Genomic DNA, 144179 nt, shown 5'->3' with positions numbered 1-144179 from the left:
ACTGTTAATGTTACCACCCTTGCTTATAATTTCACTGAAGGCTACTTTGACTTTCCTATAGACTGATTCAGTCTTTCCGAAAATCATTTCTTTTTCGATTTCTTCACATTTTTCACGCAGCCTTTTCGTCTTAGCTTCCCTGGACTTTCTATTTATTTTAATTCTTCAGCGATTTGTATTTCCATACACCTGGATTTTCCTGAACTTTTTTATTGTCTTCTTTTATCGGTCCGCTGAAGTATTTCTTCTGACAGCCACGGTTGCTTCACATGTACGTTCTTTGTACCTATGTTTTTCCTTCAAACTTTCGTGACGGCCATTTTTAGAGACGTTCATTCCTCTTCAACTGTACTGCCATCTGGGCTATTCTGGCGTACGGCCTGACAACGGGTAGCGATGACCTGTGGTGCCTTTTATTTTAATAACAGGACCGTTTTGGTTGACATCCACGGCACCTTTACAGCACAGCGATACGTCGGTGATATTTTAGGCCCCGTTTTGTTGTCGTTCATTGCAAGCCACCCTGGAGTTACGTTTGAGCAAGATAATGCCCGCCTGCACATGGCGAAAACTTCTACATCTTGTCTTCGTGCTTGCCAACCCCACGTTGGTCAGCAAGGTCGCCGATATCTCCACAAGTGAGAACGTTTGGAGCATTATGGGCAGAACCCTCCAACCAATCCGTGATTTTGACGATCTAACTCGCCAATGGGACAGAATTTGGCTCGATGTCCCTCAATAGGACATCGAGAAAATCTGTCACTCAATGCCAAGTCGAATAATTGCTTTCTTAAGGACGAGAGTTGGACGAACACGTGACCGACCTGCTCAGTTTATGAAGGTTTTCTTTCTGAAATTATAATAATTTGCTTGTCTGTACGTGAACATCACATCTAAAGAGTTCCGTCCAATATTCTTTTTTTTTGTCTTTAAGTGTATCTGCAGTTCGTGTTATCTACTGGCGCATTACATACAGTCAGCATGGACAGTCCATCATCGTGGACGCCCATTATTCTCTTGCTGCAACAGTTAATGCAGTCTTCTCGGAAATTTTCCTCCAATTCCGGCGTTAAAGCATCTGAGTTGTTGACAATAAATGTCCTCTTTGTTGAAAATAAATTAATAATTCAAATGAGAATTCTCATTTCTCGATTCTTTATCACCATGGACCATTTTGTTCGCGAGATGGGTGATTACAAGTCTCGCTACACCTATCTCTGTTCCTCGTTGACAGCAAAAAATTCAAGTTCAGTAGGGACGATGTTTTCTCTTCTTTCTTCAACTTACCCTCTACCACGTTTACTCACAGAGGGGACTTCCTCAAGTTCGCAAAACTTTGGTGCATTAAAGCACAACATTCCAAATGACAAATACTATGTTGCGGCAGGTGAATTATTATGGCAACGAATAAAAGTGCGGCGGACTTTGCAACCGTCTAATATATTTTGTTTCTGATTGATTGTTATTATTTCCTTTCCTCTGTTTTTATTTCATGAATTTTTATTTCTGTTCATTAAGTATTCAGAGACAGCTGATTCGCCACTACGTATTCTATCAATCACTATGTATAAAATGCAGTGTCCCCCAACACTCACTAACTCATCATTGCCCAGACCGAAGCACGAAGGATAGGAACTATCAATTTGCAGAGGGTGTTGATCTCATACTGTAGGCGTCGCTTAAGAAGGGATTTTTTGAAATTCCACCGTTAAGGGGTTGAAATAGGGGATGAAATATTTCCTGAAAATAGGTCCCCATTAAGGCAACTTTAAAGCTATGCCTACGAAAGATGGTACTTGGTTACTCGGTCACAAATAAAGAAAAACGTGTTTCACTACTTTTGGAAATATAATCCCTTTAATCATTATTAAAGAACTACTGAAGCAGTTTTAAAGTTACATCTATGACAATTAGTATTTCATTTCCTGGCCAGTGTTTTTGGAAATTCAACTCCCTAAAAGAGTGGAAAAGGGGGTGAAAACCTTTATGAAATTATTCATTATGAAAGTAATTTCAAAGCTAAATCTATGAAAATTTGTATTTGACACCTGTGTTTCAAATAAAATAAAAAGCATCTGACCCATTCTTTTTGAAATTCAACCCTCAAGGGGGTGAAATAGAGGAGGAAAGTTTTTAATGATTTTTTTGTTACATAGAGAAAGGTAAATCTGTGGAAATTTGGTATTTAATTTCTTTGTTAGATTTAAAAAAATGGTGTTAGGAGTTGAAAGTTTTTGTAGAAATATCACCAAAAAAACGCAAATGGTAAAAACTTTGGACTTCAGCTAACAGAACCACTTTTTGGTCTGAATAGCATTAGGAGAAGACCATGCTTTAGAAGTCTTAATTAACGTGAAAAGTTTAGAAGCTTTGCAATTTGTGAACTGATTGAAAGAAAGCTATGTAACAATCGCCACGAAAAATTGACTTTATCACAATTGCATAGGAAAAGAAACGGCTCATTAATTTTCAGTGGGCCTAATATATGTTTATAGGAATACTCTGTATGTGATTACTACGCAAAGAAAGCGAAGCAGCGGGCGCTAAAGTAGTAGGGATGTAAATGGATAAATCTGGGTGTTACTTGTGTTGTGTTACAGCATAATGGAATTCTAGAGATCCAGATTTAGAATTTTAACAAAGCCCTCAACAGCTTTTATATGCTTATCTCACATGTTTCCGAATGTTTGAAATATATAACTTTTTATGTCGCCTTTATCTGTGGCTGAGCGATCAGCGTGTCTGCCTGCCCCGAGGAGGTCTTGGGTTCAGTTCCTGGTACTGCCAGCGATTTTTCTTAGTGGGAGAACTGGAACGCTGTGTGCCCCGTCTCGGGAGCCAGTGGAGAGAGAAGTAGAGCCTCCAGTATCTGAAGAAAGTTGACAATGGCCGGGAAAACGGCGTGGTGAATCCACGCTCCTCCATACAGCATCCAAATGACGCCGTTCGTAGAGCATGACTTGGAGGGTGGTTGGCAGGGCTTGAGCGTGAAGATTGTAAATTATTAATACACCACTTTAGATATACAGAGTGTAAATTTTAGTTGACAAACCAGAATAACTCGCAAAATAAGCTTCACACGAAAAAATGTGTAGAATCCGAACTTGCTTATTTTCGAGGGGGACATCTGCTGGTGCTAAAATTAGCCCGCCACCCCAGCCCCCTGGAGGTGGGGCAGGAGGCAACTTTAAAATTTCAAATGAGAACCCACATTTTTTATTGCAGAATCAGATTCTACATAAAAAATTATGTACATTTTGTCTTAAACATTTGTTTTGATTCTTGGTAGTTGGCGCTGTAATTCAAGAAAATCCACTTTCTCAGTTTTTCGTGGAAAATGGTTACGAATAAATGAAAAATACGTTTTTAATTCGTAAATTTTGATTCGCTAAAACTAAAACTCTCCCTCTCTCCCCTTAGGGTGGGGTTTGAGAGAGAGGAATTAGTTTTACAAATGTTGACTACGAAACAAACAAAACTTAACCATATCTGCAGAAAAAAATTGATATTTGTTTCAACATTTGTGAAACTAATTTCTCTCTCTCAAACCCCACCCTATGGGGGAGAGGGAGAGTTTTAGCTTTAGTGAATCAAAATTTACGAATTAAATAAGTAATTTTTATATATCCGTAACCAATTTTCCACGCAAAAATGAGAACATGGATTTTCTTCAATTACAGCGCCAACTACCAAGAATCAAAACAAATGTTTAAGACAAAATATAAATAGTTTTTCATGTAGAATCTGATTCTGCTATAAAAAATGGGAGTTCCCATTCCCCAGGGGGCTGAGGTTGCGGGCTAATTTTACCACCAGCAGATGTTCCCCTCGAAAATGATCAACTTTGGATTCTACACATTTTTTGGCGTGAAGCTTATTTTTCGAGTTATTTTGGTTTGTTAACTTAAAATTGACAACGTGTATACGAACTTCATCTGCTATCCATTACCGAAACCTCGATACATATGCTTCTTCACTTGCGTTTGAGTCATGCTTATTTCGATGATAACTAGGATCTGCGATTCAGTCCGCTTCGTTAGCGTACTATGCTGTAAGTAAAAAGAAAGTAAAAAGCTGTCTTCGCTGAGAACTCTTATTCTTACTCTTCTGTCCCTCAAACCGCAGTTGGTTTTTTGTCTCATCAAGTAGCTTTTCCACAATACTGTGTCTTCAGCATCTTCTTTGCTTTCTCCCAGCACCTAGAGAACCTTGATATCTGGTCTCTCCATCTCATTTTCGGCCTGCCTCGAGGTCTTACTGCTTCCGGTTTATTCTGGGACTTCTCTCAGTACAGATCCCTGCTCTCTTCTGTAGACGTGTGCGGCTCACCTTAGTCTTTTTGCCTTGGCTTCCGCAACTGCATCTGGTTCATTGTATAGCTCCCTCTTCTTTTTCTTCTTCGCCATCCTACTCCCTCATAGATTGGTCCAAATATCTTTCGCAGGTTTTTATTTTCTAAAACTTTTATCTTTCTCTCAGTGTATTTATCTATTCTCCGTATTTCTGCTCCATATACAGGGTGTTACAAAAAGGTACGGCCAAACTTTCAGGAAACATTGCTCACACACAAATAAAGAAAAGATGTTATGTGGACATGTGTCCGGAAACGCTTAATTTCCATGTTAGAGCTCATTTTAGTTTCGTGATCAAATTGTAAATTTTCACAATCAACATCTGTGGGCTGACCAGAATCCGCACGCAATTGTGCAATCACGTCATCAACACAGATTTTCTGTGAACGTTTGGGCAGGCATTGTTGGTGATGTCTTGATTGGGCCCCATGTTCTTCCACCTACGCTCAATGGAGCACGTTATCGTGATTTCATACGGGACACTCTACCTGTGCTGATAGAACAAGTGCCTTTACAAGTACGACACAACATGTGGTTCATGCACGATGGAGCTCCTGCACATTTCAGTCGAAGTGTTCGTACGCCTCTCAACAACAGATTCGGTGACCGATGGATTGGTAGAGGCGGACCAATGCCATGGCTTCCACGCTCTCCTGACCTCACCCCTCTTGACTTTCATTTATGGGGGCATTTGAAAGCTCTTGTCTACGCAACCCCGGTACCAAATGTAGAGACTCTTCGTGCTCGTATTGTGCACGGCTGTGATACAATACGCCATTCTCCAGGGCAGCATCAGCACATCAGGGATTCCATGCGACGGAGGATGGATGAATGTATCCTCGCTAACGGAGGACATTTTGAACATTTCCTGTAACAAAGTGTTTGCAGTCACGCTGGTACCTTCTGTTGCTGTGTGTTTCCATTCCATGATTCATGTGATTTGAAGAGAAGTAATAAAATGAGCTCTAACATGGAAAGTAAGCGTTTCCGGACACATGTCCACATGACATATTTTCTTTCTTTGTGTGTGAGGAATGTTTCCTGAAAGTTTGGCCGTACCTTTTTGTAACACCCTGTATAGTAGTAATACTAGTCTGATTACGGTTTTATATATCTTACTTTGATTCCTCTTGAAAAAATTATAGACAACAGTTGTTTGTTGAGTATGATGCTCTGGATGCAGATTTGATCCTCGTCTCCATTTATTGTTTTTCTTCGTTTCTGTTGTTTACTACTAATCCCAGATACTTAAACTCATGTACTTCTTCAAAGATGTGGTTTTAGATCTGCAGAGTTTCTCGTCTTTGTGTTCTGTAGTTTCTTTCTACCTTCATGATTTTGTTTTCTCGTCATTTACTTCTAATCCAGCTTCCTTTGCTTTTTGAAAGAGCCTTTTCTCCAGTATTTTAGGGTCATCCTGATTTTCTGCGATCATTTCTACGCCATCTGCAAAAGCCAGTACATTTATTTTTGTTATTATTTTAATTCCATCTCCTGCTTCGCTTGCTGCGTCCAGCACTTCATGTATTACAATGTTAAACAAGAGGGATGATATTCCATCTCCTTGCCTGACTCTTGTTTCTATCCCAAACGCCTTAGAATATTCTCCATTCCTTTCCATTACCCCTTTCGAGGCATTCAGTGTCATTTTCACAAGATTTATATCTTATTCGGTATTCCGAATCCCTGCACCTTATCTCTGGTTATAAGTGTCGTAGACTTTCCTAAAATCAAGAAATATTATTGCCATTGCTTTGTCATACATCCAGTATTTTGATATGGCTTCTTTCGGAACGAATATCTGGTCAGTAGTTGAACTATTCTTCATAAATCCCCCTTGTTTCTCATTTATTATCTCTTCTAAATATGGTTCTAATCTTTTATGGAGAACCTTGGAGAGCACTTTATAGGCGGTGTTAATTAACGAGATGCATCTGTAGTTCCTGCATTGTTCGTTGTCGCTTTTTTATGAATTTGTATTATTATCGCTTCTGTCCACTGCACTGGGGTCCTTTCTTCATTCCAGATGTTCGTAAAAAGTTTGTGTATTTGTTTTGCAATTTTTATTCTCTGAGGAGAGCCGTTGTTAAACCACCTTGTTGATGATAAACGTTGAAAGCGGCAGTTACGTGACATTCCGTTGTTGTAGGAACTAATTATAACGCGATATGCCACATGGATGGGTACAGTTGTTTACTGCACCAGATATTTAGAAACAGTCAGGGACGTCGTGTATGTTTTTGATGCTCCACCGTAGTTGAATTGTAATTTTCCTGTGAGTTCTCATAACCATGGCAATCCAATGATTCTTCTCATGTTTCATTAACCGTTACTTCTAGGGAGACATGCTGGTCTACTTTTCGTGATATACTGTGTCCGAAACAGCCGTTTCTAAACTGAAATCGCTCTCAGAAATGCTTTACAAAATTCGTAGAACAGGAAAATATGCAGAGCATACTTCTAAAAATCCGCGATACAAACGTACTGACTAAATTTAAATGCTCGTCAGCGGTGAAATATCCTAACTATTGAGAAGAACGTAACTGCATTCGTACGTGCACACTGTAATTCCTGGGATATGGAGTTACGCTTATTGCCACACGAATATATTTTACGCACCAGCAAGAGGTGGCTTCGATTGGATCAGTTGCGTGACAACTTTCGTGACATGCGACGGAAGTTAAGTGCAAAATGAAAGAAGAGCAGAATAGAAGTTTTCCGGACAAAAAATTGATTATCCCAGTGACAGATGAATTGTTAAGCCTTTACAGATGGCGCTGCGGTCGAGTAACGTGTACTGTAAGGAAGTGACAGAGTGGTTAAAAGAGGAAATCCTGTTTGACCGTGCCCTGACCATACGGTGTGTGAAATTGCTGGATTTGTTTATCTTCTGCGGTGGAATGTTCAAGGTGTCTCCAAGCAGTGGTGTAAGACACTTGGCCTCGAAACACGGCGTCAGAATTGTAGTCGGAGAAGGATGTTGACTGAGAGGGAGTGAGGAAGCGTTTCACGGCTCGTGAATCAAGATCCAACAGGAACTGCTGCAGGCAGTGAATGAAAGTCGTTCTCAGAGTGTTAGCGAGACGCGACGGGATCTTCGTGCAATGTACATTTTGAGTCGATCACCTCTCGAAAGACCATTGGTCACACAAGCACATAAAGACAACAACGTTCATGGGTGTGGTACATTACGTGATTGGTTTTCTGAACACTACCTCATCCTGTTACATCACGATTAGCCTGCAAATCACCTTACCTGAACCCGATAGAAAGTCCGTGGATATGTTGGAGCAGCGGGTATAACGTCGACATTAGCATCCCCGCAACTTGGTGGAATTGCTCTATCAAGGACCAAATCCTCAGCGAGTGGCTTGACCTAGCTGCGACGCAACTGCACTATCTTGTGGACTCATGTCCTAACCGAACCCAGGTGATTATCGAATTCAGAAGGGTAATTAACACGGTATTAAATGAAGCTTGCAACGATTTGTCTAGGGGTGTCTAATTTTTTTGTCCAGTGAGCTTATATGTTTGTAAAATGCTAATTAAAAACGACGGTTCCGTGTGATGTTTGGTAGCGATATTCTGGCAACTGGAAAATTCGGTTCATTTCATTGAATGGAAATTTGATGTTTCAGTCCTAAAACAACCTGAATTCAGTTTCTTTTTCACGTGCATATTTTATGAGCGTATATCAGAGCTTTCGGGATATAAATGCGTACTTATTTAAGGGATTATCACTATATGAAAGTACCGTCCCTACTCATTACTGGCCCACGTAGTCTGCTTTCGCTGGAAGTAACGCAATCGGCTAAAAGTTAGAAGTGGACGCAACAGCGCTGTGTGTTGTCGGCAGGCGGGTTTTGCGAGCAGCAACTGCACACACGAAAGCGATGCGAAATAAACAGACGCACGGAAGTGCGGTCAATGTTAGCCCTCGCGCACGGCGAGATTTCCGTCAGGGGCGAGAGCCAGCCGCCCCGACTTCAGAAGTGACGTCACGCGCGGCCGCCGCCATTGCGCGACGCGATCAATAGCGGCGCCGGCAGCGCCCCTGGTGAGCGCCTCCGCAAGCGTCGGCAGGCGCGCCCCTCCCTGCACGCACGGCGCGCTACACGCTCGGGGGAGGCGCCGCTTGCTTGTGTCTGCCTGTCGCCTGCACCGGCCGCGCTGATAAACGCTCCATCTGCGGATCTGGGCCAGCGCTCATTTGTTTCCTGTCCTAATGACACGGTGCGCTGGCGCAGGAACCCTAGTTCCTATAGTTAGAGACAGAGAAAACTGAGAAGGAAACTGAAGAGCGTAGTAGTAAATGATAGTCATCGATTCCAATGAATGAAACGAATGTAACAATAACCAAATAAATTATGTCTAAAATGAAAGGATTTCGTGAGGTGATACAAATAAATCTCTGCCAGGTGCGAGTAGGACACGCGCACTCAGTGATCCGTACAAAAGTTAATTATATACAGGGTGGTCCATTGATAGTGACCGGGCCAAATATCTCATGAAATAAGCATCAAACGAAAAAACTACAAAGAACGAAACTCGTCTAGCTTGAAGTGGGAAACGAGATGGCGCTGTGGTTGGCCCGCTAGATGGCGCTGCCATAGGTCAAACGGATATCACCTGCGTTTTTTAAAATAGGAACCTCAAGTTTTAATTTCATATCCGTGTAGTAGGTAATGAAATATGAATGTTTTAGTTGGACCAGTTTTTTCGCTTTGTGATAGATGGCGCTGTAATAGTCACTAACGTATAAGTACGCGGTATCACGTAAAATTCCGCCAGTGCGGACGGTATTTGCTTCGTGATACATTACCCGTGTTAAAATCGACCGTATACCAATTGCGGAAAAGGTCGATATCGTGTTGATCTATGGCTATTGTGATCAAAATGCCCAACGGGCGTGTGCTGTGTATGCTGCTCGGCATCCAGGACGACATCATCCAAGCGTCCGGACCGTTCGCCGGATAGTTACGTTATTTAAGGAAACAGGAAGTGTTCAGCCACATGTGAAACGTCAACCACGACCTGCAACAAATGATGATGCCCAAGTAGGTGTTTTGGCTTCAGTCGCGGCCAAACTGCACATAAGTAGCAGACAGATTGCGCGAGAATCGAGAATCTCAAAAACGTCGGTGCTGAGAATGCTACATCAACATCGATTGCACCCGTACCATATAGCTCTTCACCAGGAATTGCGTGGCGACGACTTTGAACGTCGTATACAGTTCTGCCACAAGGCAGAGGAGAAATTACGGGACGATGGCAGATTTTTTGCACGCGTTCTGTTTAGCGAAGAAGCGTCATTCACAAACACCGCTAACGTAAACTGGCATAATATGCACTGTTCGGCAATGGAAAATCCACGATGGCTGCGACAAGTGGAACATCAGCGACCTTGGCGGGTTAATGTATGGTGCGTCATTATGGGAGGAAGGATAATTGGCCCTCATTTAATCGATGGCAATCTAAATGGTGCAATGTATGCTGATTTCCTACGTAACGTTCTACTGATGTTACTAAAAGACGTTTCACTGCATGACAGAATGGCGAAGTGCTTCCGGCACATAGCTCGCGTGCGGTTGAAGCGCTATTGAATAGCATATTTCATGAAAGGTGGATTGATTGTCGAAGCACCCTACCATGGCCCGCACGTTCACCGGATCTGACGTCCCCGGATTTCTTTCTGTGGGGAAAGTTGAAGGATATTTGCTATCGTGATACACCGACAACGCCTGACAACATGCGTCAGCGCATTGTCAATGCATGTGCGAACATTACGGAAGGCGAACTACTCGCTGTTGAGAGGAATGTCGTCACACGTATTGCCAGATGCATTGAGGTTCACGGACATCGTTTTGAGCATTTATTGCATTAACGTGGTATTGCTGTAACACCACGCGTTCTCAGAAATGATAAGTTCACAAAGGTACCTGTATCAAATTGGAACAACCGAAATAAAATGTTCAAACGTACCTACGTTCTGTATTTTAATTTGAAAAACCTACCTGTTACCAACTGTTCGTCTAAAATTGTGAGCCATATGTTTGCCACTATTACAGCGCCATCTATCACAAAGCGAAAACAGTGGTCCAACTAAAACATTCATATTCTTTTACGTACTACACGAATATGTAATAAAAATGGGGGTTACTATTTTAAAAATAAAAGAAAACGCAGTTGTAATGCGTTTGAACTGTGGCAGCGCCATCTAGCGGGCCAACCATAGCGTCATCTGGTTTCCCCCTTCAAGCTAGACAAGTTTCGTTCTTTGTAGTTTTTTCGTTTGACGCTTATTTCTTGAGTTATTTGGCCCGGTAACGATCAATGGACCATCCTGTATAGAAAGCATCTCGACCACTTTTGCCTGTTATCGATATAGATACCTGCAAGATATCGGTCTCAGGGATTCCAAGATTTTTGGGAGTGTTTTAATTTCAATAATATAAATGTGATAATCATGCAGAAGGCAGATGATCATTGTCAAAACAGACAATACTTAGTTCTCCATTCAGGCTGATGGGGTACAGTCAAACATTAGGCAAGTAATGAATTTATTGCTTGTATGACGTATTTCGGAACTGATCCATCATCAGACATCCAGGAGCGGTTAGTGCATGTAGATATGGCGTTTCGAGTTCTATGTGACACAAAAATTCGCAGGCTGGTCTGCCAGTGTTTCTTTCACACATCGGTATACATTGAAACGTGGTATCTACGTGCAGTAATCGCTCCGTGGTTATTTGATGATGGGTTAATTCCGAAACACGTCATTTTAGCAATGAAGTCATTCCTTGCTTGACGTTTAATTCTCAACTTTCCGACTCAGTAGGCCTGAATGCAGAACTACTGACTGTTTTAATTTCGAGTTTGATGTTGGATGACAAATGACGAAAGCAATTTTTTTTCTAGTGATAGAATTACATATTAACAGCATTCGAATTTTTTGCTTTACTTGTGCCTTATTTCTTGCTAAATTTCATGATTCTAGGAGAAACGGAAATACCCTGTATGTTTGGATGAGTGAGTTTGCAAGTATCAAAATATCTGGCATAAATAGCCGTACCGTTTGATTGCACTGACTTAAAAGCTAACGTATGTTATGCTGCCAACGATCCACAGACATATTTATATGTCATAAATTTCAACTTGACACGGTTACCCGTTCTTGGGAAAAAGGAGGTTTTCACAGACGGACGAACAGACAGTCAGATAAAAAATGTCAAATATTTTTTTGTGTGATATGTATACAAATTCATAATTTGCGGATTTTTTTCTTTACTTCTTCTGCGAAACCGTCCTTTTTGCCAAATTGCATGGTTCTAGGCCAATGGGAAGCTGGTTCCAATGGTTCAAATGGGTCTGAGCACTATGCGACTTAGCTTCTAAGGTCATCAGTCGCCTAGAACTTAGAACTAATTAAACCTAACTAACCTAAGGACATCACACACATCCATGACCGAGGCAGGATTCGAACCTGCGACCGTAGCGGTCGCTCGGTTCCAGACTGTAGCGCCTAGAACCGCACGGCCACTCCGGCCGGCAATGGGAAGTACTCTATACGTTTTGATGAGTGAATTTGCTACTATTAAATTATGTGACATAAATGGGCGTACCTATTGATTGCGTTGAATTAGACATTAGAAGCTTCAACGTTGTACACCGCCAAGGGACCATAGACCTCATTATTTTACATAAATTTCAACTTGATAAGTCTACCCTTTTCTGAGGGAGAGGGTTTTTAACAGTCGGACAGACCGACACACAACAAATCGATCCTATAACGTTTCCATTTTTACCTACTAGATACGGAACTCTAATGCCATGAAAACTCGTTTCCCGAGAGATAATTAATATTCAACCTTGGAAGATTTTGGAAATCTAGACAGTGAATGGGCCCATATTTTCTTCATTTGTATGGGCTCTAGGCATCATCGCTTCAGTCATTCTCAAACAAATGAGTTGTACACCTTTGGATGTGAAGCAGACAACTGTTTCCCCTACTTCACTACATACTATAGTAAATTAACCGTTTTTATAATTGTTAATGATAGTGTTTGATGGTACTGTTGACATCCTCCTCTGTGGAACCTGGTCATGGTCTAATGTAGGACCTGACCACTTTGCCCATTTTGGTTTGCATGAGCATAGACGACTTCATTCCCTACTAAGCAAACACTATGGAATATATCATCCTGCACAGCAGTATGAAGTATTTCCGGATGGTTTGTGTATGATAGGATGCTAATTTCGTATAGCTCCAGCCATGACGATTGTCAATAGTGTTTAGAACTATTCCCAGTCAAATTATGTTTTGTGTGTAAGTAGAAGCACCTAGACTGCAGGATCCACAATCTCCGAACCATGTCCTGGAACCATTTCGTATCACGGATGAACTGGTCGTCCGATACATGGATTGTATGTTGACCCTAGGTGCAGTGGTCACTGTATATTTAGCTGCAAGATGTAGGACTGGAAACAAAGATGGTGCAAGTATGAGAATAAATTTCGCAGTATGGCAAGTTGATTAAGTTTGCCTAGTCTGTGCTGGGAAAGTAGAGTAGGGGAGGATGCAAAGCTGTAAATAATAACTTTCTAGACGAATTTTGGGGTCTAGGAGAGGAAGGTGGTAAAAGCTATTTTGAATGTGGTGACTGTGGAGGTGGAATGAAAGAAGTGGCGATAAAGTGGCGTCACTACCTTAAAAATACCTTAATCTCAGATCAGAACGTGGTCCACCACATTTAAGTAAATACATACCTAACTAATAAAATTTAATGGCTGTCGGTGATATTTGTGGTGCAGGTCGAGGTATTTCCTCGTTGCTGTAGCAAATCGCTGGTGTACATGACGTGACACAGGTAATAAAAACCGTGCTTTGGGCCTTATATACTGAAGGTAATCGTCGTGTTTCACAATATAGTACGTTTTACTGGCGCAATCAATAATTGCATATCTCTAATCGTTAGTAAACGATACTTTCGTTCATATAAAAGCTGGCTCTCCTGAGAACTGTTGTGACGTTGCGAAACATATGTTCAAACTTCTGTGACGTGCTGCCAGCGTATTTCTCGTAGACCAACTTTTTCTTTCTGACTTCCATTGAATATATGATTTCCCATTTCCTTGTTTAATTCTATGAAACATATCATCCACGGTTTCTGGTTATAGTCGTAGCTAACCGCGATATTCGTAAAATATTGATTGCTACCTTTGGCTGACTTAGTGGCATTCTTTTTTCAGTGAGTCATGAGTGTTTCTGCCGCAGGGATGAGTAGAATGAGTATTAATCATCACATCAGTGCAAGTAGTTTTTCTGTACATTCAGGTAGAGGGTCTTCTTTTTATACTTCAATGTGTTAGTTTTAAAAAAAGGTCCATTCCAAATTAAGTAGTAATTTAATTTTCGGTCAAAACCGAAAATTTCGTAACTGACTTCTCTTTTTGTGTTTTATTTCCTTCTCAAAAAATAACAAATAATCCCTCACTCTTGGCTGTGTGTGTGTGTTTTTTTAACTGCTGGTTCAAATTTAGTCGTAGTTTAAGTTTCGGTATGGTCAAATAAATTTTGTGGTTAAATTCTCTATTTGCGTTTTATTCCTTATATAAAAATAACCAGTAACCAGCCATCCCCAATTGCTTAAAGGATCGAACTTCCGTGTACAAAATAACTTCGAGCATTTGATTTCTTCACAAATGAATTAATGCGCTTATTACTTGACGTTAAACATATTCAACATTAATGGTTGAAGACACAAAAACCTAATTATGTGGATTTTATTGGTCACCCACAAACAAAAAAGTCAAGACCAAAACTGGTGACCAAAAACTGATAACCACTTTATATATTCAAGTGTGACCTTTTTTGACAAATAATGTATTGTGTCAAGTTTAGATGCATGAGCAGCAATAAAATGTTAAGCGATAACTTTTTTTATTTTCATTATTTTGTGGGGGAAGTAATTGAGACAAAGTTTCGAAAAGATTTGAAATAATGTTTAAAGTTTGTTGGAAGTTGCTAAGAGCTCTCATTCTTGAATGCTGTATGCTGTTGTAGTGGTCTTCAGTCCGAAGACTGGTTTGATGCAGCTCTCCACGCTATTCTGTCCTGTGCAAGCCTCTTCATCTCCAAATAACTACTGCAACATACATTCTTCTGAATCTGCTTACTGTATTCATTTAGGATTTTTAGTTCCCGCCCCCCACACTTCCCTCAAATACTGAATTGGTGACGCTTGATGTCTCAGAGTGTGTCCTCTCTCAGAATGTGTCTTATCAGCAGATCCCTTCTTTTGATCAGGTTGTGACCCAAATTTTTTGTCTCCCCGTTTCTGTTCAGTACTTCCTCATTAGTTACGTGATCGACCCATCTAATCTTCAGCATTCCTCTGTAACACCACATTTAGAATGCTTCTATTCTCTTTTTACCTAAAGTGTTTATCGTCCATGCTTCGCTTCTACACTCCACACAAATACCTTCAGAAAATACTTCCTAACACTTAAATCTACATTCGATGTTAACAGATTTCTGTCCTTCTGAAATGGTTTTCTTGCCATTGTCTGTCTACATTTTATGTCCTCTCTACTTGTCTTACCATCAGTTACATTGCTTCCTAAATAGCACAACTTATCTACTACTTTAGGTGTCTCATTTGCTAATATGACCCATTAGCATCAACTGATTTAATTTGACTATATTCCATTATAGTTGTTTTGCTTTTCTTGATATTCATCTTATGCCCTCGTTTCAAAACACTGTCCATCCCGTTCAACTACTTTTCCAAGTCCTTCGCTGAATCTGGCAGAATTAAAATCTCATCGGGAAACCTGAAATTAATACCGTGTAGGCTGAGTAATTTGGGCACTCAGATTTTACACTGCTTCAAGACGTACCCTGTTTCTAAATTTAATACTTCACTGAGTAGATAATGACGGCCTTTTAAATTTTTAAATTCAGTCAATAATTAAATGAAATATTGAAAATCAAATTTCGTTGTCCCTAGAAGCCATTAGAAAGGCAACCTGCAACTACGAGAATGTGACCGTTTTAGGTGTTTAGTAATGTATATTAAGTCATCAGCATACGGCTGCTATTAAATGTTTGTCAGAATGTCATCAGTGCTTTTAAAAATGAATTTTATGAATAACTGATAAAAATTTCTGGCGACGTTTCTGATTAACCGTACCTCATTGTCAGGCCTTTAATTTTCTGTAGTGTATTTATTTGTTGAATCCAAAAGAGTTACAGAAGAGAAACAACAGTAATGTAGTTGATTCCTTTTTACAATGTTAAAGATCTTCTCATTGATAGGTCCATACAAAAATTTCGAATGTGTATTGACAGAAAAGGTAGGTTTGCAATGAAAAAGCTTTGTGAATGAAATTCATGCTGTTTTCTATATTGTAAGATTCTTCATAACTTTTTCTCTTATTAATTTATTTAGGTCACTATCAATTTTGTATTTGGGGCAATCTGTATTGTTTACATCTGATCTAATCGTATTTTCTTTCTGGAAATTTTTTTTTCTCACACATTACTGGTGTGCATGTATTCGTAGCTTTATAAAATTATTTATCTTTGTCTGAAAAGAGAAATCAGTCTGTTGTTTATGTAGATCTTTAAGAACTCTCTTGGTGGGATTTTTTTGCCTTCTGCAATACTGTTTTCTGAAGAAATCTTGCGTTTTCTCGTATAACACTCACCTTTAATAAAAACGAGCGTTCACAACTGGTATTGCAAGAATAAAGTCTAGAAATTCAATACCATGTATTAGAAGACCCGTACACCACTTTGTTCATGCAGTTTCATGCGAAGCAAGACTCAAACACAGATCTTTTTAATTAAGTTATGCAGTTTGCTACTGGTTTGGCACTATCCTGCGTTTCTTTCTATTATCTACGAGTCTTGTCGTGTTTGTTAATCCCAAATCTAAAAAAATATGTTGCACTAATTACAATCTGTGTCAGTGAGTCACTACAATAATTCCTCTCTGACATCCGTAACATTCCCAAGTTACTTTGCTTGGATGCCTTAGCATATGTCACACTAGATTGATCCTGTTCATGGTATGGTTTTTCTCAAACATTTTACTTGTCTTATTCGTTTTAGCACCTTTTCTGCCCATAGCCGCTTTTTATCGTCCTTCCATAATACCACGCTTCAAATGTTTTCAGTTCGTTCTTTAACGTTTACCCATTGCGCAATTTCAGTTAAAGACAATAGAGAGCAGACCTCCACTTTCAGAACCATCTTCCGCAGGCTACGTCAGTGATCTAAAAAGGACAGGGTTTTAATTATCGCCTCGAAAACATCAAACTAGAGTTATGAAACTCAGTAATGGTTCCTTACATACAGGGTTTTAATTATCACCTCGAAAACATCAAACTAGAGTCATGAAACTTAGTGATGGTTCCTTACATGTGATATTTTTCGAAACGATGGATGGATTGGCCGTAACGAAGTCTTCATTTTGATTGTTCAGGAAATGTTCCACATTAGAAACCACCTCGTCGTCGTTCTTGAAATGCCTGCCATCCATCTATTTCTTCATCCGAGAAATCTGCCATGTCGGGTCAATTAGAAGGATTTACATGTTAAGAAAATTAGATAATGTAGCAGCAGGGACTTGAACCGTTTAGCTCTGGACAGGAACATGTAGAAGAACTGTGGCTGAAGTTCAGAAGAGCAATGAGCCATGTGTTTGGCAGATATGTACCTAGCAAAAAATACTGCAATAAATTTTACTTGGAAATAGCGAACACTACGTTGAAAAATCACAAGAGGTAGAGGTGTGCATGAGAGAGACCCAGAGACAGTAAAATTCCAGCTGGATTGCTGGATGGTCAGACAGGGGTTCCGAAATCACAAATGGGATTGTAATGCGTACCTAGGAGCGGATATAGACTCGGACCGCAGTTAATGGACGACTATTTATTTTGTATCTTATGTGTTTCGAATAAATTTTGAGGAATTAATGTATAAATCTGTAAATTTAAATCCACCCGGTTTTCCTGACTGTTTACCCCTATGTTTCTCTGGTCACGATATAAGTTATTTGTTTTAAATGTAATCGTTGTACTTTTTACTTCCGAATAATTGGCTGTAGTTGTATGAAGTTACAGATACAAGTAGTGTTTGTGACACGGTAGAAAGCAGACATTATAGTTGGAACTGATAGCTCTTTGAAGTGTATAAATATTGCGTTTTGTTTTTCCGATATTTGAAGAGTTAAAATACTGACACTCTAAGAGCAGATAGTTATTTATGAGCACTGCATTTTGTTATTCCGATGTTTGAACTGTTAAAATACAAATATTAAAAGTGCAGATACTTATTTCACTTCGTAGACAGATATTCACCAGAGTTTCAGAATCCTAGTATCAGTGGTTGTGCTTTGTACATAGCAGCGTGCAGCATTATCACATGTCGATAACAAAATGACTAAGCCAACTGGATGACAATCAGAAGACTAAAGAACTATATTTTAGTTAAATGAATATGCCCTTCAGTACAGCTGCATAGAAAATAATGAGAGACGCCCTTTCCATGGACAACCATTGTATTTACAGTACTGAATGGATGTATTTCAAAACCCAACTCGCACTTTTCTCACATGACATCCTGAAGTCATAGGTGAAGACAGTCTGACAGAGACGGTATTTTTTGACTCCTGAAAAGTGATGCAGTACCACATCTGTGTTTATTGTCGAGTGTGCGGTACCAAGCCAGTTTTGTGTCTGGATTGAGGAGTTCTTTGTAGGGAGGATGCAGCATTTTATCCAGAAAGGAGAGTCTTCGACTGGTGTAGAATTAACTTCAGGTGTGTCCCAGGAAAGTGTTTTGGGACACTTATTATTCATGTTGTATATTCATGACTTTGCAGACAATATTGATATGCCGTTATCTGTAATGAAGTACTATCTGAAAGAAAGCTGTACAAATCTTTGATAAGATTTCAAAGTGGTCCAAAGATTGACAAGTTGCTTTAATATTCATGAATGTAAAGCTCAGCATTTCATAAGCGAAAGAAGTGGTATCCTATGATTAAAATATCAACAAGCCACAAATGTAATCGCTCAGCTCATACAAATACCTGGGTGGAACAATTTATCGGGACATGAAATGGAATAATCACACAGGCTCAGTCGTTGGTAAATCAAGTGTCTGAGTTTGATTCGTAGGAAGGATACTAACGAATGTGATCACTAAACAAAAGAGATAGCTTGAAAATAGCTTTATGTCCTGTCCTGGAATATCGCTATGTGGGAACGGTACGAAATAAGCCTTGCAGGGGATACTGAATATATTCAATCAAGACATCAAGAATTGTCACAGATTTATGTGGCTATGGGAGAATGTCGGAGAGATACTGAAGAAATTGAACTGGCAGACGCTTGAAGGCGGAGACGAACTACACCGACAAAGCCTAATTGTAAAGTTTCAAGAACCAGCTACAAGCGATGAATCTAAGAATACATACAAAATATACTACGAACCATACATATCTGTGAGGACAAGATCAGACCAATTACAGCACGTAACTGATAAAATAAGATGAACAGTCTGCAGTGCACTTCACCGCCATTTGTACAGTATGGACACTGACGTAGATTTACATGTAGAGAACTGGAGTGTAGCCGAAAGATGAGTACGCATTAGGAGTGATTTAAAATGGAATGATCATATAAAGTTGATGGTCGGTAAAGCAGATGCCAGACTGAGATTCATTGGAAGAATCCTAAGGAAATGCAATCCGAAAACAAAGGAAGTAGGTAATAGTACGCTTGTTCGCCCACTGCTTGAATACTGCTCAGCAGTGTGGGATCCGTAACAGATAAGATTGAGAGAAGAGATAGAGAAGATCCAACGGAGAGCAGTGCGCTTCGTTACAGGATCATTTAGTAATCGCGAAAGCGTTACGGAGATGATAGATAAACTCCAGTGGAAGACTCTGCAGGAGAGACGCTCAGTAGCTCGGTACGGGCTTTTGTTGAAGTTTCGAGAACATACCTTCACCGACGAGTCAAGCAGTATATTGCTCCCTCCTACGTATATCTCGCGAAGAGACCATGAGGATAAAGTCAGAGAGATTAAAACCCACACAGAGGCATACCGACAATCCCTCTTTCCAAGAACCATACGAGACTGGAATAGAAGGGAGAACCGATAGAGGTACTCAAGGTACCCTCCGCCACACACCGTCAGGTGGCTTGCGGAGTATGGATGTAGGTGTAGATGTAGAATTCGTGAAACTCGATTACAGCACGCTGTTTCTCATGTACTGACATAGTTGCGTTACCCACCGCCATGTTACACGCTACAGTTCGGACCCCTCAGGCTGCAGTGGGTTGCAACCTGCTTCATCGAAACAGGAAAGTCGACTGAGTAATAAGCATGCCATCTCATCCGATACTGAGAACAGCACGTCCTCGTATTAGCGTACTTCAGTGATCAGTTCATTAGTGGACTGTGGGAAGAATGTCTGCATCTGACATGCTACTTATCTGATTTTGCGTTTTTGATTCCAAAGGTAACATGACGCTGGCTTTGAAACTTTGCTACTGCATTTCGAGAGATAAAAGAGGTTTTTTTTCCCGGGATTGTACGCCAATTCTGATTTTTAAGTCTTTATATGTCTTTCCAAAGAAGAAACATACCTGAAACGATTCGCACAATCATTTGCGTGTTCCAGTACCCCATGTTAGTCCATCCTGATACAATGACACGAGTTTTTATAAGCGACGTCGACACTGGAGAGCAGTTTTCAAGTATCCTCGATGGGGTGACGGGGAGATCGTCCACACGACAAGTGGACTGCTAGGAATCGCTGCCTGGCTTGTAGCTACTGGTTACGGACGGGACAGCCTGAAGTGGCTACCAGCCCGCGGGGACGCGCTCTGCTGGCGCTTCCGAGAATTGGAGGAAGGGAACCGGGGAAATCCGGTGAGGCGCGCAGAGAACCCCTGCAAACAGCCGGCGACCCCTTTGCGTTTGCATTCGTGTACTCAGCACTTGCAGATGGCCCACAACCACTGTTACATCTGCAGTTTGTAGGAGGTGCATACGAGATAGATCTTTGCACTGACGTGACAAAAGTCACGAGATCTCCTAATATCGTGTCCGACCTCCTCCTACCAAACGTAGTGCAGCAACACGACGTAGCGTGCATTCAACAAGTTGCTGGAAGTCCTCTGCAGAAATACTGAGCTATGCTGCCTCTATGCCGTCCATCAATGCGAAAGTGTTGCCGGTTCTGGATTTTGTGCACCAACTGACCTCTCGACTATGTTCCATAAATGTTCGATTCGATTCATGTCGGGCGATGTGCGTGGTCAAATCATTCGCCCGAAATGATGAGAGTGTTCTTCAAATCAATCGCGAAGAGTTCTGGCCCAGTGACATAGCGCATTGTCGTCTGTAAAAATTCCATCCATGAATGATAATAGCCGAACATAACCATTTACAGTCAACGATCGATTAAGTTGGACCATGGGACGCAGCCCAGCCATGTAAACACAGCCCACACCATAATGGAACCACTTCATAATTTCACAGTGCCTTGTTGGGAACTTGAGACCGTGACTTCACAGGATCTGTGGCACACTAGAATCCTACCATCAGCTCTTACCAACTGAAAATGGGTCTCATCTGAGTAGGCCATGGCTTTCCAGTCGCCTGGGGTCCAAGCGGTATGGCCATGAGCACAGGGGAGGCGCAGCAGGCGATTTCGTACAGTTAGCAAAGGCACCCGCGTCAGTCGTCAGCTTCCGTAGCCCTTTAACGTCAGATTTCACCACACTGTCCTAACTTATACTTTCGTCGCACGTTCCACATTGATTTCTGCTGTTATTTCATGTACTATTGCTCGTCAGCACTGACAACTCTACAGCAAACGCCGCAGCTCTTGGTTGTTAAGTGGAGGCAGTCGGCCACTGTGTTGTCCGTGGTGGAAGTAATGCCTGAAACTTGATATTCTCGGCACGCTCTTGAAATTGTGGTTCTCGGAATACCGCATTTCTAAATGATTTCCGAAGCAGAATGTCCCATGCGTCTAGCTCCAACGACCATTCCGCCATCAAAGTCTGTTATTCCCGCTGTGCGTCCACTATTACGTCGGAAATCTATGAATCACCTGAGTACAAGTGACAGTTCCCCCAATGCCATGCCATTTTTCACCTTGTGCACGCGATACCGCCGCTATCTGTATTTGTTCATGTCTCCAGCCCATGGTTTTTTCCATCTCAGTTTATACTACAAACACGAAAAGATACAGGTGCGCGGCTAAAATTCACACAGTTTTATTTATAATATTTACACATGCTCAATGTGCCAAAATCCAATAACTGCTGTAGTTAACTTCCTCTGCTGCATTTATAGTTGTTTAACTAACTGAATACTGTCCCTGGTCCACTGACGAGTCGTCTCCACTAACTGGTGAGTACTCCGCAGGCGTCGATGGCAGTCTTCCAAGTTTCGTAGCGTCTTCTTCCCCCGGATCTCTGCATGCGCCGACTTATGATGAGTCGCGGAAGAATACTATTAGCTCTGCTGCGGCCGTGGTCATTAACGGAGACCTCTATCTTAGAGAGCCTGTATACAGAGAAGGTGGCCATAGGTGAAGTTGCCCGTGATTGGTTGATTAGCTTTGGCGCCATTTTTCTGCCAAACGTCTCTCGCGCTTCCTATGTTCGCCGCGCTTTTGAGTTGAAATGAAGTTCAGAGGACTTTTGGAAACGATTAATAGGTATTTGGATTATTGAGAGACTTAGTATGCGTTGTGCATGCACTTTCGATTTAGTTGTATATCGTTTTTAGTATGTAATTAGCGTTTGCGATCTTAAATACGAGTTAAAATAATTAAGCGTTTTGTGATGAAGTCGGTAGGCCTACATGTTTGAAGTAAACACGTTAGTAATTGTACAGTATTGTTTTTGACATCTGTAATTCGTTCTGAAGACGTTGGTAAACAATGCCAGGTTGTGCTGCATTTGGTTGTAAACAACTGCTTACGACTTTCATTCATCTGACGCAATACAGGTACGTTAAATCGTTAGCGTTATGCACTTCCGATACAAAACAAATGCTATACGCTATATTTTTTTTATTTACTATACGCTATATTTTTTTATTTACGTTATTTTCATTGCAATATTTCTAGTAAACGAAGTTTAAAGGAGATAAATGCAAGTAACGAATAATTTTTACAGATTGGTTCAAATGGTTCAAATGGCTCTGAGCACTGTGGGACTCAACTGCTGTGGTCATCAGTCCCCTGGAACTTAGAACTACTTAAACCTGACTAACTTAAGGACATCACACACATCCATGCCCGAGGCAGGATTCGAACCTGCGACCGTAGCAGTCGCACGGTTCCGGACTGCGCGCCTAGAACCGCGAGACCACCGCGGCCGGCAATTTTTACAGACACTGTATCAAATTTTCCTGTGTTTTGTACGTAGTTGGCTACTATGAGTATATTATAGCTGTAAAGAAAGGCATTTAACGAATGATTTCGCCATATTGTCTTGTGCTTTTGATTCAGTGAGTGTGTGCTCCACTACTCCACTACTGGCCATTCAAAAGTACCGCCCGCAGTTTGGCAGAAAAATGGCCGCCGTATCGCCCGGTTGCCCACTCTCTCCCTATACAGTTTCTCTACTGTATCTGCGTACATAGTGCACCTGTCGCTCTTGTGGTGAGTGACGGAGATTGCGGAGCGAGAGAAGCACCTGCTGGTAGTCCTTGATATACTCGGACGACTTAGGAGCAGCGCGATGGTCACACTGTGTTTACATGGGGCTCCCAAAACCGAATTCCGTAACCAGATTTCCCAATACCGCTTCGGGATGGTCATGTAAACACCAAAATATCGGTTTCTTAAATGCGATTCTAGCTGTCAGGTTATCACTTTCACAACCGATTTTTGCTCCCAAGTAAGCTCACAACGTTTTTTATGTATGTTGAGGTTGTCGAGTTGCGTCTTGTTTTTTAAATTTTCGGTTAATCCGGACGGGTTGACGTTTTGTGCAGCGAAGAAAAATAGAAATACTAGACTGACATGAAGTTGTCTACCTTTAACATTTAACTGTAGATCTCGAAATACTGAATTCCCTAACTACACTCCTGGAAATTGAAATAAGAACACCGTGAATTCATTGTCCCAGGAAGGGGAAACTTTATTGACACATTCCTGGGGTCAGATACATCACATGATCACACTGACAGAACCACAGGCACATAGAAAACAGGCAATAGAGCATGCACAATGTCGGCACTAGTACAGTGTATATCCACCTTTCGCAGCAATGCAGGCTGCTATTCTCCCATGGAGACGATCGTAGAGATGCTGGATGTAGTCCTGTGGAACGGCTTGCCATGCCATTTCCACCTGGCGCCTCAGTTGGACCAGCGTTCGTGCTGGACGTGCAGACCGCGTGAGACGACGCTTCATCCAGTCCCAAACATGCTCAATGGGGGACAGAGCCGGAGATCTTGCTGGCCAGGGTAGTTGACTTACACCTTCTAGAGCACGTTGGGTGGCACGGGATACATGCGGACGTGCATTGTCCTGTTGGAACAGCAAGATCCCTTGCCGGTCTAGGAATGGTAGAACGATGGGTTCGATGACGGTTTGGATGTACCGTGCACTATTCAGTGTCCCCTCGACGATCACCAGAGGTGTACGGCCAGTGTAGGAGATCGCTCCCCACACCATGATGCCGGGTGTTGGCCCTGTGTGCCTCGGTCGTATTCAGTCCTGATTGTGGCGCTCACCTGCACGGCGCCAAACACGCATACGACCATCATTGGCACCAAGGCAGAAGCGACTCTCATCGCTGAAGACGACACGTCTCCATTCGTCTCTCCATTCACGCCTGTCGCGACACTACTGGAGGCGGGCTGCACGATGTTGGGGCGTGAGCGGAAGACGGCCTAACGGTGTGCGGGACCGTAGCCCAGCTTCATGGAGACGGTTGCGAATGGTCCTCGCCGATACCCCAGGAGCAACAGTGTCAATAATTTGCTGGGAAGTGGCGGTGCGGTCCCCTACGGCACTGCGTAGGATCCTACGGTCTTGGCGTGCATCCGTGCGTCGCTGCGGTCCGGTCCCAGGTCGACGGGCACGTGCACCTTCCGCCGACCACTGGCGACAACATCGATGTACTGTGGAGACCTCACGTCCCACGTGTTGAGCAATTCGGTGGTACGTCCACCCGGCCTCCCGCATGCCCACTATACGCCCTCGCTCAAAGTCCGTCAACTGCACATACGGTTCACGTCCACGCTGTCGCGGCACGCTACCAGTGTTAAAGACTGCGATGGAGCTCCGTATGCCACGGCAAACTGGCTGACACTGACGGCGGCGGTGCACAAATGCTGCGCAGCTAGCGCCATTCGCTGTGCCGTGCGTGTGATCATTGCTTATACAGCCCTCTCGCAGTGTCCGGAGCAAGTATGGTGGGTCTGACACACCGGTGTCGATGTGTTCTTTTTTCCATTTCCAGGAGTGTATTTCCGAAGCAGAATGTCCTATGCGTCTAGCTCTTACTACCATTGCGTGTTCAAAGTCTCTTAATTCCCGTCGTGCGGCCATAATAACATAAGACAACTTTTCAGTATGAATCAACTGAGTACTGTTACAGCAATGCACTGCTCTTTTGTACTTTATGTACGCAATACTGTATGTAGATACATTTAGCTAGCCTGTGACATTTGTCACCTCAATGTATGTGTCCCTAAGGTACACCACATGTTCTACATGCGACTTAAGCCGGGGCAATTGGCAGACCAGTCCATTCAAAGAATATCTTCTAGTTTCAAGAGCTCTTCCACCTGTGGTCTTCGATTCGGTTTCCATGCATAAAAATGAAGACAGAGCCGAATGCATCCCTGAAAGAAAGCACATGGAGAAGGAGAAAGAAGTCACAATAACTTCGACCAGTGAGTATACTGTGTTCAACGATTTGGAGGTTAGTACGCCCCTGCAACATTATGTCTCCCCTCACCACAGCCTGTGGACCACCAAAACGATCATGACCGACACCATTAGTGGTTACATTACGTACTCTCATATGGCGAGAGGATGAAACATGTAATGCTCCCAGGAACATTATCGAACATAATCCTTTTTAAGCACCATGTGTTATGGTGACAGAATGTCATATGAGCGTATCAATCTCCAAATCTTTCAGCACGGTACACTCACCAGTCAGTTTCATTGTGAGATGGCGCTCCATCGCCACAAGCTTCTTTTCAGGGCTGCATTCGATTGTGACTTCATTTTTATGGATGAGAATGCGCGACTGCATCGAACAGAGCAGGTAGAAGAGCTTCTGGAACGAGAGGATATTCGGCAAATGGACTAGACTGCCCGTTCCCCATCCCCCCTTACTTAAGACTCATCTGACACGTATGTGATGCGTTGTGGAGATATAGTGGAGCACATCCACATGTACCAACAACGATCCACCATTTGGCAGCCGGTTGGTGTGGCCGAGCGGTTCTAGGCGCTACAGTCTGGAACCGCGCGACTGCTACGGTCGCAGGTTCGAATCCTGCCTTGGGCATGGATGTTTGTGATGTCAGTTAGGTTTAAGTAGTTCTAAGTTCTGGGGGACTGATGACCTCAGAAGTTAAGTTCCATAGAGCTCAGAGCCATTTGAACCAACCAGTTGTCAAGTGCGCTGGTTGAGGAAAGGAACGCCCCACCAAATTAACTGCTTACCAACCATCTGGCAAGCATAGGAGCACGTTGTAGAGCATACAGTGCCGCCCTTGGTGATCACACACACTATTAGGAACCACGTCCTGCCTTTTGTAATGTCAAGGGGACCATCATAAAGCGCAGTTACTTCAGTGTAATTTTTGTGTTTGGATAAAAATGTAATTCCTGTTCGTGTGATTGTGCATTCTTTTTGTTATCTTTCGTGCTATATTGTAGTCATTCTTTCTACAAACTGTGCAAACTTTCACATCGAGCTTGGCAGTGAAACAACAGGTGAAAGCTACCTTCGTCCTTAACTTTTACACCACAATCTATTTAAAAGAAGAATAGCATTTAGTATTAAAATCCCCAGCATCTAAGTTACGCTGTCCGTCACTACCCACTGTAAAATTCATTTGGTCATGCTCCCACGAAACATCCTGACGCACAGGCGGAGTCTCTTCGCAGGAATAAAACGCTAGGGAGCTTGCATTTTCCTCAAATGAAGTTACGTCAAACAGTAAGTCTATTTTTGACGGAACGGAAAGCACAGCCATTTACCTGTCAAGTTGGCGTATTTACGCCACGCCGCCATAACAACTACTCGTAATAACTAGGGAGACAGTGAGTACGTGCACACAGTGGGAAGGACGACAGCGCACGCTGCGCCCTTGGCCCCGAATCCCTTCGGCGCCCCGGAACGTCCCGGGGCTGTCGCTTCGGGGAGGAGTGTACACGGCACGCCTCCGCTCGGCGGGGCTTTGGCCCGTGTTGCTGCCGGCAGCTGTCGGCCGGGCCACCGCGCCTTTGTCGCGGCCTGCGGGTCTTCCAGGTCAGCGGGCTTCACCCACCCGGCCAGCAGCCAGCCAGACAGACGGACCCACATTTCGACCGCACGCCCTACTCTCCTCCTGGTGTGCTTGCCGACTCGTGCTGTCGTTGGGCGTGGTCACCAACACACGACGCTGCTACATTAAGGGGGGTAGGACGCTAAACGGGCCCACGTGTGGAGCGGAGGGGGGGGGGGGGGGGAACATCACAGGACATTTTAATTTCCACTGTCTATACTTTGACAAATAAATTCATAAAACTTTGTCAGCATGACCAGGACATATTCAGGACTCACATTCATAGCAGTGGAAGTTCAAAATCATAACAAAATAAATGTTTTTTAAATGGGAAGTTTCATCATTTTATCTCTGACTATTTGCTGCATTTGTTGCTGTAGGTACAGTTATCTTCATAAGTAAGAGAGATTCTTCGATGAATTTTGCACAGCATACAAACCATACTTACAGGTGTATAAAACTCTACAATTTTCCAAACCTATTAAAATCCGTGGTAAAAATTGAGGTAATTAACTACAAAATTTGAGTTTTTTCTAAACATGATGTTTAAAATGTAACAACCCATTCATCCTTTCATAAATTAAATAGATTCTAGTCTTTCATACACCTGTAAGTATGGTGTGCACGCTGCGCAAAATTCATCGAAGAATCGCTTACATATGAAGAAAGGTGCACCTATAGCAACAAATGCAGCCAATAGTAAGTGAAAAAATGATGAAATTTCACATGTAAAAATTAATTAATTTGGTGTTTTTCAACTTCCATTGCTATGAGTGTGAATCATGAATCCTACCTGGTCATGCTGACAAAGTTTTATGAATTTATTTGTAAAAGTATAGACAGTGGAAATTAAAATGTGCTGTGGTGCCTCTCGTGCTCCTTGTCGGCCCGTTTGACGTCCTGCCCCCCTTTACGCTGCACGTGCTTGTTGTATACACGTCTATTCAGAGCGCACTCAAATGAGGAGCGATTATCCAGCGAACTTACGAGACTGCATTCTCTTCTCTATATGAAAATATAGCGATCTCTTATGGTCTTTTATTATGCCTGCTAAATTGCGTGATTTTGCTACAACTCTATCTTCCGTAGCGTCAAGCGTACTTCTCGCAATTAAGAGTAATGAAATTAACCCTTAGAGTACCCTTTTAAAGTAAACTCGACTCTCTTACAATGGTTAACCACTTTCATACCTGTCTGAATATTAACTAGAGTATCTTACTTCTTCCGCAGCGTCTAGTGGAATCCAACTAGTGTGACTTTATACCCAGAAGCGGCGTGTACTCTTCACTTCTTACTTTCATTTATCGTTTTGATAATAATTCTTACTGTTACCCACTAACGTACAGAGTCCGTGTTTAACACTGAGCCAGGAACCAATACTAGCTCACTTTGACAACTCTGCTCCTGAAAATCAATAGTCCTGCTTTCTGATATCGGTCACAATGGATTTATATTTGGATAAATATATTTCTAGCTTTTCGTACCAGAATGAAACAAAATCTCTACTGACTTCCTTGTCAAACATTACTTTACCGGCTTTACAAACAAAAATGAAGTTGAGTATTGTCATCAGGCTGAATTTATTTTCGTCCTTCAAATTTTCGCAAAAGAATTTAAGAAATTACTGTTACAATCCAACCTATGAGAGTTACATGTCTCCACTTTCTTACGTTAATAAATCACACAAACACACCATTAAATGCAGTTACTTTCCTTCTTAATAAATAATAATTTTAAGATAGGATTTAAGGCCGGCTGGAGTGGCCGTGCGGTTCTAGGCGCTACAGTCTGGAACCGAGAGACCGCCCCGGTCGCAGGTTCGAATCCTGCCTCGGGCATGGATGTGTGTGATGTCCTTAGGTTAGTTAGGTTTAATTAGTTCTAAGTTCTAGGCGACTGATGACCTCGGAAGTTAAGTCGCATAGTGCTCAGAGCCATTTGAACCATTTTTAGGGTTTAAGGAAAGTAAATGATAGGTACTTGAAATAACATGGTATCACTTACAATTAACTATGAATATATTCAAAAGTGTTTTTGATCAATATATTAATCTAAAAGCACTTTTCATCACAGTTTATGTTAACGCAAGTCTGCTTTTTCCTTTACTTGAATAACAACGAAATAAACTGTCAGAAGCCTGTCTTGTCAGAAGAATTACAGCTGAGAATCTGGCGCAAAAATGTTTCTGGGTATTTTTCACGTCTCACAGTAATCAGATAGGCCAAACACATCACAAAATCTGTCTATGGGACAATTCTTCAAGTAAGATGGCGTGCTTGTCGAAACACCATAATTTACTCTGGAAATATCTGGCATCAACGGCCACAACTTAATTGAGTCGAATTATTACTGCTGAAGCTCTAATTATCGCCTTTTTCCATGAAGTGCAGAACGGAAAACAATGAGCTCTTGCTGAGTACACCACTACACGATCTCACTCAACCACCGCTAGCTGCCCACCTCCATCATTTCAGCCAGTCTGCTGCGTGCTTCCTTATGTAGCAAAGGCATTCCAGAAATTAAAACGACGCGGCCCACCAGCCGACCCTACATCAGCACTGTCCACTGGATCATCCGACTGCGCGTTTTCTCACGTAGAAACGCAACGAAAAGATAAATAGCTTGTCAGTCCTTAGGGGTAATGGCTCCCCTATTTCGCGATCTTTTCATAATAATAAATTGGAGCATTCTCAGGAACAGCCCAGACTTTACAAGGGTGATTGTTTTAAATGCTTAAGTACAAAACAAAGAAGGAAATTGTTTAATTAACATCACAATATACTTTTGCCATCATTCTATATCTCTGTCCACTTACTCCTCTTGAAATAATCATTAATAAATCATATCAAAAATGGACAACACACAACGTAAATGTAAGAGTAACACTATTCAATTAATTGCTCATCCACGCCGATTAAACGTTATTTCTTGTTCTAGTGCTGCATTGTACCAAATTCTTAACGATACGGTCCATTACAGCTTCATTTCTACATGAGTTGTTCCAATCTTCTATTTTAGTTTTCCAACATTTATTTTTCACCCCGGAATGGTAAAGACACATTCTCTCACTAAATATTTTGTTGGACATCTTCTGTATGTATGCTTCAATATTTAATTATGTCACTTACACTCCTTTCTTGTATGTTTTAGATCTTCAGCTTTTGTCGGATATGCAAACTTCTCATTACATATTTTCTTGTGCCACAAATAACTCGTTTTCGCAGTTTTCTTACTGTTTTTGTCGCTTTTTCTGTTACTCATTGTTGACTGAATAATACGAAGTGCATTACTACCATTATTTGTATTAAATTTCGTTACTATAACTTTTCTATTTCTTTTCCAAGATCCTTTTAAAGTGATGTGGAAATGTTGCCTTGTGTAAGACACTGTTATACTATTTTTCCTTTGTCTAGACAAGTTTCAGCGCCGTATTTGCTGTACCCAGTTTCGTAGAAATAATTGCGAGTACAACTATTAAAACATATTCAACTATTGTCCTCTGACAAAATATTTAGACAGTTGTCATCTTTCATCCGATATTTCACATCCAATGCTGAATAAAAGCCTCGAATAGACTTTCAAATCTATTATAGGCTTCAAGTGCTTGCATCCAAGCTGTTCGTGTATGTTTTCGAGTACCATTTACCGATCATCCATTTGGTCGTTCTCTTTTTTTTCCATCTTCAGGAGTCCCGCAGATTTACTTCCTTGGTCCAGTTACAATTCATTCGCCTCACTGCATGTCTGGCAAACAACAGCTGATTGTCATAAACTTATAATTACGAAGTTTTCCACTCCACTATTTCAGAGCAACTATTTTCAAAAACGAAACATCCATATTTTCTACAAATAACGATTATTCATAGTATACAGCAAAATGCCTGTTGTCAGGATTGTGTTCCTTACTCCTCATTTTCCATAACCAATAATATGCTCTTATGACGAAGATATTACAAAATTTGATTCGCAAACTGCGAGTCAAAATTGAGTTCATTTGTACTGTTTATCGGTGACATATGACAATTTGTGCTCACCAGGACTTAAACTCAGGTTTCCCGTGTTTCACAAGCGGTGAGCTTAATTCTTTCGGCTGTCCGAGTACGCTACCTGGAGGATCGACCCATACTTGTATACGGCATGCAGAATCTGTTTCTTCAGACAAGCTTGCCTATCTGAAGGAATATTGTATAACGTGAATTGTAAACACAAGCATTGTACAATAACATCATAAGAGCTATATGATCTGTGAATGTGAATAAGCAGCAATTAAATAAAAGTTAATCCATAAATAAAAAATGAGCAGTCCGTAAATTATAAGCATTGCAACAGACATATCTCTCAAGTGGTAAATGATATTTTTCACATTAAGAAATCGCTTCCAGAGGTGGAGGAAGATATAGTTAAAAAAGAGGTGAAACTGATTGTAGGCTAGTTTTTTTACGAACAACCCATTTGCTAAATTAAAGCGTTACTGATTCATGAGGTACAAAGAGTTATGTTTTAAAGGGATACTAAGAACGATGTTTGGTAGACCTACTACAGAAACCATAGTACATCTGTTTTATAGTAAAAATGTGGTATAGAAATTAAAATTGCAACCGTCATAAAACTTTGAACATCCGGATTTAGGTCTTCCGTTATTTTCCTAAATCGCTCGAGGTAAATCCTCGCACTGTTCGTTTCAAAGTGGCATGGCCGATTTCGTTCCCCATCCTTGACACAATCCGTCTCTGCGTTATCGGCGGAACGCTAAACTCTTAACCTCCCTTCCTTCCTTTCCTTCTTGATTCCCTTCAATAATTACGCAAGTCATGTCAGTTACATTCCAAAAATCCCCATCGATCAAAATTTAGGGAAACGAAATGGAGTCAAAATCTAATCTGATAATTATCGCCGCAAATTTAAGTTACAAAGTAATTAATTTACCAATGTTAAATTACGTAATACGAACTGACAAAGTACACACAGAAGGGCATCACTACCTACTGTAAAAAAATAAAAAGTAAATAAAATAAAAAACAAAAAAGAAATAAAAAATAAAAAATAAAAAATAAAAAACCTGTAGATATTAAAAAACCTGCACGTACTGTATTTCTACCTGTATATAAGTCATTTTAAGGTATTTATTTAGCATTTAACAGTTGTACATAATAGCAGAAAACAAACTCATTCTAAAAATAATTATATACTTTGCAGCACATTCACATTTCAATCTTTTGTACGGCAATCTATATGAGATTCTCCATTGACGGATTACTTAAATGATAGTTTAGTACAATCCACATTACTTTTTTTTTTCTTTGCTTGAGGTTTCATGTCCAAATATCATAAGGTATACGTATTGGAATCTTGAGAAAATTCGCCTGTATTTAATTTGACAATTTACTTCTTAGTGTTGATCCCATACGTATGCCAGATACTGTAAGATGTCCGTTAATTTAAATCCAAAAATTGTATGACTTGTGTGTGTCATGATCCACATTGATGCGCGTCGCCGTGCTTTGGAAAACGATTTCCATTCAGGCATCGTGGCGTTATAAACCTCTATATTTCGCATTTCCGTTCTATTGATGGATCGAATCGTGTGCTTTGTAGTGTGCCATATCACGACGAATTTCGGGAATTCAGAACTGTGTTCGATTGTGTCCTCTGAGTTATAATTTCCATATGCGGCTGACGATTTTAACTGGCTATAGTAAAGCTCGGAGTTGGTCCCTCTTGTGCCGATTAATCACTTTGTACCAAGTCGATCTGACGCCTTATAGTACTATTTTCATAGCTAAATTTTCACACACGATTTTCTAATTGTGCCGCGGTAGTCGCCGCTTCCATTTATTAGGAATTGGTATTCATTTGAGATCTATGGCTGTGGTAGCAACTTTTCCTTGTTTTAAAACATCTGTTGCTGTGTACCTTTTATTGAGATAATAATTTCGGACGAAGTTTAATGAGTGCGGGATATTGACTACATTAATCGGCGCTAGCTCTGATGTCGGCCGATATTTGTGAAACAGTACAGCAGTTGGAGAGTGCATTGTCTTTTGTATTCCACAGTTGGTTCTGTGGACGAGTAGTGACACACATTTTGCGTTCAGGTCCGTTAGTCCCACTCGACCCTCATTTAAGCTGAGAATGCAGGTCTGCTGAGAAATGTGGAATAGGTTCCGTGAATGCTAAAATCTGTCGGTAATAATAATAATAATAATAATAATAATAATACCCGCGGAGGCCCGGGAAAACAATAGGCCTCCGGTATGTTCTGCCAGTCGTAAAAGGCGACGAAAAGAACAAACCCACTAATAGAGCTAACCCCCCTTTTAGTGTGATTAGTTGGTTCAGGACAGAACTAATGAAGCCTCGGACAAGCGCTGTCATCGTCGGGGACGACGCTTGAGCCCTATGCCCGTCCACAATGGTAACGACACTGCTAGCCACACGGCAAATGATTTAAATCCAAATAGAGTTGTTTTGCAGGATATGCTTCCTGCAACCACTCTGGAAGGAAAACAAAAGCAGAGGATGAGATGGTCAGATGAAGTTAACCGACAACTCATGTTCTGTTAGTACCAAGCAACAAACTTAGGAACTAACAAACCGGATACAGATCACAAGTATACACAACATTTATTACCAGATACACAGAATTAACATTTCTAACAGAACAACGACTAGCTGATCAGAGTCGTGTAATAATAAAAAAATAACAGGATACCCCAGTCAGAATTACAAAACATTAAACAACAAATACTAGAACAAAATAATGTGCAATCAGAAGAAGAAGAAAATACAGTAACATCCCATAGCAAACAAACAAAGAACAACACACATCAATTACACAATCAGAGGAAAACCAAATCTTAAGGCAGCCACCAGAACAAGCATAAAAAAAACATGAAGTGACACACATGTTAGATATAGAAGAAAATTTTCAGCTGACATATATAGAATACAAAGACACAAATTCAGACATTAGACCATTCTTGCATAGACCACCAAATAACCCACAAGTTGAAACAACAATAACAACTATCAACACAATCATACACAACAAAATAAATGAAAATAAGACTATGGAAGAGTTACAACTACTGGTTTATGTAGGAGCACTCACTACACTAAATATACACACTAGGCAGAGATTCAGAACCAATCAACACACAGAAGAAACCCACAAAACCAGCATGGCAGCACAGGCTACAGATCAGTATAGAAAAACTGAGAAAAGACATCAGACAGCTAACACAATTTATAAGAAATGAAATATCAGACAAAAAACGAAAAAGGTTATGTAAAATCTCACAACAAGAAGCGATAGAGCAATTAGATGAAAGGAAGCAGAAATTACAAGCATTGGTCAAACAACTTAGAAGATACAAAAAAAGTGAAAATAGAAGGAAACAAAACCAAACATTCAACACAAACCAAAAGAAATTTTACCAGACAATAGATAACACACACATTAAAATAGACAGTCCACCAAACGTAACAGACATGGAACATTTTTGGAGAAACATATGGTCAGACCCGGAACAACATAATAGACATGACGGTGGATAGAAGCAGAAACAGACACATACAAGATGATACCACAAATGCCTGAAGTGATAATTTTGCAGCATGAAGTCACTCGAGCAATTAATTCTACGCACAATTGGAAAGCCCCTGGAAATGATAAAATAGGAAATTTCTGGCTAAACACATTCACATACAACTAAATTATTTAACAATTACATTGCAGATCCATACACATTCCCTGGTACACTTACACATGAAATAACTTATCTGAAACCTAAAGATCAAGCTGACACAGCAAACCCAGCAAAATATCGCCCCATAACATGCCTACCAAAAATGTACAAAATATTAACTTCAGTCATTACACAGAAATTAATGACACATACAACACAGAACAAAATTATAAATGAAGAACAAAAAGGCTGCTGCAAAGGAGCACAAGGATGTAAAGAGAACTGATAATGGATACAGAGGTGACATATCAAGCTAAAACTAAACAAAGGTCGCTGCACTATGCATACATTGATTACCAGTAAGCTTCTGATGATGTACCCCGCTCATGGTTGCTACACATATTGGAAATATACAAAGTAGATCCTAAATTGATACAGTTCCTAAACATAGTAATGAAAAATTGTAAAACCACACTTAATATCCAAACAAATTCAAATAATATCATATCACAGCCAATACAGATTAAGCTTGGAATATACCAAGGAGACTCATTAAGTCCTTTCTGGTTCTGTCTTGCTCTGAACCCACTATCCAACATGCTAAATAATACAAATTATGGATATAATATTACTGGAACATACCCACACAAAATCACACATTTGCTATACATGGATGATCTAAAACTACTGGCAGCAACAAATCAACAACTCAACCAATTACTAAAGATAACAGAAGTATTCAGCAATTACATAAATATGGCTTTTGGAACAGACAAATGTAAGAAAAATAGCATAGTCAAGGGAAAACACACTAAACAAGAAGATTACATATTGGATAACCACAGCGACTGCATAGAAGCAATGGAAAAAACAGATGCCTATAAATATCTAGGCTACAGACAAAAAATAGGAATAGATAATACAAATATTAAACAAGAACTAAAAGAAAAATATAGACTAAGGCTAACAAAAATACTGAAAACAGAATTGACAGCAAGAAACAAGACAAAAGCTATAAATACCTATGCTATACTAATAGTGACCTACTCATTTGGAGTAGTGAAATGGAGTAACACAGACCTACAAGCACTCAATACACTTACACGATCACAATGCCACAAATATAGAATACATCACATACATTCAGCAACAGAAAGATTCACACTAAGCAGGAAAGAACAAGGAAGGGGATTTATCGGCATAAAAAACCTACATTATGGACAGGTAGCTGATTTAAGAAAATTCTTTATAGAACGAGCAGAAACTAGCAAAATACACAAAGCAATCACTCATATGAATACATTGGCTACACCACTGCAATTTCATAACCACTTCTACAACCCTTTAGATCATATAACATCAACAGATACGAAGAAAGTAAATTAGAAAAAAGAAAACACTACATGACAAGCATCCGTATCATCTAACACAGCCACAAATTGATCAAAACGCATCCAACACATGGCTAAGAAAAGGCAATATACACAGTGAGACGGAAGGATTCATGATTCCAATACAGGATCAAACAATAAACACCAGATATTACAGCAAGCATATTATTAAAGATCCCAATACCACAACAGATAAATGCAGACTTTGCAAACAACAAATAGAAACAGTAGATCACATCACAAGCGGATGTACATACTAGCAAATACAGAATACCCCAGAAGACATGACAATGTAGTAAAAATAATACATCAACAACTTGCCATACAACATAAACTAATAAAACAACACGTTACCACATATAAGTATGCACCACAGTATGTACTGGAGAATGATGAATGCAAATTATACTGGAACAGAACCAATATAACAGATAAAACAACACCACATAACAAACGTGACATCATACTCAGCAATAAACAGAAGAAATTAACACAACTAATCGAGATATCCACACCCAAAACGACAAATTTACAGAAGAAAACAGGAGAAAAAATTGAAAAATACATCCAAATGGCTGAGGAAGTCAAGGACATGTTGCATCAGGATAAAGTTGACATTATACCAATAATACTATCAACTACAGGAGTCATACCACACAATATCCACCAGTACATCCAAGCGTATATATACAACTATAGAAATCTGTAATTATTGATACATGTTCAATTGCCCGAAAGTTCCTACATGCAATGTAACATATACCGTACAGTTAAAAGGAAGTCACTCTTGTTCAATGTCCGCGTCACTTTCCATTTTTAACCAGACATCACGTCTGAGAAAGGAAAGACATAACAATAATAAAATCGTCCTGAGATCTGAATGAGTCAGCTTATATACTACCAAAGGCCATTCTGTGTTTCTGTGTATAGGCTCTTCAAGATAGACCTGTAACCGCAGGTCTGGCGCCGTTAGGCTAAAATACTGCCAAGCCTCTCCAGACGTCCCTTCCACGTTAACCACCCGCAAAGTGAATCGTAACATAAACTTCCCGCTCAACGGAGACAGGCAAGCTGTAAGTCTGCGGATCTCTCTGAAGCAAAAGTATTAATCTTCGTAGGGGTAGAACTGCTGAAAAGCTGTCGCTCTGATCCGCCCAGCGTGACGCCTGCGCGCACCGCAGAGTTCCGTGTTGGAACTTCGGTCCAAGAACACCTTTAGGAGACTGCTGAATCTTTTAGTCAATCATCACTGTATTTACGGAGTAATGATCCTTCACCTCACGAATGAATGTTGCTACTAAGAGTAATTACAAAGTTTTAATTATCGCCACGAAAAAAAATCAAGTCACGACCATAAAGCGTTGTGGCGGTACTAGTGTTCTCTATTTTCGTCACCGTTCAATGTGGCTGTGTCGTCAGAACAAGATACAGCCATGGCAAAAGCACCACAGGCGCGAAGATGCGAGCTGGTGGTAGTGTTATAGAGACTCGCCACTTGTTCGAGTTCCACCAGTGCCACGGACGGAAGAGAGAAGAGGAGCAGTCCTCGCCCATTTGGTTCTAGATCATCGTCCAGGGCTGACTTAGACGTCGTTTAGTGAACTCTTAGAAGTGAACAGACAATTATTGCGAATTGCCTTTGCATGTACTGCGAAGTTTACCTACGACTATTTGTAGTTAGCCATTAAGGGTCTTTTCGTGTTTTATTACATGCAGTGTTACAGACTTCATTATTCAACAAGTCACAAAGACAAGTAAACCTTTTTAACTTATTTGCGTGTCTTTCTTACTAATTTGTTGGAGTGTTGCAGAATCTTCGTTCTCCTGTCCGGTTTCGCGAGCACGGGGCACAGCTGTGTAATAGTGGCAGAGAGAAATTGTCTTAGCAGAGAGAAACCGTTTCAGGAACTCACAAACTCGTCCTACCGTAACAACAGTGGCAATTCGGCCCCCACAGCAACAACGACGAGGCCTTCACAAAACTGGCGACGAGGGTTTACAAGAAATGTGACACATTTTCCCCTACGATGCACGATTTTGTGCAGACCTTAGCTGTATAAGTATGTATTATGGTTGTTTAGGGAATGTTCCGACTACAATATCAGATCGTCGTCAGCCTGGAAGTCACTATCACGCAATGATTTCTACAGAAGAAGAGGTAAGTGGGTGCCATGCCAGGAGAGTAAGGGTCAGGAGCAAGTAAAATTGGATAGCCCAAAGAAGCAGGATGTCTGTATCCCCTGAAGAATCACACAGGGCGCTGTCGTCTAGCAAAAATACCGTCTCGGACAGGTTCCCGTAATCTCACCAGGAAATTTTGGTAGTGTACTCCTGTGACGGTTCGACCCTTACGAGGATGGAGTCATACGATACATCAAATATTCATCCATGTTGATTAGGCTGCTAAAGAAATAATCTGGATTTTCAGAATGAATTTTTCACTTTTCAGCCGAATGTGCGCCGATGTGAAACTTCCTGGTAGATTAAAGCTGTGTGGCGGATCGAAACTCGAACTCTCGACATTTGCATTTCATGCAACTGAGCACTTTCCCGCGAAAGGCGAAGGTGCCGAGTTCTAATCCGCCAGGAGGTTTCAAGTAATTTTGATTGATACAGTTGCAACGTTCCTGCTGCTGCGTCGGTTCATTGGGAATACTGAATAGGTGTGAGCTGTCTGGCGGAACCGAGAGACGTTAAAAACGTTGCAAGCTGTTGAAAAGTGGTGCACGATTGATTTTTCACGTCTTCCACTAGTGGCTCGACTTTGACACTCCAATAATCAGAGACAGCTGGCTGACACCTAGTTCCTCGTTATTCAGACTTGCCTCATTACAGTGAGAGCTTCTGAGTAACCTAATCACTCTGTTATACGATGGGGGATTTCAGCCGTACTCATCCACCAACCTATCATGGACTGTTACAGCGTGGTTCCCTTTCGAACTAAGAAAACGAATTACCGCACGATAGTCCATTTTATCAATGGGTTGCAAACATCTGCAGACATGTACCTGCAACAAAATAATAATAATAATAATAATAATAATAATAATTTTGCGTGGTGATAAAGCTCATGACTTCGCCTCGCATTGCCGCAGCAACTAATTACACGATTGTGGTACACCCTCACAGGACTTCTAGTAACAATAATGTGCATACCAACGACCGAAAAAGTTGCCTTGACATCAGTGAGGGCCCACTGACACTTATGTTAGTTGATAGTCTCTCAACTAGGTATTTGTGAGTGCCGGTACCATTCCAGAGAGTGAACTGGGAAGTCCTCCCTTGCAATAATGTTTATCGAAATCAGAAATCAGCATTATCATTCGATAAGAACGTTCATGGACAGCTACAATGCAACTGATGACATATTACATCAGTGATGTGTATTTTCACGCCACACTTAATATATGCAAAATCACCCCCCCTGCATTAAAGCAAACCTTTACACTAGGCTCATAGACATTACGTTAATGTTCCCCTGCGAAACTCTGTCGCCAAACCCTTATTTCCGCTGGATTTTGAGATAAATGTTCGGGTAGTTAAATTGTTATTTTCTCTCAGCAGGCAAGGGAACGACTGATTGGTGTACAAAGCAAACTTCACCACTCTCTGAACAGGGGCTTTTGGAGTATTTACAATGTATTCACCTACCATGGACTCCACTAATATGTTGTAATAGGAGTAAAAACAGTGTTTTTTGAAAGTGATTCTACATAAAAGGTTGTATCTATCATCTTTAGTCTTCTTCTTAAAGAATAACTTTAGGTTGCAGTTAACTTCATTTTAGTGATAAATGTTTACGTTGCGGAGCAGAATCACGGCAAAGGTTTTAGAACTGACTGGTGCAATTGGTTAATTATCAGCACAAATATACAATTTGTAAATAGAGGTAAGTTCAACCTGCCATTGTCCTTAAATGGCAGTAGCAAGAATAAGTAATTATAAAACATTACTTTCTAGATTTCTCGAAGCAATTAGTAAGACGAGTCCGCTATCGATCTCATAAAAGATTAGTTTTCCGCGGGTGGTACTGACTTCAACAGTTTTAGTGTAGATGTACCGGCTTATACCCACTGCTTAGAATAACGTATGGTGGTAGGTACGATTCTCATCTACAGCAGCAAATCAATCCAAATGTTAGGTTGTCTTTCAGACGATCCAATCGCTGCTGCGAAATTTGATTTCGCACTTTTTTCTGGTCTGATTACATAATATTCGGTACCCATATTGCTGCTAGTTGATTGCTCTTGCAAAATATTCCATACTCTCCTATGATATGCCTAACACCTCATCAATATCGCTCAGCATCCAGTACCATATTCATCACTCTCTCGATGTTTTTATCTGTGGTTGCAGTCTCTTTAAGAGAAGAGAAATCGCGTATCCCTTCAGCTGCACTTCCGTACCTCAAGTACACACGTCACTTACGTTATTGCGTATCATGTACTAACATAACAAAAAGGATACTTCTTTGATATCAACACACACTCTGTGTCATACTGGTTATCAAGGCAGAATACAACAGAAGGAGCTCTCAACAGGTAGCAGTTACTGTTAACAGCTCGTTAATCACGCCTACGGCAAGGTAGTCACTTTCTGCGTGATTCTCGCTGTCGTGTAACTCACTTTTAATAACCACTTGCAGTTCGTGCAAACCATACTTACTCTTACAGACCGCAGAAAAGATGTGAAATATTTGGAAGAGGTTGGTAACACGCCAAAAAGGCAGCCTGCTATTAGTTCTGTGGTACTGTAGTTAACATGATTTTTGTACAGTAAATTACTCGCAATGCTGTGTACGTATCTACTTACATAAATTACTTCACTTTCATCTTTATTGCCATTATGTGATGCATGCGTACGGATGGTTTAGTGCATTTCGTTTTCGTATTTCCACTATTGTTCCATAGCTGATGTGGATTATCCGATGTCGTGCTTTGGTTTAGCAAATTAAAGTTGCCTAGGAGTCGGTTGCCACTACGCAGGAAAATATCGATGTTGGGATGGGTTGTTGTGGGGGAGGAGACCAGACAGCGCGGTCATCGGTCTCATCGGATTAGGGAAGGACGGGGAAGGAAGTCGGACGTGCCCTTTCAAAGGGACCACCCCGACATTTGCCTGGAGCGATTTAGGGAAATCACGGAAAACCTAAATCAGGATGGCCGGACGCGGGATTGAACCATGTCCTCCCGAATGCGAGTCCAGTGTGCTACCCAATACGCCACCTCGCTCGGGTATATATCCTTGTCATAGACTACCATCTAATTAGACTTTCGGCCACCTTTCCCAGTGCCTTAGGGACATAGGTTCTCTAACGCCCCCAAAAAGATTAACAGTGAAAGCTTAGCTCAATCCACAAGTCTTATATGGACCCGCATATGCTGCGTTTAAGGTACGTTTCCACCGGGACAACAACAAGCAAATGTAGCATTCTACACATGTTATTTTGTCGCTAGATGTTGCTGTGCGTCTTCATACTTTGTCGCAAGACGAATGTCGCCCAAGAATCAGCTGGCAGTTGTCGCTTGCTAGTTGTTGCCGTGTCTTGTAGCACGAGGCAAAAGCATTTTAAGTTATTGAACACCTGTTTGCCAATAGTGTGCGTCATCTTATCCAAAGCATTGACAGCTGCTGCTTATGATCTTCTCAAATGGCAATAAAAGAAGAAAAAGAAAGAAGCCTAGGTGTAGATTCAGAGACTTATTTGTTAAAAATAGTGAAAATCGTAAGGAATTTTTAGAAAAAAGTTTCACACATATGAGCAGGCAGAATTTTGACTGTCTAGTCAATAAGGTAACTCCTTGGATGTAAGAGGCAGACACCAGCTGTCGTGATGCGATACCATTACAAGTGTAAGTATTGTTGCTACTGCAGGTAGTTATGCATTATATCCTACCAAAAAAATTAAAGTAAAGCCACCTGAGCCATACTCAACATTAAACCCTGAAACTAATTCAGTTATATATCTCTTCATAATTTCAATCCTAAGTATTTGTTGCGTAGTAGCAGAAGTATGCAAAGTCTTTACCAATGTACTGCGAGATTTTGTAAAGGTAAGTTTTATATTTATAGAACTGAAATACGGTTATTGAACAGAATAAAGTAGTTTGTTATTTATGTATTAGAGGAAATAGTACATATTAAACTTTAACTGATAAACACGTAGCTAAATAGTAAACTTTGGATTTGTTTTCTAAAGTATCAAAAATTCTGTAAATACTGTAAACTCGAAACATCTGGATGTTCTTCACCGTCAGTTGTAGCTCTGGAAGACAGAGATTGGACAGGAGGAGGTCGAATATGTAACTGCTTGTACTCGTGGCAGTAGTCGCGATAGTACCGTGATATGAAGTGGATGGCCATTAATTATTGTATTTTTCCATATCTTCTTGAAAAAGTATGTTGTTGATAAGATGTTTTACAGTGGTCCTTGCTCTAGGCTGAAGATCACGCAGTTCATTAGCGAACATGTTCACCAAAAGTTGTGCAGTCATCCCGCTTCATTGCTTGTTGTAATACAGCATATGCTTCTTCACGTTCTGAATCTGGTGTTACAGATGTATAACTTTTAGCTCTCTTCTTGATTGAAAGAAAATGCTTTACACTTCCGTTATTACTTGTCGAATATGTGACATTATTAGACTGTATTTATTGGCTGAAGGTTGGTGGGGTCCTAAGACATTTGGATACCAAATGTCTTTTTTTGGGATGGTCGAGGGGGGGGGGGGGGGGAGAAATACGAACTAAAACTAATTTGCTTCCTTGCAATAAGAATATGCTATCTTTACTTGTGTTGCAGATTGCAACAAATGAAGATGAGTGGAATGTAATAGCTAATGAGTCTGAGAAAACCTGAGAATAATAGCAATGTATCGGAGCCGTGGTACACACAGTACCTGAGAACCCAAAGAACAATATCAGTTTGTTCATTTAGTACGAAGTGTCCTTTAGCGTTGTTTTGATGGGGATTGCAGATGCTAAATATTGCTTCTTGTACGTCAGTGTCAGTTGTCAAATGTGAATTTCTGAGGGAGGAGCGATTCGCCAAAGTTCATTTTACGAAAAACTAATGAAAAAAGAACTCGCATTACCGACTCCTCAGCCTCTCCCTGAGTGAGAAATGTTGTATCGTCACGTTTTAGTGGCTGATGAAGCATTTTCCCTACAAGTACACATTATGAAGCCTTATCCAGGACATAAAGAAAAAGGTTCTGAGAATAAAATATACAATTACAGACAAGCAACGCACGAAGAGTGATGGAAAATGTTTTCAGATTATTATCATCAGTGTTTCGTCTGTTTCGGAAACCTTCAATGGCAAATGCTGAAAACGCCGAAACTGACAGATTTGCGTGTGTATATCTACAATTTTTTTTAAAGAAAAGCAATAATTCAAGAACTTTTTGTGAGCCTTATGTAACATTAAGATCGTGGAAGACAGTAGTCGAAGACGTGATACATGTGTGATGAAATTGAAGCGCAAACCACGACAATCGGGTGAAGATGCAAAAGACATCCAGGATGTGTTTTTTAGGTATTTTGTATTTATAGAAGACAAATACTATGAGACAAAACTTAAATTCTGCGAATGCAAAATAAATATGTTTAACTGGGTTACCATTTAATGACTCAGTTTCTTCTCATCACACACAAGTATCGAAAATCAAAGGTCAATTCGATAAAAGGTTTTTTAATTCTTGTTTGCTACAATCTACATTGCGAAAATAATTCTTATTTACTAGATTCTAAATAGGGAAATACTTTTGTATGCAGACTATAAACATAGCATTTATTAAATTCATGTAAGTCCTTTTGTGAAGATTTATTACAATAGTTTTTAATATAATGAAAAACGTAGATAAGTTTCACCCCTCTACGGTTGTCGTCTTTGTACGTTGTATATTGTGCTTATTTTCGATTTTTCATGCAATGTTATAAGGTTATCCCAGTTTCACATTACACCCCCCCCCCCCAGGAATTTTCGTCGTACTTATACATTACAAAGACCAGGGAGTCGTCACGAAACGTTTCGTATATGAAGTGTGGCTAGTGATTTTTGGTGTGCTGCCAGTTTGTAAACTTGCGGTCCTTACTGCCGGCCGTAGCTGCAGTACACATGGTGACACTGTTGTTATGACTTTCTGGTAGTCTGTTTTCAGAGGTAATGAGGGGGAATGAGGCCCGCGGTCCAACGATAACAATACATAGCTGTATTATGTAGTATATTTTACATATCTAGGCAATACAGTACATGAGAACTGTTTGAGATCAGTTGAAGTAAAACACAATAAGCAGCTGCTTTCGGAAAGCTGACGTAATTAAAGATAAAACTGAAGCTGGGCCCGAAGATGTTGCAGGTTATGATGAAGGTTTCGATGTACCAGAAGACAATGACTGGGCTCCCTATTTCAGATGCAACTGATTTCGAATGTTTTGTTGATTGTGATGCTGACACAGCCATGTGTTGTGAGCAAAATAATGATAAAATCATTTAAGAATTTATGCCGCTGCCAGCAGAAAAAAACAGTTCTGAGGAGGCTGAAGATTTAGATGGTAAATCTGTGGACCATCCCAATCTGCCAGAAGCACTTACTGCATCGGGCTTCATTTTATGATTAATTTCGCCTATAACTACACTCCTGGAAATGGAAAAAAGAACACATTGACACCGGTGTGTCAGACCCACCATACTTGCTCCGGACACTGCGAGAGGGTTGTACAAGCAATGATCACACGCACGGCACAGCGGACACACCAGGAACCGCGGTGTTGGCCGTCGAATGGCGCTAGCTGCGCACCAATTGTGCACCGCCGCCGCCAGTGTCAGCCAGTTTGCCGTGGCATTCGGAGCTCCATCGCAGTCTTTAACACTGGTAGCATGCCGCGACAGCGTGGACGTGTACCGTATGTGCAGTTGACGGGCTTTGAGCGAGGGCGTATAGTGGGCATGCGGGAGGCTGGGTGGACGTACCGCCGAATTGCTCAACACGTGGGGCGTGAGGTCTCCACAGTACATCGATGTTGTCGCCAGTGGTCGGCGGAAGGTGCACGTGCCCGTCGACCTGGGACCGGACCGCAGCGACGCACGGATGCACGCCAACACCGTAGGATCTTACGCAGTGCCGTAGGGGACCGCACCGCCACTTCCCAGCAAATTAGGGACACTGTTGCTCCTGGGGTATCGGCGAGGACCATTCGCAATCGTCTCCATGAAGCTGGGCTACGGTCCCGCACACCGTTAGGCCGTCTTCCGCTCACGCCCCAACATCGTGCAGCCCGCCTCCAGTGGTGTCGCGACAGGCGTGAATGGAGGGACGAATGGAGACGTGTCGTCTTCAGCGATGAGAGTCGCTTCTGCCTTGGTGCCAATGATGGTCGTATGCGTGTTTGGCGCCGTGCAGGTGAGCGCCACAATCAGGACTGCATACGACCGAGGCACACAGGGCCAACAAATGGCATGGCAAGCCGTTCCACAGGACTACATCCAGCATCTCTACGATCATCTCCATGGGAGAATAGCAGCCTGCATAGCTGCGAAAGGTGGATATACACTGTACTAGTGCCGACATTGTGCATGCTCTGTTGCCTGTGTCTATGTGCCTGTGCTTCTGTCAGTGTGATCATGTGATGTATCTGAATGTGTCAATAATGTTTCCCCTTCCTGGGACAATGAATTCACGGTGTTCTTATTTCAATTTCCAGGAGTGTAAAATGATTGTACTTGTAATCACGAAGGGGTATAGCCCATGTTCATCTCTGAGTCCGTCACTAGTTAAATTATACTGTTAAAAATAATTAGTTAGAAATGTTAATTAACTTACGTCATAGTTTTCTGCTGTTGAAAAGATTTGTCTTGAAATGACAACATGAACAAACATGTCAGGAGATTATAGGCAAGTGATTTGTCTTTTGTGGGTGATGAACCACTCTTAGGTTTAATAATCCTTTTATGATACCGGCGAAAAGCAGATCTCAAATTCTTCATTTTCTTTTTTATTTAACATTCATACTTGTTTGCAAGTAGTTTTGTCACTTTCAACATACCTATGTTTATATGAAGCAGTTTTGTAATTCTATACCGGTGAAGTATTGTAGTCTTCAATAAATAAGATTGTTTTCTGTATATTCCATTCCATGTTGCCCGTTTTATGTCGCACCCATCCACTACAACATGGATACTGGAAATATTGTATGACACGTGCATCTTGGTCGCACAATGGCCCATGCGCTTTGCGACACGGGCCACCATGTGGCATGCGACATTGTTACTTGTTACATGCCGCAGCGAGTTGCTTCGCTTGAAATACTGCTTGCCACATGCGTCACTGCCGCATTCCACTGTCCAAAAATTGCCTCAGTGGGAACGCGTCTTTACTGGTCGAAAACTCTGTGACTAACGAGCAACAATGTGCACCAGTCCAGTCCTTCCTTGGATGAGTGTTCTTCATGAAAAGTGCTGTACTTTAATGAGTACATGATTCCTTACGCAATGGACAGAGCGATGTATTTCTATGGATGAAACTCACGTTGAGCATCTCCCAGAAAGAGAACCACACATAATTCGACGTTACGTTAGAACTCTGCGACCAATTTGACATCTCAGAAACTATGTACACTCCTGGAAATTGAAATAAGAACACCGTGAATTCATTGTCCCAGGAAGGGGAAACTTTATTGACACATTCCTGGGGTCAGATACATCACATGATCACACTGACAGAACCACAGGCACATAGACACAGGCAACAGAGCATGCACAATGTCGGCACTAGTACAGTGTATATCCACCTTTCGCAGCAATGCAGGCTGCTATTCTCCCATGGAGACGATCGTAGAGATGCTGGATGTTGTCCTGTGGAACGGCTTGCCATGCCATTTCCACCTGGCGCCTCAGTTGGACCAGCGTTCGTGCTGGACGTGCAGACCGCGTGAGACGACGCTTCATCCAGTCCCAAACATGCTCAATGGGGGACAGATCCGGAGATCTTGCTGGCCAGGGTAGTTGACTTACACCTTCTAGAGCACGTTACGTGGCACGGGATACATGCGGACGTGCATTGTCCTGTTGGAACAGCAAGTTCCCTTGCCGGTCTAGGAATGGTAGAACGATGGGTTCGATGACGGTTTGGATGTACCGTGCACTATTCAGTGTCCCCTCGACGATCACCAGAGGTGTACGGCCAGTGTAGGAGATCGCTCCCCACACCATGATGCCGGGTGTTGGCCCTGTGTGCCTCGGTCGTATGCAGTCCTGATTGTGGCGCTCATCTGCACGGCGCCAAACACGCATACGACCATCATTGGCACCAAGGCAGAAGCGACTCTCATCGCTGAAGACGACACGTCTCCATTCGTCCCTCCATTCACGCCTGTCTCGACACCACTGGAGGCGGGCTGCACGATGTTGGGGCGTGAGCGGAAGACGGCCTAACGGTGTGCGGGACCGTAGCCCAGCTTCATGGAGACGGTTGCGAATGGTCCTCGCCGATACCCCAGGAGCAACAGTGTCCCTAATTTGCTGGGAAGTGGCGGTGCGGTCTCCTACGGCACTGCGTAGGATCCTACGGTCTTGGCGTGCATCCGTGCGTCGCTGCGGTCCGGTCCCAGGTCGACGGGCACGTGCACCTTCCGCCGACCACTGGCGACAACATCGATGTACTGTGGAGACCTCACGCCCCACGTGTTGAGCAATTCGGCGGTACGTCCACCCGGCCTCAAGCATGCCCACTATACGCCCTCGCTCAAAGTCCGTCAACTGCACATACGGTTCACGTCCACGCTGTCGCGGCATGCTACCAGTGTTAAAGACTGCGATGAGCTACGTATGCCACGGCAAACTGGCTGACACTGACGGCGGCGGTGCACAAATGCTGCGCAGCTAGCGCCATTCGACGGCCAACACCGCGGTTCCTGGTGTGTCCGCTGTGCCGTGCGTGTGATCATTGCTTGTACAGCCCTCTCGCAGTGTCCGGAGCAAGTATGGTGGGTCTGACACACCGGTGTCAATGTGTTCTTTTTTCCATTTCCAGGAGTGTGTTTCCGAACCAACGTTTTCCATCTGTTGTTACTAGCACCAGTCAAAATGTTAGTCATAGTGCAGATCAGTCTGACTGCTCGTTTCTGTGATTAGTGCACAGAGGTGCCCCAAAACATTGCAACAGAATATACAGTTGGGTGAAAGTCAGAAAAGTAAACGAGGCTTCGTGTTTCAGAGTCAGAGACAGAGAAGATCATTCATAGTGAAGATAGCAGCATTGAGTTTCCGCACAAAATCTTTGAAAGTGATACTGCCAAGAAAGCCACCCATCTACCCTCCATAATAAGGATTTAAAGTAGTTGACTTTAACGATTGTTTGACCATTTTCGGATAATAGAATTTCGCTTTTGCAAGAGCGCCATGTCAAGAACAGTATGCACAGCATTTTGTTACAATTAACGGTAAACCTGTTCTCTGTCTCGTGCTGATGTTACTGACTAAAGTTTGGTGAGAAGAAACGAAAAGTTTGAGATCTGCTGATGACATTGTAATTATGTCAGAGGTGGCAATGCACTGGGAAGTTCAGTCGAACGAAACGAGTAATCTTGAACAGGGGTTATAAGGTGAACATCAACAAATGTAAATCAAGGTTGATGAAACATAGTCGAAATACATTCATGCTCATAAATTAAGGATAATGGTGATACATGGTGAAACAACGCTCTGGTGGACGGTTTGCGGGTTCAAATCACCTCGGGGTATGGCCATGCCGTGCATTTAACATGCGTTCGTCGCTCGGTGGCTCTGGCAGCAGTCCACATACGCACAGATGTATTGTTGCATGTCAGAGCACGGTGCAGCGAGTAAGTGTGCAGACGTTTTCAGACGTGTTAATGATGACTGTGTGCTGAAAATGGCTCAAGGAAGACATATTGATGACGTTATGAGGGGTAGAATACTAGGGCGACTGGAGGCTGGTCAAACATAGCAGGTCGTAGCACGGGCCCTCCGTGTGACACAAAGTGTGATCTCAAGATTGTGGCAACAATTCCAGCAGACAGGAAACGAGTCCAAGCACTGCAGTACGTGACGTCCACACTGTACAACACCACAAGAAGACCAATATCTCCCATCATTGGCCGCAGACGGCTACGGAGTACTGCAGGTATCCTTGCTCGAGACCTTGCCGCAGCCACTGGAACAGTTGTCTCCAGACATACAGTCTACATAGGACTGAACAGACATGGTTTATTCGCCGTGCATTCCACTGACCCCTGGCCAGAGCCATTAAAGCCTGGTGTCAAGAACACAGTCATGGTCATTGGAACAGTGGTCCCAGGTTATTTTCACAGACGAGTCCTGATATAGTCTCAACAGTGATTCTAGCCCGGTTTTCATCTGGCGTGAACCGGTAACCAGATACCAACGCATTAATGTCCTTGAAAGGGACCTGTATGGAGGTCGTGATTTGATGGTGTTCGGTGGGATTATGATCGGTGCACGTTCACCACTGCATGCCTTTGACAGAGGAACTGTAACAGGTCAGGTGTATCGAGACGTCATTTTGCACCACTATGTGCACCTTTTCAGGGGTGCAGTGGGTCCCACCTTCCTCCTGTTGGATGATAACGCACGGCCCCACCGAGCTGCCATCGTGGAGGAGTAGCTTGAAACAGAAGATATCGGGCGAATGGAATGGCCTGCCTGTTCTCCAGACCTAAACACCATTGACCACGTCTGGGATGCTCATGGTAGACGTATAGCTGCACGCCTTCAAACCCCTACGACACTTTAGGAGCTCCGACAGGCATTGGTGCAAGACTGGGAGGCTATACCCCTTCAGCTGCTCGACCGCCTGATCCAGAATATGCCAATCCGTTGTGCGGTCTGTGTACGTGTGCATGGTGATAATATACCATATTAATGTCGAGGTACATGCGCGGGAAGCAGTGGAGTTTTGTAGCACGTGTGTTTCGGGACGGTTTTCTCAATTTATCACCAACACCGTGGACTTACAGATCTTTATCGTGCGTGTTCCCCATGTGCCTATGCTATTAGGGCCAGTTTTGTGTAGTGCCACGCTGTGTGGCACCACATTCTGAAATTATCCTTAATTTATAAGCATGAGTGTAAATCAGGCAATACTAAGAGAACTAGATTAGGAAATCAGTAAATATAAGCAGTAGCGATGGTTTCCTATCTGGCAGCGAAAGAACTGAGGATGGCTCTAGTAGAGGGGATATGAAATGTTGACTGACAGTAACAGCTAAAACGTCTCCGAAAAACAATACTCCTTTAAAATCGACTATAGACACATTAAAACAAAGCTTTGCATCACCTCGGTTCCAAGAGTTCCGGAACATGTACAGAAAATTGGAATGGAGATGAACATAAACATAATTTCAGCCCTTTTTAATGCTCGTGAAAATCACACATTGCATATTGTACCACCAAACTGCGAGACCTTTAGAGGTGTTGGTCCAGTTTTCTGTATACACTGGTACCTCTAATACCCAGGAGCACGTCCGCTTGCATTGATACTTGCATATATTCGTCGTGGCATACTATCCACAAGTTCGTCAAGGTGCTGTTGGTCCAGATTGTCCCACTCCTCAACGGCGATTCGGGGTACGTCCCTCAGAGTGGTTGGTGGGTCACGTCGTCCATAAACAGCCCTCTACAAACTATCCCAGGGATGTTCGATAGGGTTCATGTCTGGAGAACACGCTGGTCGTTCTAGTCGAGCGATGTCGTTATCCTGAAGGAAGAAGTCATTCACAAGAAGTGCACGATGGGGGCACGAATTGTCGTCCACGAAGACGAATGCCTAGCCAATATGCTGTCGATATGGTTGCACTATCGGTCGGAGGATGGCATTCACGTATCGTACAGCCGTTACGGTGCCTTCCAAGACCACCAGCGGCGTATGTCGGCCCACATAATACCACCCCAAAACATCAGGGAACCTCCACATTGTTGCACTCGCAGGTTGCCTCCAAACACGTCTCCCACGATTGTCTGGTTGAAGGCATATGCGACGCTTATCGGTAAAGAGAACGTGATGCCAGTCCTGAGCGATCCATTCGGCATGTTGTTGGGCCCATCTGTTTTGCTCTGCATGGTGCTGTGGTTGCAAAGACGGACCTCGCCGTGGACATTTGGAGTGAAGTTACGCATCATGCAGCCTATTGTGTACAGTTTGTGTCGTAACATGACGTCCTGTGGCTCCACGAAAAGCATTGTTCAACACTGCGGCGTTTCTGTCAAGGTTCCTCCGAGCCATAATCGATAGGTAGCGGTCATCCATTGCAGTAGTTGCCCTTGGGTGGCCTGAGCGAGGCATGTCGTCGACAGTTCTTGTCTCTCTCTGTATCTCCTCCATGTCCGAACAACATCGCTTTGATTGACTCCGAGACGCCTGGCACAAAATAACAATGTGCACATTATCGAACCACGGTAGTGAACGTCTAGGCATGGTTGAAACACAGACAGCATGAGCCGCTTACCTCCTTCCTGGTGGAATGACTGGAACTGGTGAGCTGTCGGACCCCCTCTGTCTAATAGGCGCTGCTCGTGATTATTTATATCTTTGGGCAGGTTTAGTGACATCTCTTAACAATCAAAGGGATTGTGTGATTGTGTCTGTGATACAATATCCACAGTCAACATATCTCTTCAGGAGTTGTGGGAACCGGGGTGATGTCAAATTTGTTTGATGTGTGTAGATTTAAGTCGGACTGAAATCCCCAGAAATACAGATGGCACATGAAATCTCCATTTGGACCTACTGCTAGTTTCTAGTTACTAGTTGCTAGTTTCGGCTGACAGTCTAGTCATTTTCATATTATAAAACATTCATGATTAGTGTAGGTACCATTATGGTTTCGCACATTGTCAAAATCTTCCTTAAAAATGAGAACATTCATAAATGACGTAGTTAAAAACAGCTCCTCATCGTTCGTGTCCAGTGTAGTTGAACGATGGCCTTAAGATAACGACGTTATAGCGCTAAACATAGTGACTGACCATCAAAATTTATATCAGATCGTGCCTGATTGTGGCAGTAAGTTTTAACGGCATAACGTCTTTCTTTTGTGACCATCGTTCAACTACACACACTGTTTTTTATTGCGTTACGTATTGATGTTATCATTTTAAAGAAATATTTTAACCACGTGTGAGGTCGTAAAGGAATCAACTCTAATCAGCAATGTTTTGTGATCTGAAGATGGCTACATTGTTAACCAAAAATAGTAATCCATCCAAATTAAGAATATTTCATGTCCAATCTTGACTTCATGTGTTTTCAATCCCTAACATAATTTTAAAAAATACAACCCTTCGCGCATCTCCTAGCCGACAGTGTCAACAAACTAGATTAATTTGAGTGTTAAGGCGTCTCGTCTAAGAGTATTTGAGTGAATTGCATCATTGTACGGAAATGTAACGTGGAGAGGAAAGAAATTTCTAGTACAACTTAACAATGGGAAAGCATTGGTTGATATGCCACCTCCTAATGCATCAAGCAATCGTCTGCTTGCTGATGGAGGGACAATGTGGGAGATACGAATTGTACAGTGCGGCTAAGGCTTGACACCGGTAAATAGGTGTAAGTGGGTAGTGTAGGCTGCAGTAGTTTTGCAGATACCAAGCAGCACGCACAGAACAGAAAGCTGCATCGAACCAGTCTGCGGACTGAAAACCACAACAGCACGCCTAGTTTTAGGAAGCAGAACGGTTACATTATTTTCGGATTACTGGACGCATGAAAGTGGCACCATTTGCTTCGACCCTCTGTAAACTCCTCGCGGTGAGTCCGTCGCTGCGAGTACAGCTGCGGCCCCACAGATAAGTGATACAGGAGGTGGCCGCTGGCGGCAGATAAACGTGAACCGTAGCGAGTGCAGCCAGATAAGCTCCTGATGGCGCACTGTTCTGGAAGGGCAAACCGCTTCTTCCCTGAGTGGTTCGTTCCCCCACAGCCATCACACTTATTGCCTGCCGAGGGGAGCGCGCACTTAATTTGCTACGCCATGCGTGCATCTGGGGAAGAACGAAAGGCAATAGCTACCTGTTCGAGAGACGCTTTTCCTCTGGGCAACTGTAGCATTTCCTCGGAGTTCCAGTACTTCTCATTTTCAGCCTGTTGATAGCGTAGTGACTGCTGTAATACGTTTGAAAGTAAAATACTTAGAGATTTATATGTGCGAAACGCTGTTGCTGCTGCGTTAAGGAAGATCCATTATATTAATGCCATTTAGAGAAGTGAGTGCATAGATTTCCCAAACCTGTTTACAATAGGTAAATGATAATACGGTACTTCTTCTTTTCTTTCACGCCTCAATGTGCACTATGTGCTCAAAGTATTCAGACACCTGGCTGAAAATGACTTAAAAGTTCGTGGCGCCATCCTCGGTGATACTCGAATTCAGTATGGTATTGGCCCACCCTTATCCTTGATGACAGCTTCCACTTTCGCAGCATGCGTTCAGTCAGGTGCTGAAATGTTTCTTGGGGGAATGACAGCCCATTCTTCCATTCTTCACGGTGTGCTGCACTGAGAAGAGGTATCGATGAGGGTCGGTGAGGCCACGCACGAAGTAGGCATTCCAAAACATCACAAAGGTGTTCTACAGGATTCAGGTCAAGACTCTGTGCAGGCCAGTACATTGCAAGAATGTTATTGTCGCGTAAACACTCCGCCACAGGCCGTGCATTATGAACAGGTGCTCGGTCGTATTGAAAGATGCAATCGCCATCCCCGAATTGCTCTTCAACGGTGGGAAGCAAGAAGGTGCTTAAAACATCAATGTAAGCCTGTGCTGGCATATTTCCACGCAAAACAACAAGGAGTGCAAGCCTATTCCATGAAAAACACGACCACGCCATAACACCACAACCTCCTAATTTTATTGTTGGCATTACGCACGCTGGCAAATGACGTTCACCGGGCATTCGTCATACCCATACCCTGTCATCGGACAGCCACATTGTGTACCGCGATTCGTCACCCCTCACTACGTTTTTCCACTGTTCAGTCGTCCAATGTTTACGTTCCTTACACCAAGCGCGGCGTCGTTTGACATTTACCGGCTTGATGTGTGGCTCATGAGCAGTCGCTAGACCATGAAACTCAAGTTTTCTTACCTCCCGCCTAACTGTCATAGTAATTGCAGTGGATCCTGACACAGTTTGTAATTCCTGTGTGATAATCTGGATAAATGTCTGCCTATTACACATTACGACCCTCTTCAACTGTCGGCGGTCTCTGTCAGTCTAGAGATGACACTGTAGAGTGGGCAAAAAATATGTTACACCTAATTATTTTCGGTTTTTGTAAAAATTACATTACGTAGTTTGCAGTCGAATATTGTAGTGTGTGGATGGCTCGTCTTTGTTTTTAGTGAAGCACTTGTCACTTTTAGCGCCATATGTTCGTAGGCATGTCGAACTATGAAGCCAGTCGTCTTACCACAAAGTATTCCTTCTATACTTTTCTTTTAACAAAATAAAAATAAAAAGATTCCTTATGTAGATCCTGGGGTCTGCTTTTGATTCGAGCTGTAGGTTTATCGGATGGAAATCATATGCACTGCTTGCCGATGTTTCCCTATTAGCAGAAAAAAGATATGTCTCCTGCTAATCTTTTGCTCCTTGAAACCTGCAGACACCAGCCTTTGTCACCTACAAGTCACCTACAGCAGGGGATTGTATTACATGGATAAATGACTTAATTAATGAAAGGGACAAGGACAAAACTACAAACCAGTAACAAGTATTGAATTGAAATTTAATCAGAGGTATTCACGATAAGAACACATAAATGAGAGGTAGTCATAGCACAAAGATTGAAATTTGTAGATCCTGGGGTCTGCTTTTGATTCGGGCTGTAGGTTTATCGGATGGAAATCATATGCACTGCTTGCCGATGTTTCCCTATTAGCAAAAAAAAATATGTCTCCTTCTAATCTTTTGCTCCTTGAAACCTGCAGACACCATCCTTTGTCACCTACAAGTCACCTACAGCAGGGGATTGTATTACATGGATAAATGACTTAATTAATGAAAGGGACAAGGACAAAACTACAAACCAGTAACAAGTATTGAATTGAAATTTAATCAGATGTATTCACGATAAGAACACATAAATGAGAGGTAGTCATAGCACAAAGATTGAAATTTAACCAACCTACGAAGTTCGGTTGTAAGGCGAACTGCCAACTTCCTGTAGGACAAAATAGATATACAAGACTACAATAAATGATTCATTCGTCTTCACCGTTCTGTAGTTTCGAAAATGTTACGTACACAGATATAGCCGGCCGGAGTGGCCGTGCGGTTCTAAGCGCTACAGTCTGGAGCCGAGCGCCCGCTACGGTCGCAGGTTCGAATTCTGCCTAGGGCATGGATGTGTGTGATGTCCTTAGGTTAGTTAGATTTAATTAGTCCTAAGTACTAGGCGACTAATGACCTCAGAAGTTAAGTCGCATAGTGCTCAGAGCCATTTGAACCAACACAGATATAGTTGTTGCGTGAGTAGAACTAAAAACTCACCAAATTTGTACTGTGTCCACCAGTTGGCATTATGAGCACAATCCCTTGACAAAATGGCAACAAAGAAAGAAACGAGTTTTTATGTATTGGATTATGCAGGACGTTTATCTGTTACAACAGTGCAGCGTGTGTTCAGAAGGAATTATGGGAAACACCGCCATTGTGAATTGGTATCGAGAATTTAAGGACACTGGTTGTCTCTGTAAACAGAAAAGTACTGCCCAACCAAGTGTGCCAGATTCAACCGCGAAGAGGGTGAAGGGAAGTTTCGCACACAGTCCAAAAAAATCAATGGTCCGCGCAAGCCACGAACTTGGAATTCCGATGAAACTGTGTGAAATTTTTTTTAACGTCAGTTGCATATCAAACATTACCGTCTGCAGTTCATGCATCAATTAAAATCTTAATATCATAGGTGGTGCCTTCAATGTCGCATCACGTGTCAGAATGTCACACCTCTTGAGGATGATCATTTGGCTTCAAAGGTGGTACTCAGAAACGAAGAAAGTTTCCATCTATCTGGGAAAGGTAATCGCCACAGTGTGAAAGTTAATGTTTTCTGTGCAAAGTCACAGACGAAGCTGTAATGGTCGTTTTCCTTCTGTGAGAAGACGGTAACGAGTGCCTGTTACGTTGATAGGTTGTGGTTGTTTCCACAACTGACTGCTGATTCCGATAGTTTCATGTTCCAAAAAGACAGAGTACCCTCTCATTTGAACGTCGATGTTCGATGCTACCTAATCGAGAAACTTCCGAATCGCTGGATTGGGCGTAGTGGTGGAGATGGTTTGCCCTATTCCCTTGACCCCCTAGGTCGCCTGACTTAACATCTCGAGACTTTTGTTTTGGGGTGCATTAAGGACATTGTTTACGTGGCGCCACAGTCAAGAATACTGGAACAGCTCAGAGGACGCACCGATGCTGCTGCAATGACCATTGACAGGATGTTGCTACATAGGGTGTGGAGCAACTACCGCTTGGACGTGTATTGTGTAACCAGCGGCCACACATAGAATATTAGTAGAGTGGAAAATGCAAACTTGGTCAGTTCACGGTTCTGCTCATGCATCAGTCATATTTATACATGTAACACTTCAGAAAATAAGGAGCTTTGAAAACAAATGAATGGTTTATAGTAGCAACGGTAACCCGTCCACTGCCAGCGAAAGCGATAATCGCAAAACTGAGATGACTTTTGGGAAGTGACGTTTACGAAAGTAGATAGTTAGCCATGAAGAGTCACATAATACGAACACACAGACACGGGCGCGCGACAGAGGTTATCGCTTCTGCACCGATTCAATCGTAATACCGGTTGCTCAGATTGCAAATAGCGTATTTGCATCTTAATCATAGTGTTGCATTGCGAAACATCTTGACTAAAGCTGATTGAATCTACACATTGTTGCTTCCAAAGTGATGTAAGCCAACACATACAATAGTATGGCAGAACTCTCCCACTAACAACGAAGCGAAACTGGCCAAAAACGGCAAGTAAATGGAGTTGGGAGAGTGTCTCACCGTGGTTCTGTAACCTTGGATGCACTATAGCATGTGTCTCCTCCGACAGAAAAATGTCGCTATAACCGACTTGAAAGGGAGTGGCCATGTGTACGGTTCCTGCAGCTTTCAGCCTCCTGGGGCTCATGTTGGTGACCCTGTGGTGGCACATGTTATCCGAACGAAGGTGAAACTAGAATCCTTGCGCGTTGGCGTGGCTGCAACTTGAATTTGGGAGTAACGCTTCCAAACTCCTACGGATTTTCTGAATTAATTTACTGGTAAACTTGAAAACTACTCCACCCCCACCATTGGATGGTCCTCTAGTCAGGCGACCCACTGGAGGTTTCAGTTAGCTGGGGAACTAATTTTCGTCCAAAAATCAACTGATGGATTTAATCGAGTTCTTAATTAAATGATTTATAGGCCCGTGACTACTATAACTGAACTCGTGATTACCTATGCAAGACAACTCTGCAATTACAAAGGTGACTTGAATTTATTTCAACTCTCTTTCCGTGTAAGATGTCCGGACAGGACAGCTACTCTGTGCTTTATACGTCTCAGAGGAGTATCTTGGTTTAAATCTCTGGGAGGACCGAGCGAGGTGGCGCAGTGGTTACCACACTGGACTCTCATTCGGCAGGACGACGGTTCAGACCCGCTTCCGGCCATCCTGATTTACGATTTCCGTGATTTCCCTAAATTGCTTTAGGCAAATGCTGGGATGGTTCCTTTCAAAGGGCACAGTCGACTTCCCTCCCCATCCTTGCCTAATCCAATGGGATCGAGGACCTCGCTGTTTGGGCCCCTCCTACAAGTAAATCAACCAACCATCTGTGCGATGCATTCCATGTGTCAAAAGCGTGTGCTAGTTCTGTCTTTCACTCTGTGGCCGAGTCACAGGATCCGTAAAAACTGGATAATTTAGTTTAGAGGAACGTGGTACTAATACGTCGCAGCAAAACAGTCCTGCTCTACATTCTCCCTAAAATACAGTTAAGAGAGCTCTGCACCCAAGTTACTCCCGCTAAACACTAAATATTTGTGACAACAGAGTTGAAAATCGAAAACTACAACGTAAAATTTATGATTTGTATGGGTTCTGTTGAGAAACTTACTTGAACTGACATGTAGTATTTCCACCTTCTGAATCTCACAGTCATGACATTTCATGCCATGACCATTTATCCGATAGGTACACCTGGTGGTTCCTCTATAACTTTCTGACACTACATTAACAATAGCTACAGAAATTACATGTACCAAAGCAAAAGCTGCTCTGTGGAGAAACCTGAGGTATACGCTAGACACACCATCTCTGCAATAAGACCCAGGGTAATTAATGGGGCTACAGTGTCACGGAATAAAGTTGAACAGAAGGTGGTTGCCAAGGAGCTCGAGAAGGTGCAGATTGGTCTACCTAGCGATAAATAGTGGAATCAGCAGAGTTCACACTGCCGGGACACTCCTCCTCTCTCGGTTACGTCTTTAGGGTACAATGGAGACGGCTGCAAGGGCATTCATAGGATATCTACAATCCCACACTAACAAAGTAAACGAGGTAAACGTAATAACGGTAGGCGAAATGATGGCTGACTATACAATAGCTTCCAGCTGCTTCAGCAAACATTTCTGTGCAACCACAGGATGTAAGTAGCAGTGGAAGAAAGACGGAGGTGCTGGGGCATACGTGGTGCAGCCTAGACTAGAGAGCACAGTCTCTATGGAAGCTGATCGCATTATTCCAGACAGAGATATTCGTTATCAGGGTGTGCACTAAAGGAGAGTCTGGAGGTGTTATAAGCAAAGGCGTCTGCAAGGAAGGGCAAGAGGGGCACTTGCCTCCTCTCGGAATCTGAATACAGACTTTTATTTATTACAGACTTCTCTCGGATTTATGGTAATTATTGTCTGCTAATCCAATAGCTTGCAAATTTAATATTGCCGACCAGAACAAGAAATGCTGCAGCTTTTACATTGGCACTTCATTTGTCGGAAATAATGCTTAATCTATTGATACAGCTATGTGTTTGATGCTGATCTGCAATCAAGGTAGATATAAACCTTCCCTGAACCGTGCCGAAGTAATATCTTCAACATTTTCTGTCGCTTCCTCGTTCAACCCTTACAAACATCACTAAAAAATACAATTTTTGATGCTAGAAGAGAGGGAGAAAAGTGTGAAATTTAAGGCAAAGAAATGCGCTCTTCAGGACACGAACCTTCTTAAAGTCTGTGGGTAGAACACGGCACCAGATATAACTACAGTGATGTCACAAACTGGAGAGACGATGATTACCTTTGTGCAGTCCCAGGCTACAGTAACCAACCTCCCAAAAATGTAACTCTCAAAACACGTTTTGTTCAGTTTTGGTTATGACAGTCAACACCATTTAACAAATCATTAACGTAAGGCGATGAATCAATTATCGTGAACATATATAAAGTTTTTCAGCAAACGAAGAGCTATAGATGGCATCAAAGTTGAAAAAGCCTGTTTTAAAGTTTATGCCATGTTTCTCCAGTTCATTGGATGTTAATGTGGAATGTTTTTGATGTCTAGAGGGATTTTCGGCAGTCATTCTAACTTTTCGTTTCTAGTTTCAGTCAAACATTCTAGGAGTATGAGTAAATTAGTGTTGTGAATATTTTCTAGCTCTGGATGCCCTGTGTTTAATCACGTATGGATAGAATTTCAGATTGTTGAATCAAACAGGTGGTTTCCACATTGGTATTGATAACAAAAAAGACGTGCTTACTGTACGAGTACTAAAGCAGTCTACCTTATAAATACTAAGTAAATTGCTGTGTTCTAACAAGGGAAACTCCGGATTGTACCCTAACTCCCCCTCAGATTTAGTGGTAAAATGGCTCAGTGGATAGCCCGCGAGAAACTGAGCAATAAAACTGGAAGAAAGTGTACTGAACTGTGAAAAGAGAAGTAAAATAGAAACAGTGAATGATCCAAGCTCAACATATGAAACATCAAGCAAATATAAAGAACAACAGCTTCATGGTTGCCTGGTCACGGTGTTGGACTGCAAACTGGAAGATCTGTGTTAAAACTCTTTTATTTATTTTTTATTTACAAAATCATGAACTTTCCGTCCGGTCATTGACGTGTCTGTTCTCCTTCCGTAGTCTTGACAACTGTCATACTATACATTGGTTATAGAATACGAGTCATGTGGTAACAATATATTGCCGTTGCAAGAACATGTGATAAATAGTGAGAGCAGGCGAGATGTCGCATAGACCTCTCACAGAAATGAAAACAAGCAATAGACGGGTGTGAGCTATGTTACAACAAAGGAATTATAGAGTCAAAAGTTCCATTACGGAACGGGAGAGTCATAACATGTGGTACTTGTGTGGAACTAGAGGTTCCGTCTTTACAAATCTCTGTTGTAAACGGACGTTAAGCCACGAAGCAGACACAAATTTGATTACACGAACAGTCACAAATTTGAATACAGCAAACAGACACGTCAATAACCGGACAGACAGTCCACAATTTTGTGAAAAAAGTATGAAGAATGAGGGAGATTTGAACACGGATCTTCCTTATCGAAGTCGAACACCATGACCACACAACCACGACGCCGCAGCTGCGCAAATGCGCGCAATGTTGCACGTCTTGAGCTTGGACCATTCAGTGTTTCGATTTTTCTATTTTCCTCATTGTTCAATACACCTTATTCCTGTTTTATGTGTTTTATGCATGATCTGTGTTCAGTTTTTATCCACTGGGACATCCTACCACTAAATCTGAGGGGGCGCAATGGGTAGTTTCTCTCGTAGATAGATAACTTTTACTTCTTGTCCCATTTAGTTACTGGGGCACAACACGTTTTCATAAACACCAAATTAGGTATCATAACCGGCCAAATTTTGAACCTTGCCTCAACCTGGAAAAGATCTGCGAACGCCAGTGGTTAAATTGTTAAATTGTCATACGATTGTTCATCAAGGAAGTCAAGCAGCTCTGAAATCTCTATCTGGCTCCAAACAAGATTCAATACCGTTGCAGAATGCATGAATCTCTTGTGTGTCTATAGGAAAGTAAAAGGGTAAACCTGCTTCGTGTCTCTGGCCAGTGAGCAATCAGCGGTAACGAATCAGTAGGTGGGTTGGCCAGGGGAGGGGCGATGACACAGTCCGTTGCACCGGAACCAGTCCTAACCATCACTAAGGCGATGGGAAAATATAAGCTACGTAGCTGGATCAGTAGGCGGTACGTAGAACTTTGGGTGACAGCTCAAAAGGCGGCCAGTGAGGCCGAGCGGTTCCAGGCGCTTCAGTCTGGAACCACTTGACCGCTACGGCCGCAGGTTCGAATCCTGCTTTGGGCATAGATGTGTGTGATATCCTTAGGTTAGTTAGGTTTAAGTAGTTATAAGTTCTAGGGCACTGATGACCTCAGATGTAAAGTTCCATAGTGCTCAGAGACATTTAAAACAATTTTTTACAACCCAAAAACAAAAATATGGCAAACTAATGAAGCGGAAACCAAGTTAAAAGTAAAGTTTTTAATCTTGGGTTTGAACAAGGTGCAGATCAGTTATACCTGTACCTGTAACCATACGCCACAGGCCACCTCACGAGTGTGACAGAATGTCCTTTGTGTGCCAGTGTCACTTCCCCCTTTCCCTGTTCAAATTGAGTTTTGTTCGCGGTAAAAACGATTGCTGGTAACCCCCGAATCAATACATTGCTTGACCCTCCTAGGAACGTGCGCTCTTGGAACTTTAACAGAAGACCATACCATGATGCAAAACACCTCTGCCACTGGAGTTGAATGAGCATCTCTGCGACGCTTTCGCGCGTACTAAATGAACCTGTAACGAAATGTGCTGCTCTTCTTTGGATATTCTCTGTTTCTTCTATCACTCCTGTTTGGTACGACCCCCAGACGGACGAGCAGTATTCAGGTACTGGTCGAACGAATGTTTTGTATGATTTTTCCTTTGTTGACGGATAACATTTCGCCGGCCGGTGTGGCTGTGCGGTTCTAGGAGCTTCATTTTGGAACTGCGCGACCGCTACGGTCGCAGGTTCGAATCCTACCTCGAGCATGGATGTGTGTGATATCCTTAGGTTACTTAGGTTTAAGTAATTCTACGTTCTAGGCGACTGATGACCTCAGATATTAAGTTTCATAGTGTTCAGAGCTATTTGAACCATTTGATAACATTTCCTGAGGAATCTTCCATTGTATCTAAGTCTGGCATCTACCTTACCCGCAATTAATTTTATGTGCTCGTTCCGCTTCAAATCGCTCATAAGCTGGACTCCTAGATATTTAATGGACGTAACCGCTTCCAGTGATTTTTCTGCAACCGTATAATCATAATTAACGACTTTTTCTGTCTTTGCATTCGCAATACGTTACACTCTTTTATTGAGGGTCAGTTGTCACCAAACATCGATGCTCTGCAGATCTTCCTGCATTTCGCTACAATTATCTGACGTTGCCACTTCTCTTTATACACTAGCGATATCCGTGGAAAGCTTCATGGAACCTCCGATGTTATCTACTAGGTCATTTAAATATCTTGTGAAAAGCAATGATCCCGTAACACTCAGTTGGGGCACACCTGACGTTACATTTACGTCTGAAGATTTGTCTCCGTTCAAAATTTCTTGCCGTGTTACGTTTACAACCACATTTAATATTCTAATGCAAAGCACTGGAGGCCAAAAGATACAAAATATTTTAGTCATTAATTACCGTGCTTACAAGAGACCTAGTAGAGGACTTTACCAGCAGTTGGTTTTCTAAACTACTGGCCATTAAAATTGCTACAGCAAGAAGAAATGCAGATGATAAACAGGTATTCATTGGACAAATATATATCATACTAGAACTGACATGTGATTACATTTTCACGCAATTTGGGTGCATAGATCCTGAGAAATCAGTACCCAGAACAACCACCTCTGGCCGTAATTACGGCCTTGATACGCCTGGGCATTGAATCAAACAGAGCTTGGATGGCGTGTACAGGTACAGCTGCCCATGCAGCTTCAACACGATACCCCAGAAAGGCCCGTACATGACCTGCAACATGCGGCCGTGCAATATCATGCTGAAATGTAGGGTTTCGCAGGGATCGAATGAAGAGTAGAGCCACGGGTCGTAACACATCGGAAATGTAACTGTTCAAAGTGCCGTCAATGCGAACAAGAAGAGACCGAGACGTGTAACCAATGGCACCCCACACCATCACGCCGGGTGATACGCCAGTATGGCGATGACGAATACCTGCTTCCAATGTGCGTTCACCGCGATGTCGCCAAACACGGATGCGACCATCATGATGCGAACCTGGATTCATCCGAAAAAATAACGTTTTGCCATTCGTGCACCCAGGTTCGTCGTTGAGTACACCATCGCAGGCGCTCCTGTCTGTGATGCAGCGTCAAGGGTAACCGCAGCCATGGTCTCCGAGCTGATAGTCCATGCTCGTGCAAACGTCGTCGAACTGTTCGTGCATATGGTTGTTGTCTTGGAAACGTCCCTATCTGTTGACACAGGGATCGAGACGTGGCTACACGATCCTTTACAGCCATGCGGATAAATTGCCTGTCATCTCGACCGCTAGCGATACGAGGCCGTTAGGATCCAGCACGGCGTTCCGTAATACCCTCCTGAACCCACCGATTCCATATTCTGCTAACAGTCACTGGATCTCGACCAACGCGAGCAGCAATGTCGCGTCACGATAAACCGCAATCGCGATAGGCTACAATCCGACCTTTATCAAAGTCGGGAACGTGATGGTACGCATTTCTCCTCCTTACACTAGACATCACAACAACGTTCCACCAGGCAACGCCGGTCAACTGCTGTTTGTGTATAAGAAATCGGTTGGAAACTTTCCTCATGTCAGCACGTTGTAGGTAACGCCACCGGAGGCAGCCTTGTGTGAATCCTCTGAAAAGCTAATCATTTGCATATCACAGCAACTCCATCCTGTCGGTTAAATTTCGCGCCTGTAGTATGCCATCTTCGTGGTGTAGCAATTTTAATGGCCAGTAGTGTAGTAGAGAGACTCTACTACCAGTTGGCTTTTCTACAATTACAGGGAGAGATATTGCACAATAGTTTCTATGTAGCTAGCTGAAGGCTAGGACTGCTGTTGGTTTGACTCCTTGGTTAAATCTTATTAAATGAAACTATAGAAATAGTTATTATGGATTCTACTCAAATATTACTCAGTCTCTTGAAGCCTTTGGACTTCATGTTTCTCGGTTAGGATTTAAAGTCAAGTGTGTTTCGAACTTAAAATGGAAAATTCTTTGTACTGTAGGCTACAGAAAATCAACAATCAAGCTAAATTTATATTGCTGTCATAAATGGTGTTTTAAATGTGGTAACCATGTTGCGTAAAGTTACATCACGAAAATGCTCGATAGTCCTTATGAATACTCTCAGTAAGAAATTTTAAAGTAATTTTCCGACAAGCTCGACAGAAAAGGAAGCTGTAATGCAAGCAAAATAGGATTTATCTTCTATGCAAATCAGCACGCTCCGTAATAAGCCATTTCCATACTTTTAAGAAATTTTCTTATAACTAAATTGCATGATCAAAGAGCCTTTCCGTCGGTGGGTACATTGCTCGGTACTCCTAAATCTGCGTAACTTTATTGTAGATGTTCTTGTTATTGGCGACGATTTAGATGATGATGATGAACAGATACGAGGAGATTAATGTTTCCACAGCAGATGCGTGTTAACACCTCTTATGTGTTTCTTGTGATCCTCACGCAATATGTAGGGAGAGACACTACACTCGCCTTAGGCTCGAATATTGGTTTCACAAACATATTATATGATGCATGGCGACAGCGATCCCGAAAAGAATGTAGTCTCACTTTCACAGATTCCTACGAAACATCTGTGAGTATCTGCATGGCCATCTCGTCCTGCCTGAACAGGTGGGTTGCATATGTAGTAGCACGGTTGGTGGATACCATGGGCTCGAGCAAATACTAAAGAACAGATCACATTTCTGTCTCTTATTCGGTCTCTTTTGCTGGTCCTTTACTCTAAAAAAATGGTTCAAATGGTTCTGAGCACTATGGGACTTAACTGCTGCTTAGAACTAATTAAACCTAACTAACCTAAGGACACAACACACACCCATGCCCGAGGCAGGATTCGAACCTGCGACCGCAGCGGTCGCGCGGTTCCAGACTGTAGCGCCTAGAACCGCTAGGCCACTCCGGCCGGCTCCTTTACTCTCTACCGAATTCTACCCACTACTTAAATTCGTTATTTTGATGTTCCCGCAGCAGAATTCATCTTTTCGTTGCAACTGAAATCGCTTGGTTACATTATGGCTCTGTATTTGTATGTGATACAGCCAAATACCATTTATATCGTACTCAAATGTCATTTTTCTGCTACGCTTCCATATTGCCTAACGTTTAAAAGTAGATAAAGCAACCTACCATTCCCGACACGTAGTGATGGTATATCAAGGAAGTTCGTAACTTTCGTAGAACTACTCAATGATGATATTCTTTCTTAGAGCACAGTACCGTCAGCAAACAGTTTTATTCCCCTTGCTGGACGGATTGTATCTATCTACTGACAAGGAGAAAGATCTAACTGTTGAGGCGCTCTAGACAATAATTTTGTTTCATGCGTTGTGAAGTGGCTGGCAGTCACACACAATTTTTATTGTAGTTTGAAGGACATGACACATTTTGGGATATAATTCCATTTTCAACTGCTTTTTTAATGAAGTTCTCAATAGTTAAATGCGATTCTTGCTGTGTTTCATCTGCTACGTCGTTGTCGAAACTTGTAAATTGTAATGAAAGGACAAACGGTTTTTGCATTAAAAGCAAAACTTCCGACGTTACATCTGTATCTGGCGAGTGCTCGCTGCCCTTCCAACACTGGTCTGTGGTTTCTGTAATCGTCGGCGAAATGAGCTGATGCTCATGATTGCTGACAGTGGAATTGTGATATACTAGAAAACTTAAATTTTACCAATTAATTCTTTCTTTTGCTCAATATTTTTGATGTAATATCTAGCAAGCACAAAGGGAATATGTTTATTGTATGACACATTTAAGAAGACCTTAGAATCTAAATGTAGATAGAACCCCTGCAATACGTACCGTTTTCTAGTATCAGGATAATTCAACCGCTCCTATTCACATTGTATCTTCAAATTATATGTTTCTACATTCTCAAGTAACTTTTCCCTCTCTAAAGGCTCACATTTTTTGCGTACAGCATAATCCTGTGCAGTACATAACATAATCGGAGCTTGTGGACAGTTTTAACTAAAATAAAAAAGAGCAGAAATTACTTTACCTGCCCTTTCTCACTTCTCGATCGAGAATTGAATTAAAATGCAACGTAGGGTTAAAAGATTTTAATCAATGATCTCCGGCTGCGTGGCCACTACTTCAGCTGATGTTTGGTTTCTGGAGCGAAGCAGTGGCCCACGTCCCGCCTACAGACACAAATCGGCGCGCAGAATCAGTGGAATTCATTGTAAAATTATCTAAACATTACTGAGAAACTAATTTCCGCATTTGATGTAGGTTCGTGTTTAGCCAATGCAGCAATAATCAAGCGTAAAATCTGTGTTAGTTAATTCTTCAACTGATATGTCCTGCATTCTTTTTTCTGATACACACCTGATCTCAGGTGTTCGTACCGTTTTCATCGGCGATCGTACAGTATGATGATGTGCTACTTCTCGATGATTTTATATATTTTTACATTCTGTAGATGTCCTTAATATGTATCATCTTCAAGAAACAAACAGCCACGTAAACGAGGTATCTCAAAAGTCTTTGCATTAGACGTCTATGGCTGACACTTCACGCCGTGGGAAACAACTTTCGTTAGAGGCCAAACTTTTGCTGACACTTCCCGCCGACGATAGCCGTCTTTTTATACTGAAGTGCCAAAGAAACTGGCATAGGCATACTTATTCAAATACAGAGATATGTAACAGGCAGAATACTGCGCTACTGACAGCAGCGCCCGTATAAGACAACAAGTATTTGCCGCCGTTGTTAGATTGATTACTGCTGCTACAGTGTCAGGTTATCAAGATTTAAGTGAGTTTTAACGTGGTGTTATAGTCGGTGCACGAGCGATGGGACACAGCATCTGCGAGATACTGATGAAGTGGGGATTTTTCCGTACGACCACTTCACGAGTGTACCGCGAATATTTGAAATCCGATAAAACATCAAATCTCCGACGTCGGCGGCCGGAAAAAGATCCTACCAGAACGGGACCAACGACGACTGAAGAGAATCGTTCAAAGTGACAGAATTGCAACCCTTCCACAAATTGCTGCAGATTTCAACGCTGGGCCATGAGCAAGTGTCAGCGCATGAACCTTTTAATGACACATCATCGATATGGCCTTTCGGAGCCAAAGGGTCACTCGTGTACCCTTGATGACTGCACGACACAAAGCTTTACGCCTCGCCTGGGCCCGTCAACACCGACACTGGACTATTGACGATTGGAAGCGTGTTGCCTGATCGACAAAGTCTCGTTTCAAATTTTATCTAGCGGATGGACGTGTACGAGTATGAGGATAAACTCTTGTACCCATGACCCCTGTACGTCAGCAGGGGACCGTTAGAGCTGGCAGAGGCTCTATAATGGTGTAGGGCGTGAGCAGTTGGAGTGATGTGGGACCCAGGATACGTCTAGATATGATTGTGACAGGTGATAGTACGTAAGCGTTCTGTTGGTCAACTGCAACCATTCGTATCAATTGTGCATTCCGACAGACTTGGGTAATTCCAGCCGGACAATGAGACACCTCATACGTCCAGAATTGCTACAGAGTGGCTCCAGGAACACTCTTCAGAGTTTAAACGCTTCCGCTGGCCACCAAACTCCGAACATGAACATTATTGAGTATTTCTGGGATGCCTTGCAACGTGCTGTTCAGAAGACATCTCCACCCCCTCGCACTCTTACGGATTTATGGACAGCGCTCCAGGATTCATGGTGTCAGTTCCCTCCAGCACTACTTAAGACATTAGTCGAGTCCATGCCACGTAGTGCTCCGACACTTCTGCATGCTCGTGGGGGCCCTACACGATATTAGGCAGGTGTACCAGTTTCTTTGGCCCTTCAGTGCATTATCTTTTAGCATTATTATTTTCTCGTATCGTTTTAGTTCGCATTCTAATATTTGTTGAAATAAATTCTTTATTCGGAACTGTAGCAGGAGAAAGGATTTGTACCATAGCTGTCCGAATTTCTCTTCATTGGCGTCAATTCCCTCCAGCACTACTTAAGACATTAGTCGAGTCCATGCCAGGTAGTGCTCCGACACTTCTGCATGCTCGTGGGGGCCCTACACGATATTAGGCAGGTGTCCCAGTTTCTTTGGCCCTTCAGTGCATTATCTTTTAGCAATATTATCTTCTCGTATCGTTTTTAGTTCACATTCTAATATTTGTTGAAATAAATTCTTTATTCGGAACTGTAACAGGAGAAAGGATTTGTACCATGGCTGTCCGAATTTCTCTTCATTGCTCGGTTTATCCAGTTGTACAGTTGTTGTTGGTTTTCTCCTAAAAGAATGTATCGACTTTGATAAAACTAAGTTGTGATCATATCCACGGTTAGCTCACTGCATGGTTCTGCAGCCTTGAACTACGAATTCTATAATTATATAGTAACTATGTAATCAGTTAATGATTTCTGCTGTAATAAGGTCCTTTCCTATATATTGATGGCAATAATGTGTACTCGCAATTTTCAGGCTAAACTGGTTGCAGTAAAAGGACCTGCTCCAATTACAGATATACTCCTATTATAACCGTTTCAGTTCCATGTAACTTGATGTGATGGTGACACTTCTTTCATATACAAATGAGTATTACTGCTCAGAGCTTAACTGGAATGGAAACACCTGATTTTGTCCGTTTATGTCTGTCAACTCATGACTAAAATAGGTAAAGTTTCCAAATTTCTCATTTCCGTGTCCCTGTCTTTGTAATATCAGAGAAACAAAATATGTTCACGTTCAGTCGATTCGTTTTATTTTCTATTGGCAATTTCAGTTTAGTTGTCATGCATTGAAGAAACCATATGCTAACCCTCAACGCCATTTTCCTTGCCAGCAACTGTCGTAATGTTCTCCCATCCGATTTCTGAGGTTTTGCATTAGATGTCCGAGCCTTAGAAAGTTTTTATGAACACTGCGTTACTGACCTCCAATCTAGAAGACCAGGATTTGACACCATTGTTAACCCCTCTAAGTGAGTTGGCTTCACTACATCTGAAGAGACACCCTTGCCCTTGGCGGCGTTGATCGACTTTCCTGCTTCGTTTGACCCAAGTTGCAATCCTCTGCCGCTAGAGAGTTCCGAAATATAGTGTGTAACATGGCGCTGTGTAACGTAACGGTATAGGTGGGTGACAGCGTGCTGCGACACCAGTCATGTGCGACGTTGGATTGTTTGTGCTTTTAATGAAGGGAACAATGCTGTTAACCTTAACGTGTGCGGCGGAACTCAGAATGGACGACAGCGTATAGCAATCAGCGAGACTCATTGGAATAGGGTTGATGAATTGATCAAAGAATTGCAGAAGTAAACCTGTGCGGATGGGGCATGATTCTTGCTTGGGTAGTTCAGATGGTAGAGCACTTGCCCACTAAAGGCAAAGGTCCCGAGTTCGAGTCTCGGTCCGGCACACAGCTTTAATCTGCCAAGAAGTTTCTGATCAGAGAAAATCATCGGCTAGCACAGGCGCAGCTCACGCGTAAGTGAGATGTATCACCAGAGTGTGCACGGGTCATCAATGCAGAACTGCGGTACAAAAAACTGCGTCCACGGTGTGTGGCGCGAATGCTCGCTCCTGACATGAAGCAGAGGAGGCTGGACATATATCAACAGTTTCTTTTGCGTTTAGAGCGTGAGGGTAACAGGTTCCACAACATTGTGACGGGTGATGAAAGCTGGATTCACCATATTGACCCTGAATTCAAGAGAGCATCAATGGAGTTCTGCCACAAACGATCACCGACGCCATTATAAGTCAACACAAAGCCATCAGCAGGCAAAGTCATGCTCACAGTGTTCTGGAATGTTCAAGTGTGGTACATTTGGAATTTCTGCCTAAACTCTGCAATGCACTGCGCGCTCCTCAGAAAACCTAAGGCACGAATTCGGAGAGTCGGTTCACACAAGGAACACCCTCTACTTCAGCATGACAACGTCAGACCATACACGAGCCCTGCGACGTCTGCAACGATCCATCGTCTTAGATACAGTCATTCTTCATACAGTCCTGACTTGGACCCATCCGATAGTTATCTGTTCCCAAAACACAAAGAACACCTTCGAGGTCTGCACATTGACAGTGAGAAAACAGCGCAAGCAGAGGTGACGTTGTGGCTCCGTAAACAAAGTGAAATATTGTACACTGGCGGCACCAACAAGCTGGTTTTCCATTGGGAGAAATACGTTCGTCGCCGGGGTGACTAAGCTGGAAACGAAATATGTAGACATGAAGAATAAAGATATAGAATGTTAATAAAATTTGTTTTATTTAAACAGCTTTAAAAGTTTTTACATAAAGAGAGTTTTTTAGCACGCCCTCGTACATTATTCCGACATCATGCATTATTGCGTGTAGATTAAAACTGAAGAAACTGCAAAAAGGTGGGAATTTGATTAAAAGAACCAGAGGTTGTAGAGAGTTACAGGGAGAGCATAAGGGAGCAATTGAAAGGAATGTGGGAAAGAAACACAGTTGAAGAAGAATGGATAGCTTTGAGGGATGAAGTAGTGAAGGCAGCAGAAGATGAAGTAGGTAAAAAGACGAGGGCTAGTAGAAATCCTTGGGTAACAGAAGAAATACTGAATTTAATTGATGAAAGGAGAAAATATAAAAATGCAGTAAATGAAGCAGGCATAAAGGAATACAGATGTCTCAAAAATGAGATCAACAGGAAGTGCAAAATGGTTAAGCAGGGATGGTTAGAGGACAAATGTAAGGATGTAGAGGCTAATCTCACTAGGGGTAAGGTAGATACTGCCTACAGGAAAATTAAAGAGACCTTTGGAGATAAGAGAACCACTTGTATGAACATCAAGAGCTCAGATGGAAACCCAGTTCTAAGCAAAGAAGGGAAAGCAGAAAGGTGGAAGGAGTATATAGAGGGTCTAAACAGGGGCGATGTTCTTGAGGACAATATTCTGGAAATGGAAGAGGATGTAGATGAAGACGAAATGGGAGATACGATACTGCGTGAAGAGTTTGACAGAAACTGAAAGACCTGAGTCGAAAGAAGGCCCCGGGAGTAGACAACATTCCATTAGAACTACTGACAGCCTTGGGAGAGCCAGTCCTGACAAAATTCTACCATCTGGTGAGCTAGATGTATGAGACAGGTGAAATACCCCCAGACTTCAAGAAGAATATAATAATTCGAATCCCAAAGAAAGCAGGTGTTGACAGATGTGAAAATTACCGAACAATCAGTTTAAGATGCCACAGCTGCAAAATAATCCGAATTCTTTACAGATGAATGGAAAAACTAGTAGAAGCCAACCTTGGGGAAGATCAGTTTAGATTCCGTAGAGATATTGGACCACGTGAGGCAATACTGACCCTACGGCTAATCTTAGAAGAAAGATTAAGGAAAGGCAAACCTACGTTTCTAGCATTTGTAGACTTAGAGAAAGCTTTTGACAATTTTGACTGGAATACTCTTTCAAATTCTGAAGGTGGCAGGGGTAAAATACAGGGAGCTAAAGGCTATTTACAATTTGTACAGAAACCAGATGGCAGTTATAAGAGTCGAGGGACATGAAAGGGGAGCAGTGGTTGGGAAGGGAGTGAGACAGGGTTGTAGCCTCTCCCCGATGTTATTCAATCTGTATATTGAGCAAGCAGTGAAGGAAACAAAAGAAAAATTCGGAGTAGGTATTAAAAATCCATGGAGAAGAAATAAAAACTTTGAGGTTCCCGATGACATTGTAATTCTGTCAAGGATAGCAAAGGATGTGGAAGAGCAGTTGAATGGAATTGATAGTGTCTTGAAACGAGGATATAAGATGAACATCAACAAAAGCAAAACGAGTATAATGGAATGTAGTCGATTAAGTCGGGTGATACTGATGGAATTAGATTAGGAAATGAGACACTTAAATTAGTAAAGGAGTTTTGCTATTTGGGGAGCAAAATAACTGATGATGGTCGAAGTAGAGAGGATATAAAATGTAGACTGACAATGGGAAGGAAAGCGTTTCTGAAGAAGAGAAATTTGTTAACATCGAGTATAGATTTATGTGTCAGGAAGTCATTTCTGAAAGTATTTGTATGGAGTGTAGCCATGTATGGAAGTGAAACATGGGCGATAAATAGTTTGGACAAGAAGAGAATAGATGCTTTCGAAATGTGGTGCTACAGAAGAATGCTGAAGATTAGATGGGTAGATCACACAACTAATGAGGAGGTATTGAATAGGACTGGGGAGAAGAGAAGTTTGTGGCACAACTTGACCAGAAGAAGGGATCGGTTGATAGGACATGTTCTGAGGCATCAAGGGATCACCAGTTTAGTATTGGAGGGCAGCGTGGAGGGCAAAAATCATAGAGGGAGACCAAGAGATGACTACACTAAGCAGATTCAGAAGGATGTAGGTTGCAGTAGGTACTGGGAGATGAAGAAGCTTGCACAGGATAGAATAGTACGGAGAGCTGCTTGAAACCAGTCTCAGGACTGAAGACCACAACAACAACAACAACAACACATTACTGCGCAACATGTGCTAACACACTAAAGTGTCTTCTATACGAACGCCATTTGTGTGCGAGTGCTAGTATTTTTGAGGTCGTATGGCCCTAATAGGATGAGAATTTCCTCCTGCCAGTAATTCTGCTGCGGGCGTTTGACAAAGACCTGCCCTGACCTGGGGGCAGACGAGTAGAAGAGCTTGTAATGAGCTTGTTTAAGGAGCGCAGGACGCGTGCACGGTGACGCAGCGCTCCCCCTGTGGGACTCGCCCCTCCCCACCCCCAGAATTAGTCGCCCCTTCCCCTCTGGCCGCCCCAGCAGCTGGCAGCCGGCTCAGTGGGCTGTCCGCTGGGGTGACGCATGGGTTCGTCTGGTCCTGACCGACCCCACCACATTGCCCTCCCCAACTACAGCCATGTCGTACAAGTCGTAAAATCCGCGACTATAGCTCGTCAGCTGTCTCTGCACAAAACTGAGTGTGACAACTTCACTAGCAAATTTGTTTCTCCTCGAATACTGACAGGAACACTATCACACGCATGGGTTCGTCTGGTCCTGACCGACCCCACCACATTGCCCTCCCCAACTACAGCCATGTCGTACAAGTCGTAAAATCCGCGACTATAGCTCGTCAGCTGTCTCTGCACAAAACTGAGTGTGACAACTTCACTAGCAAATTTGTTTCGCCTCGAATACTGACAGGAACACTATCATACTATAGGAAACAGAGCATTGTCTCCAAAGCGTGAAGACCATTTGGGTTCTTCAGTGCATAACACTGATTGATATGGAAAATGACACACTACGAAAACCTGACCTACCAAAGAAGTACTCCAGTATTTCCACTCCTCTTGGATATGTTGATTAAAATTTCACCATTAGACGAACTTCCTGCGCAGGAAGGAACCAATTCCTACAGATGACACACGGTGTGAACTCATGATGGCTATTGGAGGTGTCTAACGTTACTGTAGGTTTTCACGTGTAGATTGCAATGCAGGTTAAACCATTGATATGAGGGGCATCGTACTATCATGCCAACAGATCACGTGGAAAGTTGGCCATATCGCAATGACTGTAGAACGAATAGTGGCGAGATGGACGCAGGACAAATCTATGGCTAGATGAGCAAACACAGGCTCTTGCAGAAGAATCACGCTACGAGCAGTTGCTAGGATTGTTCGACTGTTTGTAACGAATAGACAGATGTCAACAGCTGTAATCTGGCCGTAGGTTACAGGCGGACTTGCACGTGAACTCTCAGGAAGAGACTGCCGGGCGTTAGGTTGAATCGCGCGGTGTTTACCGCTGATACCATACCGTAGGCAGCAGAGACATCGGTTTGCTGCAGCATTCTAGAACATATTCAGAGTTCGTGTAGAATAAATTTACTAGAAACCGAAAAGGTTATATCCACGAACAGGACGGTTTTATAAAACATTTCCTGTGTGAAACTCAGCTTGCCCTTCTCTCACACGGTAAACTGTAAATTAAGGACTAAGGGCAACAGACAGGCTTCGTACTTCTAGGTTTTCGAAAAGCTCTTGGTACAGTACGTCACTGAAGACAGTTAACGAAGGTACGAGCTTACGGTATACATTCCCAGGTATGTGTGTGACTCGAAGACTTAGTAAGTGATAGAAACCAGTGTGCTGTCCTCGACGACGAGTGTTCATCAGAGACAAGAGTGTCATCAATAATGCCCCAGGAAAGTGTGATGAGGACACCACAGAACGGGCAACAATCTGCTATTGATTGCTAATGATGCTGTGGTGTACGGCAAGGTGTCGAAGTGAGTGACTGTAGGTTGATACGAAATGGCTTACATACAATTTTAGTATGATGGATGTCAGGAGGCTCTAAATGTAGAAAAATGTAATTTAATGAGGAAGAGTAGGAAAAACAAACCCATAATGATCGGATGCAGAATTACTAGGGTCCTGCTTGACACAGTCACGTCTTTTAAATATCTGGGCAGAACGTTGCAAAGCGATATGAAATGCAATGGATGGCGAATGGTCAGCTTCAGTTTATTCAGAGAATTTTAGGAATCTGTGGTTCATCTGATAAGGTGCCCACATAAAGGACTCTAGCGTTGCCTGTCCTTCAGTACAGCTCGAGTCTGATTAAAAGAAGACATTGCAGCAATTCGTAGGTGAACAGCTAGATTTGTTACTGGTAGTTTCCAACTACACGCAAGTTTTATGGAGATGTTTCAAGAACTTAATGGGAATCCCTGGAGGAAGATTCTTTTCGAAGAACACTATTGAGGAAATTTAGACAACCGTCTTTTGAAGCTGAGTGCAGAACGGTTCTACTCCTGCCAACATACATTTCACGTAAGGACCACGAAGACAAGATACGAGAAATGAGGGCTCATATGGAACCATATGGATAGTCGATTTTCTCTCGCTCTGTCTGCGACTGGAACAGAAAAGAAGTCACTAGTAGTGGCACAAGGTGGCCTCTGTCGGGCACCGCAGGGTGGCTTGGGGAGTATGTGCGTAGATGTAGATGAAGACTTGCGTTGTTTAGTGCCAGAGTCAACAGCGATAGTGAGAGGCGTTCTGTGTCATCAGAAATTCTTTAATGCGTGTCACTTTCACTGACACCGAAAAGTCCATAGGCGACCAAATTAAATAGCACTGGCAGCGGTGATTCTCTAGACCAATATCCTACAAATCTTGGAATAATGGTGTGAGGAGCTGCTGGTTTGATGCTTGTTGAAAGCTGAATGCTCTGAAGTACGGGGCAAGAATGTTAACCCTTTTGTCACACCCTTTACCAGGTTGAAATGGCGTATTCCAGCAGGATAACGCAAGACCCTGCACTGCATTTCACACCACAATCGCCTTGAGGCACGTGCTGACCGCCTGCACCTTCGCGTCATTTGTCACTCATAGAGCTTGTCTGAGGTGCGATAGGTACCAATGTTCAGAACAGTTTCACATACCTCGATAAATGGAAACATGCTCCATTATAAAAAAAAGAGAATTTCTTATGCTCTCAAGCTGATTTAACATAGCCGTGACGTGCAGCTCTTCTTTGAATCGTTCGTATATCTTACGTTTATCCAAAGTTCACAGAGCAATGACCAATACACAGCACATAGTCGGCCTAGGACTCAGTTAGCAAATCCTCTTGAATAAATTACATGAGTCACAGATGATATGTGCCGGATCGAGTACATACACTGAGGTGGCAAAAGTCATGTGATAGTGGTATGCACATATACAGATTGTGGTAGTGTCACATACACAAGGTATAAAAGGGCAGTGCATCGGTGTAGCTGTCATATGTACTCACGTGGTTCGTGTGAAAAGGTTCCAGACATGATTAAGGCCGTACGACGGGAATTAACAGACTTTAAACACAGAATGGCAGTTGAAGCTAGACGAATTGGACTTTCCACTTCGGAAATCGTTAGGGAAGTGAATGTCCAGATATCCACAGAGTCAACAGGGTGCCGAGAAAACCAAATTTCAGGCATTACCTCTCACCACGGACAACACAGTGCCGACGGCATTCACTTACCGACCGAGAGCAGCGTCGTTTGCGCAAAGTTGTCAGTGTTAACAGACAAGCAACACTGCATAAAGTAATCGCAGAAACCAATGTGGAACGTGCGATGAATGTATCCGTGAGGACAGTGAATCGAAATTTAGTGTTAATGGCCCATGACAGCAAACGACCGACTCGAATGCTTCTGCAAACAGTACGACATCGCCCGCAGCGCCTCTCCTGGGCTCGTGGCTATATTGGTTGGACCCTAGACTATTGGAAAACAGTGGCCTGGTCTGATGGCTCCCGATTTTAGTTGGTAAGAGCTGAGGGTAGTGTTCGAGTGTGGCGCAGATCCGACAAAGCCGTGGATCCAGATTGTCAACAATGGTGTGAACAGTGTTTACGTGGAATAGTCTGGGCCCTCTGGTCCAACTGAACCGATATTCGGCTGTAACTGGTTATGTTGGAATTCTTGGAGGCTAGTGCAGCCATTCACTTCCCAAAAGAGCTGTGGAATTTTTATGCATGGCAATGCGCCATATCACTGAATCACAATTGCTCGCCACTGGTTTGAAAAACTTTCTGGAAACTTAGAGTGAATGATTTGGCTATCCAGATCACCAACATGAAACCTATCGAACATTTGTGGGGTATAATCGAGAGGCCAGTTCATGGATACAAACCTGCCCCGGCAATGCTTTCGTAATCATAGTAGGCTATAGAGGCAACGGCTCAGTATGTACGAACGCATGCTTTCGCGGCGATATCGGTTAGTAAAACATTCTCGGGTTTCAAGCCGCGTCAAGTTGTTTACTGCCCACGAGCTTTCTGCAGAGATCTCCTCTGCCATTGTCAAGTGGATCCACTTGACGTGCTCAGTAAACCAATTGACGCGGCTTGATACCCGAGACTATTTTATCAATGGCTCAGTATTTCTGCAGGAAATTTCCAATGACTTGTCGAGTCCATGCCACGTCTAGTTGCAGCACTACACTGGAAAAAAGGAGGTCCAGCACGATGCTGGGAAACACCCCATGAGTTTTGTCACCTCAGTGTAAGTTGTTCGAAAGAAGTTTTTCACCACCTGCATATCAGCCAACATTTGTGAGATTCGAACCCATAGAAGTAGCGAATAAGTCTTACGAAAGAAACAAAATAGTTGCAAAGGCAGTTTTTCCGAAAGTGCACATGTGTTCATTTATGTGAAATAAAAATCTACTGTTGTGTGACATTCAGTTCTGTGTTGTTCCACAATACGTTGTAACATTCTTGAACAGTCACCGGCTGCTCATTCCTGCCCCATTCTTTAACGACAGTTATCCAGAAGTCATCTAGTGTGGTCGCGCGTTATCGTCTCGAAATGCGAACTCTTTGCCGAGATGTTAACTGTGGAACTACACCGTAAATTGGAGAATTCTGATCCAATACTAGTTATTTTAACAATGGACTTAATATTGATTTATTTTATGAGGTTGAAGACAACGTTTCTTAAGAAGTTACAACAATGTTCAACAACTGCATTTAGAGTTTCGATTGACAGAAGAGTACGTTGTGAATGAGGATCCATACGACAGAAGTCATTTTTTTAAGCTTTGCTTCCAGACATCCTGTGTAGATGACGTGGAAATATGTTCAGGCTGAGTCATTAATTCGTAAAACCTCTAATATTTCCTAATCGACGGAAGACGTCGACGTAGGCTCCTCAGAAAATGATACGTAACGGTATACAGACTTTGCTGCATGATTAATAATACTACTTTTGCTTTTTACGAAGATACTGAAGCAGCATCCGTTTTTTACTGTAGTAAAGGGGAAAAAATGTGATCGTTTTCCTGTGTCCAACTTAGATACCAGAAACGCATAGCACCATCATCGAGAATCCACATAGACAAATGCCCTCTTCCACGAAAACCAGAAACAAATCTTACATTTGTGACACACATCCAATATACTCATTCGCCTTGAAATGAAATGTTCTCGAAACAACTAAAGACCTAATCACTCAGCTGTCATTGAAATGTTGTGGTACCGCATCGTAACGTGGCGCATTGAACAGAGATTATGTTGAAAAATAGTGTTTTCTAACCACTTGGTCTGCAGATCCCCGCTATATGAAAATCAAGAAAAACGAAAACTTCCATAAAGATTAGAAATATTAAATCAGTAGGTGCTTAACGAAGCCAGTAGTCTAACCTTACAGATGGACAACGGTAATACCGATACTCCACCTCGAGCATGGAATCACTCTGAACAACGGAGATTAACCAACTTTGATTCCATAAGGAACCGATGCGCACAGCGGGTGTAGATCAATTAAAGAAGGATAGATACACAGCAATCAGTCGCAATCCCCTGTTTTTTTATTATATTTGAAAATCCAGATTTCAGTCATAAATAGCCATCTTCATTCAGCGTATTTGAGTGAGTTACCATCCAACAAACTCGCAGCAGTACATGTCACCGTATGAATTTATTGGTGGGGAGGAAGAATCTCTTGTACGTCAATAAAGTCATACGTTGGCATGTACTGCTGTGAGTTTGTTGGATGGCAACTCACTCAAGTGCACTGAATGAAGACGGTTATTTATAGTTGAAATCTGGATATGCAAGAATAATAAGAAAACAATGGTATTGCGAGTGTTTGATGTGTTCCTATCCTCCTATAACGGAAATTCAGTGAAAACACGACTGAATGTACATCTACAGACTTGAAAGTGTTGCAAATGAAATATTACGTCGAACAGCTCGAGCATGCCATCTTAATCCTCGTAGATTGTAGCAGGAAGATGGCTATTACAACGAAACCTTGACTCAAATACACGTCGTCCATAAGGCTTCTCCAACAAGTCCCGAGGAGGTACCGTTCATAGCGAGGCAGAAATATAAGCAGAATAAATAAGGGATTGTCTCCCACTGAACAGGGCACGATAACACGCGATTGTACTCGTGCTGGCCTCCTGTTGGTCAGCTCACTCTACTTCAAAGTATCGCCTAGAGACATACTTTCACTTTAGCAGCTAAAGCTCGGTAGTCGATAACCCGCCTACAGAATGTCTTTGCAGTAACTTAGCGACTCGCAGCCCTCGTAAAATCAGTAATTTAAAGGGTGAATATTTAATGAACGTCTTTGAAACTCAAAGAGCTCTCAGAAGGGAAGAAACGATTTTCCAATATCGCTCTGACGTTGACACTCAAATACCAGCGAGAGATTAAACAATTGTTTCCTTCTGTGGCACAATCCATTGGTCACAGCTGTGCTAAATAGTGACTGCCGAGATTAAATCAGTCAGGGGCATATTTCCACATGCAAAAATGTTCCTCTCGTTGAAAGAGTTCGTTTAGTGATGTGGCCTCACATCTTTATAAATTCAGACCAAATGTTATTAGAAGATACAAAGAACAACAGACCTATTTCCTCTTTACACTAGGGGCGTTCAATGAGTAATGCAACACATTTTTTTAGTGAAAGCACGTTGGGTTCATTCAGGGTTCCAATACACCATATCATTCTCCACTCTTTTGTTTACAAAACACTAATTTTCAACATAACCTCTGTCAATGCGACGACCTTGCGCCACGTTACTGGTAGTGCCTGTAAACCCTCATGGTATTACTCCGATTTGGAGCTAACGCCTTTGTGTATTAATAACTTTCCTATCATCCACATACTGCTTCTGTGCAGTGCACCCTTCATTGTACCAAACAGATGGAAGTAGGATGGTGTGAGGTCAGAGTTGTACGGTGGGAACCGGACAGGTTCGCTCGACCGTGTTGTTATGATGACAGACGGCTCGCCCAACGAACAGACGCTTTGCCCAAGACTCACCGTGCTTTTGTTCACTGTGATGTCTACGTAGTAGTTCTGCAAACGATTACAAATATCTGTGATACTCTGGTTTTCCACCAAAAGAAACTCAATGACAACTACCTGCCTGGAACGCACCCCCGTTACAGACGCCATTTTGAAGGCAACTTATAGGGCCTCCGCTTCCAAGGAACTGTGAGACCACTGTTCTTCTCTATATACATAAATGACTTGATGTAAAGAATGGGCGGCTATCTGCGGTTATTTGCTGACGATGCCACCATGCACCGTAAGGTGTCGAGGTTGAGTGACTGTAGGAAGATACAAGGCGATTTAGACAAAATTTCCAGTTGGTGTGGTGAATGGCAGCTAGCCCTAAACGTGGAAAAACGTAAGTTAACGCGGATGAGTAGGATCAAACCTGTAGTGTTCTTATACGGTATTACTAGTGTCCTGCTTGACTTAATTAAGTCGTTAAAATATCTGAGCGTAACGCTGCAAAGCGATATGAGATGGTACGAACTTGTGAGAACTGTGATAGGGAAGGTGAATGGTCGACTTCGGTTTATTAGGAGAATTTTAGGAAAGAGTGGTTCATGTGTGAAGGAGACCGCATAAAAGACGCAGGTGCGACCTATTCTTAACTACTTTTTATGTATTTATTATTATTTACAAGTCAAGTTCAGTAGGACCAAATTTAGGAGCAAATCTCCAAGGTCATGGAACATGTCAGTACGTGAAATTACGCTCTCGAAGAGCGTGAGAAATGTGTTAAGGAAAGCATTATATTTGCCATATATGTTATCGGCACTATAAGCATCCTGCCATCTTGTTTCTTGACAAGTTTTAAAATCTCTCTACTGTCGTTGGATTACCTTTTCTACGTAGCTTGTATTTATATGTAACAGTTGTTTGACTGCAAAAACATTTTAGTGTTAAAAATTGTACATCATGGTCTGAATGGTCATTCACACTTTTACTAACAGAATGTCCATTTAGTAATGAAGAATGAATAAAAATATTGAATGAATAAAAATATTGTCTATGGCTATGCTACTGCTCCCCTGTACCCTTGTTGGAAAAAACACAGTCTGCATCAGATCAAATGAATTTAGGAGATCTACCAACATCCTTTTTCTTGCTTAATCATATACAAAAATATTATTTAAGTCACCACATATAATTAATTTCCGGTACTTCGTATAAAGTAAATCAAGAACCTTTTTCGCTTAAGCAGAAATGCTCTGATGTCGGAGTTAAGCGACCCATAAACAACAACAATTAGAAGTTTAGTTTCACTAAATTCCAACTGCCCCTGCACAACATTCAAATATCTGTTCAGAGCATTACCGTGATACCTCTTGGACTCAAATTGAATACTGTTTTTTACGTACATGGCGACTCCCCCACCCCGCAAGGAACTCCTTGAAAAACAGCCGGCTAATGTGCATCCTGGTAAAGGAAGCCTCTGAATGAATTGGTGCTCCGACATACCAAAAATTTAAGTATCAACATGTATAAGCAGTTTACTAATTTTATCTCTAGTACGTCTTATATTTTGATGACACATGCTAATTCCTTCTCTACTTGGAAACATGACGTCCTCTGGAGGTGATTCGTTAGTTAGAAAAAAATGGTTCAAATGGTTCTGAGCACTATGGGACTTAACATCTATGGTCATCAGTCCCCTAGAACTTAGAACGACTTAAGCCTAACTAACCTAAGGACATCACACACACCCATGCCCGAGGCAGGATTCGAAGCTGCAACCGCAGCGGTCGCCCGGTTCCAGACTGTAGCGCCTAAAACCGCTCAGCCAGGCTAGTGCCTTCTCCAGCACCTAACAGCCGATTAAAATGAGGCCGATCATGAAGCTGAAGCAGATGCACGAAATGCTATCTTTACCAGGTCACCACCTACATCACATTCCTCATCCCTAACAAGACTATTCCCTGCTCCACTCACTACCATTACCTAATCCTCCTTCGTAAACTTCCTACATGACTCCTCTATGCTGTCAGTCACCTGAGCCAACCCTGCACTAGGCTTCACATTGCTGGTGACTTGGTACTCACTCCCCAACACTTCCTGCAACTGTTGGCCCACACCTCTACTATGTGAAATAACTAGCAGCAGTGCCTTCTTCTTTCTGTTAGACTTTGCAGCTGACCTAGGCCTCCTAACTACTGAGGACTGCTGCACGTATCCTGCACCTACAGCTACAAGAGGCTCCTCTCCACTCATCTCTGACAGTTTGTCAAATCTATGGCATATACGCAAAGTACAACTATCTGAGTACCTCCTCCTCTTAGCTTCCTACTTTCCAACTGCCAGTTCCCATTCCCAAGCATCCTTAACCTTCTCAGCCTACCTAGTTCCTGCTATTCGTATTGTAACTGCACCTGAAGAGCACAAATCTTACGCTCCTGTTCCTCTATCAACTTATTTCTACTACAGATTCTGCATTCCCAGGAGAGGATCTCGCCAGAATGCCCACTGGCTTCCCCACTACGTTCTCCCCAATGAAAATACTTCAAACAAATCGCAAAACTTAGCCCACTACTCACAAACCTACGACAGAGCCTATACTTCTCACTCGTGGTAAAATATGGCAGTTACTGAAAGAAACTATATGTCTACGTTGCGTAAGTTCAGTTACACCAATAGACCTATTTATAGAACTAACAATAGCGGTCTCGAAATTCTCTCTCTACTAAGAAAGCAACAACTTTTACTAATACTACTAAACCACAACTAACACCAACAAAACTTCATTAAATTTACTAGCTAAATTCAACCGGAGACTGGAACACTCAACGAAGCTAAAACAGTGAATTAAAATTTTACTGACACATGTTACTAGAAACAATAAGAAACATCAGTTGAAAACCAAAGAACGAATTTTCTAAACGACTTCAACGCCCAGAAAGCTCTAAAAAAACACAGCGAGCGAACATTTCCAAAAGTTTATTAAATCGCTATTTCGCCACAAACAACACGAAACACCGTTGAAAACTATTAAATTTAATAACTGTATAACAATGCACATACAACTTTGTTAGTACTTAGCTTAATAACCGCTACAGCTGCAAACGCACGCCGCGAAATTTTTGGGATTCGTACCATATCGGGTTGAAGGAAGACATCGAAGCAATTCAGAGGCTGGCAGCTAGATTTGTTACAGGTGAGTTCGAACAACTCCAAGGTTACGGAGATACTTCGGAAACGCAGATGGAAATCCCTGGAGGGAAGGCGACGTTCTTTTCGAGAAACAAATTTAGAGAACCGACATTTGAAGCTGACTGCCGAACGATTCTACTGCCGCCAACATACATTCCGCGTAAGGAGCACAAAGTCAACATACTAGAAATTAGGGTTCATACAGATGAATTTCGACAGTTGTTTTTCCCTCCCTTTGTTTTCGAGTGGAACAGAAAGGAAATGACAAGTAGTGATGCAAGCACCATTCGGTAACTTGTGGAGTATCTATGCAGATGTTGATTGGAACTTCATGAAATTATATGGGCTGAAGAGGGAACATTCCACGATGCCCAAACAAATTCATTATTTTTTCAACCGAAATTATCTGAGAAAAAGAAGTGTTGCATTACTTATTGAACGCACCTCGCAATAACGTTCACTCGCGCAATTACTTAGCTACTAAATTAATCACAATTTTCAGAACTGTCCGGAACTTTGTTGGATGCCCATATAAAGTCATTTACAGCCCAGCACCATCAGAAAAGTGCAGCATGGATGAAATCAAGCTCGCAGGATGTGTGTAATGGTATACCAAGGTAAGAGTTAGAGGTTACAAAGGTAGCAGCAGCGCATTCCTCTGAGTGATCTGAAAAACTGTGGTTGTGAAGTGAAAACATGTAAACAAACGTGAATATGCTTTTTTCGTCGTAGTATCTGCATGTAAACAGATTCTACACTCATGCTCATAAATTAAGGATAATGCTGATACATGGCGAAACAACGCTTTGGTGGGCGGTTTGAGGGTTTAAATCACCTCGTGGTATGACCATGCGGTGAATTTGACCTGCGGTCGTCGCACGGTGACACTGGCAGCAGTCCACATACGCAGTGGTGTGTTGGTGCATGTCAGAGTACGGTGCAGCGAGTAAGTTCAAATGGTTCAAATGTCTCTGAGCACTATGGGACTTAACATCTGAGGTCATCAGTCCCCTAATGGTGACTGTGTGTTGAAAATGGTTCAAGGAACACATATTGTTGACGTTATTGGGGGGTAGAATACTAGGGCGACTGGAGGCTAGTCAAACACAGCAGGTCATAGCACGGGCCCTCCTTGTGCCACGAAGTGTGATCTCAAGATTATGGCAACGATTCCAGCAGACAGGAAACGTGTCGAGGCGCTACAGTACGAGACGTCCACAGTTTACAACACCACAAGACGAGCGATATCTCATCATCAGTGCCCGCACACGGCCACGGAATACTACAGGTAGCCTTGCTCGGTACCTTACCATAGCCACTGGAACAGTTGTCTCCAGTCTACTGACGACTGAACAGACCTGGGTTATTCGTCCGGAGACCTGCAAGGTGCATTCCACTGGCCCCTGGTCACAGGAGAGCCCGTAAAGCCTGGTGTGAAGGACACAGTACATGTCATTGGAACAGTAGTCCCAGGTTATGTCCACGGACGAGTCCAGGTATAGTCCGAACAGTGATTCTCACTGGGTTTTCATATTGGCGTGAACCAGGAACTAGATTCCAACCCCTTTCCCTAAATGTCCTTGAAAGGGACTTGTATGGAGGTCGTGGTTTGATAGTTTGGGGTGGGAGTATGATGGGTACACGTACACCCCTGCATATCTTTGACAGAGGAACTGTAACAGGTCAGGTGTATCGGGACATCATTTTGCACCAGTATGTCCGCCTTTTAAGGGGTGCAGTGGGTCCTACCTTCCTCCTCATGGATGCTAACCCACGGCCTCACCGAGCTGCCATCGTCGAGGAGTACCTTGAAACAGAAGATATCAGGCGAATGGAATGGCCTGCCTGTTCTCCAGACCTAAACCCCAGCGAGCACGTCTGGGATGCTCTCAGTCGACGATCGCTGAACGACTTCAAACCCCTAGGACACTTCAGGAGCTCCGACAGGCACTGGTGCCAGACTGGGAGGCTATACCCCTTCAGCTGCTCGACCGCCTGATCCAGAGTATGTCAACCCGTTATGCGGCCTGTGTACGTGTGTATGGTGATTATATCCCATATTGATGTCGGGTTACATGTTTAGAAAACAGTGGCGTTTTGTAGCACACGCGTTTCGGGACAGTTTTCTCAACTTATCATCAATACCGTGTACTTACAGATCTGTGTCGTGTGTGTTCCCTATGTGCCTATGCTATTAGCGCCAGCTTTGTGTAGTGTCCCGTTGTGTGGCACCACATTCTGCAATTATCATTAATTTATGAGCATGAGTGTATATTGCCATAGTGACCCAGCATTCACAAAATGACACTTTCGGTGAGCGACATTTAGGCTGCTACTTGAAACACTTATACGAAAGCAATGCTTGTCTCGAGACACTGGCTAGAGGCGATTGTGTTTCGATGTAAATGAACATCTCGCCTTAATTAATAGCATCAATTATTATATGTGTGCCTACCTACGTAGTGTTCTGTATCTGTCTAGCCTGCGAACAGCAGACGACGGTACATCCCTCGATAAACACGAGTTTTGTGTGCTGAGATGTATTCGCGGGTCATCCAGCCACTTGATGTCTCTGAACTGTCGTGCTGGTTCTTTCTTCTTTGGTGTATCTTGAACATCTTCTGCTGGACATTACATATAACATGTTGTTTTCAGACTCAGTGTTTATTTGTCTGTGTTACTGTACACAGAGGTAACAAAAGCGATGGGATACCTATTAATATCGTGTCGGACCTTGTTTTGCCAAGAGTAGTGCTGCATCTCCACGTGGCATGGGCTCAACAAACAGTTGGAGGTCCCCTGCAGAAATGTTGAGCGACGCTGTCTCAATAGTCGTCCGTAATTGCCGAAGTGTTGGCGGTGGGGGTTTTCTGCACGGACTGGCCTCTCTGTTATGTCCCATAAATATTCAATGGGATTCTTGTTGGGCGACCTGGGTGGCCAAACCATTAGTTTGAATTGTGAAGAATGTTCTTCAGTCGCAAACAATTGTGACCCGGTAACATGGTGCATTGCCATCCATAAATATTCAACTGTTACTTGCACGCATGACGTCCATGAATGGCTGACAATCGTCTCTCAGTATCCGAACATTCAGACGAGCCAGTCAGCTCCATGTAAACACAGTCCACACAATTATGGAGCCACCACCAGCTTGCACAGGGCCTTGCTGACAATTTGCGTCCATGGCTTCGTGAGGTTTGTGCCACACTCGAAACCTACCATCGGCTCTTACCAACTAAACTCGGGACTCCTCTGACCAGGCCACGGTTATTCAGTCGCCTGGGGTCCAACCGGTATGGTCACGAGTCCTGGAGAGGCGCTGCAGGCGGTGTCGTAGGCCTACTGTTAACAGGGCATTCGCGTTGGTCCTCTGCTTCCATATTCCATTAACACTAAATTTTCCGCCCTGTCCTTATGGATAAGTTTGGCACACGTCTCTCACTGATTTCTGCGGTTATTTCACTCAGTGTTTCTTGTATGTTAGCTTTGACACCTCTGCGGAAAAGCCGCTGTTCTCGGTCGTTAAGTGAAGGCCATCGGTTGCTGCTTTGTCCGTGGGGAGAGAGAATCCCTGAAAGTTGGCATTCTCGGCACACTCTTGAGACTGTGGATCTCGGAATATTGAATACCTTTTCGAAAAAAACTATTGTTTCGCATTCAAAGTCTGTTAATTCCCGTGCGGCCATGATCATTTCGGAAATCTTTTGACATGAATAATCTGAGGATAAATGACAGCTCCTACGATGCGCTGTCCTTTCACACCTTGCGTACGTGATACAACCACCATCTGCGAGTGTGCATATTGCTATCCCATGACTTTCGTCGCCTCAGTGCATAGTGGCTGTGATAGTCTCGCGGATAAAACACTTCTTGACGACCTGGTTTGAATCCCATTTAGGGGTGACATTTTTTTCTCCTACAATCCTTCCAGAGCGATCCAAAGTCCACAGCCTGCTAGCAAATGAATGCTGGGGATCTCTCCTGGATGTTATAGACGGCTGTGGGGAGGAGGAGACGGCCACCATACCCCTCCAAGAGCTGTGGCGAAAACAGGTGCGCTCTACCTGTAGTCACTCCACAGAGATTACTTTTTTGTGTTACTGTATCGCTATTATGATACATTTGTACCCAGTTTGTTGGCGTGGCCATTTTTCGCAGCAAGTTTTATACATTGAAAAGCTTTTTCTTGCTGCAACTTATATTTATGTTCCAGACACCCTTCACCCTATAAGTTAAGGCATATTTAAACACAAAAACGAATTACTATAATTAATAGTTTATTAATGTAAAAAAATTGGCGTTAACTATGTTATAGTCTATGAGTATAGCATACAGAAACAAAACTGAATCATTGTGGATTACATCCACTGCAGGTGCCTTTATGTAAGAGGCGAAACGCGTCGGGAACGTAAACAAATATAGGTTGCAGCAGGGAAAGGCGTTTCAATGTTTAAAACTAATATTTGTTCTTATCCGGCTGCTGTTCGGCCCGACTTACCCTCCCTCTGCTGGTTCCTTCTTTTACTTTCTTTCGTCCTTACAACTGCTATAGCTTCTCTTCTTCCACCAGCGTGTCCTGAGCACTCCAACTCATGAAAGGGGCTCCTCTTGTGTAAGTATTGTAAGTTTGTCACTCCTTTTAGAACAGCACCTGAGTGTTTGTGTGAGATTATGAATCCATTTACAGCTCTGAAATGTACCTCTAGGCACTGGATAAAATTACTCAGAAGCAACACAATTTAATTTTGAACATTAACTAGAAACGTCATATTCTACTACCGTAAAAAGTAGTAGCATCGGGCCTTGAAGTCTCAATTTGTGCAGAGAAAACTTGTCTGTCCCAAACGCTGCCTAAGAACCTGAAATTAGAAAACCTGTATGGTGGGAGCAAGATGACGCCGCCGTATAATTCGAAGAACTGCTTTAGCGTTGCCTTACCTGAATTGCTGAAAAGTTCTTATGGAAGATAACTTCAAGCGCGGTAAGCCTATGTAGCATAGCTCCTGAACAAGTTGCAATACACGAGTAAGTGAATGGAACATGCTTTGTATGAAACAGATACACAGTGCGATCTCATTAATCTGACCAACGCCTATTTGTAAACTGTTCGCGTGCCGCCGTGGTTCAAGCACACGGGCCATAGATGACAGGGATGCACAACGGCTATGGAGATGTGTTCGGGTAAATGTATGTGCAACTGTTGAGCACCTGACCACTCAGATGAACGTAGGGGCACCCACAGTGTCTTCTCAACGGCCGTTCAGCAAACACTGCTGCGTATGGGGGTCCGCCCATTTTTGCACGCTCAGAGATGCGTGAGCTGATGTAAGAAGTAACTTTTTTTGGACAGTAAATGACTGGAAACGAGTTATCTGGAGCTATAGCTCTGTACCATGTGGCAATCTGATGGAAAGATTTGTGTTTGGCGAATAGCTGGTGAACGTTACTTGTCATCGCGTGCAGTGCCAATGGTGAAGTACAAAGAAGTGGTGTTACGGTGTGGCAGTGTTATTCGTGGTTAGACTGTAATCCATTTATTCCACTTGAGAAAATGTTATTTGCTGAAGGATACGAAAAAATTCTACAGAATTGAGTACTGCGTACAGTAGAAAAGCATCTCAGGGACATTTATTGTATCAGTATTACAATACTCCCTGCCATAAATCACCATTCGTGAGCAAGTTATCTGACATGTGCTTTGTGGGCATTCCTGAAATGGACTGGCTCACCCAGAGTCCTTTCCTGAACCCAAAGGAACTACCTTTGGGATAAACTAGAAAATCGACTTCACTCGAGACCCCAGTGTCCAACTTAACTACCTTCTCTGGTCGCAGCCGTTGGGGAAGAATTGGCTGCCATTCCTCCTCAGATTCAGACAACTCATTGAAAGTGTCCCCAGACGACGTCAAGACGTGATAAAGGCGATGGGCGTACAAATCCCGTATCACTGACCATTGTATGTATGTTACCCGGAGACCTAGAAACGACGGAGAGGCTCCGTCCCCGCCGCAGCCGCAGTGGTCCACAACCCCACGACGACTACTGCAGTCCACTTCACCCCTCCGCCTCCCCCTCAACCCAGGGTTATTGTGCGGTTCGGCCCCCGGTGGACCGCTCCAGTGAACGTCTCACACCAGACAAGTGTAGCCCCTATGTTTGCGTGGCAGAGTAATGGTGGTGCACGCGTACGTGGAGAGCTTGTTTGCGCAGCAATCGCCGACATAATGTAGCTGAGGCGAAATAACGGGAAACAGCCTGCATTTGCCGAGGCAGATGGAAAACCGCCTGAAAACCATCCACAGACTGCCCGGCTCACCGGACCTCGACATAAGTCCGCCGGGCGGATTCGTGCCGGGGATCAGGCGCTCCTTCCCGCTCCGCAAAGCCGTGCGTTAGACCGCTTTTGACCAGATGGTCTACATCCAAGAACGGATGAACACATGACTCGAGTTAAAGTGACGTCCGCGGCAACCCTGTTCCACATTTTGCACTCATTCAGTCTTGCAGTCTGGTAAAAGATATGTTCAACAGAGACGTCGTGAAGGACGACGGGGAAAAAATCAGAACGTAAGACGAAAGGAAACTGCTTCTGAGCTGGGTATTTCAGCACGTGGACTCGTCCAAAGCAAGCTCCTTCGACAAGCAACTGCGTCAGTACACCTGCGGGCAGGCGGCGATCAGCTGGTGACCGCCGCGACATTCCGGACGGTCTGCTGCCACGCAGTCCACGCACGTGCGTCGTGGCATGCGCTGCGCTGCTCTGTGCCAAGGCCGTCCGCGTCGTACGAGACACTGCACTCAATGAGAGGCGGCTACGTACCTACTAGTCCTAATTCGCTGACAAGCACGTCTCCAACTTGTTATGCTAGATATGGTACTTACTTTTTGGAGGGTAACGGGCGTTATTCAAATTTTTGTGTGTTTCGACGCTGCGAACAGCGAGCTATACTAATAGTAGGCAGCTTCAACTGATTCCCACTTCCGTCAGTTCTTTATTCTGAGATACGTACACAAGAACCGTAAACACGACATAGGTCAACAATCGTCCAATGCGTGAATTCACTTTCCGGCTGAGAAACAGTATGCCACCCCACCAGAAGTTAAAATCTACATCTACTTCTACATGGTTACTCTGCAATTCACAAACCGCTACGGTCCTGCCTCGGGCATGGATGTGTGTGATGTCCTTAGGTTAGTTAGGTTTAAGTAGTTCTAAGTTCTAGGGACTGAAGACCTCAGATGTTAAGTCTCTTAGTGCTCAGAGCCATTTTGCAATTCACAAGTGCCTGGCAGAGGTTCATCGAACCGTTTCATACTACTTCTCTACCATTCCACTCTTGAATGGCAGGTGGGAAAAAGGAACACCTAAATCTTTCCATTCGAGCTCTGATTTCTGTTATTTGATGATCAGTTCTCCCTAGGTGGGTGTCAACAAAATATTTACGCATTCGGAAGAGAAAGTCGGTTATTGAAAGTTCGTAAATAGAGCTTGCCGCAAAAAGAAAACCCTTTGTTTCAGTGACTGCCACCCCAACTCGCGTATCATATCAGTGACACTCTCACCCTATTGCGCGATAACACGAAACGAGCTTCCCATCTTTGCACTTTTTCGATGTCCTCCGTCAACCTACCTGGTAAGGATCCCACAATACGCAGCAATATTCCAGCAGAGGACGGACAAGTGTAATGTAGGCAGCCTCTTTAGTGGGTTTGTCGCATCTTCTACGTGTTCTGCAGACAAACCGCAGTCTTTGTTTCGCCTTCCCCACAATATCATCTATGTGGGCTTTCCAATTTAAGTTGCTCATAATTGTAATTCCTATGTATTTAGTGAAGTAGACAGCCCTTAGATTTGTGCGACTTATCGTATACCCAACATTTATTGGATTTCTTTCAGTACCCATGTGGATGACCTCGCACATTTCTTTGTTTAGTGCTAATTGCCACTTTTCGCACAATACAGAAATTCTCTCTAGAGCATTTTGTGATTGAAATTGATCGTCTGATGATTTTACTAGACAGTAAATTACAGCGTCATCTGGAAACAATCTAAGGGGGCTGCTCAGATTAAAACCTAGATCAGGAACAGCAGAGGTCCTATGACACTACCCTGCGGAACGCCAGATGTCACTTCTGTTGTACTCGATGATTCACCGTCTATCACTACGAAGTGTGACCTCTCTGAGAGTAAATCACAAATCCAGTCATACAACTGTGATGATACTCCATATGCACTTAATTTGATTAATAGTCGCTTGTGAGGAACAGTATCAAAAGCCTTCTGGAAATCTAAGGATATGGAATCGATCTGAGATCCATTACTTCATGGGAATGTGTTGCTTGAGAACAGCATTTTCTGTATCCGTATTGTCTATGTATCAATAAGTCATTTTCTTCGAGGTGATTCATAATGTCTGAGTACGGTGTATGCTCCAAAATCCTGCTGCAAATTGAGGTCATTGATATGGGTCTGTAATCCAATGGGTTACTCCTATTTCCTTTCTTGAATATTGGTGTGACCTGTGCTACTTTCCAGTCTTTAGGAACAGACCTTTCGTCAAGTGAGCGGAAGCTAATTTAAACTAATACTTTTTTAATGATGCTAGCCACTCAGGCCAGAGGATTCTATCGATTGTTAAATAACAAACGTCTCGACTTTGCGGATGCTTACGTGTACCGAAAATCATAGATTTGAAGTTACTGGAGGTGAGGTATGCTTAGATCGTTCTTTTTTTCCCTCGTACTTTTGCATTCCTTTGAAACGTCCCCTCAGAAAAATTATACATGACTGTGCTTAAACTGACACACAATATTTTTTAGCGCAACGCAATCTGACTTTCAATAATCCCTACAAAAGAATGGCCCTGACTAACATTAACCTATACCTTTCACAAATCACTTACCTCACAAAAATCTTCGTTACTCAAACTACTGCAATACAGCGAGCGCCACTGCAGCCAGCTAAATAAAAGATTCAAACTACGGAAGGCACTAACTACTGATGGGCATAGTTAGCAAATGAAAGATCTGAATAGAGAACAAACAATGTATTTACCTTAATAGTAATCAAAAGTCATATTATATATAGCAGTTCATGACATCCAGTCTTACAAATTTCAAAACTCCGCCATTTCTCTCCCCACATCCACCAGTACTGGCGGATCACCTCCAACTGCGCAACGCTATGCGCTGTTAACATCCAGCTGCCCAACACTACAATAGCAGTCAACAATGCAAACTAGCCACAGACTGCACTCAGCACAGCCAGTGATTTTCATACAGAGCGCTACGTGGCGTTACCAATATAAAAACCTAAACAGCCTACTTACATAGACCCATGCTCCCCATAAAAAATTTTACAAATTGTTTTGGGCAGTGGCCAATACAGATTTGAAAAAAAACTTCATAATTACAATAACAAAGAAACCATATGCACACACTTATTGATACAATGTTGGTCAAAAGCTAAAATTTTCTCATAGTCCATAAAGACAGTCCTGATCATTCATCATATTAAAATTTCAATTTTTTTTCTCAAAGTCTGAGCAGTAAAAGAAAATGCACACGGAAGTAGTGGATTTACATGCAGTCTAGAAAAAGTAGTGTTGTCCTTCAACGGAAGGACAGTGCTGACTCTTGACATGCAGACAGGTAATGGGCCACAACAGAGAAAACCCACAGCAGAGTCATTCGAAGTTTTGAAGAATATTGATTGGTAGGTAGGTCATCACAGAGTAGACCACTGTAGTCCTGTTACAGATTACGGTATTGGTGGGTCACCAGAGGTGCAGACCCACTGCAGTCCTTGTAGAAATAATGGTATTGGTGAGTCATCAAAGGTGTAGACCCACTGTAGTCCTTGTAGAGATGGATAGCAGCCATCCGTTGCGACTGTGCAGGTTCACAATCACCATCAAAGAGTCTTGCGAACAATATAGCAAGTCCATGAACCACCACTTGTGCACTACGAGCGTAGCTTATCAGCACCACTGTGTAGTGAATTAACAGACATTCGAAGCAGTAATTTTGTAATTGTGCATAGGGAAATGGATCGGGTGGCAAATAATGGTGTAGACAACGAAACAAGTAGTGAACAGGGAACCATTATCGATCGATCGGTCGGCAACAGCTCGCCTCAGGAATCCGAAATGACAGAACACAATATTGCAAATACTGTAGAATAAGGCTTTGGGTCCTCACCGTTTTCTCAAATGAGTCAAGACACATTTTCTGCTTGTCAAAATGTGAATGTTGCCGGTGAAAATGCACTGCCAAAAAGCATAGAGAAACAGATTCCAGACACTAATAAATTATTATTACAATTAATGCAACAAATGGAACAAAATCAGAGACAAACGCAGCAACAGTTAGACACAATGGAACAAAATCAGAGACAAACACAGCAAAAGCTTCAAAAGGTAGACACCACACTTGAACAAACACGTGAAGATTTAACTACTGAGTTACATAACATTGAATCGAAATGTCAAAAAGTCTGTAATGATGTAAAAGCAGATTTGTGAACATTTTCAACCTATTTTTTCGCGGCATGAAAATGCATTACAGAATCACGAAGCAGCCATAAAAGAACTGCAAACTATTATTGTTCATGAAAATCATGAGACCTTGCAAGCTAAAATTGACTCAGTTGCATCTACCGATTCGGTTACGCAACTTGCAAAAATTCAAGAAAACTTAAAGGACACAGTAGATACACTGAAAAACGGTTCAGAAAGACACATGGAGGAAATTAGTTCATTATCAGAGATAGTAGTTGAACTTTCGGATCAGCTAAATAATTTATCTACGAAGGTAGATGATAATCTGAATGACACAAAACCTGTAGTCTTTAATGACACAGAAGAGTGCGAACAAATTAGGAAATTCAAATAAAATCAGAATCAAATTAATACGCAACACCAAAGAGAAATCCGGGAAGTACAAGATCTGCTGACACAGGTAATACAAGAATTAGGTATTTCAGAGGACACTCGCGCTCCAATACGGGAAGAGGGACATAGAAATACGAAACAGCCACAAAATAATAACACAGGGCACTTCGGAAATTATGAAAGAAATTGGCAAGGTACACAGAATTTTGAGATGGAACCGCCAAAACGAAGTAACAATGACCGATATGCGACTCGCCGACATGAGGATTTTGACTATAAGCTTTTCATTACTACACGTAAATTCAAAACATTTAAGAATTCTGGCTACGACATTCATCCACAAGCTTGGCTTCATCAGTTCTCTCATTTTTTTCCTCCCAGCTGGTCATTAGAACACAGATTAGAATTTATGTGTGGCTACTTAGATAATGAACCAGCTGTAAGAATGCGATCGGTCATTCATGATTGTCACAGTGAAGGAGAATTTTATCATGTCTTCCTCTCAGCGTATTGGTCTCAAGCTACACAAGACCGAATAAAACATGTCATCATAATGATGAAACATTTCGAACAATCTGAATTCTCCAGTCTTATGAAATATTTTGAAGACATGTTTGCACAAGAATCACTACCTATCAAACCCACACAGCCCCTCAGAACTCATCCGCATTTGCTTAATCAAATTACCTGAACATTTATGACATATTATTTTGGCAGGGCGTTGCAAAGACGATATTGAAGCTTTTCAGAGACTCTTACAAGAATTAGAAATTGACACAGACAGTAGCAGGATGCGAAAACAGGAAAACAATCACTACAGTTCACATCCGTCACAATTCCGTGACGACAGAAACAATAACTGGACACGACAAGTCTATTCTTACAACGCAAATAGTGATCATAACAGACACCACCCATATGACAACCACTGGCAGAGTAATAATAGTTACAGAGAAAGATCGCATTTCCGTAGTAATGAATATGACACAGATTACCATAGAAACAGACAATATGGGGATAAAAACAATTATTATCAAGGGAGACAGAATAACTTCAGACGCAACAGTTCAGCGCGCAGTTACGATTCAGGAAGAAATTCCCCACCACGTGATCGACAAGAAAGAGACTATGGAATCTACCGACATGACGACAGACGATATGATCGTAACGACAGACCTGAATTGCATCAGAACTGGCGGGATTTAAACAGGGCAGGGCCCTCTCGACAAGGTGAATTAGTAGAAGTTAGGTCTCCAAATCCCAATAACGACGCACGCCAACAAAGAGATAGCAGACAACGACTCGCACCGCAGGCAGCCAGGTGCGCCGGCTGGCTCAGCGAAAAATAACATAGACGCTAACCTTGAGCAAATTTTAGCATTCCTTACCGACGTATACAACATGATAATTGCTTTGAAGCTGAAAGTGTGCGCACTATAAAGGGTAAAAGATTGCACCAAATTTCACATGCAAAACCGTTTATTGAAACATTATCTGCTTTTTAACTTTGTCTTTGCCATAAAGCTGTTCACTTCACGTTACTAGTATGCTTTGTCAGACTTTGAATCTGTTAACATGCAACAATGTTTGAAGTTAAATATCCAGTCAAGAACCAAGAGAACTTATTTAAACAGAAATTACGAATGCATTGTTATAGTGAACAGATGACACTGTGTTATTGTGTGTGTATATTCTTGCTTGTTAGTTGCACGATTACGTAACGACTATAAGGCTGACATACTTAGAACATGTACCGATATTGCTAATGAGATTTTAATGCAACATTTTGGTTTGCTTGAAAATACATTCTGGATTTAAAGTACTTTCTGTGAGATACCAGATGACACAGTGGTTAGTTTATGTGACAGCTACACGATTTTATCACGACGCTACTAATGAGTGACAATTTACAATGTTGCTTTTGCGTTGTATCTGTTTTATATCTGCACAGTTTTTCTGAATTATTCTGGAAAGTAAAACATGTTTTACTAGTAACTTTTGTGGTATAGCTACAAGGAGACCGCCTTTTCCGTAGCACAATAATAAGTTACAACACAGTACTTTCTTCATCACGGCAATAAGCGTAATAACTAAGATATCTCTACGCAAAGCATTTCTCTTTTGTTTATCATGAGGTAAGTACATTGACTTCTGCAGAACTTAGCTTTCGGAGGACGATAACTACGACACTTCCACAGAGATTATCTTACAACAAGACGCACAATTAAGCGCTACAGTACACGTATTTAAGTGATTAATTTTGTACTTAAAACATTTATTTTTAAAAATATTTGCAGTACAATGATACGAAGGTTTTCCGTGATACATTTCATTCCATTGCTGTAATCTGTGGCACCTGAGGGTATAATTACATTAATTCTCAGGGGGGTACACGCTTACTTTGTGTACCATGTGTGTGGCAAACACAAGGAGCCCTAGCTAATATGGTATTTGCTTATACAACTTTACACATCGATACCATATTTCTCTAACACATAAATTACACAGCCAGCTGATCATTTAACTGAGAGACAAACATTTTTTTTACTATGTCAGTGACACATGTTTACGCACTTACACAGTGGGATAATTTCACACTTATGAAGTTGTATTTTGTCTGTGCTTTGTGAACTGTTCATATTTTTTCGGAACCATTGTGATACTATGAGAGCTTTGAATGATCTATTTAGTATGGGATCATGATTTTTAAAGTACGTTTGAGGTAGATGACACTATTGAAATAAGCAGAGATTTTTTTTAGGTTTTGACATTATTGCAGAAAGCTATGGTGTTGTAGAGATTTGACAGAGGTGTTATGAAGTTATTTTTATTACTCCGATGTGTATTATGCTGCTGAGGTATGTTTATGATCAATAAGATGATGCTACTGTATATGAGGAATTTGATTATGCTATGTATTTCTTATGATTAAATATTGAAGAAGTGTCGACGAATATGTATATGTGCAATAAAGCAAGGAATAATGAGTAGTGGTTAGCGACTCTGGTTTGTGAAAAAGGATGTTGGAAACCGAGAATGTGTGTATATGCATTAATGTATCACTATGCTCGTGAAATTTTATTGGACACTATTATATTAAAAAGATTTTGTTTCTACAGATTTGTAACGCAAATTCTTGACCTGTGAATTTTTTTATATGAGACTGCCACATTAGCGGAAACTGCTGTCGTAAATATTTCAGTAAGAAAGGTAAGTGACCTTGACGTAATGCGTTTTGGGCGCCCATCTGAGAGGTAGTCTTCTGACAAAAGAAAGCCATTAGGTGAAAAAAAAAAGAGAGGCCATTACCCTCGTTAATGACATTCCTTCGTAGAAAGCATCGCAAATACGACATGCTCAAACTTGAAAACATATGATTATACTGTGGAGCTCTTAATTTATGATATTTACTAAAATGTCTAATGAAACGATGAGAAACATTTCGTAGCTATTGCCTTGCTAGTTGAGAGAAATGAATATGGATTGCTTTATGTATTTATTTACTCATTTTGTTTAATATCTAGTTTCTAGCTGCACTGGTTAAAATAAAATTTAATAGATGTACTAATATAGTTATTTTATGCCTACAGATCCAGTCAATAATAAATTAATGATCTTCTTCCAAGAAAATGAGGGCACATAAGTAGACATTTCCCTTCACAGGAATTGCATAAATAATTTTTTTACGATTTGGTAACTTATCTGCTAGCGTAAGTTATCGTGATGCATCACTCTAGTGTTAAGATGTGACATAGGTATTAAACATGGCCATTTTTACTGTAATATTTTTTCTGCTTGAGCTTTGTTATGTTTAGGTATAAGTTATAGCGTTTGCTGCTGCTGTTTACCAGGCATAGAGCTACTGAATTTCACTTTGTACTACTCTCTTAAGCCAGATTTACTACTGATTTATTTTTCTTGTTTGCTGCTCATTGCCTTATATTAGTTGTAATATTGCAATTGCTTTGATAATTTAGATACTGCTGCTTGCTTTGGCAATTGGCATTTTTTTGTCATTGCTGTTTGTGTTAATTGTTTTGTGCTGCTCCATTTCCTCGTCCCTTAGTTTAGCATCTGAGCTCAGTAGATTTAAGTTAGCTTATGATGGGGTAGGCTATATGAGAGAACGAGTTGTGATGAATTGGAAGAAATACATTGAGAAGCTATAAGTAAATGGTTTGGCAAAAAAGTATTTTGAAAGAGGATATGAACAAAAAAGTAGGGTTTAGGGGCAACAGGTTCAGGTAGGATTTTCTTGGAAATAAATAATGAGGTAACAAATATGTTAACTTATAAATACAGAAAACATGCTTGCATAGGTTTTTTTTGGTGGAAACAAATGTTGAAATATGAAGAAAGGTCTATGGAATGAAGTTTTGGGGTGGACTGCAGTACCAAATGTCACACTGAAAACAAACCCTATCCTGTCCTTTTGTATCATTCAGCTGTGTGTTTGTGTACCTTTGTTTATTTGTGTTCTTCCTGTCTTTAAATGTTTACCTGATGAAAGTTACATTGTAGAATTTTTCTGATAATATGTTATTTACTTTGTAAAGATGTTTAGACATTATTAATTCTGTTCTGTTTCAATGCTCATGTGTGAAATTAATGTTCCAAAAACTATTCACATTATTTTATATATTTATTTACGTCATAATTCCTGTAACACTGATGTATATGCCTATTTCTGTTCTTTTGTAAAGTCTGTATTACTACAAATGTTATCTGTATTATTATGTTTTCATGATGTTCTGTATCTCTGTAATTGTATTCTCATGATATAAAATTGTAATGGATACCAGTTCATCAAATTAAGTACCTTGTAAGCATTTATTTCACTGCACATATTTCTGTTGGTCATAGTATATGCACAATATGTGAAAAAAAGAGGACTGTTAGTGTCTGCATGTGTGTTAATAATTCAGCAAGGGACTGGTTAACAGCATTGCTGGTTCTAAGGACATTTAAAAAAAATTGTGAGTGCACAAGTGGAGGTTCATGGACTTGCTATATTGTCCGCAAGACTCTTTGATGGTGATTGTGCACCTGCACAGTTGCAACAGATGGTTGCTGGTCATTTCTACGAGGACTACAGTGGGTCTGCATCTTTGTTGGCCCCTCCAATACCATTATTTCTACAAGGACCACAGTGGCTCTACACCTTTGTTGACTCACCAATACCATAATTTCTACAAGGAATGCAGTGGGTCTGCACCTCTGGTGATCCTCGAATACCATAATCTCTAACAGGACTACAGTGGGTCTACTCTGTGACGACCTACCTACCAATATTCTTCAAAACTTCGACTGACTCTGCTGTGGGTTTGCTCTGTAGTGGATCACTACCTATCTGCATGTCAAGAGTCAGCACTGTCTATCCATTGGAAGGACAACACTACCTCTTCAAGACTGCATGAAAATCCACTACTTCCATGTGCATTTTCTTTTACTGCTCAGACTTTGAGAAAAAAAATTGCAATTTTAACGTGATGAATGATCAGGACTGTCTTTATGGACTATGAGAAAATTTTAGCTTTTGACCAACATTGTATTAATAAGTGTGTGCATTTGATTTCTTTGTTATTGTAATTAATAATTTTTTTCAAATCTGTATTGGCCACTGCCCAAAACAATTTGTAAAATGTTTTGTGGGGAGCATGGGGGCTATGTAAGTAGGCTGTTTAGGTTTTCTTATTGGTAACGCCACGTAGCGCTCTGTATGAAAATCACTGGCTGTGCTGAGTGCAGTCTGTGGCTAGTTTGCATTGTTGACTGCCATTGTAGTGTTGGGCAGCTGGATGTTAACCGCGCGTAGCGTTGCGCAGTTAGAGGTGAGCCGCCAGCAGTGGTGGATGTGGGGAGAGAAATGGCGGAGTTTTGAAATTTGTAAGACTGCATGTCATGAACTGCTATATATATTATGACTTTTGATGACTATTAAGGTAAATACATTGTTTGTTCTCTGTTAAAATGTTTCATTTGCTAACTATGCCCATCAGTAGTTAGTGCCTTCCGTAGTTTGAATCTTTTATTTAGCTGGTAGCAGTGGCGCTCGCTGTATTGCAGTAGTTCGAGTAACGAAGATTTTTGTGAGGTAAGTGATTTGTGAAAGGTATAGGTTAATGTTAGTCAGGGCCATTCTTTTGTAGGGATTATTGAAAGTCAGATTGCGTTACGCTAAAAATATTGTGTGTCAGTTTAAGCACAGTCTTGTATAATTTTTCAAAGGGGACGTTTCACCTTGTCCGGAGACGATAACACCGCTTAATACAAAAATGATACTTAGTATTCCATGTGTTATTTTGTTTGAGCACGCTATTAGCTTCTTCCCTCCAAAGCGTACCACAGCACGGCGCTATAATCAACGCCTATCACTCTCTTCGTCTGATCTGGACGAGACAGGAGCTGCAACTGAGAATAGCAAAGCAAATGTATAAATGCTTAACTCTGTATTCAAACGTTCCTTTACAAGGGAAAAGCTCGGACTATCACTCCAGTTTAATCCTAGTACTACTTAAGAGATGACTGAAAGAAATACTAGTATCACTGGCGTTGAGAAACAGCTGAAATCGTTAAAACTGAACAAATCCCCAGGGCACGAGAGATTCCCTATCATATCCTATACTGAATTAACGACTGAATTAGCCCACTTAATAAATATAATATTTCGTAGATCACTTTAACAAAAAACCGGACCCAGTATTGGAAGAAAGTAGAGATCACAGGTGCCTACAAGGATGGTAGCAGAAGTGATTCAGAAAATTACCGTCCAGTATCCTTGACATCGATTTGTTGTAGAATCTTAGAACTTATTTTGGGCTTAATGATAATGAGGTATCTCGAACAAAACGCCCCCCTCCATGTCAACCAGCATGGATTTCGAAAATATAGCTTATGTGAAACCCAAAGCCACGGATCAAGGTAGTAACGTAGATGCAGGATTTCTGTATTTCCGAAAAGCTTTTGACTCAGTATCACAGTTACGCATATTGCCAAAAGTACAGTCGTATGGTATATCAAATGAAATTTGTGCCTGGATTGAGGATTTCTGGCTCAGGAGGTTCAGCATGTTATCTTGGATGGAAAGTCATCGACAGATGTAGAAACAACGCAGGGAAGTGTTTAAGGTCCGTTGCTGTTCATGTTGTACATTAATGATCTTGCGAACAATATTAATAGTAGCTTCACACTTTTCGCAGATGCTATAGTTATCATTTGTGCGGCCCATCGCAGAATGTTGTCAAAGTGTTGGGAACCCGTACCAAACACGACTAGCAGGGGTACTGAAAGTACATGCAGATGAACAGAACGGGTTTCACAGAGATGTTGAAAGAAGTGAGCTGGCATACTCTTGAAGAAAGAGAGAAACTATACCGAGAAATCCTGCTAACAAAGTTTCAAGAACCGGTTTTAAATAATGACTCAAGGAATGTACTGAAACATTCTAAGTATCGCTCCCAAATGCAACTTGAGGACACGATCAGTTTAATTACAGCACACACAGAGGCATTCAAACAATCATTCTTCCCGTAACAACTGATGTGGTGGGACGTGCCCTCTGTCTTGCGTTTCACTGTGGTTTTCAGAGTACGGTCGTAGATATATGTGTAGTCATATGTCATCGTTAATTGCGTCATTCTATAGCTGGCAAGTCTCGGATACCTTTCTCGTGGCGTCATGCGGCTTTGTTATAACATACCCATATGACAAAACGACCGGACAACATACGTAATGAACAGATTTACGGAAACATATGTATATACCAAATTTCAAAGTTGTTTCAAAATAAAAAATTTTCTTTTGAGTCTACGCCCTGCATGTAAATGTGTCTAATTTGACGTACTATGTTGAATAATTTCACAATCTTATAACTCTTATATACACAGTGTGATAAAAAGTATCCGGACACCCACAAAAACATACTTTTTTATATTAGGTGGATTTTGCTGCCACCTACTGGTAGATACTCCATATCAGCGACCTTAGTAGTCATTAGAGATCGTGAGAGAACAGAATGGGGCGCTTCGCGGTAATCACCGACGTCGAACGTGTTCAGGTGGTTGGGTGTCACTCATATCATACGTCTGTACGCAGAATTCCTACAATCCTAAACAGCCCTAGGTCCACTGTTTCCGATGTGATAGTGAAGTGGAAACGGGAAATGAGACGTACAGCACAAAAACGTACAGGCCGACCTGGTCTGTTGACTGACAGAGACCGCCAACGGCTGAAGAGTGTCGTAATGTGTAACAGGCAGTCTTCTATCCAGACCATCGCACAGGAATTCCAAACTCCATCGGAATCCACTGCAAGTACTGCGACAGTTAGGCAAGAGGTGAGAAAACTTGGATTTCATGGTCGAGCGGCTGCCCATAACCCACACATCAAGCTGGAAAGGCCAAACGATGCCTCGCTTGGTGTAAGAACCGTAGACATTGGACGACTGAACAGTGAAAAAAAAAAAAGGTTTTGTGGAGTGACGAATCACGGTACACAATGTGACGATCCGATGGCAGGGTGTGGGTATGGCTAACGCCCGGTGAACGTCATCTGAAAGCGTGTATAGTGCCAACAGTAAAATTCGGAGGCGGTGGTGTTATGGTGTGGTCGTGCTGTTCATGGAGGGGGCTCGTACCCCTTGTTGTTTTGGGTGGAAATATCACAGCACAGGCCTACACTGATGTTTTAAGCACTTTCTTGCTTCCCACCGTTGAAGAGCAATTCGGGGATGGCGACTGCATCTTTCAACACGATCGGGCATCTGTTCATAATGCACGGCCTGTGACGGAGTAGTTACACGACAGTAACACCCCCGTCTTGGACTGGCCTGCATAGAGTCCTGACCTGAATCCTATAGAACACGTTTGGGATGTTTTGGAACGCCGACTTCGTGGCAGGCTTCACTGACCGACATCGATGCTTCTTCTCAGTGCAACACTCCGCGAAGAATGGGCTGCCATCCCCCAAGAAACCTACCAGCACCTGACTGAACGTATGCCTGCGAGAGTGGAAGCTGTCATGAAGGCTAAGGGTAGGCCAACACCATACTGAATTCCAACATTACCGATGGAGGGTGCCACGAACTTGTAAGTCATTTTCAGCGAGGTGTCCGGATACTTTTGATCACATAGTGTATTTCACCTTCAGATAAAAATTGTCCAAAAATTTTAATTTACATATATGAAGGCATATCACATACGACTACAGACGTGATCTTCGAAATAACAAAAGACAATGTAGACTCTTTGGCCTGTTTATACTAAATAACAGTTACGTCAAACGTTACCAAGAATTGTCACTGCCCAAGATTTGACAGCAGCAACATACGTCACAACCTGTATACTATGTTATAGGACAGATTTCAGATCCTGTCACATTAACTGGCACACATGTCACTGCTGTAGAGGTACATAATGGAGTAGACTTACGTTGCTGCTACTACATATACAGTTGTCATTTTATAGAAATCTATGTGCATACAGTTGTTTGTTGATGGGTTACAAACCCGAAACCCAGTTATGGCAAATAAACATGTCTAGTGCCGCTCGTGGTGTATAGCGTATGTCCTTGAATAAATATCTCGAAGATGCTGTGCGCCAAGCATTCAAGACTTTTACTGAGAAAATTGCACGATAAATAAAACATGCCACTGCAAAGAAATAGACCAGCTATTCAAAGCACAGAACGACACATAAATTATTTGACAGCTGGCTTCACCGATCCTTCCGAGTTAGACAGCTCAACTGGTGTTCACGAAGAAAGTAGTTCAGACCCACGTCTCGTCTGGCCCTGGTGACTTGGGTTTCAAACTGCATTAATTTCCTTTCACTCCTTTTTCGTTTTTCATATTAGTATTAGGTTTATTCGCAGAAGTGAAATCTGTCAGGGATCAGTCAAGACACTATGGGAAATCCTGACGTAGTTTGGCGTACAGTGAAACGATGTTATCATGTATAGTTGTTGTCGTCTTCAGTCCAGAGACAGGTGTGATGCAGCCCTTCATGCTATTCTATCCTGTGCAAGTTTCTTCATCTTCGAGAACCTAACACAACCTACATCCTTCTGAATCTGCTCACAGTATTCATCTCTTGGTCTCCCTCTGCGATTTTTATCCTCCACGTTGCATTTCAATACTAAATTGGTGATCCATTGGTGCCTCAGAACATGTCCTACCAAACGCTTCCTTCTACTCAAGTTATGCCACAAATTTCTCTTCTCCCAAATTCTATTCAGTATCTCCTCATTAGATATGGGATCTACCCATCTAATATCCAGCACTCTTCTGTAGCACCACAATTCGAAAGCTTCTATACTCTTCTTTTCTATTTATCGTCCATGTTTCACTTCCATACATGGCTACACTCCATACAAATTCTTTCAGAAACGACTTCCTGACACTTAAATCTATGCTCGATCTTAACAAATTTCTCTTCTTCAGAAACGCTTTCCATGCAATAGCCAGTCTACATTTTATATCCTCCCTACTTCGACCATCATTAATTATTTTGCTCCCCAAATAGCATCTACTACTTTAAGTGTCTGATTTCCTAATCTAATTCCCTTAGCATCACCCGATTTAATTGGACTACTTTCCATTATCCTCGTTCTGCTTTCGTTGATGTTCATCTTATATCCTCCTTTCAAGACACTGACCATACCGTTCAACTGCTCTTCAAGGTCCGTTGCTGTCTCTGACATAATTACAATGTCATCCGCGAACCTCAAAGTTTTTATTTCTTCTCCATGGATTTTAATACCTACTCCGAACTTTTCTTTTGTTTCCTTTACTGCTTGCTCAATATATGGATTGAATAACATCGGGGATAGGCTACAATCCTGTCTCACTCCCTTCCCAACCACTGCTTCCCGATCAGGCCCCTCAACTCCTATAACTGCCATCTGGTTTCTGCACAAATTGTAAATAGCCTTTCGCTCGCTGTATTTTACCCCTGCCACCTTCAGGATTTGAAAGAGAGTACTCCAGTCAACATTATCAAAAGTTTTCTCTAAGTCTACAAATGCTAGAAACGTAGGTTTGCCATTCCTTAATCTATTTTCTAAGATAAGTCGTAGGGTCAGTATTGCCTTACGTGTTCCAACATTTCTACGGAATCCAAACTGATCTTACCCTCAGTCGGCTTCTTTCAGTTTTTCCATTCGTCTGAAAACAATTCGTGTTGTTATTTTGCAGCCGTGACGTATTAAACTGATAGTTCGGTAATTTTCACGCCTGTAAACACCTGATCTCTTGGAATTATTATATTCATCTTGAAGTCAGAGAGTATTTCGCCTGTCCCATAGATCTTGCTCACCAGTTGGTAGAGTTTTGTTATGACTGGCTCTCACAAGGCAATGAGTATTTCTAATGTAGTGTTATCTACTCCTGGGGCCTTGTTTCGACTTAGATCTCAGTGCTCTGTCAAACTTTTCACGCAGCATCATACCTCGCATTTCATCTTCATCTACATGCTCTTCCATTTCCATAATATTCTCCTTAAGTACATCGCCCTTGTGTAGACCCTCTATATACTCCTCCCACATCTTTCTGCTTCCCCTTCTTTGCTTAGAACTGGGTTTCCATCTGAGCTCTCGATATTTATACAAGTGGTTCTCTTTTCTCCAAAGGTCTCTTTAATTTTCCTGTAGGAAGTATCTATCTTACCCCTAGTGATATATGCCTCCATATCCTTACATTTGTCCTCCAGCCATCCCTGCTTAGCCATTTTGCACTTCCTGTCAATCTCATTTTTGAGACGTTTGTATTCCTTTTTGCCTGCTTCATTTACTGCATTTTTATATTGCTTCCTTTCATCAATTAATTTCAATATTTCTTGTGTTACCCAAGGATTTCTACTAGCCCTCGTCTTTTTAGCAACTTGATTCTTTTCGTTCATAGGGAACGGGAAAAGATTATTACCCAATAGCTCAGGCGTTTGTACTTCAGAACCGTTACTTTCTCTTCTGCTGATAGTCGAGACAAATGCAGGTGAAGCAATTACGAAGTCAGTGACATGTTAAAGTCTATGGGACAGAAACTCGTCATTCAATGAGTGAGCTACCACAAACCAGTGGGCTTTTTCAGTGTGTAGTATGACGACTATGGACGCTCTCCCAAATAATGAGAGAAATTTCACGAACATCACATCGACACAGTGAAGCCTACGAAGAACTACAGCTGCTCGTTATGTCTTGAAAGTAAAAAAAGAAAACAGACGCCATGTATATATAATATACACCGAGTGACAATTCTCATGGGGGAGTAATATGCACATATTCAGATGGCGGTAGTATCGCGTACACTGGGTTAAAAAGTCTAAACATTCATGGTGGTGTCTGATTGTACTATATCGTGTCTCCCTACCACTTTCGCGCAACGACGCTCTGAGCGTGTTTTTTAGGGAATTAACTCGTTTGAATCTGGGACCTGCTGCTGGTAAGGAGACGCCAGACCACACATGACATGTAGAATTCAGAAGAGTTCAGTGAGACTAGCGATGATATAACCAAATACTAAATGATCTCAGCGTCAGCTCCACTGCACTCCCTGTAAAAGAATCTTAATTCTAACTAAATATAGTGGAAAGGGTTCAAGGCTTTCCTATTTTTAGTTAGCTGGTAAAATAACGTCGAAAAAGCAGTTAAGTTTACTACTGGAAATTTATTCTAATCACAAAACATCGTTTATAAATTGCACTATTGATAAAAGGAAATGTTTTAATACAGGATGGTAAAAACCAACAGCGTTCAACAAAAATGTGAACGAATATTCCCTAAATGGGTTTCCAAGTTCTACAATCGATTGAAGGATGACCTATGCCATATCACATCTATAATCTAGGTTTAAATTTAAGTTTCACAAAAGAGAAAACTATAAAAATGGTCTACAGTGACCCTCAATTATCTTTAATTACTTATTTAACTTGTAAATTACAGTGGCTGATGTGGCTTCTCAATAACTATATAAAAGAAAAATCATCGCGTTTCAGATCTGTTCTTCAAGTGGCAAATGTGAACACCATGAGTTTTAATTAACGATCGACACTAGTATTACGCAAAAAAGGGGTCTAACAGATGAGACTTCTGCAGTTCTGAGTGAAGCCTTATGCACTCAAAAATGCGGCATCGCGTGCGTTCATTACCTTGTCGGTGTTTAAGCAGCGTCAGGGCGGCAGCGGCCGGCGCAGCAGCCATCCAGCCCGCCGTCTCGGAACTAACTCTACTAACTTCTCCTTACTACCATTTACCGAAGTTAGTTTAAAAAAACTATCTGGCTGTGTTTTCATCTGACCAATCAGGGTCTCAATGTTAACCTTAAGCTCCGCCTACAAAAATTCTGTCTATCCAATGGGAAACGTTATACTTTTCGTGGTGGGGCAATGTTTTTAAAGTTTGCAACGTAACAGAGACGCTAAAAAGTCTCACGCTAAAACCTGCAGCTAGTGTGGTCCTTTTAGCGTTATCGTGAGATCTATACTGCTCTCCTGGAGGGCTCTATCTTTTAACATGGGCTGGGGAGTGATCCTAATGTAACAGACACGCGAAAAAGTCTCACGTTAAAACTTGCGGGTGGTAGTGGCCCTTTTTGTGTTATCGTAACATCTATACTGCTTTTCTGGAGGGCTCTAGCTTTTAACATGGGCTGGGGGTTGTCCTTGACATACCTGAGACGCGAAAAAGCCTGACGCTAAAACGTGCGGGTTGTATAGTTGTACAGGTAGGCTCGTGGCGTGGGTGCCCAGCCCCTCCCCACGGTTCTGCTCTCGGCTTCTGTCCTCGTTTCTCCCCTCGGAACTGCGTCTGCCTCACGGTGGGAAGGTACGACATGCATTTAGGCATTCTTGTGTTAGTCTGTGGTATTCCATTTGCTCACTCGTTACTCGTATTACTTCGGTTAATTTAATGTCACAATTTATTCGGAGCTATGTGACACACTACTGGATTTGCTTATCACGTCAGGGTTTTCATGTAAGGTGTTGGATTTGCCTGACACCTTACAAAAGGGCAGTGCATTGGTGGAGCTGTCAATTGTACTCAGGTTATTTACGTGAAAAGATTTTGGCGTGAATATGGCTGCAAGACGGGAATTAACGGACTCTAAAAGCGGAATGATAGTTGGAGCTAGACGAATGGGACATTCCATTTCGGAAATCGTTAGGGAATTCAGTACTCCGAAATGCACGGTTCAAGAGCATGTCGAGAACACCACATTTTAGCTATTACCTCTCAGCAGTGACAACGCAGTGGCCGACGGCTTTCACCTAACAACCGAGAGCAGAAGCGTTTGCGTAGAGTTGTCTGCGCAAACTAACAAGCAAAATAGCGCGAAATAATCGCAGAAATCAATGTTGGACGTACGACGCACGAATCCCTTAGGACAGTGCGGCTAAATTTGACGTTAATAACTTATGACAGCAGACGACCCACGCGAGCGCCCTTGCTAACAGCACAGCATCAACTGCAGCACCTTCCAGGCTCGTGACCATATCCCTAGGCGACTGGAAAACCGTGATCTGGTCAAGTGAGTCCCAATTACAGTTGGTAATAGTTGATGGTATGCTTCGAGTGTGACGCAGACTCAACGAAGCCAGGGAGTCAGGTTGTCAACAAGTAACTGTGCAAGCTGGTGGTGGTCCAATCTTGGTGTGGGCTCTGTTTACGTGTGACGTGCTGGGTCCTCAGGCCCAGCTGAACCGATCGTTGACTGGAAATGGTTAGATTCGGATACCTAGAGACCATTTGCAGGCATTCAAGGACTACGTATTCCCCAACAGCGTGGGATTTTTTTATGGCTGACAAAACGCCAGTTGTTGTTGTTGTTGTTGTGGCCTTCAGTCCTGCGACTGGTTTGATGCACCTCTCCATGCTATTCTATCCTGTGCAAGCTTCTTCATCTTCCAGTACTTACTGCAACCTACGTCCTTCTGAATCTGCTTAGTGTATTCATCTCTTGGTCTCCCTCTATGATTTTTACCCTCCACACTGCCCTCCAATGCTAAATTTGTGATCCCTTGGTGCCTCAGAACATGTCCTACCAACCGGTCCCTTCTTCTTGTCAAGTTGTGCCACAAACCCCTCTTCTCCCCAATTCTATCCAATACCTCCTCAAAGCGCCAGTTACCAAGTCACAATTGTTCGCCATTGAAGAACATTCTAGACAATTCGAGCGAATGATTTGACCATGCATCGAACTTTAGTGGAACATAATCGAGAGGTCAGTTGGCCCACGAAATCCTGCACCGCCTACATTTTCGAAATATGGGTGGGCATAGAGGCAGCATAGCTCAGTGTTTATGCAGGGCCTTTTAACAACTTTTTGAGTCCATATCACGTCGAGTTGCTGCACTACGGTAGGCAAAAGTATGTTCGACAAGAAATTAGGAGGTATGTCTTTTGTCATCTTGGTGTATGTGCGCCAGACAGCGTTACGATATTTCAGTGCGAATGCATAACATTATCTCAAACCTTGCAGTAACACAGTTAGGCTGCTTGCAAGTGGGTTAATGGATACGGGGCGCTGCTGTGTAGCGTACGGTATATGGCGATTTGTGTCGGACGGCGGACGTACTCGGATGGCAGACGGGATTAAGGCGACCGGTCGCGTAAGGCGGATAATCCAGGTTCGACTCCGGTCCCTCACAAATTTTCATCTGTCGCCAATGGGTTCGCTGAACACCCCACTGCAGCTAAATGCACGATGTTCTTTCGTCATGTACAGCTGTTTATCGAATCAATGGTGCCTGTTCTTTTGCAAATGCATGTCTGAAAGAAGTGACACAGTAGATAGCATATACAATTAACACATGACTTCTATATTATTACCAGTTTCAGGCCTCAGACCGTCGCCATGTAAGCTGTTTTAAATAATGTTTTATGATACCTGATGATGGTATGAGGGCTCAAACTGGTCGTGATCAAGAAATATTTATTATCAGCTACTGGCAGTGAAGTATGAGTTTTTGGAGGAGATTGTGTTATGTGACGAACAGCACCGCATTCTGTAGACGATAATGAATGCAATCTGGCGTGGGATGAACCAAAATATGGAAACACGAAACATAATACACACTGCCATGCCTAATACGATGCAGGACAAGCGTTTGCATCCAAAGCAGTTTCCAGTGGTCTCGGAACGGATAAATACAGGTCTCGTATGGTTTTCAAAGAAATCTTCCTGCGAAACAGTGGCAAGTTCGGGTAACGATGATGGAGGTGGATGGCGATCACGTACCCTTATCTGCAAAGTACATCGCATAGGCCCAATAATATCTACATCTACATCTACATCTACATGACTACTCTGCAATTCACATTTAAGTGCTTGGCAGAGGGTTCATCGAACCACAATCATACTATCTCTCTACTATTCCACTCCCGAACAGCGAGCGGGAAAAACGAACACCTAAACCTTTCTGTTCGAGCTCTGATTTCTCTTATTTTATTTTGATGATCATTCCTACCTATGTAGGTTGGGCTCAACAAAATATTTTCGCATTCGGAAGAGAAAGTTGGTGACTGAAATTTCGTAAAAATGTCTCGCCGCGACGAAAAACGTCTATGCTGTAATGACTTCCATCCCAACTCGTGTATCATATCTGCCACACTCTCTCCCCTATAACGCGATAATACAAAACGAGCTGCCCTTCTTTGCACCCTCTCAATGTCCTCCGTCAATCCCACCTGGTAAGGATCCCACACCGCGCAGCAATATTCTAACAGAGGACGAACGAGTGTAGTGTAAGCTGTCTCTTTAGTGGACTTGTTGCATCTTCTAAGTGTCCTGCCAATGAAACGCAACCTTTGGCTCGCCTTCCCGACAATATTATCTATGTGGTCCTTCCAACTGAAGTTGTTCGTAATTTTAACACCCAGGTACTTAGTTGAATTGACAGCCTTGAGAATTGTACTATTTATCGAGTAATCGAATTCCAACGGATTTCTTTTGGAACTCATGTGGATCATCTCACACTTTTCGTTATTTAGCGTCAACTGCCACCTGACACACCATACAGCAATCTTTTCTAAATCGCTTTGCAGCTGATACTGATCTTCGGATGACCTTACTAGACGGTAAATTACAGCATCATCTGCGAACAGTCTAAGAGAACTGCTCAGATTGTCACCCAGGTCATTTATATAGATCAGGAACAGTAGAGGTCCCAGGACGCTTCCCTGGGGAACACCTGATATCACTTCAGTTTTACTCGATGATTTGCCGTCTATTACTACGAACTGCGACCTTCCTGACAGGAAATCACGAATCCAGTCGCACAACTGAGACGATACCCCATAGCTCCGCAGCTTGATTAGAAGTCTCTTGTGAGGAACGGTGTCAAAAGCTTTCCGGAAATCTAGAAATACGGAATCAACTTGAGATCCCCTGTCGATAGCGGCCATTACTTCGTGCGAATATAGAGCTAGCTGCGTTGCACAAGAGCGATGTTTTCTGAAGCCATGCTGATTACGTGTCAATAGATCGTTCCCTTCGAGGTGATTCATAATGTTTGAATACAGTATATGCTCCAAAACCCTACTGCAAACCGACGTCAATGATATAGGTCTGTAGTTAAATGGATTACTCCTACTACCCTTCTTGAACACTGGTGCGACCTGCGCAATTTTCCAATCTGTAGGTACAGATCTATCGGTGAGCGAGCGGTTGTATATGAGTGCTAAGTAGGGAGCTATAGTATCAGCGTAATATGAAAGGAACCTAATCGGTATACAATCTGGACCTGAAGACTTGCCCGTATCAAGCGATTTGAGTTGCTTCGCAACCCGTAAGGTATCTACTTCTAAGAAACTCATGCTAGCAGATGTTCGTGTTTCAAATTCTGGAATATTCCGTTCGTCTTCCCTGGTGAAGGAATTTAGGAAAACTGCGTTCAATAACTCCACTTTAGCGGCACAGTCGTCGATAACAGTACCATCGGCACTGCGCAGCGAAGGTATTGACTGCGTCTTGCCGCTTGTGTACTTTACATACTAATATTGAGATCAGGCGAGTGTGTGGGACAAGGGATATGCTACAGTTCATCCTCGTTCTCACAAAACCAGTTCTGGATAGTGCTAGGTCTCAACCGGGTCCCTGTCGTCTTGGAACACACGATCACCATTGGAGAAGAAACATTTACCACGGGATGGACATGGTCAGCCAAAATGATCACTTAATCCTTGGCAGTAGTGCGATATTACAGAGAAATCGTGGGACTCGTAAAATACCGCGATATGGCTGCCCAAAACATCTCCGGACCCACAACATGATTTGTTCTAGGGACTTAAACATGGCCAGAAGTTGGAAACAGCGTGCAATAAAACTCATCCGACCAATCTTCCATTGCACCACAGTCCAGGCTTCGGTAACACTCTTTCGAATTACGGGCATATGGTTTTGGAGTTCTAGATCGTCCTAAAAACTCCCTGTTTTGATGCTCCCTTGTTGTTGTTTTGGTGCTGACATGGTTCACGAGCGCGACATTCAGCTCTGCAGTGACTTTTGCCGCTGTCACCCTCTTACTTTCGTCACAGTTTTCTACATTGACTGTCCGTCATAATCACAGAGTAAGCGGATGACCTTTCTCCACTATGTCGTATAAATCTCCGCTACAGTGCATATTCAAACCCCAAAGACTTCGAGTTCCTTCGTTACGAAAGGACCAATCGTAAGAGCACTAACAATTCATCCTCGTTTGAAATCACTTACCACCGACATAAAGCACTTACAGCTACACAGAACTTTCTGCTGTTCACAGCTGACGCTTGCAACGCAATGAAGACATTGCACAGGTGCCGTTGGTGGTCAAATACAAAAGCGCAACCTGCAGGCTTGGTTAGCATCTGCCTTTATATATATATATATATATATATATATATATATATATATATATATATATATATATATATATATATATACTCAGAAATAAGAAAACATTCAAAGGCGGTTTGTGAATGAGAAACCAGCTACCTAAGCCTTTGTTATATACAGAATATAGATGGCACAACTCCTTCCCAACATGTACAGTTGCGCTGAAATGCCAGTCTTTTTTATATGTAAGCATATAATATTCGTTGTGCAGCAATTTTAATGGGAATGTACTGCAGATGTGGACGTTGATCGGAGTCGTTCTTGGAGAATGATTCATGAATACTGTAAAGCGCGTATATCTTGCTACATTCTCAAGGAGTGCAAACTAAGAGGATGGTTCAATATGCAGCGGAACACATCTTGTGTCCGAAAGCAGGTTTGTTTTATGCACGATTCTAATACATCATATTATGCTAAACTCTTTTGGCTATCAAGCCCCATTTTTCAACATAATCTCTGTTCAATACGACGGCCTTACACCAGCTTCTTGGGAGGGCCTGTATACCGGTATGGTACCATTCTACAGATGGAAGTCGGAGACAACATCTTGTTGCATCGATAACCTTCCCGTCATCCACGTACTGCTTCACGTGGAGTGCATCCTTCTTTGGGTCACACCGATGGAAGTCTGATGGTGCAAGATCTGAGCTGTAGGGTGGGTGAGGAAGAACAGTCCAATGAGGTTTTGCGAGCTCCTCTCGAGGGCGCATACTTGCGTGAGGTCATGCGTTGTCATGGAGAGGCAGAAGTTCGTTTGCACTTTTGTGGCGACGACCACCATGAAGTCGTTTCTTCAGTTTCCTGAGGTTACCATAGTACACTTCAGAGTTTGTCGTTGCACCATGAACGAGGACGTCAAAAAGAACAACTCCTTTAGAATCTCGAAAGACCGTACGATGACTTTACCGGCTAAGGTCGCAGCTTTTTTGGGAACAGAGTTGGTGTGGCGCCACTCATGGATTGGTGTTTTGTTTTTGGTTTGGTGTGACTAATCCACGCTTCAACGCCTGTGGCGATGTTCGACAAAAATTGTAGCGTAAAGCGCAAGGAGCTTCGTTGCTCGTTACGGTCTTCCGTTAGGCGGCGAGGAGCTGAGCAGGCACTCACGTTTCAGTACCCCATCTGGTAGACGCGTGTCTCCGCACTACCAACGGAGAGTCCAGTTGTGAAGCGAGGTGTTTGTGTTCCGTAGACCAAGTCGAATGAGAGTGTCCGCACGTTCCAACACTGCAGGAGTCGCAAATGTATGCGGCCTGCCGACACGCGGGAGATTGTACAGTTTGCGCTGTCTTGTCGCGATGATGACAGAGACCTCTCCCAAAGAGGCATCGTGCTTTTGTTTACCTTCAGGTCTCCATAGACGTTCTGCAAGCGCCTATGAATATCTGCGATTCTGTGGTTTTCCGCCAGAAGAAACTCAATGACAGATTTCTGCTTTGAAAGCACCTGCATTACAGACACCATTTTGAAGGCTACGTAAAGGGCTCTCACCTGTCGGAACTTCATGAAACTGTAGGGGCTGAATTAGGAGAGTTTCACGATGTTCCACAACAGTTTCCGCATTTTTCCAATCGAAATTGGTGGGAAAAACATGTGTTGCATTACTTATTGAACATCCGTCGTAGTACTGTCACATTAGAAATATGACGTTTAGATAATGGCAATGATGTTATGTACTTTTGAATATAGTTTCATCAGTGACAGTATGTTTCTTGTGTTACGCGTCTGTTTCGTCAACACTTACATTTGCCATAATCAAAGTTCATTAAATTAAAAAACACAATCAATCTAAATTAATTCCCAGCTATAAATGGGAATACAATTATATTTAAAGTTAACCGCAGTGATTTCCATATCTAACATCCGATTTTCCGTAGTAGTTTCTTATTTTGTACAACTGTTAAAATGTGTAGATGGGGGCCCGTAACTGCATTTTGAGCAGAGGCTTGTCGTGCAGTGGAGAGCAAGGTAGTAACCGGTCATTAGCGGGGCTTCAGTGCTCTTCAGAAGACAGACACTGCCCATACAGCAGAGGAAGAACAAGCCAGGCAGAAGTCGCTATCAGTATACTGCGTGTGGGCCAAGCTACAGTGGAGAGACACCGTCCATTTTTTCGTCCTAAGTGGCGAAAACCCACTGTGTACCCATTATCCACGTAGATATTCCGCTGGCACCTGGGGAATGCATCGCGAGGTAACGATGATAGGAGGCGCAGTATCGCAGTGCTCTGCCCCCTGCAGGAATATTGTATTCTGGGAATCGGTAGGCTCAGAACCTTGCGTGAACATGTAATTAATGCAAAAACTTTAAAGTCTGGGACGCCACAGCCATAATAAATTATGTCGCGAAGTAAAACCGCTTCAGCACTTACAGCTGCATCGTCAGGTGCAAATCCGTAATGAGTAGAAAAACAGTCATAGATGAAAATAAATAATCGTAAACCTAAGGTGAAACCGTAATGAAAAATGTACTCACTGGTGTCCTGTCATGACATCATAGGGAACCCAGCTTTATAGTCAGTTCCATGCAACAGATTATCCACAAAAAATGTAGTGTGTAATGAGATATGGTGGAGAAGCTCAAATAATTTGCACCTCGTATGAAAATTAGACACATGACAAAAAAAAAAAAAACTTGTGGTATAATAACGACAATAAGTTATTTCAGTTGCTAGATAACCATTAAGGTCTTGATTACTCCTGCTTGTTACAGTAACATTTTTATTTTAAGTTTTATTGGAACCTCTCAGTCCATTTCCCTTGAAATACTGGCATTGTTGTTGCAGTTGTGGTCTTCAGTCCAGAGATTGATGCAGCTCTCCATTTTATTCTATCCTGTGCAAGCTTCTTCATCTCCGAGTAACTACTGCAACCTACATCATTCTGAATCTGCTTAGTGTATTCATCTCTTGGTCTCCATCTACGAGTTTTGCACTCCACGCTTCCCTCCAGTACTATATTGGTGATCCCTTGATGCCTCAGAATGTGTCCTACCAACCTATCCCCTCTTCTAGTGAAGTTGGGCCACAAATTCATCTGCTCCAAAATTTTATTCAGTAACCATTAGTTAAGTGATCTACCCACCTAATCATCAGCGTTCTTCTGTAACACCACATTTCGAAAGCTTCTATTCTCTCCTTGTCTAAACTATTTATTGTCCATGTTTCACTTCCATACATGCTACACTCCATAGAAATGCTTTCAAAAAAGAGTTCCTGACACTTAATTCTGTATTAGATGTTAACAAATTTCTCTTCTTCAGAAACACTATCCTTGCCATTGCCAGTCTACATTTTATATCTACCTCGACCATCATTAGTTATTTTGCTCCACAAACAGCAAAACTCATCTACTAATTTAAGTGTCTCATTTCCTAATCTAGTTCACTCATCATTACCTGATTTAATTCGGCTATATTCCATTATCTTCGTTTTACACTTGTTGGTGTTCATCTTATATCCTCCTTTCAAGACATTGTCCGTTCCGTTCAACTGCTCTTCCAAGTCCTTTGCTGTCTCTGACAGAATCATAATGTAATCGCCAAACCTCAAAGATTTTATTTCTTCTCCATGAATTTTAATTCCTACTCCAAATTTTTCTTTTGTTTCCTTACTGCTTGCTCAATATACAGATTGAATAACATCGGGAATAGGCTGCAACCCTGTCTCACTCCCTCCCCAACCACTGCTTCCTTTTCATGCCCCTCGACTCTTATGACTGCCATCTGCTTTCTGTAGAAACTGTAAATAGCCTTTCGCTCCCTGTATTTTACCCCTGCCACCTTGACAATTTGACAGAGAATATTCCAGTCAACATTGTCAAAAGCTTCCTCTAAGTCTAAAAATGCTAGAAATGTAGGTTTGCCTTTCCTTAATCTATCTTCTAAGATAAGTCAAAGGGTCAGTATTGCCTCGCGTGTTCCAACATTTCTACGGAATCCAAACTGGTCTTACCATCTGTCGGCTTCTATCAGTTTTTCCACTCGTCTGTAAAGAATTCGTGTTGCTATTTTGCAGCCGTAACTTATTAAACCTATAGCTAGGTAATTTTCACATCTGTCAACGCCTGATTTCTTTGGGATTGGAATTATAATATTCTTGTTGATGTCTGTGGGTATTTCACCTGTGTCATACATCTTGCTCACTAGGTGGTAGAGTTTTGTCATGGCTGGCTCTCCCGAGTCTACGAGTAGCTCTAATAGAATGTTGTCTACTCCCGGGGTCTTGTTTCGACTTACGTCTTTCAGTGCTCTGTCAAACTCTTCACGCAGTATCATATCTCCCATTTTATCTTCAGCTACGTCCTTTTCAACTTCCATCCTTTTTGCAGTTTCTTCAATTTTAATCTACAGTTCATATCCAATAAATTGTGTTCAGAGTCCGTATCTGCCCCTGGAAATATCTTACAATTTAAAACCTGGTTCCTAAATCCCTGTCCTTCCATTATGTAATCTACCTGTAACATTCCATTGTCTCCAGGCCTCTTCCCCGTACACAACCTTCTTTGAAGATTCTTAAAACAAGTGTTAACTATGATTAGCTTATGCTCTGTACATAATTTTACCAGGCGGCTTCCTCTCATTCTGTCCATATTCACCTACTACTTTCCCTTCTCTTTCTTTTCCTATTATCGAATTCCTGTCCCCCATAACTATTAAATTTTTGACTGCGTTAACTATCTGAATAAATTCTTTCATCGTGTCATACATTTTTTAACCTCTTCATCATCTGCGGAGCTAGTTGGCATATAATGTTGCACTAATTTGATAGGCGTGATAGGCGTCCTCCTGTGTAGTCTCTGCCCGGAGATTCGAATGGGGGACTATTTTACCTCCGGAATATTTTACCCAAGAGGACACCATCATCATTTAATCATACAGTAAAGCTGCATGTCCTCGGGAAAAATTACGGCTGTAGTTTCCCCTTGCTTTCAGCCGTTCGCAGCACCAGCACCGGACGGCTGTTTTGGTTGATGTTACAAGGCCAGATCAGTCAATCATCCAGACTGTTGCCCGTGCCACTACGGCAGTAAAAGTTATCAACCGGTGGACTTTCACCTAGATATCACATGATACTAGGTGTTCCCCTATACATACAGACGTTTGGTGATCGCCTCTTACATCTCCTTACAATCACGTAAAATTGCTGTTTTTTAGCTTTCTCCTTAGGTTATACGGGAGCGTTTTCCACCATATCTTATCACTTGTAGGACATGCGACTTTTTTGCGGATAACCTATTGAATGGGATATAGCGTCCCCAGATGTACTTATCACGAAGATTTTTGTATTTGATACGAATTAAAGAAATGAGTGACTTCAATATAAAAAGGTCTTTTTAATATAATAAGTGAAAAAGAAAATCATTGGGCATGAAATAAAAGATTATTACTTCCACGAAATGATAACTTGGAGGAAACCAATGACAACGGTGATTTAATACAATGTGACACGAAACAGTATATTTGTGTTTGTGACTCTTACGATTTAGCATATACATAGAGGTGCCATTGTCGTAGCCACCCTTGCTCCTTGGCATTCTCTCTCTGGCGCTCTTTCTCTGACTTTGTCATTGTTATAAGATGGTTCTGCATCTTCCAGGTCTGTACGACTGTATAACGTGTTGTTGATTATGAAGTAGATTTTTGACTTAAACTGTTACTTAATACATTCATTCCGTGGTCGTAACGCCCTGTGTCACATAACAAAGCATTTACAGCAGTTCCAACACGCTGGGCAATCGAGACAACGTAGCATCGCAGGAGGTACAAGACAGGTGCCATTACGGTGCAAATTTGAATTTTAATATTTTTCTTTACCGGCGCGTAACTGCTCGCGCAGCTAGCATAACATTACTATTACACAGGAGTCTGCCAATCGGTAGTAGATTTTAGTTACATCGAAACAAGTAGGTGTAGAATAAATGATTGGTTTTCAGCTGGCCTGGATACAAACCAATAAAGATGTAATTTCAAGTCATGTTATAAATAGTGTGTGACTATGCATTGTTAAACGATTATAGTGAGAAATATTTGCAATGATAGACTTAGTTACGGACGCATTAGGGACCGATGATCTCAGCAGTTTGGTCCAATAAGACCTTACCACAAATTTCCATAAAAAAAAACAAGAAACAAAAAAACGGGACCTTACCACAAATTTCCATCAGAAAACAAAAAAAAAAAAAACAAAAAAAAAAAACGGACGCTTATCGTCACGAGATTATTTCTTCTTCAACACTGCTTAAAACAGCATTTACGCCGAGCGCAATAAGTAGATGCAAGTCCCTAATCATGATTATTAAATGTGGCTAAGAGTTGTCCTGGAATTTAAGTCGCAAAGAAAATTGCTAGATCAGAACCCATGCGATATTTTACGAGATAATTTCCAAACAATACTTGGACTTATTCATAAGAAACCATAAAAGCATTTAATTACAAAAAATAAAAATTATTTCCAAACTCGATACATCACAAGGACTGACTATGAACGCTGGGTTTTCTCGTAAAATGTTTGTGTATCATGACTTCACTCCACTGACTACATTTTTCATTACGATCTTAAGTTTTGGATTATTTATTTTATTACATCATTATTTTTCTATTTGTATGCAGATTTGCACCTGAAGATGCAGTGCTGTGAAACCGGCAGTGCCTAATAATAAGGAGTTTTTGCGGATGACGCAGTTTGGTTTGTCAGCACCTGCCTTGATCCTACGGACAGCGAACCTGTTATCGGTAAGGCATTCCAGTAGAGATCTCTCTTATCCACAGGGGTATGTCGATGACTCAGCCGTAACCTGAAAGTTGCGAGGGCGGACGAGAGAAGCCAAATAGGCAGTAATGATGGCCCGACACAGAGATACTGCTTATACTTTTTACTGGTCGTAAGTATAAGAAAGAGTAAAGTTTTCTCAGAGATGGCGTTATTCATTTAGGGAGTCTGCACCAGATGGGCGTCACGAAAACTGTTCTGGCCCACCGAAGAAGTCGGTGTCACACAACCTACTTCAAGCAAGCAGTCTGCACAAAGTTGTCAAAATGAGCACAGTTACCGGAAAGTGGAGCGCTGTGAGCACTCGGCCGTTTTCTTTCAACACGAGATGTTAAAGAACCCCCACTGTAAGAGCTACGCCTCCCTGAGACCAGGTTTCCGTAACTGGTACAGCCAGTGTCGAGACCACATGATTCTACTGTTTAGGCGTAGTTTTGAGACAGATGGGCCGGTAATAGACTGCCGGTTACTCGAAGAGACAGTTGATGACCTTGTTGCCCACTATTTGCGACCAACAGATTATCCAGATTACGGTGGCAACTCGCAATTACGACAGCAGCACGACCACCGACGACTCTATACCACCGCCACTAAGGCCATGTGCTGCCACTAGTATTTCTCTCGCTTATACTGAATTGCGTGTTTTGTTTCTTCATTTTGTGTCCTCTTATTACCCATGCGTATGACTTTTCGGATTGTCAGAATATTATCTACCGATTCAATAATAGTTTTCTGGTATCCAGGCACTTACGCCATCTATTTTAGTGCTTTTTACCCTGTTCGATCTCCAAGCTTCATTTCTAATATCTTTGTGGGTCTTTAAGAAAATATACATATCCAGTTAGGTTTGTAGACAACTCTTTAAATAATATAAAATAAGATAAAAGAGATAGTGCAACTCCACTATTTAAGTGGGGATGCAATATCCCTTTCCATCATTAATCTAGGCACTGTAATTATGAAAACAAGCTTCAATCGTTCCTATAGTAGGAAACAAAGTTAATGTTTTAGACACTGTCAGGATAGGGTAATGGCTGCTCATTTTCAAACCACACATCTAGGATTGTGCTCACCATTTTTTTACAATTACTTCACTACATTAGCAACTTTCTCTCTTGTTTCATCTGCATAAAAAACGCTCGAAGAAATAAGGAATAGCTGAGAAGGCAGTAAGGTCGAGCGATGAAAGAAAGAAGCACACAAATGTTCAGGCAAATTCAAGAATACGTAAATAGAAATCGCTGAGAAATGAAATAAATAGAAAGTGCAGGGAAACTAAGACGAAAGGGCTGCATGAAAAATGTGAAGAAATCGGAAAGGAAACGATTGTCGGAAGGACTGACTCAGAATATAGGAAAGTAAACACAACCTTCGGTGAAATTAAAAGCATGAGTGCTAATATTAGGAGTGCAACCGGAATTCAATTTTTAAATGCAGAGGAAAGAATGGATAAGTGGAAAGAGTAAATTGAAGGCCTCTATTAAGGGGAAGATTTGTCTGATATAATACAAGAAGAAACAAGAGCCTGTTTACAAGAGATAGGGAATCTTGTATTAGAATCTGAAATTAAGAGAGCTTTGGAGGACTTACGATCAAATAAGGCAGAATTTATCAAATCATTGGGGGAAGTGGCAACAAAACCACTATTCATCTTGGTGCGTAGAATGTATGAGTCTGGCGACATATCATCTGACTTTCGGAAAAATATATCCACACAATTCCGAAGACTGTAAGAGACGACAAGAGCGTGTAAGAGACGACAAGAGCGAGAATTGTCTCACAATCAGCATAACAGTTCATGCATCCAAGCTGCTGAGAAGAATAATAAACAGAAGGATAGAAAAGGAAATTTGGCTTCAGGAAAGGTAAAGGCACAAGAGAGGCTATTCTGATGTTGCCATTGATAATGGAACCACGACTAAAGAAATATCAAGACACGTTCGTGGGATTTCTCGACCTGGAAAAAACGTTCGACAACGTAAAATGGTGCAAGATTTTCGAAGTTCTGAGAAAAGAAGGGGTAAGCTCTAGGGAGAGACGGGTAATATACAATATGTACGAGAGCCAAGGAGGAATAATAAGAATGTACGACCAAGAACTAATGCTCGGATTAAGAAGATTGTAAGACAGGGATGTAGTCTTTTGCCTCTACTGTTCAATCTCTACACCGAAGAAGCAATACTGGAAATAAAGTTTTAGGAGTGGAATTGAAATTCAACGTAGAAGGATATCAATGATACGATTCGTAATGACATTGTGAGTAAAAGTGAAGAAGAATTACATGATCTGCCGAATAGAATGGACAGTCTAATGAGTACGTAATATGGACTGAGAGTAAATCGAAGAAAGACGAAACTAATCAGCAGTAGCAGAAATGAAAACAATGAGAAACGTAACATCAGGATTGATCGTCAGGAAGTAGATGATGTTAAGGAATTTTACTACCTTGGCAGCAGAATAAGCAGTGACAGACGGAGCAAGGAGGGCATCAAAAGCAGACTAGCACTGGCAAGAAGGGCATTCCTGACCATGAGAAATCTACTAGTAGCAACCATAGGCTTTAATTTGAGGTAGACATCTCTGGGAGTTTGGAGCACAGCATTGTGTATGGGACTGCAGGAAAACCGGAACAGAAGAGGATCGAAGCATTTGAGATGTGGTGCTTGAATATTGGGTGGACTGGTAAGGTAAGGAATGAGAGGGTTCTGCCCAGAATAGGACGCAATATGTGGAGAACATTGACAAGGAGAAGCGACAGGGTGATAGGATATCTGTTAAGACATCAGGGAATTACTTCCATGCTACCAGAGGGAGTTGTAGAGGGAAAAAGTTGTAGAGGAAGACAGAAATTGGAATACATCCAGCAGATAAATAAGGACTGAGGTTGCAACTTTGAGATGAAGAGGCTGGCACAGGAGAGGAATTCGTGGCGAGCCACATCGAACCAGTCAGCAGACTGATGACGAAAAAAAAAAAAAAAAATAGAAAGAAAGAAACGAGGGAAACAAGGCTGCCCGCACAAAGACCCGCGCAGCGGACTGTAGAAAATACACTCCTGGAAATTGAAATAAGAACACCGTGAATTCATTGTCCCAGGAAGGGGAAACTTTATTGACACATTCCTGGGGTCAGATACATCACATAATCACACTGACAGAACCACAGGCACATAGACACAGGCAACAGAGCATGCACAATGTCGGCACAAGTACAGTGTATATCCATCTTTCGCAGCAATGCAGGCTGCTATTCTCCCATGGAGACGATCGTGCTGGACGTGCAGACCGCCTGAGACGACGCTTCATCCAGTCCCAAACATGCTCAATGGGGGACAGATCCGGAGATCTTGCTGGCCAGGGTAGTTGACTTACACCTTCTAGAGCACGTTGGGTGGCACGGGATACATGCGGACGTGCATTGTCCTGTTGGAACAGCAAGTTCCCTTGCCGGTCTAGGAATGGTAGAACGATGGGTCCGATGACGGTTTGGATGTACCGTGCACTATTCAGTGTCCCCTCGACGATCACCAGAGGTGTACGGCCAGTGTAGGAGATCGCTCCCCACCATGATGCCGGGTGTTGGCCCTGTGTGCCTAGGTCGTATGCAGTCCTGATTGTGGCGCTCACCTGCACGGCGCCAAACACGCATACGACCATCATTGGCACCAAGGCAGAAGCGACTCTCATCGCTGAAGACGACACGTCTCCATTCGTCCCTCCATTCACGCCTGTCGCGACACCACTGGAGGCGGGCTGCACGATGTTGGGGAGTGAGCGGAAGACGGCCTAACGGTGTGCGGGACTGTAGCCCAGCTTCATGGAGACGGTTGCGAATGGTCCTCGCCAATACCCCAGGAGCAACAGTGTCCCTAATTTGCTGGGAAGTGGCGGTGCGGTCCCCTACGGCACTGCGTAGGATCCTACGGTCTTGGCGTGCATCCGTGCGTCGCTGCGGTCTGGTCCCAGGTCGACAGGCACGTGCACCTTCCGCCGACCACTGGCGACAACATCGATGTACTGTGGAGACCTCACGCCCCACGTGTTGAGCAATTCGGCGGTACGTCCACCAGGCCTCCCGCATGCCCACTATACGCCCTCGCTCAAAGTCCGTTACCTGCACATACGGTTCACGTCCACGCTGTCGCAGCATGCTACCAGTGTTAAAGACTGCGATGGAGCTCCGTATGCCACGGCAAACTGGCTGACACTGGCGGCGGCGGTGCACAAATGGTGCGCAGCTAGCGCCATTCGACGGCCAACACCGCGGTTCCTGGTGTGTTCGCTGTGCCGTGCGTGTGATCATTGCTTGTACAGCCCTCTCGCAGTGTCCGGAGCAAGTATGGTGGGTCTGACACACCGGTGTCAATGTGTTCTTTTTTCCATTTCCAGGAGTGTATCTGAGCGTAACGCTGCAAAGCGATATGAGATGGTACGAACTTGTGAGAACTGTGATAGGGAAGGTGAATGGTCGACTTCGGTTTATTAGGAGAATTTTAGGAAAGTGTGGTTCATGTATGAAGGAGACCGCATAAAAGACGCTGGTGCGACCTATTTTTGACTACTTTTTAGGTATTTATTATTATTCACAAGTCAAGTTCAGTAGGACCAAATTGAGGAGCAAATCTCCAAGGTCATGGAACATGTCAGTACGTGAAATTACGCTCTCAAAGAGCGTGAGAAATGTGTTAAGGAAAGCATTATATTTGCCATATATGTTATCGGCACTATAAGCATCCTACCATCTTGTTTCTTGACAAGTTTTAAAATCTCTCTACTGTCGTTGGATTACCTTTTCTACATAGCTTGTATTTATATGTAACAGTTGTTTGACTGCAAAAACCTTGTAGTGTTAAAAATTGTACATCATGGTCTGAATGGTCATTTACACGTTTACTAAGTATGGTGGGTCTGACACACCGGTGTCAATGTGTTCTTTTTTCCATTTCCAGGAGTGTATATTGAAATAAACTTGGTCCGCACATTCCTAAATTTTATTTTTTCAATGCGACTCCCAAGTAGATTACTACCGAGAGCGTGTATAAGATTAGTGCAAACAAATCTGTATATATTTTTGTTAAACTCAGCAAGATATGGTATTAGTTATTAAATACTGTCACATTCATTCATTACGTTTTGTGTCTTTGGCACCAGTGAATTATTTTCTCTATTTTTACAAATAATCGGTCAACTGAAGTTGTTTATTATTTCTAAAAAAACTTACTTTTCATTCTAGTTAATGTCAATAAAATATACAGCTATTTTCATTTAAAACTTGGCACTGTACGTAGATAAATTGGTATTTACACCAGATATCTGCGAAGTTAATCCTTATCACGGCAACGCTGAACCGGACACATTTACTGTGCATTCAGCACTATCGACGTGGACAATGAATGAATGGACGAATGTGCCAGTTTCATATGAGTCTCACTTCAGTTCGTGAAATGATTCCTACCGCTTACCCATCCAGAGGGAAGTGACAAGCGGCACAATTAACATATCTTCGTAGAAAGCGTCACGTTTCGTGTTTATAGCATCCTGCTGTGGTGAGGCATCATGTTCAATGCACTTGCGGAGTTTCATACCTCCTTTTTTTTAGATGAAGCTGCTCCGGACTTCCTCTATGTAGCTCGGCTTCATGACGTTGGCGTTTTCGGTTAATTTCCCGCACGTCATGATACCGTACGCAAGGACATGCCAGTAAAATCTATAGATCTGAATGCTTTGACGCACAGATGCTGTTAAACGTGGTGTCCACTGAGGCGTCAAATTTTCATCCGTCTCCTGAGCTGGCAACAGGTCTTTCCCATGAAAGAAATCGGTTGCCATTTCATAGCCAAACAAGAAGCTTCTGGTATGTACAGTAATTGACACGAAAGCCTCTGAAGTGGAGTCGGATCGAAATAATAGCTACAGGCTGAGAGCAGCACAAAATTTGCAATGTCATTCAAAAAGATTCATCCAATTTTTTAAATGTATTTTCTACAAGAATAAAGGTAGAACCTTAAGGTAAATTTTGTAAGCCACCCTCCTATGTCGAATAGTAATAAGTATTAGTGCAAAATGATGGAAACACTTTATGTCCTGAAATTTACCTCCAGAAAGTGAATTTGGTCCAGCGATAACTCTATCTAACCTTTTGCTACTCGTAGGAGAATACGAGTTCAGAAAAACGCGAAAAGAGGGAAAGTTACTCGTCAGTAACACAAATGAATATTAAAGACGGGTTTGGCACCGCTAAATGCGTACAACACGACTATGAAGTGTCATAGACCGCACCTTACATGTCCAACTTGTGCAGGGACGTCTTTGTCATTTGTTACCTACTTTGCCTAATAATCCACAAATATTTAGTCTGTGTGGTGAATACAATGGTCTGCAGTCATAAATCTCAGTAGAAAAAAAAAGAACGTTCTGGGTAACTGCGTCAGCTTTAACTTACCTTACTTCCTGAAAATCGTTTATAAAACAAATTCTAACCGTGAACGCATTAACAATGTAACCCCAAGTTCAAGCCCAACTAACAGCAATAAGCATACTACCCCCTGAAAGTGCATGAGAATTCTAGAACTGAAATTCGTAACGCCCGGGAAAGACGTGAGATAATCAATTTTCGAAATATATACGCAATAGATAAACAACATAATGTAGCAGTAGATTAATTAAACGACCTTTCCGTGGTGCCGATGAATAAACATAAAGAACAACATCTCAGATTCACAAAACAAATAATATTATAGATTCCCTTAAAACTTGGTCGTCAGAGGAAAACTCTACTTGTTAATCACTTGGGTTTACATATGCATAATATAGAGACGGATTGAGATCGTCATGTGTACCGCATGAACCAAACTTTAAACTGAGGCTCGACATACCACACGTGAGACCTATGTCAAAAAACACGCGAAAACGGTACAGCTTTACCTAACCCGAGTTTTTCCACAGTTCCCAGCCACATCCAGGCAATGGCAACGATTGGAGCTGGGTGGATTCTCCAGATAAAACCGATTTCTGTTGGTCAAGTTCGTTCGTACTGACGATAAACAAATGTTTGCAAACTAATTGCTGCTACCTGCTGACGTAGACGACGAATAAGTAGAAAGTGATGTCTTTGTCCGGCAAAGAGTGGTGTAACAGAACCGAATTTTACCGCCTGATGTTCCCAACGGCCTAAGATGTTCAAGGATCTCAACCGATACTTTCTCGTTGTGACAAAGATACCTTACTTAACAGAAAAAGGCAAGAAGGTATAAAGAAAAAGAAGGAAGGTGGCATTGCGTCACAAACTTGAAGTCGATGTCCGCCATCTTAACTAGCACAAAACATTAGGCTCACCGCATTCATACTCCCATAGTTCACCATGGTGATACTTCCTCGTGACGTCACTCTGACTGCGTCCTATTATTAGAGCAAATACGCAATCAGGAACAGAAAACCGTTCTAAATTGTTTTCCTGACACTAAGGTACTGATGTAAGCTCTATAATTTTTAGTATTTAGAACAGATGTTGCGCGCACACGACAGAAATTATGAGCAAGAAGCACTCGTAAACAGTAGTGTGCTAATGTTTTGGGCTTTTTAAAATGGCGCCCACTCTGACTTAAAAACAACGTACAGTGTCTGTAGTGTCACCTCCGTTCCTTATTTACCTCCATGAAAACATTCGACATATGATTGAACGTCTGTGATAAAACAAGTGAGTTACAACGAGCGTGCAGCGATTCTGCGATACATGAATGGCGCCCGTTCGAAAATGGCCGTCTCGCAATTTCAACGTATGCATCAAAAGCAAAGGGTTTTCTTGGCTCCAGTTGTAAGGTGCCGGTCCACGTGTCAATAGGTGTCTCGTTGGTACAGCTAGCGAGCTCGCTTGCTAGCTCGCTCGTTCGTTACCCAATGCGCATCACGCCGACATAGCGACAACAAAGGAAAAAAATACGTTTTGCTTTCTGCTCTTCAACAGGCGGACAATTATAGCTGTGCGTCGTGATTTTCGTGGAAACTATGACACTGCATCTCCTACACTGATACTGGTTGCTTATGTAAGTGGAAACCCAAAGGTCGCCCCCGTAGGCCTCCTCAAGACGCAGCGCATTCAACCAATTTTTGCATGCTGTCTACGGAAAATACCCGACTTGCTAGCAGAGTGTTAACCATTCCTCATATGTAGGGTATGTTTTGCAGCGACGTTTGTGTTTCAAATCATACAGGATTCAACAGCTACAAGCTCTTCATAATGGTGATAAACAGCAGTAAGTAGACATTTGTGAATTAACCAAGGGCGTGGAGCTGGAAGCTTGTTACCACTTACGTTTAGTGTTGAAAGTCGTCTGCTGTCAGACACATTACATGCCGTGCATCATGCGCGCGTCGGAAGGCAAATGTCTGTCTCAGAGAACCCAGAGTCATTTGGCTGTCTGATGGAACAGAATCAAATTTGTACATCGCTCAGTGGAAAGTGGAAGGTATGTCTTAAAGGCAGGTACACAGTAGGCCGACAAAAGCCAAGGAATGACAGCCAATGGTTTCGACCAAACATTGGTCGCCAGTGCTTTGGCGTTTGCTCTCTTATCCTGACCAAACCAAGGGTTGGGCACAAGGGATTCGGCCATGTGGAATCGGAACTGGCTCTGATAACCTGACGAGGTTGCTCTCATTTTGTTATATAAAGTTGCGTTTTAACTGGAATGTCACTAGCTGATATTTTTGGGGCAAAAGAGGATACTACAGTCATAGTGTGTGCATTATTTATTTTACTGCAAGATCGGGCGTTCTTTCTAAAAGAAGGGAGCAATGTGATGGGACAAGCTTAATGTCTGACCTTAAAGCTGACTTGGGATATGAGCTATTTCACATTTTTTTAAAGTGAAAGCTATAAACATGGAATTGTTATTGAATTGTGTAGGCCCTAAATTTCCAAAGATTACACTTCTTAGGTGAGCTGTACCTGCAGCACAAGAGTAGTGGTCACTTCCAGTATTGTCTCTCTTTGTCATTCACGACGAATAGGTGTCAATAAAAATTCGATTTTCTTTTTCACATCGTTTACATTATTTTCTCACAGTTCACTTATTTCCCTCCAAGCCTACAATCTTTTCAATTTGTGTTGTAATCGCAATTCATAGAGTCCCATAAATATTCCCGTTCACTATAAAACACGGTCAACTTAAATGCTGTCTCTGTATTCCACTCCATACGCCAGTGTCTTCAAACACAACAAAGAGACACCGGTCCAGCAGAACCGAACTACCGTGCACATTAGGAGAGGAGCTCTAAGGCCAACCCACCGCCAAGTTTGATGTTTACCCAGGCAGTCCGAAGCGCAACGAAGACCAACCGCTTTGCACACTAAGCAAATCTCGGCCAACGAAGCAGTTGGTTGTCGTTGGTTGGCTTCCGCTAGCGTAGTGTACACGCGCCTTTAGCAGATCGTCTAAACTCTGTCGTGTCCCAGCCTATAGAACAGCTTGGCTCGCAGAATCGGTTATCAAGGGCCATGTGGTCGGCAGACAAAGGGCCACTCTCTGGACACTGTCCTCTTTCTTGCTCCTGCGAGGACGAGCTGGTCCGTCTATTATAGATTCGCCTTGCGATAATTAAATGGACAAACTGTAGCGCATTCGTTCTAGATGATGGTGAGACGGTTACTGGCTGCTCGGCTGCGCTGCGTTTGCGTGATCACTAGGTTATTTCCCGTGTGTGTTTAACGTGAGCAACGTTAGGTCTTTGATCGAATTTGCAAATTCGTTAGAACACATGGAAATCAATATTCAACATTTATTCACTCATCCGAAATTTCAGGTTGTTTATCTCATTGCTATTGTACTCATCAAATAATATTTCGGACGTTAATTTTAATAAGTGATAGTTTCCTTCGTCTAACATACAGGGTGTAACAGTATAAGAGCAGATATTTCTACTGACGACAAAGAAAGGTGAATTGAATAACATGATTCAGTATTCACGTCATTTGCAGACTTAAGAGACACCCGTGGTCTAGGGATAGCGTCTTTGATACATAATCAAAACGTCAATGGTCCTGCCAACGCTTAAATTTTGAAGTAGATTGACTTTATTCACACGGATCAGGTTCTATAAAAGGGGTGCTGTTTCCGGGAATTTCAAACCTAAGGTCATATTCTCTTATGGACTCACGGGTTAAAGTATAAAGTAGCGCAAGGATTTCAGTATTCACATTTAAAAGTGAACTGCCAAAACGCTAGGATATGGGTAATGCATCAGCCACATTGCATACACTCTAAAACTATGTGATTACACTGTTTCCTAAGAAAATATTTACAATCCGAACTTGTCGAAAATACCCTTTTTTCATCATCAAGGAGCACAACTCCACTTGCACATACGAGAACGTATCATTTCTTAACAACGAGCTGTTACAATGATGGACCGGCCGCACGGGACGTATGGGGTTCGTACTGCACCATTGACTTCCAAGGTTGCGTAATTTTCCTTGAGGAGGTTTTGTGTGTGTGTGTGTGTATATATGAAAAGCTCGGTCTATGTGCCCCCTCTCTCTCACGCCCCCCCCCCCCCCCCCCCCAATTTGCAAACACTTTCACGAATTCACGAAGTCGCACAGTAGCAGCTGCGAATGCAGTATCTCTAGACATTCCGGTACTCGCAAAACTGGGCGATTTTAACTATCGTTTGGATATCTGTGGTGTGTCTGATGGAGAACACATTGAGCAACTGCGAAAGCAAAACAAAACTTTCGCCCCAAACGTAACTGTGTAAAGTACCCCAAGTTTGAACGTGCATGCACGTAAAAGACATGCCCTTGTTAACACTGACAGTTCATTTGAAAATAAAAACATAGTCGTTGCAAGAGTAAGTTAAACTTTATCCCAGATTTCTGTCTTCATTCATGTAGAAGATGAGTGTTTTTGAAACATCCTGTATGTCATTTACCACTACACAGATCCATGACATGCATTAATGGCAGTGCGGCATAGCAATATCTTCTATTAACTTCATATTACGCATACGGAAACGACGAATGAAAATTTGTACTAAGGCCGGGACTCGAATCTGGGTCTCCTGCTCAGTGGGCAGGTGTACTTACCATTACGCAGATATGATACGCGAATTGGGATGGAAGTCATTGCAGCAAAGACGCTTTTCGTCGCGGTGAGATCTTTTTACGAAATTTCAGTTACCAACTTTCTCTTCCGAATGCGAAAATATTTTGTTGAGCCCAACCTACATAGGTAGGAATGATCATCAAAATAAAATACGAGAAATCAGAGCTCGAACAGAAAGGTTTAGGTGTTCGTTTTTCCCGCGCGCTGTTAGGGAGTGGAATGCTAGAGAGATAGTATGATTGTGGTTCGATGAACCTTCTGCCAAGCACTTAAATGTGAATTGCAGAGTAGTCATGTAGATGTAGATGTACGCCACCCCACCACAGTGGCTTAGTGGCTTTCCACAATTGGCTGTACTTCCCTGGCAGGTGTCGCTCAATGCAAATTCCTATTCACGCCTCAGCCCACTTTGTATTCCCCCTAATTTCGAACAGCATTGTCTATTAATGTTGCGCATTAACCGTTGTGCTATGGGATAGATTTTACAGTTTCAGTTGGTGTGTTTCTTCATTTACGGAACTTTTATAATCGTATGTATTACACACTGTTTTCTGCTACACATCGTATGATTGAACACCACATTATTTCGGACGGCTGAGATCCTGTCCAGGAACTATGCTCTCCTTCCTAGACTGTAATCTCTAGACATTGGTATACAATCTATGAATAGCCTCTTTCTTCCCTGTCGTCCAAGTTAACGCAGATGTTCGTCGGAATTAATGTGCCAACGATAGGAAGTCAGAACATATCGGATACAGCAAATGTAGAAATTACCCACTGCTGTCGAGGCGGAAGATTTCGTAAGAGAATGCAGCTGCAGGCGTTCTTGGGAAGGCTGCTCCTGTTGTTACTTCCTGCTCGGATGTCCTGCGGCCTGGAAACAAGGTCACCAGTGACTAAGCCCCACAGCTTCACACACTCTCTGACTAAACATGCGACTCAGCGTCTTACACACGCACGCCTTGGCCGTGAGTTGGATACTGCAGAAGCTAATTTACTTACAGACGAATTGTACATAGTCAATTCTGACGCGTAACATATGTTTCTGCACTTCGCCAGAATACCAGAGTATCGTAGAAGCTTTAAATAAATAACTTCCGCAGTTAAATAGCAGCGAATGATTCACACAAAGGAGGGAGACGATTGCTGCCTATAAATAATCTACGCAGACTGGTTGAAACTAGCGCCACAGCATAAAAGATGACAGAGTATCTAAAGGAGGTGTTACACGACACAGTTTTCGTACACAAGTGTGCTCCGCCGCCCCAAGCGTACAAGTCTGGAACTGTCAACTTTTCCGTTAGCCTTATCACACTTTACACCTAACAGGTACATCTACACCACCGTCAGAAGGATACATATTCGAAACTCCAGGCTTGTTTACGTCATTGAGTGCGAAAGTTGATATTTTTGGAAAGCTGCTATTTACTCAGACTGAAACTTCTGAGGGGACAAGATTCGTATTTATTAAGCAGTTATTGTTATCTTCTGGAGCTTGAATGAAATTACGTTATGATTATACAGGGTTATTACCTACGTTATTAGTTTTATGTCATGCCAGAACAAGCAAGTGATTATCTATGTTTACATTTCACAAAATCAAATGGCTCTAAGCACTATGGGACTTAACATCTGACGTCATCAGTCCCCTAGACTTAGGACTACTTAAACCTAACTAACCTAAGGACATCACACATATCCATGTCCGAGGCAGGATTCGAATCTGCGACCCCAGCAGCAGCGCGGTTCCGGACTGAAGCGCCTAGAACTGCTCGTCCACAGCGGCCGGCTACATTTCACAGCATTTGAGGCACAGAGGTCGAAATTATCTTTGAAGCGTTTTCCGTGACAGCGTCCACCTTAATCGTTAGGAGAAAGACAGAACGACGACGCAATCCCGGGTATAGGAATTGAATTTGTCCCCGGCTGAGAAAAAGAGGATAAAAGCAGGGACATGTACTCCCTGTCAAGGAATGACTTGAGGCCAGAAGATCCATAGGAATTTATGAATTTCATCAAAAAGGATGTACCTCCATTTGAAAAGCTGCTGCCGATCGAACATAACGGGATTCGCGCACGTGATACAGCAGTAACGGAGGCTATTCCACAATAGTGCGAGTGCAAAGATGCAAAACGGCTTTTACAGTCCTCACTGGTCGCGGTCGCCATAATTCCTCTGACTCTTGGTTAGTCTCCCAAGACTATCCTTCCTGCCACGGTGAACAATACGAAATAGGTGATCAAATCAAACACGTGCGGTACTTTCACCACACGTACCACATCGAAAGTAAAATTATATGCACATCTTCATAAAAGATATAAACTCAGAATTAAACATTTGTAGACGTACCTTATTATGGTACAGCGTATCTACTGAATCATGTGAAGGGCTTACTTCAATAGTGGTAGAAGTCCATTTTTGTTCATATTGAGATACAGAGTCCTAAAGTCAAATGAGCGCTGAAACATTTGCAGTTGAGATACCAGAAATACTCAAGCATATGGCTTCTTGCTAGAGATGAACCTTTCTTTCTGTTTGTTTGGCTCATTAATTTCAGACTCATTATAGACAGAAAAGTGGAGGTAATGGACTTGTACCACTATTGAAATAAGCCCTTCATATAGACACCTCTCCTTGCTGTATGCATCTACTAGCTTGCTTAACTTTCTTTCTTTGATTCCATTTCTACAATAATCATTAGACATATAGCCTCTCTCAAGGTAAATACAATAAAGAGAATTTTCATTTGTTTTATTACTGTAGGTATTCTGGCTACCTCTCTTGGTATGTTGCGCCTCAAGTCAGCACATGTGTGACTGTTCCCCTGGTAAACCCTGTCCGCCGCGCTGGGTAGGCGCGCGGTCTGGGACACGTTGTCACGGTCCGTGCGGCTCTCGCCGTAGGAGGTTCGAGTCCTCCCTCGGGTACAGGAGTATGTGTTGTCCACAGTGTAAGTTAGATTAAGTAGTTTGTAGGCTAAGGGGCCGATGACCTCAGCAGTTTGGTCCCATAAGACCTTACCACATATTTCCAACTTACAAACCGTGTCTTTCAGGTATCCCCAAAACCAGGGGTCACAGGGAGTAAGATTAGGTGATCGTTCCGGTGAAGCATTTGGAAACGATCGGCTGATATTCACCAACTGCGACATAATCACGTATACAAACAGTAATCCAATACTGTCAAATGTTTTTATTCCAATCTCTGATCACAATGTCAATTTTTTAGACGATGATCGGTTTCAGTCCGTAATGACCATCCTCAGATCTTTTTTACACCATTTCCTAAAGTGATAAGGCCTTCCGTAATGACCATCCTCAGATATTTTTACGCCATGTCCTAAACTGATATGGCCATCAGGGCCTGATCACTTTAGGACATGGTATAAAAAAGATTTGAGGATGGTCACTACGGACTGATACCGGTCATCGTCTAAAGAATTGATATTGTGATCAGAGGCTGGAATAAAGAAACATTTGATCGGCTGACAATGCGATTGTTTCCAAACTTGTTTCGGAGAAGCAGATGAACTTCACGAGCGACGTGCGGTGGCACCCCCATCTTGCATGAAAACTGTTGAGCTCAATGCGTCTCTCTCCTGCAGAGTGGGTATGACATGGTGGTGAAACATATCGCAGTAACGCTGGCCACTCACACTGCACGTCTTTGGTCCTTCAGCGCCAACCTCTTCAAAAAAGAATGGGCCAATGGTGAACGTAGCTGTGCAACCACACCATACGGTGACACATTCATCATACAGAGGAACTTCATGCACAGTGACTGGAGGTCAAGATCCCCACTCTCGGCATTTCTATGTGTTCACCTCACCTGTCAGAGAAAAATTATCTTCGTCTGTCCTTAGGATGATTTAGGGCCAGCCCTCGTCAATTTCAATCCTTGCGAGAAAGTGGAGAGCGAATCAACACGTCGTTGTGTGTCCTGTAGTGCAAGGTGCTGTACGGTATGGATCTTGTACGGGTACCATTTGAGAACGGTTCGAAGCATCTGTTCAACTGTGTGACACAGCACGCGCACTGCCTGACGATCGGGAATTGCGCGCAGCATTGTCTGCCATAGCAACAGCGATTTCATCAACCACCTGTGTTGCAACCGATCGTCGGCCTCTTCCCGGAGCGATGCCTGATTCTCCATTGATTCGAACTTCTTCAACATGCTCCGCACAGCAGATGGAGGAAGAGGACCCTTCCATAATCCTTTCAGCCGACCATTTCCTCGAACTTAAGCTGCAGCATTACTATTGTTTTGGTTATAGATTTACGCCAGTAATGCCCTGCTCCTTTTGTATAAGTTCATGTTGACACGTCAACAAGTGTGCTGCGACCGGTCAGGTGTGTGAGACTATGAACCACGATGACTCATCACGGCACCTGGTGGCCATAGTTGGACGCTGTGACGCATGGAAATCATGCACCCCATACCCTGGAAATTAATGATACCAAGTTTGGTATAACGAGTTAAATAGGGAAAGTCTAATTATAACCACCCGGTATATCTCGTCTGCTGACCGCAAGTGAAAACCAACAAGCAGAAATACCACCGAAACGCTGCATTCTGAGCACGCGTGCATACAGTTTTCCTGCAGGGCATGCTTGGATCCAGTACGGTTCCTTTTCCTCAGTGACGTATAAACCGTCTGCTAAAATCGCAGTTTCACCCGTTCTGCCGCTACGTGGCGGGCCGCCCAAACCTGGTTGCACCTTAGGTCTTAAGTCCAATATCGGCTTAAGTTCATGCAATATGGTGTAACCACTTTATTTCCACAACTGTTCGTACTGAACGAGGCCTCACAGTGACTGAGGCACTGCGTTCGTATTAAGGATGAGTCGAGTTCAAAGTTCCTTCTGGTAAAACTGAATGGCTGGCTTCTTCCATCAGTAGTGCTGTTTGTTCTTCTAAAATGGGCGCCGGCCTTATAGCTTCCTCTCCTGACCGTGGTTCCGTCTGGACGAAGTCCCTTTCTTCCTTTCAGGAGTAATCAAAATAAGCCCCTCGCTTAATGACTGTTATTATGATAAAGCTACTAACAGAAATCAATAACAGGTGAAGAGGTCACAAAGTTGCGGAAATAAGTCGTAGACAGACTCAAGGAAAGGTATACAGGGTGAAAAGTATTTAAACTGACAAACTCTGGGAGGTTGAAGGGGACATCAAAACAAATATTTTTCCCTAATGCCAATTATTTAAACCGGTAGAGGGAGATTTCTCTGGTGTCAAATTAATTAAACCAACGAACGATTTTCCATTTTTTTATGACCAAGAGACAACACGTTGACACAACCTAATTTCAGTTACAGTACATTTTCAAAAATTCCTCCATTGACACGTAAACGAAGGTTACAGCGTCGGATCATGTTCTGTCTGACACGGGCAAAAACCCCAGGAATATCCTGAATTGTTTCTGCTGCTGCTACTATTCAGGCAACCAGACTCTCTTGTGATGCAACAGGAGTTGCGTAAACAAGGTTGCGTGTCTCTCCCCACACAAGAAAGGTCAGAGGGGACGTATCTGTGGATCGAGAACGCCATGGTACAGGACCACCTCTGCCAATCCACGTTTCTGGGAACCGTCGGTCCAGGAATCGACGCACACGACGACTGAAATGCTCCGGCGCCCCGTCATGTTGGAATCACATGTGTTGTCTTGTTGGGAGCGGTACGTCTTCCAGCAATTTCTGGCAATGCTCTGGCGAGAAAATTGTAGTAAGGCCTGCCATTTAATGGTCTAGGTAGCAGATACGGCCCAATTCAACAGTTCCTAACAACAACGACACACACATCAACGAAGAACCGCACTTGATGAGCGCTAGTAACTGTGGGTTGTGGGTTATCCTCCCTCCAGACAGAACTGTGCATGTTGAAGACTTCATCACGCCCGAACCTTGCTTCATCGGTGAACAACACAGAGGATGGAAATGTAGGATGCATTTCACTCTTTTCCAGGTACCACTGCGAAAACTGTGCTCTGGGTGGATAATCAACTGGTTTCAGGTCGTGGAACAACTGAAGACTGTAATACGGCCTCCACCGGTTTAAATAATCTTCATAGGAAAAAAATGACATTTAGGAAAAATATTTGTTTTGATGTCCCCTACAACCTCCCAGAGTTTGTCGGTTTAAATACTTTTCATCCTGTATGATGAATAAAACACTCAGATCAGATAAGAGAACGTCATTTCATCAACTGATGGTACAGCACTGCACTGCAACGAGTGTCAAAATTCGCTTAAACTGTTCAACTTGTACAGATTTTTGACCATCAGTCGCTATCAGTTACTACATTTCATTATGTGCCTCTCTCATTACACCCTTCTTATATTGCTATAATTGTCATCTCAGATACTTTCGTGGGCCTACCAATATACATTTTGTTCCGAAAGAAAGTTTCTTTCTTGTCTCTTGTAGGTGGCCCCATTGTTGAAACTGTAAGTAAAAGACGGAAAACAGAAATATTAAATACTGTATTTAAATATGCATTCAAGCCTGAAAATCTTACCGTACTAGCGTTCGACTGCCGCACATGATATTGCAGTAAACCCACTCTGTATAGAAAAAAAAGGAACATTTAAAGCAATCAGCCTCTGTAGGTCAGCCTATTAGATTTTATATTGAATACTTTGCGAAATTTTACAACATGTCTCTCTGGTGGCAGGCATGTGGGTACCTTTAATGTACCTCTGTGTTTCAACGACTCTACGACACAGAGCCATCACTTCACCCAAATGACTATAAAATATTGCGGTATATATTAAATCTGAAGATGACACATTGCATTTCTCACTGCGAGACTACTCCTATTACCTACCACATAAGTGAGTAAAGTAATCAGTGATGATGATGGGATCTTGTGAACTTGAATAATAAATACAATTAATTATCACGACAGATTTATTAATAAAAACATGAATTAGGTGGAATATGGATGAACATAACACGTTGATTATATTCTATATCGTATTCATAAAGTGATGTGATAGGCAGTTGACAAAGTTGACCCGAGGGTGACCACTCAACTGTAATTGTGACTTCAGAGGGATAATGCAATCTGACTGTGATTAATACAAATGATCGTAATTCTGAAGTGAACCCGGTAAGAAACTACTACAATGCACTGCAGATGTCACTGGCGCGCGATAGGGTAAGAGAATTTTCTCTAGCGATTCGCCCACATCTCGTGGTCGTGCGGTACCGTTCTCGCTTCCCGCGCCCGGGTTCCCGGGTTCGATTCCCGGCGGGGTCAGGGATTTTCTCTGCCTCGTGATGTGTTGTGTATTGTCCTTAGGTTAGTTAGGTTTAAGTAACTCAAGTTCTAGGGGACTGATGACCATAGATGTTAAGTCCTATAGTGCTCAAAGCCATTTTTTTCTCGCGATTCCTGGTGCCGGTGCTGCGAAATGCTCACCAAACATGTGTCCAAAGCTCGAGGTGTAGTATCACGTGCGCCTCAGTGTGGAGTAAGGTGGTGGACCTCATCTCCTCCTCCCGTTCAGATGCATCTTCGCGCCCGACTCCGAGTCCAAAAAAAAAAAAAAAAACTCCTCCACGGGACGCGACCGAATGTCATCCGTACTCCTCCATAGTTTATCACCGAATCTCTTCTGCACTCCTCCGTGGTTTGTCGCCGAATCCCTAGCTCCTTACACTATCTGCAAGACCACCGAAAGCTCTTTGCGGAGTTTTTGCCAGTTAAACTAAAACTGCCAATTGGAAACTCAGTAAACATTATGGCGGCAATTGTGCATCACTTTGCGTACTATACGTACTTCGTATGCTATACAGCCTCCCTCCATAAGATTGGAAAAACTGTTCCTCCAATCCCAGCATATCGACAGCTGTCCACTGAGACGATTTCTGACGTCAACGGACCGCTGTCCAATCAACACACTGCTGTTTACCGCACGCGACGATTATGTGAATTAAAAAACGCTGCATTATCCTCAGCCGTGCAGTGTCCGGCCACCAGCAGCGTTTCCGCGAAATGTTTTTGCCAGTAAAGTTGATCCGAATTTAGTGGAAGTGGGAAGCAATATGAGGGCCACTGCCGAAATGGCGGAATGTGTTTCGCTTCAGCAGAGAACAATTCTCGCTCTCACATTCCTACGTAACTTGGTGAAAGAAGTTGTGAGAACTATTTTTCCTCCTCCGACAGGGACAATATTGTGAGGCCTTTGCTGCTTGCTCTCTGCTCCCTGTGACCAGTGATCCCTTGTGGCTTGGGCTGCGTCCTTTGCGGCGGCTTCTCTCAAGCCAAGGGATCGACCCGGCTACCCTTCACTTCCCCTATAACTGTCCCCATACACTTATTGCCTGCCATATTCTGAGAACTGACACGATTAAGCCACACCAAAAACAGGTGCGTGCATCTAGCTGCGATTGAATTCAGCGTTACAACCACTGTCAGCCCTTTCTAATAATCTCACTGAGCATGGAGAATGTATCAGTTTGACTGAGTAGATGAAGTGGAAGACAGGCTGGTTGGAGGATTTGTCGCCTTTCAGTTTGCACATGTTTATCAAGAATCTCTTGAATAACGTATATATTGTCCAGCGTGACTGAAATATGGAGCAGATGGTGGCTATGTATGAAAATGGGGAAAAGGAAACACGCACAAAATTACAGACCAGAACCACCATCTTAGTCTACGTCAGGATCCTAGAATGTATCCTTTACTCGATGATTATGAATTTCTGCAGGAAAAGTAGCCTCTCTCAAAGAACCTGCACTGGTAGATGCAGGTGAATTGTTGGATTCTGTCTACTTGCATTTCAGAAATATATTCGACAGTGTGTTACATTTTCGACTGATTACTAACAAATGATCCTACACAGTACCTTCACAAACAGATTCAAAGAGATTTTTAGTAATATAACCCAGTACGAAATACGTTCTATTGAACTGCGGATGTTCATTAATGACGAAAGTAACGTCGGTTTTCCCCAAGGAAACCCTCTCTCCGATAGATAACTGCTGATTCTCTAGCTTAGAGGAAGATAACTTCGTTGCGTGATGGCAAGGAATTGCAGAGCGGCCTAGACATTATTTCTGCTTGGCGTACTGAAATGTAGATTTCTTTAATTGTATAACAATGAGAAAAAACTTGAAACAGTGAAACAGAAGAAAGTACCTTCTCCTCTTCATTGACGTAGCATTTTCTATTGTACTAGGTATTAGAACTTCCCGTTAGTGTCTAATATTTTTCTGTTGTAAAGTGTAGCATCGGACTGGTAGTACCGCGAGTCCCGTGGTGCAACACAAAACGATGTACATCAGTTCCCAGTTTTCGTTGATCCTTGTCTGCATCACAACTTCCCGCCAGTTACAACAGCGTGGCTTCCGAAATTAAATTTTTGGCGCCGAGACTGCGTATAATCTTTCCACAGTGCTGCTGCTTGAGTTGGTCGAGATGCAACGACTGTCATGAGGACATGGAATCGATGGATTCGGGTGGCCAAACTGTGCGCAATGCACGATAGCAGCAACTCTAACGACTAGCGCCCGAGAGGATATATGTATAGATATATTTGTTCCGCCTTGCTGGTTCGCATAGTGACGTCACATAATTTGACTCAGGAAACGAGATCTCTACAGAAAGACAAGTATTCACGTGAACAGTGAATGACTCATGCACTGCGGAATGTCAGTAAGACTTTTCCTGACGCAGCAACGGAGGGTGACGCGCCAACGCTAGTGTGCCCAACGTTTACACGGGACGTGGAAGTGTTACAACCTTGACGTTTTAGGTGATCATTTTGCTACAGTATCACAGTGGACGTATACGTGGATGGAGGCCCAGAGGACAACCAGCACTGCCAGGTTTGTTTCGTCATCGGCATACGTACCCAGAGCTTGCCGCCAGAGTATCAGTTACCTCTGGGCACACGCCTCTAGCGAAGCCGCTAATCTAGACAGCGGCCGCTACATTTCTAACGTGCTGAGAAGGGTTCTTCCGAGCGGGCAACGAAACTGGCCCTCGCTAACGGCGCAAGTACGGAGGGGGTGCAAAATCTGACCAACGGAACAAGAAAAAAGAAGGTTTAACGGGGAATTTCGTGCAATTGCAATCCTTCGATAAAACCTGTATAAAGGCCAGTTTCCAAGACATTGTCGATACATTTGACACAGTTGTTACTATACACGTAATTTTTCAAGGTTATTGACGTTATACGTTTCTAATTATAACCAACTGAAATTTTTTCCAGAAGGTGAGTATGATTTTTTTGTCGAAGAATCTATCAGAACGAAAATAATGTATTTTTATACAAAGTCTGATATATTGAAAGATATCTATTGTCTTTTACTAGTGCTAGGTACTGGTAGGATCAGTTTCGCGAAACCTCTCTTCTGATTTCCTAAATCTCAAGAATGACTATGCAAGTAGAGCCTAAGTTTACTTACCCCGAACAAGTACCAAACACAAAATTTCGGATTAGTGGCTGGATTTATTTAAATACTGATTAATTAAACATTTAAAAAGGTGTCACCTCATCGATCATTTGATACACTGGATTTACAATAATCGTGATGAATTTCATTGAAACATTATGGAGGCGCAAACTGACTGATTTTAAGGGTCCTGACAAGGAGCGGAATGGCGCTGTGAGATCTAATAGCAACGAATTTAGCAATAATTAACATTTATTTCCTCATTAAAAGTAGCACACTTACAGGTATTAAGTTAAAACACAGTTACTTGGAATGCTGGCGCGTGAATCTCGACACGTGTTACATTATATAACGCAACAACTGGCCCAACATGTGTGGAACAAGTCTGGTAAATTACTGTTACGGTTTATCAAGATAAAACACCACGTTCCCACGAAGAAAGATAGAGTTTACAAGAAAGCTTCCCTACACCACATGTAAGTTCACTGGAGCATAGCCCGCATCTCGTGGTCGTGCGGTAGCGTTCTCGCTTCCCACGCCCGGGTTCCCGGGTTCGATTGCCGGCGGGGTCAGGGATTTTCTCTGCCTCGTGATGGCTGGGTGTTGTGTGATGTCCTTAGGTTAGTTAGGTTTAAGTAGTTCTAAGTTCTAGGGGACTAATGACCATAGATGTGAAGTCCCATAGTGCTCAGAGCCACTTGAACCATTTGAACCACTAGATCAGACGGTGACTGGCTTTAACGGTCAATTTGACAGAACAGAGCACACTTCTGAAATTCCGTGCATGTCAGTAATTTTGAAAATAAATTTACCAAACATGAGCACATGTGCTCCGCGATGAAACTGAGTCTTCAGTTCGAATACGAGAGGTGTTTATGTCGAATTGGAACCTCATTGTTAACACAGAAACGCATGTGATGCAGAAGAATACGGGCTACTAAGTCCGTGGGAATGAAACACAAAGTGGACGGTAAATTAAATAAATTTAACACAAGTATTCCACGAACGCACACGATACATTCATACATAATTCACGAAACTAACTAAAACTTTACATCACTTATCGGCACCGCTCGTCTACATCAGCCTGCAGTTGCACAAAAGATCTCGTCGAATAAACCAAATACTAACGAAATTAATACCTTTCCCGGATTGAAATAATTGGTGCGGCATGATTACCAATGCCACACAACAAACTGACTACCGGAAACTCAAACAAAGCTAACACTTTTGTGTTAGCAGAACAGCCAACACCGTTTTACGAGTGGAGGCCGAAACGCACGCGTTTCAGCTCACGCAGCCTGGCGTTAGGAGGGAAGAACTATACTGACGTGAGGTCTGGAACATGACAAGGAATGAGAATTCAGAAAGCGGACATAATTAGTTTGATACTTAACTTTAATCCATTAATGATGAGCGTCGCTCTTGGCGGTACATGATTCACAAGATTCACAATATTATCTGTTCAGAATACATTCTTGAAGTAATTATAGTAACTGAATGTGGCGCCTTGCTAGGTCGTAGCAAATGACTTAGCTGAAGGCTATGCTAAACTATTGTCTCTGCAAATGAGAGCGTATGTAGGAATTGAACCATCGCTAGCAAAGTCGGCTGTACAACTGGGGCGAGTGCTAGGGAGCATCTCTAGACTAGACCTGCCGTGTGGCGGCGCTCGGTCTGCAATCACTGATAGTGGCGACACGCGGGTCCGACGTATACTAACGGACCGCGGCCGATTTAAAGGCTACCACCTAGCAACTGTGGTGTCTGGCGGTGACACCACAAACACCTTACACATTTCAACCTAGCGACTTGAGATACTACTCAGAGCGTCCTAGGGAAGAGTAAAACTAACCTGCCCCGTCGCTAGACTCTACACAGCAACCCAGAACGGCCCAGAGAACGTAAGCAGTTTCTACCTGTGCCAAACACACAATGGATGCTAAGCTGTGGCCACTAATGCCTCTCTGGCCTAACTGAGACGTATGCAAAGCTCGGCACTAAAGTGGGCTATACTGCTCTTAACATCCAAGGAAACGTCCTGGCACGAAGGAAACCTGAAGTGCCAGCTACAGACAAATCACACGTTCATACTAGCAGACGACAGTGGGGAAAGATGATATGAATACATGATAATGGATTACACAGGTACATACAGAACATAGTTATGAATTTGAAACTGAATAGGACATTCTCCTATAGCGTTGAAACGCCGCCAAGACATGTTGCTGTTATATCACACGTTCTCTCGTCCATCTTTCTCTTCACACATAGTCATACCGAACATGTGAGTCATTAAGAACTGCAGCAGAACCGAAGGTTGCTCGCGAATATCAGTGGAACGGCTCATATTGAAACGTTTCAATGTCATTATTAAAAATATTTGTGGAACAGAATTTTAATATCACCTTTTGCTGGGTTTTTACAGCTCTCCAAATATCTGTGAAAAAATGCAACACATTTTAGGGCAGTTCTCTTACGTAAATACTTTACTGTTGTATTAAATTCAAGTTCCTTCCACATAATTTTTCAGTTTAGTACTGATTAGTTGCATGCCAAATTTAGGTATTCTGACATCAGTGGTCTTCGAGGAAAAGGTACACTAATATCCAAAATATAAGTTATGGGAAACTTGAATGACAGATTTGACAGTGTTTACATAACGTCTTACTTTACGTGGGTGAACAAGTGCAAACCCTGTACATATTCCTCTTCATCCTCAAGCAATCTTTTTTTCGATTGTCTTCTTTGCTTAACCCGATTTTCAGACTGAGTAGCAATCACGTCACCTCCCGCAATTTTCCTGTTGTCGATTTCGTTTCATATCGACAGTGTATGCTGTATCAAATCCAAGCTTCTGTAGAGTTCATACAAGATTACCACA

The sequence above is a fragment of the Schistocerca gregaria genome, chromosome 1, assembly GCF_023897955.1.
Source record: "Schistocerca gregaria isolate iqSchGreg1 chromosome 1, iqSchGreg1.2, whole genome shotgun sequence".
Classification (NCBI taxonomy): Eukaryota; Metazoa; Arthropoda; class Insecta; order Orthoptera; family Acrididae; genus Schistocerca; species Schistocerca gregaria.
The sequence above is the reverse complement of the archived record's forward strand: the minus strand, read 5'-3'. Positions refer to the sequence as shown.